The 144,179-nt window shown below is 40.0% G+C and overlaps 1 protein-coding gene and 1 long non-coding RNA gene across 3 annotated transcripts; one reads left to right on the top strand and one right to left on the bottom strand.

The window, feature by feature from the left end:
• Window positions 1-61,956: 61,956 nt before the first annotated feature.
• On the bottom strand, window positions 61,957-101,369 carry HERPUD2 (HERPUD family member 2). Of its 2 annotated transcripts, XM_055420884.2 has the most exons (8): window positions 101,185-101,369; window positions 84,115-84,192; window positions 80,252-80,365; window positions 77,639-77,793; window positions 68,605-68,727; window positions 64,096-64,419; window positions 63,293-63,410; window positions 61,957-62,834 (listed from the first exon to the last, which is right to left on the bottom strand). In XM_055420884.2, the coding sequence occupies exons 1-8, from the start codon at window positions 101,329-101,331 to the stop codon at window positions 62,673-62,675; spliced, it is 1,221 nt and encodes a 406-aa protein (XP_055276859.2). In that variant the 5' UTR covers window positions 101,332-101,369; the 3' UTR covers window positions 61,957-62,672. The 2 variants fall into 2 exon arrangements, with proteins under 2 accessions (XP_055276859.2, XP_088690710.1); XM_088834584.1 differs by lacking the exons at window positions 80,252-80,365; window positions 84,115-84,192.
• An 871-nt stretch (window positions 101,370-102,240) lies between these two features.
• Window positions 102,241-128,549, top strand: LOC148778348 (uncharacterized). The gene is made up of 3 exons (XR_016037040.1): window positions 102,241-102,553; window positions 119,871-119,918; window positions 125,543-128,549. It is a non-coding gene; the product is annotated as an uncharacterized LOC148778348 (long non-coding RNA).
• The last annotated feature ends 15,630 nt before the right edge of the window (window positions 128,550-144,179 follow it).

The raw sequence follows: 144,179 nt of genomic DNA, 5'->3' as shown, positions 1-144,179 counted from the left end.
CAGAGGAAACACACCAAATCATAGGAAATGTTATTGATGACTTATTTCTGGCTAGAGTTCAGGGTAACTGAGGCAAGGTATGTAAAGCCCAAGCTCCCAGATATTCTTAACAGGATTTTAAAATATTTTTAATTGGAGGAATTCCCTGGTGGTCCAGTGATCGGAACTCGGCACTTTTACTGCAGTGCTGTGCAGTGCTTAGTCACTCAGTCACATCAGACTCTGCAGCCCCATGGACTGTAGCCCGCCAGGCTCCTCTGTCCATGGGGATTCTCCAGGCAAGAATACCGGAGTGGGTTGCCATGCCCTCCTCCAGGGGATCTTCCCTACCCAGGGATCGAATCCAGGTCTCCTGCTTTGCAGGCAGATTCTTTACCAGATAAGCCACCAGGGAAGCCCAAGAATACTGGAGTGGGTAGCCTACCCCTCCTCCAGGGAATCCTGCTGACCCAGGAATTGAACCAGGGTCACCTACATTGTAGGGGGATTCTTTACCAGCTGAGCTCCCAGTGAAGACCTTCACTGCAGTGACCTGGGCTCAATTCCTGGTCCAGGAACTGAGATCCTGCAAGCTGCATGGTGTGGCAAAAAAAAATTAATTTAAATTAAAATTTTTTTAAGTTTTAATTAAAAAAAGGGAACTTTTTTTTCTTTTCATCATGTATCATCCCATATCATATATCATGATCCATTCCCATCTTCAGCTCCTTCCCTACACTTAACAATCCATATCCTATGACAGGAGTAGGGAGAGCATTATTAAGAGAAATGGGAGGCATTTGCCAGCCACAGTAATCTCCACCTTTTCACGGCTGTGTCTGTCTTCTCCCTGTCAGCAGTAAGCATCCGTCACATACTGACTATCTTAACTCTTGGGGTTCCTTTCCTATGTCCAGCATCAAAATAACAGAGGTTTGAAATCACATTCATTCTACAATGAATGGGGAGCTGGTAAAGATGGGGAGATGGTAAAATGTGAATATTCTAAGACAGAGAGTTACACTTTGTCTCCATGTAGTGGACCAGAAGACAAGATAATACAGGGAGGATGAGGCAAGGATCTTGATTAAGCCAGTAGAACAATGGGGAGACATTCTAACTAGAGATCTGACTCTGCATTCTTGTCACATCAAGACTATCCACTCCAGTATTCTTGGGCTTCCCTGGTAGCTCAGGTGGTAAAGGATTCGCCTACAATGTGAGAGAACCTGGGTTCAATCCCTAGGTTGGCAAGATCCCCTGGAGAAGGGAATGGGTTCCTACTCCGGTATTCCCAGCCTGGAGAATTCCATGGACAGAGGAGCCTGGCAGGCTACAGTCCATGAGGTCGGAAAGAGTTGGACACAACTGAGCGGCTTTCACTTTCACTTTCTGGTCACATCAAGGTCTGTAAGCATTTCTCCCTTTTGCCTGGAGCCATCATGTACCACTGCTGAAAAGCATGGTAAGACAAGAAGCAGGTTAAGAATGAGGAAACTGTGCATTTTATCATAGCCAAGTGCATAGATGGCAAACACTTGATATCGGGCTGAGAGAGTAGCCTCCTGCCCTCTAGCTTCATGTTTCCATGTGAAGGACATGACTCTTGGCCTCTCCTTCACCCCCAGCCTGAGAAGAGCAGTGAACTATTGGACTGTTTAATTTGAATCAAACACTTGTCTGCAATTGCATCTGTGCGGAGCTCTGTAGAAGTCCCCACCAGCAGAAGGCACTGCTTCTCTTCTAGGTTTCCTGGAGAAACAGAGAGTTGGGTGACAATTTCTGTGAGGCACCACTTTGCATAAAATAAACTTACAATGGTAGTCTTTATATGCACCAAGAATTAACTTCCATTGGCAAAAATACTGTGTGCCCGGGATTTGATTTTGCCCAGAAGAGATTGACAATAACAAGCACACGTTAACTGAATGGGATTTGGAATACTGAAGGAGTCAAGGGAGAAATATTCAGAAGGTATTCGAGCCTTTCTCTGTGCTGGGCCCTGAGTCTTATGTACATTAAGACCATCTCATCTTCACAGTAATTCCATTTGACAGTTAGGGAAATAGTGTCAGAGAGATTAGGCAACTTGCCATGATGGCACAGGTGAAAAGAGGCAGAACCTGCATTTGAATGCCTCAGGTCTATCGAATTCCAAAGTTGAATTGCTCAAATGGCAAGTAATTTGTTTCCTGCATTTTCTATTTGTTTATATTTCAGTCCTATGTCAGAGCAGAGAACCCATTGTCAAGGAATAGCAGAAATGTTTGAGTTTTTACTTAGGAGTTCAGAAAATTCATAGGATCTGGTAGGATACTTTTATCTACTGCTCTATCTAAGGAAGATTTTCCTGAAATCAAAGCTGTTGCTGCTTAGGGAAGTGGCAGGGAAATGGGCTTTGAGATAGACAGTCCAGAGTTAGAATCCTAGCTCTGCCTCTTATTAACTTAGTAACACTAGTAAGATTGCTTTACTTCAGGGTTTTAGTTTCCTCATTTGGAATATCGGGCTGATGCTGCCATGCCATACTTAGTCGCTTCAGTCATATCCAACTCTTCTGCCATCGCATAGACTGTAGCCCACCAGCCTCCTCTGCCTATGGGATTTTTCAGGCAAGAATACTGGGGTGGGTTTTCATGCCCTCTTCCAGAGGATCTTTCTGACCCAGGGATCAAAGTCATGTCTCCTGCATTGCAAGCAGATTCTTTACCACTGAGCCACCAGGGAAGCCCATATAAAGTACCTACACACTGTAGTATATACCTACATGCTATAGTATGCTTACATGTTGTAGCATAGCACATACTTTATATAGTCTGCCTTCATAATGTTGGTTCTCTTCCTTCCGTCAAGTTGTGAAAATTATAGAAAGCGATCACAATGATATAGCTTGCATTCCAAAAACAGAAGTTAACAGAGTTGTTCAGTCACTAAGTCCTATCCCACTCTTTGCAATCCCATGGACTGCAGCACACCAGGCTTCCCTGTCCTTCACTATCTGCCGGAGTTTGCTCAAACTCATGTCCATTGAGTCGGTGATGCCATCCAACCATCTCATCCTCTAACGCCCCTCTCTCCTCCTGCCCTCAATCTTTCCCAGCATCAAGGTTTTCTCCAGTGAGTTGGCTTTTTGCATCAGGTCGCTAAAGTACTGGAGCTTCAGCCTCAGCTGAATATTTACTTCCATTAAAATATTCAGGTTGATTTCCTTTAGGATTGACTGGTTTGATCTCCTTGCTGCCCAAGAGACTCTCAAGAGTCTCCTCTAGCACCACAATTCGAAAGCATCAATTCTTTGTTGCTCAACCTTTTTCATGGTCCAGCACTTACATCTGTACATGACTACTGGAAAAACCATAACTTTGACTTAAATGGATCTTTGTTGGCAAAGTGGTGTCTCTGCTTTTTAATATGCTGTCTAGGTTTGGCATAGCTTTCCTTCCAAGGAGCAAGAGTCTTTTAATTTCATGGCAACAGTCACCACTCGCAGTCATTTTTGGAGCCCAAGAGAATAAAATCTGTCACTGTTTCCACGTTTCCCCCTTCTATTGGCCATGAAGTGATGGGACCAGTCATGTCCAACTCTTCACAACCCTACACTCTGTAGCCTGCCAGGCTCCTCTGTCTTTGGAACCTTTCCAGGCAAGGACACTGGAGTAAATTGCCATTTCCTACTCGAGGGGATCTTTCTGATCCAGGGGTCAAGCTATCATTTCCTGCATTGGCAGGTGGATTCTTTACCACCTCAAGGGAAGCCCTTGAGAGAGAATACTAACAATTCAAAACAGTTCAGAGGACCTAAAGCCAGGCTTCTTTCCATGCACATCCCAGTGAGAATCAGTTCCTTACCAACTACTCAGGAAAATCTACAAAATCCAAAACTCACTGGAGGCATCAAGCACGATAGACAGTTTCCTGAAATGGGTCATAGTGATCCCTATCTCCAGGTATTCATACCCTTGTGTAATCCTCTCCCCTTGAGTATGGGCTGGACTTGCTGCTCACTTCTAAAGAATAGCAAACCGCAAAAGCAATAGGATGTCATCTCTGAGATTAGGTTCAGTTCAGTTCAGTCACTCAGTCGTGTCCGACTCTTTGCAACCCCATGAATCACAGCACGCCAGGCCTCCCTGTCCATCACCAACTCCCGGAGCTCATTCAAACTCATGTCCATCGAGTCAGTGATGCCATCCAGCCATCTCACTCTCTGTCGTCCCCTTCTCCTCCCGCCCCCAATCCCTCCCAGCATCAGAGTCTTTTCCAGTGAGTCAGCTCTTCGCATGAGGTGGCCAAAGAGATTAGGTTAAGAAACTGCAACTTCCATCTCCCGACTTTTCCTTTTCCCTTTTCCCACAGTGTCTATTCCTTCTTCCCTTTGGTAAATATGTTTTGGCCATATCAGGCACAAATCACCAGCATCTCTCCAGTTTTGCCTCTCCTGGCTCTAACAAAGCTCATGGATAGGGCAGGCAAAAAAACTGTTTGCCTTAGAGGGTGGGGTACAGAGGAGACAGTGAACACTCAGAATGAATGTTTGACTCTCTCGCACCCAGGGATGGGCTTGGGCTGCTCCCCAAACAAGCACAAACTCCATGGCTTGTGCGCTTCAGCATAAAAGAACATCAGATCCTTAGAGAAGTTAATGCTGCCAGTGGACAATCTGGAGGTGTTAACCGCCATGTCTAGAGAAATTAGATCCCCTGGCCTGAAATTTTCCACTGAGAACTTTTTATAGTTTCTATTTCCATTTGTAATTATATTTGGGAAGGGTGGACTTAATAGATACGTTTGAGCTAGAGATGGTTTACATGCTCATGAATTAAATAAGGGTTTTATCCTACAGCCAAATTGTTAAAAAATGTCTCAGGCAGGAAGAAAGCCAAGTTCTACCGAGACAGAATTTCTTAAGGTCTTGGAAGCCAGTGTCTGGTTGAAAATTTGCTACAGCCTCATTTGGGGCATTCAGATAACTCTGACTATACCCTGATAGGCTGTTTGAGTCATTATCTCTGCTAAGAAGATCCAGTTCCAAGAGCAGGAAATTAAATAGCTTATTTTAGCCAAGAAGACTGCCGTAAATTAGCTAACTCCATTACTTTCATTGCAGTGCTTATCTCTCCCTAAAGGACAGCCTTGGGGCGGCAAAGAAGCTCTTAACTGCTGAGAATGGGAGGGGCTCCCGCTACATTAAGGCACAGCCTCAGGAGTGTCTGCAGAGGGGACAGTGCCATTAGGTGCCCTAAATGCCACCACTTTGGGTTCAAACAGGATTCTCTCTGATAATTTTTAACAAATCAATGAGCTCTGTGAGGACGAGGATGTTATCCTTTATCTCTGAGTATATTCTAAGGTGCTCTGTTTTCAGCCAAAGCCAAATTTTCTAACCTCTGAAAAGGAGGTGACAATACCCAGACACTAGAAGCTGCAGAGAACATTATAAGTTATGCACGCAGAGTCCCTAACATGGTTCCTGGCATAAGTAACCACTCAATATTCATATACTTAAATTAATGAATGAGTAAGTGAATATTGCACAAGCAATCATGGAGATAAAATTAACCTCAAAAAAAATCTTTATTTTTGTGTGTCCTGTCTGTCAGACACCATTTTTAATGGACAGAGAGCATCAAAATATGTAGCAGAGAGGAACAATGTTTCTGCAACCTGCTCTACTAATATAAAATTTAATAGAGCAAAAATAACTTATTTTCATTATGGCCATTTTACAGGTGAGCAAAATGAGTATTTCAGGGGTTAAGTAATTTGCTCAAGCTATTCACAAGTATACAATAAGGTTTTCATAATTACATGAGTATCTGTTGAGTATATACTATTTGCCAAATGCATTACATACATTGGGATCTTTCCCCAGTGGCTCAGAGGGTAAAGCATCTGCCTGCAATCCCAATCGGGTTCGATCCCTGGGTTGGGAGAAGGAAATGGCAACCCACTCCAGTATCCTTGCCTGGAAAATCCCATGGATGGAGGAACCTGGTAGGCTATAGTCCATGGGGTCGCAAAGAGTCGGACACGACTGAGCAACTTCACTTTCACTTTACATGCATTAGCTCTTTTACTATTTCAGCAGCCTCATCATTATGCTATGGACTATTAACTCCACATAACAAAGGAAGAAACAGAGGCTGAGAGGAGTGAAATGTTTATGATCTGTTAGTGGCAGAGCAGGGACTCACACCCAGATGGTCCTGGTGGCAAAGTCCACGTGCTTCATCCCAGCACTGACCCATTAAAGCATGTGCACCTGCTACCATAGGATGAGAACTCCCTGTGAGGGTGTCAGTCTCAGGGAACAGGGTGGGTCGTATTCAGTTTCATGTCCTTCTCAGGGCTGGCACAGTGCCTGTCTACAAATAAGCATTTGAAAAATATGGCACCTATTCTCTGCTCATGCTTGGGAAATGCTCTGCAAGCCTCTTACATAAGGTAGCTGGCATCTGTTGAGGAAGCGTATTAGAGTTCTCCAAAAAACAAAATCAATAAAATATGTGTGTGTGGAAACAGATCTATTTTTAGAAATTGACTCATACAATTATGGTGACAGGCAAGGTGAAAATCTACAGGATGGGCCAACAGGTTAGGGACCCAGGAAGAGCGAGTCCTCAGATCCAGTCCCAAGGCCATCTGCTGGAAGAATTCTCTTTTTGCTTGAAAGAGTACAGTCTTTTGTTCATTCAGAGCTTCACCTGATTGGGTGCAGCCCACTCACATTATGGAGGACAATCTACATTACTCGAAGTCCACCAATTTATATGTTAATCTCATCCAAAAACACCCTCACAGAAACATCTAGAATAATGTTTGACTACATGGCTGGGCACCATGGCTTAGCCAAGTGGACACATAAAATTGCCAATCATAAGAAGTTAGACAAAAACATTTAAAAGTATACACATGGGTCCATAGCTTTGCCTTCGAGAGGCAAGCAGAGGACAGACCACACCCTCTGACTGGCAGAGTCCACTTACGTACAAGCTACTACTTTTATTAGCAATGTTTTGTAGTGAAATTGACTGAGAGTAACTGGTGAAGGTACTGAGGAATCATGCAGGGCTCCAGACTGGACAGTGAACCTATAGCAGGGAAGCCCAAGGAGAAGCAGTTAGATGTCTCCTAGGAAGAAACTCAAATGATGAGGCAGGTCATGAGTCTGTGCAGGTGGCCCCCAAAAGGCCACACACAGGTGGCATCCACTAACTCATGGGATGTACCACAGTCTGGGGTCTGACATGGGTTCATAAACTTACTGCTTTTTCAGAACACTAGAGAGGTTCATCTTCTCAAGCAGTACACATAAACTAAGTTCAAGAGACCAATGTGAAAACAGAAAACTTTTTCTTAAACTCCAGTTAATAACTGCCATGAGCCAGGTTGATCTTCTTCAAGTAAATCAAATGACCCTGTTCAAAACCTTCAAATGAATGAAAGTCAAGGAAGTCTTTGCACTGCAAGTTCTGAATCTGGATTCTACCTCTGTTTCTAACCTCATTCCCTAACACCTGCAGCCACTTTGTACGTGTACTCAAGCCAATATGGCTTCCTGCTGTTCTTTCATCATGTTATCCTTCTGCATCCCCTCCGCAGGGCAATTGCCAGCCCATTCCTTCTTTCAGCAGGTTTATAGATCAAGGAACTAAGTGTGGCCTCCAGTCAACAACCATGGACAAACTGAGGTCCTCAGTCCAACATCCTATAAAAGGAATCAAATTCTACCATCAACCATGTGGGTGAGCTGGGAAGGGCACCGTGCTCCAGTTGGACCTTGAAAGGACAGCAGCCCTGGAGATACCTTGTTTGCAACTTTATGAGAGACCCTGAGCTAGAGGATCCAGGTAAGGCATGCCCAGATTCCTGACCTGCAGAAACCATGAGATGATATATGGGTTGTTTTAAGCTGGCCAAATTTTGGAGTAATTTGTTACAAAGCAATAGATAGCTAATATATCAAGTGATTTAAGCGCTGCACAGTTTTTCATGTGAGTAAATATGGCCCCGGAGAAGGCAATGGCAAGCCACTCCAGTACTATTGCCTAGAAAATCCCATGGATGGAGGAGCCTGGTAGGCTGCAGTCCGTGGGGTCGCTAAGGGTCGGACACGACTGAGCGACTTCACTTTCACTTTTCACTTTCCACTTCCACACATTGGAGAAGGAAATGGCAACCCACTCCAGTGTTCTTGCCTGGAGAATCCCAGGGACGGGGGAGCCTGGTGGGCTTCCGTCTATGGGGTCACACAGAGTCGGACACGACTGAAGTGACTTAGCAGCAGCAGCAGCAGCAAATATGGTCCAGAAAACAGAAATAATTAAAATCAGTTCCAGGCTTTACTGATATTTTGTAAAGAAAGTGAAGGCAGGAGAAAAGACCACAGAAATGATATTATAAAGGAGAAGAAGCATAAACATTTCTTGTATTAGTCATGGTAAGCTAATCTGAGAACAAACAACTTTGAACTACCTTGTTTTTAAAAGTCTTGTTTTTCCTCCTGCTAAGTCCAGTAGTTAATGACTATCTTCCAAGAGTAGGATGGCTAATGATTCCAGTTTTCTCAGAAATTGAGGGCTTCACAGGACACGAATGCTCTGTGCTAAGACCAGAAAAGCCTCAGGCAAGCCAGGATGAGTTGGTCACCCATCCAAAAATGACTCCTTGAGCCAGCTCAGGTTCTTCATTGATTCTTCCACATTCCATTAGTGAGAACTAATCACATGGCCCCACCACAGACTTCCTGGTGGAACAGTAGATAAGAGTCCACCTGCCAGTGCAGGAAACATGGGTTCGATCCCATCCAGGAAGATTCCACATACCTCAGAGCAACTAAGCCCATGTGCCACACCTGCTGAGCCTGGGCTCTAGAGACTGTGAGCTGAAACGACTGAGCCCATGAGTAGCGACCTCTAAAAATAAGCCCATGTGCCTGCAGCCCATGTTCTGCAGCAAAAGAAGCCACAGGAATAGAAGCCTATGTCCCCTCACTCAGGACAACTAGAGAAAGCTGCGTGCAGCAGCGAAGACCCAGCACAACCAAAAATGAAAATAAATAAATAATAGTCTCATGGCCCCACCCAGATGCAAAGAAGTGGGCAGTGTCATTTAGCTGGGTCTCCAGAAAGAAAAAATGGGTTGATGAGCATGTCACCAATCTTTTTCCAATGCCCCAGCTTCCTATGGAGTCTCAAGGGTGTTCTGAGAATGCCTATTTGCAGTTAAACTTCCTCTCACTTAGTAGGCCACCTTGACATCATAGAGTAGCCATTAGTCTAGTCAGTCAGTTATCAGAGCTAAAGATTCTCTAATGCAGGAAACCAGCTACAATAAGAAGAAACCATTCTGTAGATGAAACAAAGAAGGAATAAAGGAAGAAAAAGGGATAAGCTGACCAAATCTCTTTTCAAGTCAAAGAATCAAAAAGCGATAACTTATAGTTCTTGCCCCTCTCCTGAAAATTAAATCTATATGCCTATGTATGTGTATAACAATTCCGAGGTATAGAATAATACTTGTTAGTGGTAAAGGGAAGAAGGTTTGCATTCTCAGACGATTTCTATCTTGCATCTGTCTTGCATTAAGAAATACTACTGCACAATTGAAACACATTTTTTTTAATAATTAAAGTTTAAGATTGAATTTTACATAGTTTTCCAGAAGAATCTCTTGCCTGGGCTATGTAAAATTTTTCCTCCAAGATGGGAGATGCTGCTTAGTACAGTTTCGCCTGGTTTCCCCTGATGGGACAGTGTTAGTCCCCATCAAAGAGTTTTGACAACAAAGGTATTAATATTACCAGAAGCTAAAGACCAGTCAAGAATCTAGAATCCAGAGAAAAATTCTATCAGTAAAGGTCTTTGGGTAACTGTTGTTGCCAGATTGAACTGGTTACATGATATGTGACCGAAAGTATAATGGTTCTTTGAGCTCAGGACAAAGTTCTGGAGGTCATATCAGAAGGGGTTCTGGTTGAAAGAGGTTTCAAAGATCAGGGGAAGAGGAATAAGAAGACTAGCAATTATGAGACTAGTAACTACTGTACATTTGATACCATGTGATGGTTTTCCTGCTAATGTTTGCCTACCTACAATACACTCACTTCAGTCCGTGGTTTATCCAAATTGTTGTGTCTTTGGCCTCCTCCAGCTTAATTATCTTGGGGGAAACTAAGGTGACACAGTGGTAATTAAATAACTGTGAGGAAATCAGTTCCTGCTGTCATGGGGTAAAGATGCCCCAAAACACTGCTTTGGTTTCTGGAGTATACTCAGTTCAGTTCAGTTCAAGCCCAAATGTGGAAAGAAGCAGTAGCAGAATGCTGGAAATATCAAGCTCTTTGCACAGTGGAAGCTTCAGTGACTGGTTAGCACAGTCCAGTAAAGTGAGATGACAAGGAAGGGGCAGTCAATGCAGATGAATAAATGACTCCTTCCATGCAACCCTTTATTTGAATTTGTCACAAAAAAATACTCGACAGGAAATACATAACCCTAAAATAGTAGCCTGATACATTCATTAGCTATAACTGAGTTTTCTAAAGACACAGCAGAGTTAATTCAGTGTTCATGCTTAGAGGAAGACTTAAACGGCTGGCCCCTTTTACTATTTAAAATTTAGAAATCCAGAATGTTCCTGATGAGAATCAGATGGCTATATCTCTTGAAGAAATATGCCTAGAAATATGACACTAAATGTCTACCTGACCCTGTTTGGGTACCATTTTGCAAATGGTGAGTCAAGTAAATATAGCTAGTCCATGTGAAGGCACTAGAGGTAAAAATTCTCAATATCTAGTGCCCAAACATGATCAAAGACAGTGAGACCTGATGCATAATTTGTCTGCTAGTTCAGACCTCTCTTCTAAATAAGTTTTAAACTTGGTTAAGATACCTGAAATGTACATTATGCAAAGAACTATATATACATTTATCTCTTTATCAACTATTTATCTATGTATGTAACTATCCATGTTATTGTAGGTTAACTTAAGCACAAATACATACAAAGTCAAATAGTATACAAGTCTAATGACATCATACTTCTGGAATTATCTACCAGTCCTTATCACTAGGAAATATTGCCAGGCTAAACTGGTTTTCAGCTATTACTCCCTGGGAGACAACTGACAATGTTTGAAGACATTTTTTACCATTACAGGTTGGGGGTGGGGTGTCACTGGCATTTAGTGTATAGAGGCCAGGGATGCTGCTAAACATTCTATAGTGTGGGTTCTTAGTTGCAAACTACAGAATCAACTCTACTTAGTTTAAACAGGAAATGAATCTTTTCAAGGCTGTCAAGCAGTTCACAGTATTTCCAGGGGAGTCAGAGAGTCAGTCTTAGAGCTAAACAGCTGGAGTAATGCCCAAACACCAGTGCAACGAAGACACTAAAAATACACAGTATGGGCGCTTTGCCACCACCTTCACCAAAAGATTGAGTCTAGCCAGCCCTGCTTTCTCTTACTGATTACTTCTGAATCGGAATTTCACATAATATGCCTAGTTGACAGAGATTAAAGTAATGCCTTGCAATATGTGATGGGGCTATGGAAAAGATGGAAAAGCAGCTAATTTGTGGATGCATGAGATGATAGCCAGTTTTTAAAAAGCATAGTGAGTAGCACAGCTGTGAGAATGAAAACCAAAGGAATTCGTGATCACCTTACAGTAACTGACATTATACTGTACTGTTTTATTATAAAGGAGCACCACATTTAATTATTTATAACAAATATATATTAAATAAAGTGTCTTTAAACAGAGACACTCATAAACCAAGGTTATGTATTGAGTAGTTGATGAAAATGTGATGAGAGGCTTGCAAGAGCCCCAACTTGTATTTCCTCTGGAAGCAGTGATTCCTTATTCACTAGTTCAGTATCTGTGGCAAATTTAAGGCCATAACTACTACAGATAATGAGAATCACTGCACCTTAGGAAGAACCACTCAGAATCAACTTCACCCTAACGTATATTTTCCTGATGGTATGTAGTTTTCTGAAGGCACATCCAAAAGGCTTACTGAGTGCCTGGTGGGAGGGTCTCTGCAGAGGAAGAGAGGAAGTCCCGGAGAAAGGGCATGTGGGAGGAGCAGACAAGCTCCTCCCACTCCCCAGGAAATGATGATTCATGCAGAGCCTCCTGGAGTAGAAACCCAGGGAATGACATGCCAAAGATCAGAGAGCTCAGTGACCATGATGCTTATTCTTGTGACTCAGTTCTGTCTTCAGCTCTGTCTTTTTTGCACTTGCCCCACAGTTACAGAAAACTTTCCTTGTGACAGCCTTTTGCAGCAACAATAAGGTATGTGTTCCTCATGCCACGGTTACACTAACCTTCAATTGTAACTCCTGGAAAGGACTAGCACCACACAATGTGATTCAGCCTGAGAATATGTTAGAAAATGGCCAGGCTGACAGATGAGCAAATTTCTGCCAGCCAATCGGCCGCTCTAGAGTTTACAGCCTTTACAGACTCACTCAACAAAGAACAACGTTTCTCGGTCCCAGAAAATATACACAAAAGTATATGTCTGGTAATATTAACATCAAGGAAACAGCAACATTTATTGAGCACTTCCTCTGTAACAAGCATTAATATCAGTACTTAACTTGCTATAACTTGTAGAGCTTAGTGTATATCAAAGTCAAGTTAACTAGAACAGCATTTGGAAGAAATGATCTCTTTGGGCATGGAAGTTTCTTCCATATTGATGTAAATTTAGGCAGTGTTATTTCTGATCTCGAATTAGATGTGTGTCACGGCAATAGATAACCACTGAGGGTTTAGCAATGATCATATTATGTTATATTTGTTCATGGAATAAATATTTCTTAAGTGCCTATTTTGAGAAAGGGGGAAGGTTGGGTCCTGAGTACACCAAGTTGAACAGGGTCTCTGCCCACAGGAATTTACAGCTGGCAGAGAAAAGGATCGCAAAGTAAAATGACTGAAAAGAAAGTATCGTACCTGTGAGAAATGAACTGTAGACATGTTGCTACAGAGGTTCAGAACAGGGCAGTTTCTCCTGCAGAGGAGGCATTGGGATGGCTGTCAGAGGAGGGGATGTCTGAACTATATGTGAACAGAGGGCAAGGAGGTGGTAGAGTGGGAGAGAGGGGGAAGGGCTCAGAAGGCAGGCAGCTTCTGGGGAGAGTCTGTCATGGAGCAGAAAGTCACACAGCACAGGAGGACAAGAGAGTGTCCAGCATTTGTTATGTTTCAGACCCTGGGTTAGGACTAGGATGCAGAGATAAGGCTCCTGTCCTCAAGCGGCTCACACTCTAAACGGTGCTTCTCTAAGTGCATCATCTGCGAGATAAGAAGCACGGTCTGCAACAAAGAGCAACATGTCGATTCTTTATTAAGTCTGGATAGGCAACACGTGAGCTCTATAATGAAGGAATTGACTTACATGACAAGCAGCAGGCATGCCATACTTGGAACTGTGCTTCTCTAGAACGACAGCCTGCAACGTGAGGCTTGTGCGAGAAGACATATGGGCAAAGAAAGAAAATATTTAAGTGTCCTCTTATATAGAGCTGCAGTCTCTTGCCGACATCTTTGGGGCCAGATGTATTTTGGATTTTCCTTTGGATATCACAGAGGCAAAATGGTGCACACAGACCATGTATAACAAAACGCAAGCCGTTAGGACAACACCCGCTCATCAGATACGTGAACATTCCTGTAGCAAAATTCGTGACTGATCCTCAGACAGCATCAACAGTGACTCTAAAGTCTTTCATCAGCAGGGGTCAGGTTTTGCTGCTGTGGGAAGACAATTTTCCTCAGATTTCTTGGCATTTCTGCACAGTCCAAGTCTTCTGAGCAAAGTCATTGGTAAGCTATGTTCAGAGATGACTAAAACAGCAAACATGCCTTGGGGGCTGGAGAGAGTGAGTGCATTTGATAAGGAGAATGTCTTCCTCCCTGGAGACATTCCAGGATTGTCAAGCTTCCTCAGAAATGTCCCAGAGCAGTGAAGATATTGTCTTCCTCAGGGACACCCAAGAGAGGCAGGCGCCATCCTTACTATACTCCCCATTCCTAGAACTTGGGCTCAGCAAAGTTAACTAACCTGGCAGTCCCACTACCAAAAAGCAGTGGAGCTGGATTGCAACGAGATTCTGCAGGGTTCGGTCAGATGCCCTGCTCTGCTCTTATGCACTGTGCTTAGATATGGACGTGCCAAAAGCATCGCCTGCCACAGAACCTTAGTTAAGGCGAATCTCTTAACTGCTCTGACCCTATTTCCTTATCTGTAATACATTTCCACCTCTGAAAAGTATGAGAATTTGGCGAAGTGATCTTGAGATTGTGCACAGTGAGATATTCTAAAAGTTAAAAGGTGATATAAAATGTAAGAGACTATAATTCACTTCACTGTAATCACTGTGGTCCTAAAACACACAAAATGGGAATGAGTAAAGTGACTTCTAGCCTTGCCCCTACCTCCCATAGTGGCCTGCAGAGGCCCAGCAATACCCAGGAGCCCTGCCTTGGTGGGGTACCAGCCTTGTCCAACAGCACCCCCAGGGCGTGACCAAAAGACAAGAGGAAGGGAGCTTTGGCCTTGCAGAAGCAGAACTCATCCTGCTTCCTTCATTCTAAAATAGTGAAGCCGTCCCTGAGGGTGAAAGGGAGTGCTGTGGAGCTGCTGTGCTTTGATTTTACCCAGAAATTAACGAGAAGAAGAGCAGTTCCAGAGCCTCTCTGGGTAGGAATGAGGACTGTGCGCTTAATTCCTGATTTAGCTAAACAATCCCCATGGCCAGCCTTGTGGAATTTAGAAAGAGTAAATATTTTTTGAAGGTCAAGCAAACGATTTTGTTTTCTAAATACATGCTGACATGGGGTCTGGGGAAGAGAAATACAGGTTCAGATTAGATCTAAGGAACAGAAACTCACATTTAAGCCCCAGCCATGCGTCAGACACAGACAGAGCTGGGCATGCACACTGTTCTCTCCTTACTTCTCTCTGCAGCCCAGGAAGGAATGACCATCACCCTCATTTATTACAGATGAGAGGGGAAAAGCTCATAGAGGTTAACAGATCTATCACAGACATGTGGATGGCAAGTAACAGACCTGTGGTATAAACCCATCTTGCCCATCTCCAATACCCATGCTGTTTCCTGGTCACTCTGCTCAGCTGACTTTTTAAGATCACTGATGACCAAAAGAATAAACACACTGTCATGCCTGTGCTTCTTCATCTGTTTGGACATAGCTTCTTCTCCTTTGGCTGATTAGAAAATTAGCTCCTTAAGATAATTAAACGGTGCTTTTGTCTTTCCCATCTCCCCCTCAGATACTAATGAGCAATGCCTTTAGAGGTTGACATAGATGTCCCTGCTTTGCTCGCTTTATTCACTGCTCAGTTGCTATATTCAATCTGCACCTACAGTGCTGCTGAAAAGTGGAGGATAAACTGAATTGAAAGTGAAAGTGTTAGTCACTCAGACATGTCCAACTCGGAGAAAGCAATGGCACCCCACTCCAGTACTCTTGCCTGGAAAATCCCATGGGCAGAGGAGCCTGGTAAGCTGCAGTCCATTGGGTCGCTAAGAGTCGGATATGACTGAGCAACTTCACTTTCACTTTCCACTTTCATGCGTTGGAGAAGGAAATGGCAACCCACTCCAGTGTTCTTGCCTGGAGAATCCCAGGGACGGGGGAGACTGGTGGGCTGCCGTCTATGGGGTCCCACAGAGTCGGACATGACTGAAGTGACTTAGCAGCAGTAGTAGCATTTCCGACTCTGTGACCCTGTGGACTGTAGCCTGCCAGGCTCCTCTGTTCATGGAATTTGTCAGGCAAGTATACTGGAGTGGGTGGCCATTCCCTTCTCTAGGGGATCGTCCTGACTCAGGGATCTAGCTCAGGTCTCCTGCATTGCAGGCATATTTTTTACCATCTGAGCAACCAGGGAAGCCCAGAGCAGATCAGTCAGTTACCAGAAGCGGCACTGTTGAGCCAGGGTCCAGCCTTGGTGACAAGTCAGAGCCCCCTGGAGGAAGCTGGGCTCCTTCAGGGACAGTGGTGGCTCACTGGCCTCCAGATCCATAACTCAGAAAGTGAGAGGCTTCCTCCTATTCATGGCCACATATACCTCTGTTCACTGACTGCCCCCCACCCCAGATTTTTGTTGCTGAGACTTGTGTTGTAACCCAGCATTAAAGGTACAGAGTCTAGTTTAGGCTTGAAATTGAAAGAGATTTGAAAAAAGTCTGAAAAAATATTAAATATTATTAAATCATTCAAAAACTGGAAGAGAAAGAAAGAGATTGAGTGGAGCAGAGAAAGACAGAGAGAGAGGAGAGTGAATGGTCACTCTCCAGAGAAAGGGGATGCTGCTGAAACACAAACATCTCTTCATTTTTGGATGTATTTTGTTGCAGAAAGTCCAAGACGATATAACCTTTTTATATCATTGGACATTTACTATACAGTGGGCACTGGTTTGGCACTCTACCTACATTATCTGGAATGAGGTCTCCTTATAGTAAACCCAAACTGCACACCCATTGATGCCTTTCGAGTAAAAAGAGAGGAATGCAAATGAGGAGGAAGAGGGGGAAGGGAGCGAGAAAAAGAACGGGTTAGGCAGGTAGCTATGAGCATTCACGTTCTAGTACTGTGTTACGCAGGGAACTGACATCACAGCATTTGGCCTCACATCCACTCTGCAAACTGAAAAGTAGGCATGAATCTTCCCCTTTAAGAGGTGGAGAAACTACAGTTCAGATAGAGTTACGTGGCTAACAGCTAGCTCTCAAACTAAGATTCCAGGGCTGAATGGGCACTAAAGAATTCTGATCGGAACCAAGGGAATTACATTTCTTTCCTTATAAAATAACCATGACACTATGGCAAAAATTTTATTAAATAATTAGGATCGTTGTTGTTCAGTCACTCAGTCATGTCCAACTCTTTTGCTACCCCATGGACTGCAGCACACCAGTCTTCCCTGTCCTTCACCATCTCCCAGACGGTTCTTAAACTCATGCCCATCGAGTTGGAGATGCCATCCAACCACCTTATCCTCTGTTGTCCCCTTCTCCTCCTGCCCTCAATCTTTCCCAGCATCAGGGTCTGTTCCAGTAAGTCAGCTCTTTGAATCAGGTGGTCAAAGTGTTGGAGCTTCAGCTTCAGTATCATTCCTTCCAACGAATATTTAGGATTGACTTCCCTTAGGATTAACTGGTTTGATCTCCTTGCAGTCTAAGGGACTCTCGAGAGTCTTCTCCAACACCACACTTCAAAAGCATCAGTTCTTCGGTGCTCAGCCTTCTTTATTGTCTAACTCTCACATCCTTACATGGCTACTGGAAAAATCATAGCTTTGTCTCTGCTTTTTAATACGCTGTCTATGTTTGTCATAGCTTTTCTTCTAAGCAGCAAGTGTCTTTTAATTTCATAGCTGCAGTTACTCTCTGCAGTGATTTTTGGAGTCCAAGAAAATAAAGTCTGTCACTGTTTCCATTGTTGCCCCATATTTTGCCATGAAGTGATGGGACCGGATGCCATGATCTTAGTTTTTTGAATGTTGAGTTTTAGGCCAGCTTTTTCACTCTCTTTCACTTTTATCAAGAGGCTTTTTAGTTCCTCTTTGCTTTCTGCATTAAGGTGATTTCATCTGCATATCTGAGGTTATTGATATTTATCTTGATTCCAGCTTGTGCTTCATCCAACCCGGCACTTTGCATGTTGTATTCTGCATGTAAGTTTAAAAAGCAGGGTAACAATATACAGCCCTGATGTACTTCTTCCCAGTTTTGAACCACTCCATTGTTCTGTGTTCAGTTCTAACTGTTGCTTCTTGACCTACATACAGGTTTCTCAGGAGGCAGGTAAGGTGGTCTGATAGATCATTAGGATGCTTGCCTTCATTATGAACTCTATATTCATATTCAGTATAGACAGTTCTATGTTTTGATTCCAGTGTACATGGGACAATTACAGCCAAGACTGTAGTACCAGTTCTAGTCACCTCATACCTATTAATTTGCATATTTTATTAAAATATAAGGAACTCAAATAATGTGCTATCAATGGGAGCTGGCAACTGATCCTCAGGGTCAAGGATACCTTGAACAGGGTTGTATCGTTTAGAGGATGAATATCAAAATGCTTCCTGGAGGAGGTGCTGAGACCAAAACTAAATCTACCCTCTTGGTCAGAAAACCTTAAGAACCAAGATCTAGAACCAAAAATGGGAAGAGAGCTCGGGAACCAGGAAAACTAAGAGCTGTCTGGTAGTATTCTCTGATTAATAGATGAAGGACAAATTTGCATCCTTGTGACCTTTATTTTACCTGTTTACATGGGATGAGTAGACCATCCCTGACACATTTTAGCCTGTTGAGGATCATGTTTTTCATCATACGTTACTAATTTACCATTTTGGCTTCTATCCAGCTCTCAGTGCTATGCCTGGCATATGGTAAGCTCTCAATAAATGCTATATGAACAAATAATTTTTTAGTGTGCCCAGGGATTGAAGTTTCTAAATTTACAATCCCTGTCCCCCACCTGAGAGGAGGCCACCTGAGTGGCCAGCTGGCATTTCAAGATGACACCTCTGTCTCTGTTAACCAACAGGACCCCCAGTTTGAAAAACAGAGACTTCCCTAACCAGGAAGTCACTTCTGCATCAGCACAGGATAGACGGTCTCTCCTCTTAGGAAAACTAGAAATCTGCACAAATGATTCCTGAGACCTCATCCTTTATTTTCAGAGAGAAAAATCTTTTTCACAAAAGTAAAAGCATGTGGCCAAGCTGTAACCTCACTGAGGTCATCAGTGAGACAGCTCATCCCAGAACTTTGTCTGCAGTTCTGAGCTCAGGGTGTGGAGAGGCACTCATGGAATTCAGCCCAGATATGCATTTCCTTTTATACTGATTCCCTCTAACTGCTGTAAACTGGGTTCCCAAGTTTTCATGCACCAATCTTTCAAAGCAGATTCCCTCAAAAATTTCTAGTGAAAAAAAAAAAGAAAATTCTAGTGGTCAAAACAAAGGAAAGAGCTAGAAACCTGAGAAGGAAAGAGAAAATCCTACATGAGTAAATCAGAAACATGGTCAGAAACCAAAACCATCCAGAAACTGCAAATATGAAAAAATATTTCCTATATATATTTAAAACTTCTCTTTGCCTATATATTTAGATCTTACCTTATTCCAACAGACAAACTTAAGTCACGGACACATACATATTTACTTCATGAAAAGAAAAATGAGATAGAAATATGTATTGTGTTTAAGGACAAGACTGCCTGGGTTCATATTCTGATCAGTGCTTTAATCAGCTGTGTGACCTTGGGTTGATGCCTCTGGCCTCAGTTGCCTCACTTCTAAAATAGGGATGGTAAAATAGCCACCTTGTAAGAAGTTGCATGGACTGATCTCCATTTGAGGCCCAAGAGAAAATATATTTACATCTATTGACTACCTATTAAGTACCAAGAGTGTAGTAGGTACTTTTTCATTCTTAAATTTAATATATTTCACAATAGCTTATAAAGGAGATATTATTATTCATATTTCATAGATAAAATACTAGAAGCTCAGAGAGGTTGAGTAATTGGACCAAAACAACATAGATATTAAGGGCAAGGCAGATATTTGAATCCAGGTCTTCCTGACAGCAAAACTTCAAAGCTGTAGAAGGTCCCCAGACATCATATAGCAGTTCCTTGTTCTCATAGTTATAGGTGATCAGCCTTCCCCAAATGCTCAACAACCCCCTCCTATGAACTGTCACAATGCAGGGACTTCTATACATGTGGGAGAGAACATTTAAATCTAATGGCTGAGTCTGAGTTCTCTTCACTTAAGATATTAAGAAATATGCCACACTGGTAAAAGCAGACTTTATACAATGCCAGAAGAGCACAAATATCACTGAAAATACCTTCCTTTCACAATGCTTAGGGTTTGCTTGTATGACTCAGCCTGCATTCCAAAAGCTTTGGTTTGTTACACTGAAATAATTGATGGGCTAATACAGTGCAAGATCATGTAATAGTACTCAAATGTATTCAGTAAATGATACATTTTACTATTGATTCACTTTATCTTCAAAACAACATTATGAGATATTTGTTATCTCCATTTCATAGATGAAGAAACCAAAGCTTGGACAATAAAGCAACTAAATGGCTATATTGATTGCTGCATAGGAAATTTCCCCAAAAACTTAGTAGCTTAACACAGCAATAAACATTAATTTATCTTCCACAGTCTTTGTAGGTCAGGAGTTGGGAAATGGCTTGGATAGGGGTACTTCTGGCTTAGGATTTCTCATAAGTTTTCAGTCAAGCTGTCAGCTAGGACTGACTGACAGAACTGGAGGATTTGTTTCCAAGGGGGCTCACACACTGGTGCTGGTTGTTGGTAGAAAGCCTTAGTTCCTCCCAATGTGGGGCTCTTCATGGGCTGATTGAGTGCCCTCATGACATGGCGATTGACTTCCCTCAGAATGAGCAGTATCAGTAATCTCAGTTATGCAGATGACACCACCCTTATGGCAGAAAGCAAAGAAGAACTAAAGAGCCTCTTGATGAAAGTGAAAGAGGAGAGTGAAAAAGTTGGTTTAAAACTCAACATCCAGAAAACTAAGATCATGGCATCCAGTCCCATCACTTCATGGCAAATAGATGGGGAAGCAATGGAAACACTGACAGATTTTATTTTGGGGGGCTCCAAAATCACTGCAGATGGTGACTGCAGCCATGAAATTAAAAGATGCTTGATACTTGGAAGAAAAGTCATAACCAACCTAGACAGCATACTAAAAAGATGTTACTTAGCCAACAAAGGTCCATCTAGTCAAAGCTATGGTTTTTCCAGTGGTCATGTATGGATGTGAGAGTTGGACTATAAAGAAAGCTGAGTGCCAAAGAATTGATGTTTTTGAACTGTGGTGTTGGAGAAGACTCTTGAGAGTCCCTTGGACTTCAAGGAGATCCAACCAGTCCATCCTAAAGGAGATCAGTCCTGGGTGTTCATTGGAAGGACAGATGTTGAAGCTGAAACTCCAAATCTTTGGCCACCTGATGCGAAGAACTGACTCATAGGAAAAGACCCTGATGCTGGGAAAGATTGAAGGCGGGAGAAGGGGATGACAGAGGATAAGATGGTTGGATGGCATCACCAACTCAATGGACACGAGTTTGAGTAAACTCCGGGAGTTGGTGATGGACGGGGAAGCCCGGCGTGCTACAGTCCATGAGGTCACAAAGAGTTGGACACAACTGAGCAACTGAACTGAACTGAGAGTGAGCTATCCAAAATGTAGAGGGCAAAATGGAAGCTATCCATTTGGTTACTCACAGCATCACTTCAACCACATTCTGTTTGTTAGTGGCAAATCTCTGAGTTCAACCCACATTCATCGGAGGGAGAAAGAAACTCCATTAGAGGAAGTGTGTCAAAGAATCTATGATATATTCTAAAGTCACCACAGAGGCAGAACTGGAATTCTCATTTATCCCTTTTTTACTTTACAACTCCAGCTCTTTTTCTGATAGCCAGGGTAAGAAAACACCATGAATGTTTCCATAGCTTACCTCCTCATCCATGATAGACATCATAAGCAATCCCAGTACTCATACTGCTGAAGCTCAGCTTGGCCTGAATATCTCTCTCACACCATGCACCAGGAAATCACCACCGATCATTTCAGAGTAAGCACACAAGTAGATATGAGCTCCATTCCTGTCCCTCCCTGTCCTGCCATACTTACATAGGAAAACCTCACAAGTGTTATAGGTTTGGGCTATCTTAGAGTCCCTAATCTTGAGGATCACCTCTTGGACTTTCTCTGAAACAAGATTTTTAATAATGAACCCCTCTCACAAAAGTGCTCTAGGGAGGAAAATGCTTTAGGAAGCCTCATTTATTCTAAGCTTTAGAAAACCCTCCAAATTCCAGAACTTTACTGAAACTGTGCAGACACATCCCAGTAATGCATTTATTCTCTAATGGCAGGAGGAGAGGATTATATTCACTATCTACAGTGTTCTTTACTTAATACAGGTGCTCTCACCCACGGTGCACGTTGTAATCACCAGAGCCAGGACCTGGCCCCAATCTCAGGAGATTCTGATGTGATTGATCTGGGGTGCAGCCTGAGATCTGGGGACTTTTCAGAACTCCCCATGTGATTCTAATGTTCAGCCAGTTCTGAGAATAACTGATTTAACACTTCATTCTCATTGCCAAATAAGTGTTCCCACTGTGTATGCATTAATACACTTTGTAATGACTAAATGAATATATTAAAAGAATTTGGAGTGATTGGCCCCAGGCAACATTCAAAATTTACCACTATTTTTCAAAATATCAATCTCATTTTTTGAGTTTAGATTGTCTTCCTTCTGTAGTTTTTCCTATCTATATTAAATGGGCAAACCCACTTGATTCAATTAAAAAATCCAATTATTTTGCACTGTTAGGTGACTTTAACATTTTTCATAAGCATCTCCCAAAGCCCCTTTTGCTCACCCAGTACTCACTTCCAATCCATAATTCTTCCCAATGTTCAAAAATATGAGATCACCTTAGAGCAAATGTAAAATTCTGTTGATATGGGATTTTATGATTTGTTGTTGTTCAGTCACTCAATCATGTCTGACTCTTTGTGACCCCTTGGACTTCAGCATGCCAGACTTCTCTGTCCTTCACTATCTCCCCAAGTTTGCTCAAACTCATGTCCATTGAGTCGATGATGCCATCCAACCATTTCATCCTCTGTCACCCCTTTCTCCTGCCCTCAGTCTCTCCCAGCATCAGAGATTTCATGATAGTTTTAGTCAATACTTTTCTCTTCCTCACACAGTCAACTCTTACTTTCCTAGATTAACAAAGAGGGAGATTAGCCAGATAATCTAAAAATACCATTTTTCTCTCAAATATCACATCTATCCTAAAAAAATATATATTTTTTCTGAGACATTTTCATTTTTATACCTTAGCCAAGAAAACGACAAATGATCACCGTAAAATGTTGAAAGATTCTGGGAATGGGGGCATGCCAGCAATCCCCTGAACAGTTTCTACATTTTATTTCACATTAAAATCCCATGCCAGGCTGCATCCCATAGAGTTAAATTAGAATCACTGATGGTAGAAGTCAGGCATTTGTACAGTTTGTAAAAATTTCCCAGGTGATTCTAATGTGCAACAAAGTTTGGGAACTACTGTCTTAACACTTTACTGCTTAATCTTTATGGGTCTGTGAGCAAAATAAATTTTCTACATCTTTAAGCTACTTTCAGGGAAAAAACACCTACTCAGATGGGAGATATTTGTGTACCAAAGTTTATTTACTAAGCTAAAAACTGCAACACAGAAAAGAACTTGAAAAATCCAAATGTCTCTTCATTTAGCAAGTCTAAAATTCAAGCAGAACATATTATTTCAATAAAGTATTACCTAATGGATTTGGAGGCTAAATAAAAGTGCAGTTTACCAGTGTGTTCCTTTTTCTACCTTTTCTGTAACTGACTATCTAAATATGGCATAACATTCACAACTGAAGGTCAAATTAAAATTGATATCAAGAACTGGGTTTTTAATCATAGAAATAAATTATATTTATATTGTACAGGATAACCATTTATTAGCTTAACACAAAATTACATCTATACCACTTTTTCCTTAACAGTGTCAGACTTTATTTTTCTGGGCTCCAAAATCACTGCAGATGCTGATTGCAGCCATGAAATTAAAAGACGCTTGCTCCTTGGAAGAAAAGTTATGACCAACCTTGATAGTATATTAAAAAGCAGAGACATTACTTTGCCAACCAAGGTCCGTCTAGTCAAGGCAATGGTTTTTCCCGTGGTCATGTATGGATGTGAGAGTTGGACCGTGAAGAAAGCTGATCGCCGAAGAATCGATGCTTTTGAACTGTGGTGTTGGAGAAGACTCTTGAGAGTCCCTTATACTGCAAGGAAATCCAACCAGTCCATTCTAAAGGAGATCAATCCTGGATGTTCATTGGAGGGACTGATGCTAAAGCTGAAACTGCAATACTTTGGCCACCTCATGCGATGAGTTGACTCACTGGAAAAGACTCTGATGCTGGGAAAGGTTGGGGGCGGGAGGAGAAGGGGACGACAGAGAATGAGATGGCTGGATGGCATCACCGACTCTGTGGACGTGAGTTTGAGTGTACTCCGGGAGTTGGTGATGGACAGGGAGGCCTGGCGTTCTGTGATTCATGGGGTCGCGGAGAGTCGGACACGACTGAGCGACTGAACTGAACTGAACTGAATCTTATACTATTTCCTTGTGACATCATTTATTAGCTGGTTTAGATCATTAATTTTTTCTAGTTTTTTTTTTAAATAATTGACATACATCTCTGTATATGTTGAAGGTATACAGCATGGTGGTTTGATTTACAAACATTGTGAGTTGATTACCAAAATAGGCTCAGCTCATTAATTCTTATATGGTATCCTTATTTTTTAATGTCTTAATAGGGCTTTTAAGATCCCTTAGGAGAAGGGATCATGTACATCAAGTAATATTTATTGAGCATGTACTATGTGGTGAGAGCTATATTAGCCCATCAACAGGTTTTAGTGTCCCCTATAGCTATGTTTTTGTGTCCCCTATAGCTACGACAGAGGATAAGATGGTTGGATAGCATCATCAACTTGATGGACATGGGTATGGGTAGACTCCAGAAGTTGGTGATGGACAGGGAGGCCTGGCGTGCTGTGGTTCATGGGGTCGCAAAGAGTCAGACACAACTGAGTGACTTAACTGAACTGACTGATAGCTATGTTATTTAATTTGCAGCTTACAGTCAATAGTAAAACCAACATAGTGGCCTGGCCACCTTTTTATTAATGACAGTATAAAACAGAAGCAACTTAAAAGAAATAGCAAATGGCAGCATATTAAGGATATGCTCACATTTTAAGGATAAGTTTACAGTAAATGAAACCTTCAGCTGTGTGTGTGTGTTGAGTCTCAATGCAGAATATTTTTCTCCATTAGAGAGATTTGAAATATATTGGGATAGAACAGTGTTTTGTGCATCGTCAGTTCAGTTCAGTTGCTCAGTCGTGTCCGACTCTTTGCAACCCCATGAATCACAGCATGCCAGGCCTCCCTGTCCATCACCAACTCCCGGAGTTCACTCAAACTCACGTCCATCGAGTCAGTGATGCCATCCAGCCATCTCATTCTCTGTCATCCCCTTCTCCTCCTGCCCCCAATCCCTCCCCGCATCATAGTGTTCTGTAAATAGTTCTTGATTAAGTAAATGAAGTCAAAAGTTCTAGAAATGGGGTTTTGGTTTGTTTTTGTTTTGTTCTAAACTGTTAGAAGTTTCTGTGGCTGAAAACAGAAATCACCTTGTAACTTTGATATTCTTTTGGCTCTGAGCAATGAAGGGGCCTCTTTTTCTTTTTTTTTTTTTTTTTGGGGGGGGGCCTCTTTTTCATATGTGAGTATAAGGGGATGAGGCCCCTGCGGGTAGAGAAGCAGGCAGAATGTCTATGGCCTAGATGGTTCATTCCCTCAAGCCCTTTTTAGGTATGCAGAGATGGTTTCTCAGCCATGGACTTCTTTGTCTAGTGTCAAGAAGGCTCCTGGGAAAATAAGAAATTAACACCTGACTCTGTCCATTTAGAGCTTCAAAAGACATGGAATGGTCCCAGCCAAGGTCCATGGCTAGCAAAGGAGAACTCTCCATGAGGCAAGAGGTGTCTGGACTGGTTTGGAGCCCACAGGATAGAGGTGACCCCCAGCACAGCCAAATGGAGATTTTGACATGAAGAAAGTGTGCTTTCTGCAAAGAGAAGCTGATGGAACCTTAGAAAAACAAGCAGAAAAATAATGACGATATTAATATCCCAAACTGATCTTTTAAAATGCATACTAGTGATTTGCAGGGTAAAACTCTGGCACTTTTAACTCACTAATAGCCACTAAGCGTCTTCCACACTCTGCATCCCTGATGATTGTGATTAATGAGGTCATTTATTCTTGTTGTTATCCATATGACAGAAATAACATTTACAGCCCATTTATACTCTGAATTCCTTCAATGGCTTCACTTCACTGAGATGAAAGGAATGTGGCCATATTCAGAGGTGGCCAAGAATTCTACATAGTGGTTAGGTTAGATGAACCACAGTATTTCACTGCAATGTATATAAGTTTGAAGGCTGGAAAGACACATATAAATTGATTCACTTAGTAGATACCTGGGTATTTACCATATGCTAAGCATAAGAAAATAAAATATAATTTTTTATACCATGAATTTATAATAAAATTCTACCCCCTTTGAAAGTGAAAGTCGCTCAGTCATGTCCAACTCTGTGTGACCACGTGAACTGGAGCCTGCAAGGCTCCTCTGTCCATTCAATTCTCCAGGCCAGAATACCAGAGTGGGTAGCCCTTTCCTTCTCCAGGGGATCTCCCCAACCCAGGGATCGAACCTAGGTCTCCCGCATTGTAGGCGGATTCTTTACCCTGTGAGCCACCAGAGAAGCCCAAGAAGACTGGAGTGGGTAGCCTATCCCTTCTCCAGATAGATGATCCCAGCCCAGGAATTGAACCAGGGTCTCCTGCATTGCAGGCAGACTCTCTATCCACATTAGTGGTACAACTAAGTTCAGTTCAGTTCAGTCACTCAATCATGTCCGACTCTCCACGACCCCATGAATCACAGCACGCCAGGCCTCCCTGTCCATCACCAACTCCCAGAGTTCACTCAAACTCATGTCCATCGAGTCGGTGATGCCATCCAGTCATCTCATTCTCTGTCGTCCCCGTCTCCTCCCGCCCCCAATCCCTCCTAGCATCAGACTCTTTTCCAGTGAGTCAACTCTTCGCATGAGGTGGCCAAAATATTGGAGTTTCAGCTTTAGCATCAGTCCTTCCAATGAACACCCAGGATCGATCTCCTTTAGAATGAATGGACTGGTTGGATCTCCTTGCAGTCCAAGGGACTCTCAAGAGTCTTCTCCAACACCACAGTTCAAAAGCATCAGTTCTTCGGCGATCAGCTTTCTTCACAGTGCAACTCTCACATCCATACATGACCACAGGAAAAACCATAGCCTTGACTAGACGGACCTTTGTTGACAAAGTAATGTCTCTGCTTTTTAATATACTATCTAGGTTGATCATAACTTTCCTTCCAAGGAGTAAGCCTCTTTTAATTTCATGGCTGCAATCAGCATCTGCAGTGATTTTGGAGCCCAAAAAAATAAAGTCTGACACTGTTTCCACTGTTTTTCCATCTATTTCCCATGAAGTGATGGGACCAGATGCCATGATCTTTGTTTTCTGAACATTGAGCTTCAAGTCAACCTTTTCACTCTCTTCTTTCACTTTCATCAAGAGGCTTTTGAGTTCCTCTTCACTTTCTGCCATAAGGGTGGTGTCATCTGCATATCTGAGGTTATTGATATTTCTCCCAGCAATCTTCCTTCCAGCTTGTGCTTCTTCCAGCCCAGCATTCCTCATGATGTACTCTGCATATAAGTTAAATAAGCAGGGTGACAATATACAACCTTGACGTACTCGTTTTCCTATTTGGAACCAGTCTGTTGTTCCATGTCCAGTTCTGACTGTTGCTTCCTGACCTGCATACAGGTTTCTCAAGAGGCAGGTCAGGTGGTCTGGTATTCCCATCTTTCAGAATTTTCCACAGTTTATTGTGATCCACACAGTCAAAGGCTTTGGCATAGTCAATGAAGCAGAAATAGATGTTTTTCTGGAACTCTCTTGCTTTCTCCATGATCCAGCGGATGTTGGCAATTTGATCTCTGGTGCCTCTGCCTTTTCTAAAACCTGCTTGAACATCTGAGAGTTCATGGTTCACATATTGCTGAAGCCTGGCTTGGAGAATTTTGAGCATGACTTTACTAGCATGTGAGATGAGTGCAACTGTGCGGTAGTTTGAGCATTCTTTGGCATTCCCTTTCTTTGGGATTGGAATGAAGACTGAACTTTTCCAGTCCTGTGGCCACTGCTGAGTTTTCCAACTTTTTGGCATACTGAGTGCAGCACTTTCACAGCATCATCTTTCAGGATTTGAAATAGCTCCACTGGAATTCCATCACCTCCGCTAGCTTTGTTCGTAGTGATGCTTTCTAAGGCACACTTGACTTCACATTCCAAGATGTCTGGCTCTAGGTCAGTGATCACGTTATCGTGACTATCTTGGTCATGAAGATCTTTTTTGTACAGTTCTTCTGTGTATTCTTGCCACCTCTTCTTAGTATCTTCTGCTTCTGTTAGGTCCATACCATTTCTGTCCTTTATCGAGCCCATCTTTGCATGAGAGATCTCTTGTTTTTCCTATTCTGTTGTTTTCCTCTATTTCTTTGCATTGATCACTGAGGAAGGCTTTCTTATCTCTCTTTGCTATTCTTTGGAACTCTGCATTCAGATGCTTATATCTTTCCTTTTCTCCTTTGCTTTTTGCTTCTCTTCTTTTCACAGCTATTTGTACGGCCTCCTCAGACAGTCATTTTGCTTTTTTGCATTTCTTTTCCATGGGGATGGTCTTGGTCCCTGTCTAAGGAGGCCACTAATTGCCATATGGCTTCAAAATGGTGAAATTCAGAGCAGACATTAAGATAACATGAACAAATTTTAAAATATTACTTGAAAACACAAAATATCACAAAATGAGAAAAATCTCTAAAGACAGGCTTAAGAATAAGCTACCAACATACTTGTCACATCAAGACAACAGACCTCAGACAGAGGTTATCTGAGCAACCACTTATATGAGTGTTTTGATGTGTAAAATTTATAGAAGTGGGTAATCATGTATCTCTTATGTTTCATTCACAAAATATTTAGGGGTTGAAGGTAATATCTGACATCCTTGCTTCTGAATTGGGTCATTACAACATCTCCACATAATTTTCTTTCCAAATCAGTGTTTACATATGTTTTAGTAAGACAACCTGTGTTCTTCATAGTTTAAATTGCAGTGTGGGTGTTCAGTGGCCTTCCTTTAAGCAAGAGGCAATAATCTGACAAAAGGCTTTTCTCACTGCAAAAGGAAGAAAAGTGTCTTTGTGGAATGTTTTTCTCATTCATTATCCTCCCCCTCTGCAAACTACCATTTGCCAGGCCTGTAGACATTCTGTGATAAGCAGGAGTGCTGTCGTCAGAAATGGGCTCCACAGGACTGAAAAATAGCTTTCTTGTGGAGGAATAACTTCTTGCTTTTACAGATCTGAAGAAGGGTTAGAAGAAAGATTTGATGAACAATTTTTAGGCTAAATTCCACTTGGAAAAACCAACTTTGGCTTAGATCTTTGTTCCTCAAAAGATGGAAGTTTTTATTCTTGTACAATATAAATTATGGTCTTTCATCTTCTCCAGGGATACCAAGTACACATTGAACTATTTTATTTTTATTTGTTTGTATATCTTAAGATTTCCATTTCTTTGAGAGTTTTTATTTCTCATGGCTATTATCTTTCTGTTCTGGTTATAATAATTAGAGATACTTTCAGTATTTTGTGACTTCAGTTTGACTTGAGATCCATATAAACTATACTCAAAGCTCTTCACATCATTTCAGTGTACATGAGAAAAGGCCTAGGACTGGAAACCAGGCGACCTGCATTCTAGTTCAGCTCTGTCTCTAGCTGTCTGTGTGATCCTGGGCAAGTCACTTAGCTTCTCTGGACCTGAGTTGTCTCATCCACAAAATAAAAAACTTGGAGGAGATGTTTTCTCCTCCTTTGGATGTTTAGTTAAACCTCCTTTAGAACTAATTTTAGGGCTAAAATTGTATGATTTTGGTTTTTCAGTGTCTCCCCTGCAAGACCTTTGTGCTAAATATTGTACATTAGCTATTCACCAAGTATTCATAGCCCCCTTCTTGCATGCTTTCCTCAGTCATGGGCTAGAAATCTAACATTCTTGATATTCAGACTGCTTCGTACTTAAAATGGGATGGTCATGTAGGCAGGTTCTGGTCTATGATGTTAGTCAAAGTCTCTAGAGGGAAGTTCCACAAAAGCTTTTTTAAAAGAATAGACTTAGCTTTAATGTCCCTTCTCCTTTTCACGCCCACTTCTATCTTCCCGCTTGTGCTGTGGACAAGGACCTGTAACTGCAGCCTGTGACTGTGAGGTACAAACACGAGGACAGAGGCGACACACCAGGGCGGCTGCTGCTGCGGCTGCTGCGGCTGAGTCGCTTCAGTCGTGGCCCACTCTGTGCAACCCCACAGACAGAAGCCCACCAGGCTCCCCGTCCCTGAGACTCTCCAGGCAAGAACACTGGAGTGGGTTGCCATTTCTACACCAGTGCTAGTGTAGGAAAAAGGTGAGAAAAGCCCGGTTTACAAATGCAGCCCTGAACTATCACACCAGGCCTAGCTGACCTGCATTACACTCCTTGCTGCTTGAAACAAATCCTCTCCTATTTAGAGTACTGTTAACTGGACTTCCTATAAGCTGTAAATGAATGCAGTCATAATAAACCTGAAAATTAATCAGTTCTGAAAAGTAGGGTTTTTAGAACATACCTCATTAACTTTAGAGTTAATCCTCCTTCTTAGAATCAGTTTCCACTTTGTGATGACTTTTCTTTGCCTTTGTTTAGCACTTCTATAACTGTTCCTGACCATCTGGACCCTCCACCCATCCCCTTCTCCCTCTGTGATGTGCTCCCTGCCTCTTCCAAATAGAGCAGATCACAGCCTCCTCTGTGCCACCACCAACCCTGGCACTCTCCTGTATATCATTTGCCCCTATATCATTTTTCTGGAACTTATTTAGTCTAGCTTTCTTTCTTATTAAAACCAGAAGTCTCTGGAGGGTAGTCAGCATGTCTTCAGTTCAGTTCAGTTCAGTCACTCAGTCGTGTGTGACTCTTTGTGACCCCATGAACCGCAGCCACCAGGCCTCCCTGTCCATCACCAACTCCGGAGTTCACCCAACCTCATGTCCATTGAGTTGGTGATGCCATCCAGCCATCTAATCCTGTCATCCCCTTCTCCTCCCACTCTCAATATTTCCCAGTATCAGGGTCTTTTCAAATGAGTCAGCTCTTCGCATCAGGTGGCCAAAGATTTGGAGTTTCAGCTTCAACATCAGTCCTTCCAATGAACACCCAGGACTGATCTCCTTTAGGATGGACTGGTTGGATCTCCTTGCAGTCCAAGGGACTCTCAAGAGTCTTCTCCAACATCACAGTTCAAAAGCATCAATTCTTCAGCACTCAGCTTTCTTTATAGTCCAACTCTCACATCCATACATGACGACTGAAAAAACTATCAGCTTGACTAGACGGACCTGTGTTGACAAAGTAATGTCTCTGCTTTTTAATATGCTATCTAGGTTGGTCATAACTTTCTTTCCAAGGAGTAAGCATCTTTTAATTTCATGGCTGCAATCAACATCCGCAGTGATTTTGGAGCCCCCAAAAATAAAGTCAGCCATTGTTTCCACTGTTTCCCCATCTATTTGCCATGAAGTGATGGGACCAGATGCCATGATCTTAGTTTTCTGGATGTTGAGCTTTAAGCCAAATTTTTCACTCTCCTCTTTCACTTTCATCAAGAGACTGTTTAGTTCTTCTTTGCTTTCTGCCATAAAGGTGGTGTCATCTGCATATCTGAGGTTATATATCTTGATATTTCTCCCAGCAATCTTGATTCCAGCTTGTACTTCATCCAGCCCAGCGTTTCTCATGATGTACTCTGCATATAAGTTAAATAAGCAGAGTGACAATATACAGACTTGATGTACTCGTTTTCCTATTTGGAACCAGTCTGTTGTTCCATGTCCAGTTCTAACTGTTGCTTCCTGACCTGCATACCTTACACAGCCCCGTTTATCCCAAGTATGGCTTTGAAGCTGGTACATAATAGATGTTCAATAAATGGGAGTTTGGTTATTTCATTTTGACTGAGTGCATTAATTTATTAATCTTACAATCATTTGACAAACTCACTGCTTATGTGGAAGTAGCTGAGGATCACTGGATTTCATGCCGATTGTTCTATATGGAGAATGTATAATTCTTGATAATTCTATCTGGACTGCATAATTGACACTGTCATTTACCTCTAAACACATTATACACTAAACTTCCAAAAGGAGTTTCTTTGCAACCGCAAATCTGTGTCTAACTCAGCCAACTCCCCCACCTTTTCTGATGCAACAATAGAATTGACCATGAATTTATTAATTTAAGGAAAACAAAATATGTTATTAAAGTCCTAAACCTCATGGAAATGAAAGTCAGGGAGCTTTTCACAAACAGTGCTTAGTAAATATTTATTATGCCTGAGAAACATGCATTGTGCCTTTCCTAGGACAGTGCTTTTACAAATGGAAGACATGACAAGATATCAATTCATTCTGATCTATTGATTTCCTTGGCATAGAAAGAAACATTCAGAACTGCAGATTGTGTGTGTGTTTAAGTCAAGAACTGTCCTAAAAAGGTCACAAAAGGAACTGGGATATAATAGGATTGTGTGAGATTACATTAAAGCCTACAGTTACTCAGTTTATTACAGTTTGCTATGAACCACTAAAATGTCTATCTATCTAGGCAAATTGAAGCTAATTCAGTTATGCTTAAGAATGCTCAGATAATTAATATTTTAGTGGCCCTCATTCACTGAAGCTATGGATGAAACATGTCTTCTCAAGGGAAGTGAGTTTCCTAGTGAAAAGCAACACAGTTGAGAAGACTGTTCTGAGAATTTAGTAATTCGCATACCAAATTCACAATATGGGCTACAGTTTTTACCTGTATTATCATAAAATTAATGAACCAGTTGTTTTTCTTTGGTAAATTTAATCATTTTCCTTTTCTACATAAGTAAATTTATTTTAAAAAGAATTGCAAATCTCATACCACAAATTTAAATAGATAAATAAATGACAGATGATGGAAAGCTTGCCGGCTTTGGACTCTATATTTGTGTATATTAGGGGTACTATTCTCTGCTGGGCTCTAAGTCAGAGGCCTGTTCTTTCTTTTTTAAAGTGAGATAAGAAAATGTTATGGGCTTCCGCAGTGGCTTAGTAGTAAAGAATCCACCTGGCAATGCAGGTGATGCAGGGGACACAGACTAGATCCCTGGGTCGGGAAGCCCCTGGAGAAGGGGATCTGCAGTATTCTTGCCTGGAGAATCCCATGGACAGAGGAACCTGGCAGGCTAGAGTTCATGGGGTTGCAAAGAGCTAGACATGACTTAGCACACACGCATTTGCAGGAAAATGTTACAGAGGTGAGAGGTGTTAGAAACACCCCGGTATTAACCTGAGAAATTTTCATTGACATAACAGTAATCAAAAAGGGAAAATTTTTCTTATAATGTTATTTTATATCAGGTCCATGTGCCATGTAAAGTCCTTTAAAATACCAGCAGATAAGTGTATGCTGTTAGTGTTAGTCACTCAGTCGTTCCAACTCATTTTGACCCTGTGGATTGTAACCCAAAAGGCTCCTCTGTAAAACAGGCGTAACAGAGTACCACAATGGCATACAGTTAGAGAACAGAATGTCATAATTTTTTTAAAAAGCATGCTGAAGTGTGAAGATATCTGTAGTTTTTTAATGTTTTTAAACAATTCAACTTGGCTAGGCTGAACCATATCCCCCAGAATTCCCAGAAATATTTCTGGTTAAGGCACATCTCAAAAGATACTTTATGTGAGATCTGGAGGGCTAAAATGAAGCAGCAACCATTTTTATTTTTATGCTCAGACTATTACAGGAAATCCAGGTAAAACTAATGGAATTGCTTCTACCCGAGAAAATAGTGATTCAAAAGCAGTATCTTATTCCTGGAGATATTGCAGAGAGTACCGCCATGGGGCACTTAGAAGATGCAAAGGTGGTGATTCCTACCATCCATCCCCAGTCATCCCCATTCAGCTCACGATTTGGCCTGTGACAGAATGACAGTGGATTAGCATAAACGTAATCAGGTGTTGCAGTCCAAGGGACTCTCAAGAGTCTTCTCCAGCACCACAGTTCAAAAGCATCAATTCTTCGGCGCTCAGCTTTCTTCACAGTCCAACTCTCACATCCTTACATGACCACGGGAAAAACCATAACCTTGACTAGATGGACCTTTGTTGGCAAAGTAATGTCTCTGCTTTTTAATATACTATCTAGGTTGGTCAGCCAGTCCATTCTAAAGGAGATCAGTCCTGGGTGTTCATTGGAAAGACTGATGCTAAAGCTGAAACTCCAATACTTTGGCCGCCTCATGCGACGAGCTGACTCACTGGAAAAGAGTCTGATGCTGGGAAGGATTGGGGGCAGGAGGAGAAGGGGACGACAGAGAATGAGATGGCTAGATGGCATCACCGACTTGATGGACATGAGTTTGAGTGAACTCCGGGATTTGGTGATGGACAGGGAGGCCTGGCGTGCTGTGATTCATGGGGTCGCAAAGAGGCAGACACGACTGAGCGACTGAACTGAACTGAATCAGGTGTTGACTGCAATTGCAGCTGCTATATTCCAAATACAGTATTATTACTGGAGCAAATCAACAAATCCCTTCATACCTGATCAGCTGTATTGGCCTGGCAAATGCACTCATTTTTCTCTTTACCTGTTAGTCAAGACCACTAAAAGTAGTTTGCTTTCAGCTGAGAAGGCCAGTAATTTTCTTTCACTCTCCTATTTCAGAGGTATCAGCTCTCCAGCCCTAGTCTATAGGGATCTTGGTCCCCATTTCCACTCTGCATGATATCATTCTGGTCCATTGCACTGACAATATTTAGGATGGCATCAACGACTCGATGGACATGAGTTTGAGTGAACTCCGGGAATTGGTGATGGACAGGGAGGCCGGCATGCTGTGATTCACGGGATCGCAAAGAGTCGGACACGACTGAGCGATTGAACTGAACTGAACTGATGCTAACTGGATCTTTTGAGAGGAAGTAGTGACTGCTCTAGACCTGTTGATAAGATACTTGCATGCCAGAAAGAAGTCCCCCTGAAAATCAGAGCCCTTCGACCTCAGTGAAAAATTGGGTCCAGTGGTCTGAGGCATGTCAGTATATCCCTTCTAAGGTATATTCCTTCCGAGATGAAGGGCATATTGCGACATCTGGTCCTTCCTACCACAAAGAAAAAGCACAATCCCTAGTAAGTCTCTTTGGATTTAATGTATACCTCATTTGGTCATGGTCATGTTATTCCAGCCCCTTTACCCAGTGATCTGAAAGGCTCTCCGTTTTTAGTGTGTTCCAGAATAAGAGGAGGCTCTACCAAGCTCTAGGCTGCCATGCAGGCACCCACAGGCATGGATGGTGCTTGAATGTGCTGCAGCACCCCATCATCAAATGGAGACGGTCTATTTGAGATGGCTCTCCAGCAGGTCTTAGAGGCCCTAGTGTGTTCCATGAGAAACAATGTCCCCTACCCCCACCACATTGCTTTCTCTCTCTCTCAGCCCACCCATTTGGCCTCATTTATAGCATATGCTTCCCTACACCAATCAGTGGGTCCTTGTCAATTCAGCATGGCTTTTCTATGCATGGGTCCTGATGGCTGATTCTGGAGGTCAGAGCACCCTGAGAGGACTCCAGCTTCCCTCACTTCTTTTCATCAGAGCTGAGTTTGTCAGTGGATTTACATTTTTCCTGGATCAAAGGGATAAGCTTTTTACTAACAAAGGTGTATCTCTTGCCAGATAGACAACTTTTAGCTGCATAAAAATTTCCAAATGATTTCTATTTAAAAGTATATGAAAGGTCTATGAATAATCTGACCATGGCTGCACATGTCACTGACCCCCAAAGAGTTGAAGGAAGTCAGAATCTGACCTCAGGCCACTAGATATCATAGTCACCTCCCTGCTCACCCTCCTGAGGATAACTTTCAAGGAGAGTGCCTCAGAGGGCCATGGCCAAACATGGCCCTGGAGCCCAGCCCCAAGAGTTCCCTTGTAACCATGGCTCCACCAGGCAACACCCCACAGCACTTGACAGGGCCTCCCCAAGTGCTCTGCCAGGAACTGAAACCAGCAAAGAACAAGGGGACACAAGAAGGGAGGACAAATTCAACAAAGAATTCACAGGTAATGTCTTGCTAGGAAATTTTCTAAGTCTCTATCCTTAGTCTTTCCAGTCTTGTAAATCCAACTGATGACTCAGCTCTCCACTTGGCTGTCTAATAAGCACCCCACACGTAACAGAAATCTTGATTCACCACTCCTTTCCCCAGGCCTGCCCCACCCCTGTCTTCCTATTTTTAGGAAACAACACCTGTCTTCCTATTCTTAGGAAACAATACCACTATCCACTCAGATGTTCAGCATGAAAACCCTGGAGTCAAAGTCACTAACATGGGACACTCGCAACACAACTGTGACTTGGGGCCGGGGGGTGGGGTGGGTAGACCTAGAACAAGAGGGGATGTGAGAGCATGGACTAGTGTGGACTCTAGAGTCAGACCACCTGCATTCACAAACGGCTAGCTCAGTCATGAGATTTGTGCATGTGGGCCATGTACTGACTTGCCACATCTAACATATCTCACCTAACACTGTACCACAGCTAACCTTCAGGTTTTTCCTGTGAAACATCAAGATCACCATAGTATCAGCCACCAAGGTGGTTGTGAGGATTACACAACCTCAGTGTGGCAGTTGTCCAAGGTCAGCTCACCTATGGCACTAGAAAGTGAGCCAGTTTCTGCTAGTTCACCGTCTCCTCCCTAGAGTCACAGAGGCAAGACAGAATTAGAGCTACATGATTAGCCACCTACAATGAGTTGAGTAGCATCAGCAGGAGAAATGGCACACTGGAGGTACCCTAGAAGGTCCCTCCATAATTATACTTGGATTTATAAACTTGTATGGATGTGAGAGTTGGACTATAAAGAAAGCTGAACACCCCAAAATTGATGCTTTTGAACTGTGGTGTTGGAGAAGACTCTTGAGAGTCCCTTGGAGAGCAAGGAGATCCAACCAGTCCATCCTAAAGGAAATTAGTCCTGAATATTCATTGGAAGGACTAATGCTGAAGCTGAAACTCAAATACTTTGGCCACCTGATGCAAAGAACTGACTCACTGGAAAAGACCCTGATGCTGGGAAAGATTGAAGTCAGGAGGAGAAGGGGATGACAGAGGACTAGATGGTTGGATGGCATCTCCGACTCAATGGACATGAGTTTGAGTAAACTCCAGGAGTTGGTGATGGACAGGGAGGCCTGGAGTGCTGCAGTCATGGGGTCTCAAAGAGTCAGACATGACTGAGCGACTGAACTGAACTGAACCAAACCCAAAACCTTTCCTCTGTTTATTCTGTCTTCGGTCACGTTTCCAACTACAGCTCCTCTCAGAGTGGTGTGTGCCTGAGCTCTCCACGGTGCTGCCCTCTTCCAGCTCACAATAGGTTTCCGCACCCTCCTCTTTGTTCACCATGTCACTCAGATATGGATCCTCAGTTAGGGTCCTTGACTACCTCTATACCTCTCCTGGGGCCTTCGTACTTTCCTAAATGGATGTGATTTTTTTGATTGCTTATTAAAAGCAGTGTATTCAGATGATAAATCCAAAATTATAATGACTTCTGGCTTACTCCCAACAATGAAAGAAATGTGTATATACATATATATATATGTATACATATGTACCTATATATATACATTTTAAAATATTCTTTTCCATTACGGTTTATCATGGGATATTGAATATGGTTCTCTGTGCTGTACAGTAGGGCCTTGTTGTTTATCCATTCTATGTATAAAAGCTGATATCTACTAACCCCAGCCCCGCACTTCACCTGTCCCCCAACCCCCTCTCCCTCAGCAACCACCAGTCTGTTCTCTATGTTGGTGATTCTCTATGTGTTTTATAGATAGATTCACTTGTGTCATATTTTAGATTCCACATATAAGTGATATCATATGGTATTTATTTTTCTTCTTCTGACTTACTTCACTTAGTATGATAATCTCTAGTTGCATCCATGTCGCTGCAAATGGCATTATTTTATTCTTTTTATAACTGAGTAGTATTCCGTTGTATATATGTACCACATCTTCCTTATCCTTTCATCTGATGATGGACATTTAGTTTGTTTCCATGTCTTGGCTATTGAGAATAGTGCTGCTATGAACATAGGGATGCGTGAATCTTCTTGGCATACAGTTTTGTCTGGAAATATGCCCAGGAATGGAATTGCTGGGTCATATGGTAATTCTATTTTTAGTTTTCTGGGGAACCTCCATACTGTTTTTCACAGTGACTGTACCAATATTCATTTCCACCAACAGTGTAGGAAGGTTCCCTTTTCTCCACACTCTCTCTAGCATTTGTTATTTGTAGGTTTTTTTTAATGATGGCTACTCTGACTGGTATGAGGTAGTACCACATTGTAGTTTTGATTTGCATTTCTCTAATAAGTGAAAGTGAAATAATTAGTGATGTTGAGCATCTTTTCACGTGTCTGTCGGCCATCCGGATTTCTCTTTGGAGAAACATTTATTTAGGTCTTCAGCACATTTTCTGATTAGGTTTTTTTTTCTGGTTGAGTTGTAAAGCTGTTTGTATATTTTGGAAGTTAAACCCTTGTCAGTTCTTTGCAAATATTTTGCAAATATTTGAAAATATTTTCTCCAATTCTGTAGGTTGTATTTTCATTTTGTCTAGAAATATGTTTTCTAATTTGATAAAGTCTCAGAAATAGATGTACTATCATTAAGGATCAAGTTCTTTCATGCCATGTCACTCATTGATGAAATAATCATTTAAATATATGTGAATGATGGAAAAATATTTAATGATAGGTCCAATATAATATATACACTGTTTTGAAATGTATTAATAGGTTAATTATATTTTAAAGTTATAGTTATTTATATTTATTATTTTATATTTGTATATGTGTATATATCCAAACACAGTCATGAAAGGTTATCAGTAAATCTTTCACTGAAAATTGCTACATAAATTGAGTAAAACTAGAAAAAGTTTTTCCTGTAAAAAATGACTGATTATTCAATAGAATCTGTGCTCCTTACAGTATTACTTTTATCTACACACTATCTTTACTCTGAAGGCCCCAAGGAATTAAGATAATAGCTAAGCGGGAATTAATACTACAGTAAACCTTACTTTTCCAACATAAGTACAATTGGAGAAATGGAGGAGTCTGTAATTAATGGGGCATGAACCATTAATGGGGCAAAACAATGGGGCATGACCTGGATCCCTAGAGCAGACCCACCTGGACTTCAGGACACGTTTTCCTGGCCTGCATTTAGTCATCTGCCAGCTTCTTATAAAGCTTAATTTTTTCTTTCGTAATTGCCTATATCCCACTTGACTGGGACAGCCCGTACAGAGACAACCATTGTGTCATGCACAATAACTATTATGTCAGATCATTCAACAATTCGCCCCACAATCAAAGGAGCAAGAAGTACTAACTTGTCCAACTGCAAATGATATTCTCTGGACAACCTCCTGACAAGCAGAATCTCAGTAATGGTGAGAATCTCAACATCACAGATTAAGGTCCTGTGACCTAACTTTATCTGCCCTTGACCAAAACTGAGAATTAGAGAAAAAACATCTCTGAAAGCCATCAGCTGGCACTAGTGGCACAACCCTGATGTTCTACTAAAGATACAGTTTCACAGGACACCAACGTTACATGCGGTCACTCTGGGACCATGATAGAGTGAGCCAAAAGTGAGACTCCTCTGAAATTATGTCTGAGTACAAAAGCAGGGATACTGAAACATGCAAATAATCAAATGTCTCCCTCTTTCAGCCAACATGAATGACCACTGCCTTTTTGCTAATTATACCTTTAGTTCCACTCCATTTCTTTCTCATCTCCCAAGTAAAACTTATTGCTATCTAAACATAGATTTAATATTACTTCCTGACAGTATTCAATCCAGAGAAGTCCCCTGCTTCTTTAAACACTCCACAAAATCACCTGACACAGGATTAAATCCTGAGTTACTTCCTGGTGTGGGCTCCTTTGTTGTAGCAAGTAACAGAGGCAAATTCATTCCACTACAGATGCACTCTTTGGGAGCTGTGGGCAACATTAATTAATACCAAGAACTACCCTGAGTCCTTTGATCCAAAAATGATCAAATGTCCAGGGAAAACAGAAGAAATTACAAGCGGAAATAACAATTATTGCTCACTAGACAAGTGCTAGAAGGCATTTACACATGGTGGCCTTTATCTCATACTGTGACTCTGATTTTCCTCATTCCCTCACAGCCCCCGTTGCAATCCATCAGCAGGCCCTCCGAGCTCTACCTCACAGAACACCTCAAATCTGACCACTTCTCATCCTCTGCACTACACACACGCAGCCCAGCCATCCTCAGCCACCACTTGCACTATTGCCATAGCCTGTGGAGGGATCTCTAGACCTCGGTTCTGACCCTGAGTCCCCTCCCACTGTCCATTTGTCTCACCACAGCCAGAGCGAGTTTTACAAACAGAATATTTTGTATGCAAAATATTGTATTTGTATACAAATACACGTATGTGTATATAATATTGTTTATGAAAAAATGTTTAATCTCAACAAGCAACTAAACATTTTGAAGTTAAAATAGCACATTGTACAGTGCAGTACTTGGCACAAAGTGACTACTCAAGGAATATTTTTTATATACATGAAAAACAGTTTTTCATCTAACAATTGGCAAAGATTTAAAAATAAAATTCATAGTTATTGGCAAGAGCTCACAGAAAGGGCACTCTGTATACTTCTGGAGATATTGTGCATTTTATCAGGAAATTTGTCTCTGAAATGTCCATATCCTTTGAGCAAACACTTTCATATTTAAGTTTCTTATTTAAGGATTTAGTTAAGGATGTGAACAAAAAGCTGTATTTACAGTAGTCCAGGCATTTTAAGTAGCAGTTTAATCTTTCATGTTCAAGAAGGATGTTTTTTAGGTTATAAAAATTCATCATGGAATAGAAAGTGCTTTTTTGTTGTTGAGGGTTATATTTGTTCCCTATTGTTGCTGTAACAGTTTGCCACAAACAACACAAATTTATTATCTTAACATTTCTGGAGGTCATAATTCAGAAATGGGTCTTACTGGGCTAAAATCAAGGTGTCACCTGGTCTATGTTCCTTCAGGAGACTCTAGGAGAGAATCCAGTTCCTTGCCTTTTCTAGCTTCTGTGTTTCTTGGCTCACAGCTTTTTCCTCATCTTCAAAGCCAATAGCGTATCATCTTCAAATCTCACCTCCTCATCTGCCTCCCTCTTCTACTTTGTGTGTGTGTGTGTGTATGTGTGTGTGTGTGTGCTCAGTCACTCAGTCGTATCTGACTTTTTGTGATCCCATAGACTGTAATTTGCCAGGCTCCTTTGTCCATGGAACTTTCCAGACAAGGATACTGGATTGGGTTGCCATTTCCTTCTCCAGGGGGTCTTCCCAACCCAGAGATCACATCCAGGTCTCTTGCATCTCCTGCATTGGCAAGCGGATTCTTTGGCACTAGCATCACCTGGGAAGCCCCTTCCTCTTTAAAGGACACTTGTAGTTGCATAAGCCTACCTCTATAATCCAAAATAATATCCTGATTTTAAGATCATTTGATTTAGCAGCTTAATTCTTTTTATAACCTTAATTACCTCTTGCCAGGTAACATAACATAGTCAGAGGTTCTAGGGATTCTAATGTAAACATTTTTGTATTGCCATTACTGTGTCTATCACATGGAATATGAAAATTTTGATCTCCTTCCTAAGCAAATTATGACCCTTCCAATCTATAGATGAGCCCTCAAACTTCAGAGGAAGGCTTAAGACTGCAGATCAGAGGAAGGTTTCAGACTGCAGATAAGGAACAAGACTGTGCAGCACATCCAAATTACCTTCATCATGACCACAATCATGGTGGATGGGATCAGCATTGTTCTTACTCTTTGAAATCCAAATATTCAGGCAGTTATGATGGCCTGACCTGAGCCCAGGTAGATAGCTGATGCTCAGACCCTAGGTTGATATACTTGAAGCAATCAGTTCAGTTCAGTTCAGTTCAGTCGCTCAGTTGTGTCCGACTCGCCGTGACCCCATGAATCACAGCATGCCAGGCCTCCCTGTCCATCACCAACTCCCGGAGTTCACTCAAACTCATGTCCACAGAGTCAGTGATGCATCCAGCCATCTCATTCTCGGTCGTCCCCTTCTTCTCCCACCCCCAACCTTTCCCAGCATCAGAGTCTTTTCCAGTGAGCAATCAGGAGGGGGAATAAATCAGACGAGTTCCTAGGCCATCTGAGAGTCAAAGTTCAAACATAAAGTTCATCCAGCAAAAGTAGGGCTGATGCTGTGAGACCAACCAATAGCAGAAGCCAAGTATAACAGGGATGGAACTAGAACTTAGCATCGAAAAAGTGAGCCTGTTGAGCTAAAGTACCCACAGTGACTATTTGCCAGTTGCCTTCACGGGCAAGTCAGACTGGCTTAAAGGTACAGATTTGGTTGACATCATTTTTCTCAGAGAAGAAATGTAAGCTACATCATTGTTTTGAATTATTTTCATTTTTCCTCCACAGACTGAAGACTTTCAGTGGTTAGAAAATGAAACTTTGGCCTCATGCCAAATAGTAATAGTAATCCTAATGTAGAGGCAGCTTTTAAAGCTATGGCTGGGGTCGCCTCCCCCACCTCACCCCCAGCTTCTTTGCAGATTACTTATTTGTAGTGTGTACAAAATAAAGGTAAATGAGATGGAAACCTGCATCTTTATGCACACCACTCACACATCTCCAAGAATTTGTACTGCACTGATCCCCCTTCCATCCAGGAAGTATAATCTTTTTTTCCTGCAATAATGGAATTACAGTGATGAAGGAAAGAGAATACTCTCAGAGTGATGCATGAAACCTCTAGTTTATTTCACTGTAGCTCAGAGAAAAGAGCTTTAGTGTTCAGCCTTCTGACCAGCATGCTTCCTAGATTCTAATGAGTGAAGAAAACAAAGAACTATAGCTAACTTTAGGCTAAAATGTGGAAGGTGGGAAAGACTGTATAGACTAAAGGAAGAAAAGCACCTTGGCAAATTCTGTTTTTCCCAAAAAAGGATCAAGCAAATAAAGCCCACATTTTTATTGTAAACAATAACTTGGTACCTGACTCCTAAAATTCTTAGGACTGAAGAGGCAAGAACCACAAGTTACTAATAAGCTAAAAGAAAGCAGAGCACAGTGGAACCATCTCAAGACTCAATCGCAGACATTAGTCTCCTTTTCACTACCTGCAAACGTGTGTTCGGTTGGGATGAAAAAATAAATTCTCTTAGTCTGGCCATAAGCTACGCTAACAGAAGAAACATTTCTTTTGGCCTCAGATCTCTGTCTCATCCCAGTGCTTGCATTTCTCACTCAAAGCCAAACTCAAGGGCAAGACTTCTTCTTGTACCACGTCAAGGAAGCAGTGTTGAAAGCAAAGTATTTGATTTTAAGAAAGGAAGGCCTGTTCTCAAGGCCTAAACATTCAGCTGTAAAACGTGTAAACTGTGTCATGGAATTCTGGCTGTGGTATGTGTCAAGCTAAGAAAACAACATGCCACCTCACCACTCTACATAACACGGAAGTACAGAGGGGCTGAGATAGATAAACACATACACATATAGTTAGTTATGATATTAACATATGGGGGCTGCTGGGGAAACTTTGCTGCTGAAGAATTAAAGCTGCCATTGTATAAAAACTATGCAAATGTTGGCTTGATATCATCATCTGTTGAGGAGTGGTTATAAAAATATGTTACTGGGAATTATCAAGTTAAAGGAATATCTTGTTTTTCCATGAGACAGGCTTCAGAAGTAGATGTTTGTAAATGAAGTCGTATTAGGCATACTCCCATTTAAAAAGCTTCTGTGGCACTCGTCACCTTCTACCATGATCTATAACTCCCTTATTTGTTATGCTCATTGTTTATTGACTCTCCATCTCACTGCAACATGTAGATCTTGGCTTATGGTGGCTGCCGCCACCCCTGCTGCTGCCTTGGGCCCAGAAGGCAGCGGAAACTTCAACCCCGAGCTTTCCTACTCTGTATCTGCAGCTCCCTCCTCTCTACCACGCCCACGCTCAGGCCTAGTGTGCTAACTCTAACACTTGGTACCCTAACGGTGTTTCAGGGCCATTTGGTTCCCAAACGGAAAAAATTCTCCCTTTTACCAACTTCACTCCATAACTTCAGCTCCTACTTGGCGCCCACATAGACATGCCCTGATTTACTCTTTCACCTTTAAAATTCCTCAACAGCTAATACTTCCTGGGCACTTACTATGTGCCAGCCACTGTCCTGGGTACTTGGGATACAAAGATAGACAAAAACTTCTGAATTAATTCAGCTTACATTTCTTCAGTGTCCATTGAAATTGATCCTGTATCCAATGCCTCTCTATAAATTTACCATTTAGTACATTTAGAATAAACCCCATATTGAAATGTCAACGTGACTCCAGTTTTTGATGGTTGCCTTTTAAGATATGCAGGCAATAGAGCCTGTAATACTCCAGCTCTCTAGGGTTTATATTAATATCTTACTTTACATTTACTACAAATGCGAGTGCTCCCCTCCCCTCGGTCCCTGAGAAAAGGATCATTGAGTGCAAATGTCACAGGTTCTACAAATTCTGTTGTCACTTCAATGAGACTCCTTTTACACTCCTGGAGTAACCAAAATGCCAAATTGAATTATTATAGAATTCTGAAATAAATCTCTTATTCCTTTCAGAAATCTCTGTCAATCTACTTCCATCTGACCACACTGGTCCATGATCCACCCCTGTGCAAACTCTTGTCCAGGCAAAGCATTGGAGGTTTTTAGTTGGAGTGTAATTAATGTGCCAAGTCATAATAACTATCATGAAAATATTTCAAAAGGTCAATATAATGATAAGCTTTCCCTTGTCTCTTTCTTGAAATTCTTCTCCAGCTTAAACCAATTGCTTAAGTCACTTAGAGGCCTTTAAACAAAATGAAATCCTAATGATGTCTCTGCCATGAATAATTAATTGTTCATGTACAATCTTCTCAACAAAATCCATCCTCATTAGATTAGAGGTTTCCTCAAGATACGTGAGTTCATTATGGACATTTTTACCTCCTCCTTTTGTCTTTCTTTCTTTGTCCATCTTATCTGTGTCTGTGATCTGAGATTCCATCACCCTGGCAAGCCTCCAAAGAGAAATAGTTGTAAGGCAATGAAGGACCTTTGAGAAGTGGTAGAATCTCTTACTGCTTTAAAACACAGTGGCTTAATTGAGCGAGTAACAACAGAGGACTGAACTTACTCTGGAGGTAAGGGCAGTTTGTTCTCTTCAGAGGGAAGACAAAAGGAGAATAGGGTATGTTTGTCCACCTTCTTAGGAACAGACATTTTATACATGAGTCTTCTGTCTTTCTGACAAAGCTTTGATGACTGGAAAGCTTGAGAAGAAATTAACATTGTAACAATAGAACATCCTGTCATTTTTTTTTTGGTGATGAAATGCAAGGCCACAGACACAATGGGAGAAATTTTAGGGGTCATCTCGCGTTCATTTGACAACTAACTGAATTCTGCTATCTGTCACAGTTCCAGCCACTGAGCCGAAAGGAATCTTGTCCCCATCCCATTCATAGCCCTGCCTTTTCAATCTTCCTTCTTCACCCATAAATGTGGACAATTCTTCCAACTGCATTTCTGAATGGTCATATTTATTACAAGTGTGTTTCAGTGTTTAAAACTAATCTAAATGAAGAAAGGGATATCATCTATAATTCAAACATGCTTTCTGTTTACATATTTACACATTTCTATTATACATTATGTCAACATTATTGTTCTTTTTCAAAGTAATGGTCTAGCGAACACTTAGGGATAGGATGAACTCAGCAAATGCTGGATAAAGCTTTCTGCTTCATATTTCTTTTCACATAGCTATATTCATCCAGTAGACAAAATTTTGTATTCCCTTTTTTTATCTAGCCCACCATATGCGTTTTTGAGATTAAACATAGTCCTTACAACCATCATTTGGAAAAGCTGCCTGGGAGTCCATTGGTGGACATATGCTACTTTAACAAACCACTATTAATAATGCTGCAATGAGCATCTTTCTGCATTCTTTTTTAATATCTATGATTATTTCCATAGGCTCAACTCTTAGAAGTGGGACTACTAAATCAAAGGATAATATTTAGATTGTTGAGATATATTGTGAAAACTTCCCCAAAACTCTGTTCCAATTTCTAATCCTACATATTTTATTCAATTAACAGGATTAATTAACTTTCAATTTAAGGTGGTCATAATGTACAGAAGAAGGTGACTGTTTATTGTGAAATATATGTACACAAAAGTATATAAAATATATGCAGTTAAAGAATAATAATAAATTAACACCTATGTACCCATTCCCTGTTTAAGAAATAGAACATTATGAATATTTTAGAAGCCCCTATAGTATTAATATATTGTAGCAGCTACAGACAGATCTCATAATTTCATTAGCTTAAAATACATGCATACACATCATATACACATTTATACTTTGTTCACATTATAGTCCATGCACTCCAAGGAGCTCCCCTTGACACCTCCAGCAATAACTTAAGACTTTAGGTTGTTTCCACCTTGTAATTCTACCATCTCAAAGGTCACAGTGATGGTCGTAAGACAGCAGGGATTTTGAAATTTTGTTATCAGCATATTGTGGCTGCCCCTTCTATCTGCAAAGTGCCTGCCATCCTGGGAACTTCCTTCATTCTACCATCCACAGGAACTTCCCTGTGAATTCCCTTCCCTTCTCTCTGATATTGACTATCCCCTCTCTGCTATTGATTCCTGTATCCCATGGCTTCCTTTTGTTTGTTTGTTTTTAATTCTTCAAACTTAGTAAATATAGTTAATTAAAGCCTGTAACTCTTAACTCCAGTATCTGGAATACTGAGGGTCTTTCCAATTCTGTTTGTTGTTTTTCTTTTTCTGAAGAAACACATCCTCCAGCAGCTTCTTAATAAAGGAAGTGGGAGAGGTGAATTTTCTAGAAAATCCAAATGCTTTTTTGATGTGACAACATAGTCTTTACAACCATCATTTAGAAATGCTGTCTGACATTCCATCAAGTAAACAGGCCCTTGTTTTGTTAAAACAAGGTTTGTTAACCGTGCCTTTTTTAGACATTCATATTGTTTCCCACTTTTGCTACTAACAGCAATGCTGCAGTAAGCATGTCTCTGCATCTGGACGCCTGCTGAGGACCAGGAACCTCATGGGCACAGTAGAGATTCAGGCACAGTCCAGTGCGTACAAAACAAGAGGCGCAGCGAAGGGAAGCAAGGTGTATACGTGTGCTTAACTGAGAAACAGGTGATTGTTTCCCTGAGAATCTGAGGTACAAAACAGCCTACTGCAATATATAACTTTCTCTGCAGTCTTTATCCCAACTTAAGTGCAACTTTGCGATTTTAATACATATTAATCTTTGGTTTTGACATTAAGGTGGTAACCTTTTAAATTACTTACCAGCGATCTTTCTGTGGCACCCATTTCAATTAACACATCTCTGTGTATATCCCCACATCCACATCCTGCCCAGCTCACCTCTCAAATTTCAGTCTTGCCAACCGAAAGTGCTCCCAATGGCCAAGGCTGGGACAGTCTTAGCAACAAAATAAAGAAGTTTTGGATTAAAACCCAAAGAAGTTGTGCTGTGTGTGTGTGTATATATATAATGAAATATTCAGTTCAGTTCAGTTCAGTCGCTCAGTTGTGTCCGACTCTCCGTGACCCCATGAATCACAGCACGCCAGGCCTCCCTGTCCATCACCAACTCCTGGAGTTCACTCAAACTCATGTCCACAGAGTCAGTGATGCCATCCAGCCATCTCATTCTCTGTCGTTCCCTTCTCCTCCCGCCCCCAACCTTTCCCAGCATCAGAGTCTTTTCCAGTGAGTCAACTCGTCGCATGAGGTGGCCAACGTATTGCAGTTTCAGCTTTAGCATCAGTCCTTCCAATGAACACCCAGGATTGATCTCCTCCAGAATGGACTGGTTGGATCTCCTTGCAGTCCAAGGGACTCTCAAGAGTCTTCTCCAGCACCACAGTTCAAAAGCATCAATTCTTCGGCGATCAGCTTTCTTCACAGTCCAACTCTCACATCCATACATGACCACGGGAAAAACCATAGCCTTGACTAGACGGACCTTACTCAGCCATTAAAAAGAATGAAATAACAACATCTGTAGCAACACAGATGGGCCTAGAGATTGTCATACTGAGTGAAGTAGATCAGACAGAGAAAGAGAAATATCATATGATACCCATTATATATGGAATCTAAAAAAGAAATGATCCAAAATGAACTTACTTACAAAACAGAAACAGAACGAACTTACAGTTGCCAGAGGAACGATGTGGAGAAGGGACAGTTAGGGAGTTTAGAATAGACTTGTACAGACTGCTGTGCTTAAAATGGATAACCATCAAGGAGGTACGTATAGTGCATGGAGCTCTGCTCAGCGTTACATGGCAATCTGGATGGGAGGGGAGCTTGGGGGAGAATGGGGACACATACTGAGGGCGAGTCCCCTTGCTGTTCACCTGAAACTATCACATCATTAATCAGCTACACCCCAAAACAAAATAAAAAGGCTTAAAAAAAAACAAAGTATAAAATACATAAGTATTCATGAATTCATACTGACATATAAATGATTGAAAAAAATAAGTAGGCGAGAAGAGACAAATCTCCCATGCAGAAAAATTCTAAACAGTATATGCAGGTACTCTGCTCTCATAGTGGTAGAGCCAGACTCCCAACTTCTTAGTGGACCTCACACAGTGACTTCCCTTCAAAGAGCACGGAACAGAAAGGGAGGAGATAAGAGTGAATGTATAGTGGGGAAATATGTCAAACACTACGTCAGCCAGGTGATCGAGATCAACAGCAAGAGTGACAGGTCGTGTTGATGGCGTGTGCTTTTGATATGATGTGATGAAAATGTCGTTTTACCTCTGTGCCTGTTCCTAAAAAAAATACATGACTCCAATATAATTATGAGAAAAATATCATACGACTCCCAAAGGAGGAATACCCTACAAAATACCTGACCAGTACTCCTTAGAACAGTCAAGGTCATCAAAAAGTTACAAAAATCATCTAAGAAATAGTCACAGCCCAGAGTAGTTTAGGTAGACATGAAAACTAAATTTACAGTGATAGCCTAGAGAGGATTCTGAAGTAGAAAAGGGACATGAGGTAGAGATTAAGGAGATAAAATATGGGCTTCTGTTAATAACAATATGTCGATACTGATTCATTTCTTGCAACAAATTTACCATACTAATGTAAAGGGTTAATAATAAGGGAAATTGGCTGCAAGTTATGTGGGAACTCTGTACTTTCTTTGAAATTTTTTCTGTAAATCTAAAACTTCTAAAAGTTAATTTTTTTAAGTTAAAGGTCAGGGCTTCCCTGGGAGCTCACTGGCAAAGAATCCACCTGCCAATGCAGGAGAGACAGACTCGATCCCTGATCCAGGAAGAGCCCACATGCCACGGAGCAACTAAGCCTGTGCACCACAACTCTTGAGCCTGTGCTCTGGAGTTCAGGAGCCACACCACCAAAGCCCAAGTGCCACAGAGCCCATGCGCCCCAACAAGAGAAGCCACAGCAATGAGAAGCCCATGCGCCACGGCTAGAGAGTAGCCCCTTCTTGCAGCCAATGAGAGAAAAGCCCACCCAGAAACAATGACCTAGCACAGCCAAAAAAAATACTGTAAAGTCAATGAAACATTAAGTACCTGAGGCCATTTTCATCTATACGTTTTAGTTTTAGCCACTAATGATTATATCCCTGGAGAATCCCAAGGACAGAGAAGCGGGACTACAGTCATGCAGCTCCAGTCCATAGGGTCGCTAAGAGTCAGACACTACTGAGCAATGGAGCACACAGGCACAATAAAAGATGAGGACTGAAGAAAAATATTTCCCAAGAGAACTACTAAATAAGACTTAAGGCATAAGGTGCCATCTCATTATCAAATACTGTCATCTCACCACTGAATTTCCTGCGAAAGTATCCTGAAGTAGAGACTGTCAAAAAGTTTCCCTGGTGGCTCAGGGAATGCAGGAGACCTGGGTTTGATTCCTGGGTCAGGAAGATTCCCTGGAGGAGGGAATGGCTACACATTCCAGTATTCTTGCCTGGAGAATTCCATGAACAGAGGAGCCTGGCAGGCTATGGTCCATAGGGTCACAAAGAGTCCAACACGACTGAGAGACTAACACTTTCACTGCCTGAAAAATAGTGATCTGATTCAAATCACCAGGAGCCAACTGTGCAAACAGAAAGACAGTATGACCACAATGCTTAACTCCTTCAGGAACCACTCATTTGTGTGTTGCCCCCCAAACACACACACACACATAGCACACCCTTGAATCACCTATACAAGTGGTTATTTTTATCCTCTATGTTTTTCTGTATGTTTGAAATATTCTATAATAGTATTAAGGTAATATTTTCATATTAATGATTTTTTCCTATTGAGCTTTCAGACTCAATAATTTCAGACTGAACAAACAGTTACAAAATAATACAAGAATTCCTGTACACCATTCACCCCACTTCTCCAAATGTTAACATTTTACATAGTCATGGTATAGTAATCAAAACCAAGAAACTAACTTGAAGCAAAAGTGAAAGTGTTAGTCACTCAATCATGTCTGACTCTTGTGACCCCATGGACTGTAGCCAGCCAGGCTTCTCCCTCCATGGAATTCTCCAGGCAAGAATACTGGAGTAGGTTGTCATTTCTTTCTCCAGAGGATCATCCCAACCCAGGGACCAAACCCAGGTCTTTGGCATTACAGTCAGATTCTTTGCTGTCTGAGCCACCATTATTAACTAATCTACAGACTATATTCAAATGTCACCAGTTGTCCCACTGATGTCCTTTTTCTGGTCCAGAAGCACAATCCAAGATCCTACATTGCATTTAGTTGCCATGTCTCTGATGCAAGGCAGTTCCTTAGTCTTTCTCTGCTTTTCATGCCCTTAACACTTTTGCAGGGTCAAAGGAAAACAGTTAAGCCCATCAAATTTATGACTAACTCCCCCAAAGAATTTTATTAAAGGAAGCTCTCCAGATAGTTGCCAGCACATCAGGGAAGAGCCTTGAAATAGGCTCTAATCCCAGATGACTCTGTAACCTCAAGCAAGTCCACAGAAGGGGCAGGAGGACGACAGGAGAGTGGTTGAGCAGGGGCAGACTCTACCCCAGTAGGATGCTGAGTTTTTGGACCTCCAGTTTTATAAACATCTATTGCAGTGCCACAGTTCTTAGATGCCCAGAGACCTCTCCTCACTGGCAGGAACTTCTGAGATAGGGGAGCCCATTGTGAATGAGAGTACGTGCCCAAGTCCACTCACCAGGGCTTCCTGAAGCGAAGAGTTCAACTCAAGACTGTCTGAAAAAAGCCCAGGCTGTCAGTACTACATATCCTGAAGCTGACTGAGGGTCACACTCTCCAGCCTTCTCAGAGTTTAGCATCAAGGATCAGAATGTGAAGGCCAAAAGAGAGGTTCCTTTTTTCTATTCTTTCTCTTGCTACTTTGAAGTAGCCTCGTGCCCTCCCGTGCCCCCAGACTCTGAAATCACCTTCCTCCAGGCCCACCGCAGAAGAGATATGTGGTGTTACACCTCCATCTAGTGGTAAAAGCAGTAAAGTGCAACACCACCGTCCCTGCTGCGCCAGTCACGCTTCTGACGGTGTAACAAGTCGTTTAGCAGAGGTTGACAACCTTGAAGAAGCAACTCGCCAAGATTTAATCAATGTACTGTGACTTCTTGCCTAGAGAATATCGTGAACAGGGAAGCCTGGCAGGCTACAGTACATACGGTTGCACGCAGTCAGACACGACTGAAGCAACTTAACAAGCACACACGTGCTCTAACTTCATAGTGTTAGAAGCCACATAAACAAGCCAATGTGGTTTATTTGAAAGAGGCGATGGAGACAAACGGACCGAGATAGAATCCCTTCCCTGCTCTTACTTAAAGTGACTTTGTTAAGTCTGAAATGTCTGAACATTAGTTTTCTCATATTAAAATGGGGGCTCATAATATCTACATGTAAGGTAGTTGTACCTTGATGAGTCCTGGGTTCACAGTAAATCCCAGATAAAAGAGACCATAGCAAAAATCAACAAAGCCAAAAGCTAGTTCTTTGAGAAGGTAAATAAAATTGACAAACCACTAGCCAGACTCATCAAGAAAGAAAGGGAGAAGAACCAAATCAATAAAATTAGAAATGAAAATGGAGAGATCACAACTGACAACACAGAAATACAAAGGATTATTAGAGAATACTATCAGCAATTATATGGCAAAAAAATGAATAACCTGGAAGAAATGGACAAATTCCTAGAAAAGTACAACTTTCCAAAACTGAACCAGGAAGAAATAGAAAATCTGAACAGACCCATCACAAGCAAGGAAATTGAAGCTGTAATCAAAAATCTCCCAGCAAACAAAAGCCCAGGTCCAGACGGCTTCACAGCTGAATTCTACCAAAAATTTAGAGAAGAGCTAACACCTATTCTACTCAAACTCTTCCAGAAAATTGCTGAGGAAGGGAAACTTCCAAACTCATTCTATGAGGCCACCATCACCCTAATCCCAAAACCTGGTAAAGACCCCACAAAAAAAGAAAACTACAGGCCAATATCACTGATGAACATAGATGCAAAAATCCTTAACAAAATTCTAGCAATCAGAATCCAACAACACATTAAGAAGATCATACATCATGACCAAGTGGGCTTTATCCCAGGAATGCAAGGATTCTTCAATATCTGCAAATCAATCAACGTAATACACCACATTAACAAACTGAAAAATAAAAATCATATGATGCAGAGAAAGCCTTCGACAAAATTCAACATCCATTTATGATAAAAACCCTCCAGAAAGTGGGAATAGAAGGGACATACCTCAACATAATAAAAGCTATATATGACAAACCCACAGCAAACATTATCCTCAATGGTGAAAAACTGAAAGCATTTCCCCTAAAGTCAGGAACAAGACAAGGGTGCCCACTCTCACCACTACTTTCAACATAGTTCTGGAAGTTTTGGCCACAGTAATCAGAGCAGAAAAAGACATAAATGGAATCCAAATTGGAAAAGAAGAAGTAAAACTTTCACTGTTCGCTGATGACATGATCCTCTACACAGAAAACCCTAGAGACTCTACCAGAAAACTACTAGAGCTAATCAATGAATACAGTAACGTTGCAGGATATAAAATCAACACACAGAAATCCCTTGCATTCCTATACACTAATAATGAGAAAATAGAAAGAGAAATTAAGGAAACTATTCCATTCACTGTTGCAACGAAAAGAATTAAATACTTAGGAATATATCTACCTAAGGAAACAAAAGACTTGTACATAGAAAATTATAAAACACTAGTGAAAGTAATCAAAGAGGACACTAATAGATGGAGAAATATACCGTGTTCGTGGATTGGAAGAATAAATATTGTAAAAATGAGTATACTACCCAAAGTAATTTATACATTCAATGCAATCCCTATCAAGCTACCAACGATATTTTTCACAGAACTAGAACAAATAATTTCACAATTTATATGGAAATACAAAAAACCTCAAATAGCCAAAGCAATCTTGAGGAAGAAGAATGGAACTGGGGGAATTAACCTGCCAGACTTCAGGCTCTACTACAAAGCCACAGTCATCAAGACAGTATGGTACTGGCATAAAGACAGAAATATAGATCAATGGAACAAAATAGAAAAAAAGCCCAGAGATAAATCCACGCACCTATGGACACCTTATCTTTGACAAAGGAGGCAAGAATGTACAATGGAGAAAAGACAGTCTCTTTAACAAGTGGTGCTGGGAAAACTGGTCAGCCACTTGTAAAAGAATGAAACTAGAACACTTCCTAACACCATACACCAAAATAAACTCAAAATGGATTAGAGAGCTAAATGTAAGACCAGAAACTATAAAACTCCTAGAGGAGAACGTAGGCAAAACACTCTCTGACATAAATCACAGCAGGATCCTCCAAGACCCACCTTCCAGAATATTGGAAATAAAAGCAAAAATAAACAAATGTGACCTAATTAAAATCAAAAGCTTCTGCACAGCAAAGGAAACTATATGCAAGGTGAAAAGACAGCCTTCAGAATGGGAGAAAATAATAGCAAATGAAGCAACTGATAAAGGATTAATCTCCAAATTATACAAGCAGCTCCTGCAGCTCAATTCCAGAAAAATAAATGACCCAATCAACAAATGGGCCAAAGAACTAAACAGACATTTCTCCAAAGAAGACATAAAGATGGCTAACAAACACATGAAAAAATGCTCAACATCCCTCATAATCAGAGAAATGCAAATCAAAACCACAGTGAGATACCATTTCACACCAGTCAGAATGGCTGCTATCCAAAAGTCTACATGCAATAAATGCTGGAGAGGGTGTGGAGAGAAGGGAACCCTCTTACACTGTTGGTGGGAATGCAAACTAGTACAGCCACTATGGAGAACAGTGTGGAGATTCCTCAAAAAACTGGAAATAGAACTGCCATATGATCCAGCAATCGCACTTCTGGGCATACACACCGAGGAAACCAGAATTGAAAGAGACACATGTACTCCAATGTTCATTGCAGCACTGTTTATAATAGCCAGGACATGGAAGCAACCTAGATGTCCATCTGCAGATGAATGGATAAGAAAGCTTTGGTACATATACACAATGGAGTATTACTCAGCCATTAAAAAGAATGCATTTGAATCAGTTCTAATGAGGTGGATGAAACTGGAGCCTATTATACAGAGTGAAGTAAGACAGAAAGAAACGCACCAATACAGTATACTAACACATATATATGGAATTTAGAAAGATGGAAATATAACCCTGTATACGAGACAGCAAAAGAGACACAGTTGTATCGAACAGTCTTTGGGACTTTGTGGGAGAGGGTGAGGGTGGGATGATTTGAGAGAATGACATTGAAACATGTATGTTGTCATGTGTGAAACGAATCAGCAGTTCAGGGTCAATGCATGTTACAGGATACTCGGGGCTGGTGTGCGGGGATGACCCAGAGGGAGGATAAAGGGAGGAGGGAGGTGAGAGGGGGGTTCAGGAGGGGGAACTCATGTACACCTGGGGCGAATTCATGTCAATGTATGGCAAAACCAACCAATATAATATTGTAAAATAAAAAAAAAATAAATCAAAAAAAAAAATAAAATAAAATAAAAAATAAAAATAAATCCCAGATAAACACATGTATTCCTTCTCACACTTTTCTCTATCTCCTTGTGCACAATTTCCATGACAATCTGGAGCCATCAAAATGAAAGGGATAATTCATGAGAGGTTCAATAATGTTTTTCCAAAACGTTAGACAGACTGTAAATTTCAGAGTCCATATTGCATAGAATTTAGGACAGGGATTCTGGCACTGGGGCTGCCTTGTTTTGAACACCAACTCTGCCAGTTGTTTGGTTTTCCATCTGTAAAATAGAAATACTAATAAAGATACCTAACCCCTAGGGTTGTTGTGAAGATTAAATAAGTTAATATCTGCAAAGCACTTAGAACAATACAGCATTTGATGTGTGGATCTATTATCAGTAACATTTCATAATGATGTGCGCGTGTGCGTGGGTAGTGTCTTCAGTTGAGACCGACTCTTCGTGACCCTATGGACTGCAGCCCACCAGGCCCCTCTGTGCATGGGATTCTCCAGGCAAAGATACTGGAGTGGGTTGCCTGTGCCGTCCTCCAGGAGATCTTCCCAACCCAGGAATCAAACCAGCGTTTCTTACACCTCCTGCCTTGGCAGGCGGGTTCTTTATCACTAGCGCCACCTGCTGATCCCAAAAAGCGGGGATGAGGCTGGGTAGGCTGCAAGCCAGTTTATTTGATTTGTAAAAGAAAATGTTACACGTTCCACATTTCTCATCCTTTTGAATGTTACTACTCTATCTCTTGTGTTTTCCCCAAAACACACACACACAGACACACATATTCTATCTTCAGATACTTATAATTTGATGCCTCTTGACTAAGCTAGCTTCCTGGTCCATCCCCAAGCGGGTGCAAAGCCTTTCTGAGTGGCAAAATGCCCGAGTGACTGCATACCCTCTTACTCTATTAATGCTTCTTACCCTTGAGTCTGCTTTGGATACTAAGCACACCCATTTTCTGTTGGTTAATACTTGCTTGAGAAGTCTTTTTCCATATTTTTACTTTCAACCTTACTTTCAGCTATCCTTACATTGTACTTAAGGCATGTTTTTTCAAGTCTCATAGAATTGGGTTTTGTTCTTCTTGTAGTTGATTTCTAATCTCATCATTTAAAAAATTCAGAGTAATGATAGTAAAGATGATCCAATACTTTAGAAAAAGAATGGAAGCACAGATCAAGAAGATACAAGAAACATTAAATATGTGCATTGAAGTGAAGTGAAGTCGCTCAGTTGTGTCTGACTCTGCGACCCCAGGGACTATAGCCTACAAGGCTCCTCTGTCCACAGAATTTTCCAGGCAAGAGTACTGGAGTGGGTTGCCATTCCTTCGCCAGGGGATCTTCCTGACCCAGGGATCGAACCCAGGTCTCCGACATTGCATTATAGGGGTCCAAAAAGGAGAATAGAGAGGAAAAGGACCTGAAAAAATACTTAAAGATACAATGGCTGAAAATCTCCCTAAGGTGGGAAGTAGAACAGTCACCCTAGTCCAGAAAGTACAGAATCGCAGGCAGGACAAACCCAAGGAGGAGCACGCTGACACACATAGTGATCGATGGCTTCTCTCATTGCTCAGTAAATAATCTGCGTGCAGTGCATGAGACCCGGATTCAATTCCTGGGTCAGGAAGATCCCCTGGAGAAGAAAATGGCAGCCCACTCCAGTATTCTTTCCTGGAGAATTCCATGGACAGAGGAGCCCACCGGGCCACAGTCCATGGACCGAGTCAGACAAGACTTAGCGACTAAACCACCACAAAGACAAAAAATATTAAAATCAACGAGAGAAGCAACAAATAACATACAAAGGAATCCCCAGGTTTTGTCTTTAAGTTGTAATATTTAGTCAATTTATGCTTGATGTATCGATACATTTGGATTTAAATCTACCTTCCTGATTTTTTGTTTTGTTTGCCCCATCTTTTTTCTCCATTCTTGACTTCATTTGAATTTAAATTTCATACTCCTTTTCTACTGTCCTGTTAGTTTTACATTATTTTCTCGGTTTTTAGAAAATATCATAGAAATTAAAACATGCACCCTGCTTTACTCATTTCTCATATAAATTAGTGTCTTGATCATTTCCAAGACAATTCAAGGACCTCAGGATACTCAATCCTATTTACCTCCCATCAGACTTCTTTGCTATTTTTGTCATGTATTTCAATTCTTTATACAGGTAAGACCCCATAAAGCATAAATGGATTATTTTATGGCAATATCCTTTTAGATTTATGCACGGATTTACCTTTCCAATGCTTTTCTGTTTTTTTCTGCACCTCCAAGCTGTGATGTGATAATTTCCCTTCTGCCCCAAAACCCGCTAGTATTTTCCTTTAGTACTTCCAATGGTGCCAAATTGTTTTTATTTGCCTGAAAATGTCTTTCAAAGGATATTTTTGCTGCACATTATCTTCCATATTGGCTGTTATTTTCTATAAGCTCTCTGAAAATATCACTTACGAGGCATACTTACCGTTGTTCCTTTGAAAATGAGCTACATTTTCCTCTGGCTACTTTTAAAGTTTGTTTCTCAGCAGTTTTACTCTGTAGTAATTTGTCATGATTCTCTTTGTATTTATTCTGCTTGGAAGCCAATAATATTTCTACTATCTATGACTCAGTGTCTTTCATCAATTTTGAAAAATTCTTACCCATTATCTCTTCAAGTGTTGTCTGCCCTAGTCTCCCCCCAGCATCATTCTGGATTTTTTTAACCTTTCAATTCACTAATTCTCTCTTAAACTGTGATTATCAAAGCCGTCTACTGATTTCTTAACTTCAGTCATATTAAGTTCTAGAACTTTATTTTTATATCATTTCCAATTGTCTCCTGAAGTTTCTCCATCTTGTCATGTAAATCCTTTAACATTTTGATCACAGTTATTATAAGGTCTCTATCAGATAATGCTAAATATCTTAATTTTCTGAGGTTTATCTCTTTCATTTTCTCCTTTTTGGTCAAATCTTATTGTGTTTGTATTGCTATTTTTTTATTGGGATTAACAGACTTTGAACAGTTACAGAGACAATTAGAGAAACTGCATGATGTTATCTTTCTTCAGAGGGGCTTATTTTTGCTCCTGGCTGTCCACTAGGTTTGGGGCCAGTTGCCTCATTCAATCAGGGACTGAGACCAGAGGCCGGGCTTCAGTCCTTGTGAGGATAGAATCAGTTTCCAGTTCTCCTTCACTCAAGGGGTAGCCCTCTGGGGATCCAATAAGAAAGCCCAGGACGATTAAAGGACACTTCTTGGTGCAGTCAGAACTCTAATTTTTGTTTCCTATGAGTCTACCAAAATTTTTGCTGTTTCTCTCACTTGTTCTTGAATTACAAAGTGCTTCTAAGAGTAAAACGTGGCACCAAACATAGGTCTCATCTGTGTGGAGTATCGGCCCCTGCTTTCTTGATAGTTCTCTGATGCTTTAATATATCCTAACTTTTCTAGTTTTCTCAGCAGAGGGGTTGGGGCAAAACAAGTTAATCACCCATTACTGGAAGCTGAAGTCTCTATGTGCTTTATTTGAAAAATTACTTTTAGAAAATTCAAGTTCTGAAGTAAAACAGACTTGATTCTGTCACTTCCTAGCTATATGACTTTAAGTGAGCTATTTGAGTCTTCATTACCTTATCTGAAAAATGGAACTAACAATAGCACTTACCGTGAGTTGCTTTAAATATTTTTTCAATGCAGGTACAGTATTCAGCACAGAGCCAGAAATATAACAAATGTTCAGATGTTAGTAACAGCAATTTTTAAAACATTATAATGCTTTTTATTAATTATATAAATTAACACATAATGATAGCCTCTCTCCATGCACCCTCTGTGAGGAATGATAACTGGTAAAGATGCTATATAGATCTTAGTTTTTCCAACTTTCCTCTGGCTTGGGAATAGCTGGGCAAAATGGACCACACCATTTTACTGCACCACATGAAACAGCTTATGTAGCCATCAATATTTTCACTTTGGAAAACAGAGCAATTGGAGTAAAAGAGCTAGAATGTAGCAGCAGGATCAAAGGAAGCTTTGGCAAGAAGGCTCTTGAAACTAGCACCCTAAACTGGGGCCTCTAGGGCTTATCCCTCAAGTGTCACGTGAGACAGTAACCACTGAAATGTGCTCTGGAAGGAGTTAGATGTGCTGTCCTCCCTATTTGGGCTGAGGCCCCATGATGCTGGGAAAAGCCTTCCACTTACTAAGACTCTTGGACAGTCGAGAAGCTCCAGGTGCTTTGGAATAGGAATTATTCTTGGCTCTTTTTGTAAGAAAAACTTTTATTTCAAAGATCCCATGGTATTTTAATTTAAAAAGGCTTCCATTGCTCCCCAACACTTTTATTCAAGAAGTATCATTATTCTTCTTTGTTTTTATATATCTTATTTAAATGTTCTTAAATGCTACTCTGTATTATACACTTAAACATCTGTTGACAGTAGACGTCATGGTAAACATTATCACAATTTTTCAGATTCAAAAAAACATTAAGTTTAATGTTTAAATATTAAAACAACCAAAATATCATTTATGTGTTAAGATATAAGTGAAGTGAAAGTCACTCAGTCGTGTCCGACTCTTTGCAACCACATGGACTGTAGCCCACCAGGTTCCTCTGTCCATGGAATTCTCTAGGCAAGAATACTGGAGTAGGTAGCCATTCGCTTTTCCAGATCTTCCCAACCCAGGAATCGAACCCAGGTCTTTTGTATTGCAGGGGACTCTTTACCATCTGAGTCACCAGGGAAGCCCAAGAATACTGGAGTGGGTAGTCTATCCCTTCTGCGGGGGATCTTCCCGACCCAGCAACTGAACCAGGGTCTTGTGCATTGCAGGCAGATTCTTTACCAGCTGAGTTACCAGGGAAGCCCTCGTAAGATATAAAATACAATATATATGCTCTATACCCACCATGCAGCCAGTTTCCCAGGTTGCAGTGAGAGTGTGATGCCATGTTACGGGGTGAGTCAGCTAGCCACATCAGGCCTCTCAGGAAAGATCAGTAGTTGGGAATACCACATTCCATCCATCAACATAATTCCAGATACAACAGGCCTCAGGGTCTGATATACACCAGATGTACAGAGAGCTGACATACAGAGCTGCACACCTGTCTTTTCTCAGTGAAGCAAAAAATGCCACGGGGACTATACTAATGAGGCTCCAAATTTCACCTTGCCTCCCCTACTTTGAAAAGCCAAATTTCAATAGGGATGATGGAGCCAGAGGAACTAGTTAGAATGATGATACGTGGTAGCATCAAACTATGGTGAAAATATTTCCAATTCTTCAGCCCTCAGGATCACTCTTTCCTTTTACCCAGCAAATAACAACCAACCCTTTCACCCACACTGCTTGACCTGGTGCCTCAAAAGGTAAACAATCTGAGGAGACCCAGAATCTCCTCAGATGGTAAAGATTGAGGAAGACCCAGTTTCGATCCCTGGGTCAGGAAGATCCCCTGGAAAAGGGAATAGCTACCCACTCCAGTATTCTTACCTGGGAAATCCCATGGAGAGAGGAGCCTGGCAGGCTAGAGTCCATGGGGTCGCGAAGAGTCAGACACGACTGAGCGACTAATACTAGACTAGACATGGAAAGTCTAGTTTTTGTCCTGGGAAGGATTTCAATCCCATCCTGACTGTTGCTAGTCACCATTTAGCCTAGAGACCAGTATCTGGGCTTCCATGTGGCTCTTTTTCCATCTGGAAACCATCTCCATGCTACAGCTGCCTTCTAAGCACCATCTGGCCCCAGCATGGACACAGCTCCTCCCTTAATCATCCAAAACATAGCTGACACTGGGCTGGAGTTTCTGACAAAGACTTACTGGAAGTAAGACTAATATGAGGGAATTAACAATGTAAGGAAAATAATTAAAATAGAGCAGTATAATACATTTCACTTTTATCAGAATGCTTAGTCACAGCCTTTCACAGGGGGTCTATGACCAGAATCCTTCTCCTTAGGGCCCAACCTGCAGTTAGGATGCAGAGACCTGCTCATTTCCTTCAGATAGGTGTCCCCCACAATAATGCTCCCCTCCATGAATTCTGTGGCTCCAGTTCTCCCCTGTCCACCTCCCAACTGAAGAGACTACTCAATCTCATAATTACAGCTGCTTTCTGGCTCTACCCACCGACTCTAGTTTTAGGATCTGACCTATGGAACATTTCTTTCAGCTCTGACAGTTTATTTGTTTAGTTCCCAGGTTAAAATCCAGACTCTCCCTCTGGATGCAATGATTGTATCAGCCCTGAAACAAGCCATCCCTAATCATGAACCCAAATGGTGTACAAATGTACCATAGCTCACCCTGGTGAACAGCCATCATATACTACTGTAACAGTACTATATATACTTTTATAATACATTTCACATGAGATAAAGTTCTTCCACAGTAAGTTCTACTATCTGCATTTATTCCATTTTAATTAGCTACCGTCTAAGAGGCTTACTCCTTTCTTAAGAAAAATCAAATTGACTTTCACAGGGATTTTTTAAATAAACCAAAGAGGTTTTAGACTACCTGAGAACTAGAAGACATTCATCTGGAATAAAAAGAGGTGAAAATGACCTTGAAGATTTCAGCAACCCCAGAACTACTGAAATTTACACAGATTTTTGTATGGAGAGAGTATAATATGGAAGAGTTTGAATAAATATGCCACAAGACAGTTTTACCATAATTGACCTTTTATTTTTAAAAAATTACAGGGAGTGATTTCCAGAATCTTATTTTATAAAAGTACTGCCTATATCAAACATTTTATATCACTATTAATTCCATTGAAGAGCTGCCTTTTTTTTAAAGGTACTAATTCCAATTGATGGGATACATGCCCTTAAAATAGAAAGTTTCCATTTATTCAAATGTCAAAATGAAGGTTACTGAGAAGTTTATTGCTTTATGGCTGGGCAAAATGCTACTAGCACATTTTAGGTAATTAATATTCTTCATTAAAAACTATGAGGTCATTCTGTTTAAAACTTTTAGGACAATTCACAGAAAATAGATATATTTATTCAAATTATACATTGAAGGGCTGGGCTATAAGCTATAGACATTTATATATGAAGCAGCTCTTTAAAGAAATAAGACACACAAGTCTGTCTTGATATAATATACATAATTGAAATTAATAAAACCTGGAAGACCAATATTGTTATGCTATGTTCTGTTAGGATCTTAAAAAAAAAAAAATCACACATTTAGTAGTCTACTTGTGCTTAAAATATTCATATGCATGAGAAGTTTAAAGAAAAAAACCTCTGTACATGATGATGAAAAGAAAGTAATAAATTTTTTTGAAATTGCACTGTTATTTAAAACACTTTCCTAAATTCAGACCCTCCTTTGCAGCTGGCAGAGTTTTTCAAGTCTAATTGGCAACCTGGGGAGGCCCCTCTGGTATTAGTGAAGTAAAGAATGTGGTGATAAAAGACCAGGCTGACGCCATTAATCCAGGCCTCTGAATCGCACTGGCATCTTCACCTGCATCTTCTCCACTCTCATCTTCAAGCCCGTCATCCATAAGACGCTCCTTTCAAACAAAACAAGAAACATATTCCTAAGTGATCTTAACAGCTACCATGAACTCATTACAGAAAAGGAGAGAGTTAAATTCTTCCCAAAGAAGGAATATGAGTATATAATAAGGAAGTAGAACTATCTGGTCATTAGAGATCTTCCTTAAGTCCAAAACTGATAAACTCCTCCTTGTTCAAGTTCAAAGGAATAACTGCCAGTTTAATACAAAAATTTCTCACTGTGAGCATAACTTTCTTTCTAGGCTATTTTTAGGAAAAATGATGTTAGTTCTTTCCACTTAATTCTAATATATGACTGACTCAGTATTATAGGTTCTCTGGAATTAAACCACATTTACTTGTTAACTTTTCTTCAATACTATGAAATACCCGAGATTCTTTTATTATTTTGGTCTCATACAGTGCTGAAGAAACACCTATATTTAAGTATATGAAAACCTCATACCCATACCATTTCTTCAAGTTCTAGATTGTTTGCATTCTGTACATCATTGTTAACTTCAGCATTATTGTTGGGAGCCTGTTGCTGAACTCCTTCTTGCCTAAAAGGAAACCATCCAGCTTGGTGTCTGCTCAGTAAAATAAAGAGAAAAGAAAATAAGTCACAACTGTTTTTACTCGTAACACTATGAAATATTAGTGTCCTATAAGAGCAAAATGATTAGAACATTTTCATTCATGGGTTGAACTATGACAAATGAAAAAACCAAATTTCCTTCTTCAGGTCAAGAACTACCCCTCTCAAAGCAATGACAGGAAAACAGGAATCAATTTAAAGTCTATCCTGAGCTAGTAAGACATATCAGGAGGCATAAAATCATTCTTTAATATTTTTCAAAATGAAATTCAACTAGATATTTGTTTGCTTCCTAAGAAAAAAAGGGAGCAAGGGACAGTTAGTCTACTTATGAAAAAAAATCTGACCTATATCTAACAGACGTACTATTGATAACTATAATTAATTAAAAAGAAACTCCTCTCCAAGACTGCATCATATACTCAAGTTCCAAATGATTACTACAGCATACCTAATTGAACTAACAATTTTTATAAAAAGTAGTAAAGGGAAAAAATCTGCTTCTAGACAATTCTCATAAACGTTCTTACAAAACATAACTTGCTTTGCTCTTGATGCTAGGTATCTGAAGCCCAACATTCATATTCCTTCACTCAACATTCACAACAGACTACCACGTGCCAGATTCCATGCTTAACAGTTTTAGAAAGTAATTATAATGAATGAACATCACTCACAAATAAACCAGTAGCATGGCTCCCATTACCATGATAAACCGACTAAAAGAAGAATAGAAGTATACAATGCTAAGGAGAATTGCAGCTCGTGAGAACGTGTACATCCAGTCTAGCCAATCTCGATTGAAGTCTTCTTCGTTTAGCACTGGACCTCCCTGCGCATTCATTTGAACATTTTCATTCATGGGTCGATTTTCTTGGGCCACTAGGTTTGGAGCTGGTGGGGGTTCTTCTCCAGGCACGTGTGCCAAATTTAGAGGTTGTGTAGCAGCAGGCTGGGCTGGGTTAGCATTTGACGTGGCCTGAGCTGAAACTGCAGCTTGACTGAAATAGTCACCAAAATAAATATTAACAAGAAAAAGAAAAACATTTATCATACTACATTATATTTTTCAGAACTTCCCAGGAAGCCATATGTATTTTTCATAAACCTTACATGGAATATCACATCTCCTATACTACAATTCCCAGTGCAAAAGTAGAGCCAACATGGATGGTAGGAGTAGTTCAAGGAAGGATATTCTCCCAGCCTCGTAGTCTAGGACAGCAGGGGAGAGGTGGAAGAGATTAAAAACAGCCATGTTATCACTATTTGTTTCTTTCACTAAATGATAAGGCTGTGACCAAATCTTTTTCCAAAACTTTTCCCTAATTGCCTCTTTTGCTCTTCTACATAGGATAAATACTGCTTGCCCCCCACCACCCACACACACCACCTGTCCCTCAGACCCATGTTTGAAAAGATTTGTCTAAATAAGTACATTAATCATTACCCTGTGTGTTCACTCTCAGTAACAAATGATTTCTATTGGTATTTTCAAACATTAACTAGGTCCCAGATAACAATCCCTCAATCCCATCCTGACTTTTTAGAACTCTACCTGGAGAACACTGGTGTAGATCCCTGTCAAGTTACAAAGATGTGTGGCTCTGAAGTTTGCTTATAATTTGACTGCTTAAGAGTCAGAATAAATTTTCCTGTAAAAGACTACCAGTAAAGTGATAACATATCTGAAATTTGCTTTAAATTATTCAGCAAAGAGGGGAAAGTTGTAGAATCAGAGAGTCATGAATTGGTAAATGTTTAAAAGCTGGGTGGTGAGAATACAGGGGTTCATTTTATTTATTCTGTCTTAATATATGTTGAATTTTCTCTACAAGAAAGTTTTAAAATCAAGATAGCAAAATGAAATAGAAGTTTTCAAAGGTAAAAAAGCTTATTTAAGCCAGTATGCTAATACACTGTATCTACAGTGAAAGTCACTCAGTCATGTCCGACTCATTGCAACCCCATGGACTATACAGTCCATGGAATTCTCCAAGTCAGAATACTGGAGTGGGTAGCTGTTCCCTTCTCCAGGGGATCTTCCCAACCCAAGGATCGAACCCAGGTCTCCCTCATTGCAGGCAGATTCTTTACCAGCTGAGCCACAAGGGAAGCCCCCTATTCATTTCCAGAATATTTCCTACCTCATGGACATTCTGATTCATAAGTGAGTTATTTCATTAAAGGTGAAAACTTGAGTCTCTGAAGTTAGCTATGATTCAGTAGCTAACTACAATAAGCCCCACTTATTTTACACAGTTCCTGTGATGTTGTAAACAAGACAACAGGTGTAAAGATATAGTGTAACACTAAGGCTTCCCCAGGTGGCGCTAGTGGTAAAGAGCCCAATAAGAGACTGGGGTTCAATCCCTGGGTCAGGAAGATCCTCTGGAGAAGGGCATGGCAACCCATTCCAGTATTCTTGCCTGGAGAATCCCATGGACAGAGGAACCTGGTGGGCTACAGCCCATAGGGTCACAAAGAATTGAACATGACCGAAGTGACTAATTATGATAACGATTACCGTGACAACAGGTAAGGTATAAAGAGCCTGCCTGGAGCCAAGAGATTACACAGGAAAGCATTAGGATATGAAGTTAATAAACCAGGTTAGCTTTATGGGGTAAGGTATAGAGGAAGAATCGGAGAAGGCAATGGCACCCCACTCCAGTACTCTTGCCTGGAAAATCCTATGGATGGAGGAGCCTGGTAGGCTACAGTCCATGGGGTCGCTAAGAATTGGACACAACTAAGCACCTGACCTGCCTCTTGAGAAACCTGTATGCAGGTCAGGAAGCAACAGTCAGAACTGGACATGGAACAACAGACTGGTTCCAAATAGGAAAAGGTGTACGTCAAGGCTGTATATTGTCACCTTGCTTATTCAACTTATATGCAGAGTACATCATGAGGAACGCTGGGCTGGAAGAAGCACAAGCTGGAATCAAGATTGCGGGAGAAATATCAATAACCTCAGATATGCAGATGACACTACCCTTATGCAGAAAGTGAAGAGGAACTCAAAAGCCTCTTGATGAAAGTGAAAAGGAGAGTGAAAAGGTTGGCTTGAAGCTCAACATTCAGAAAACAAAGATCATGGCATCTGGTCCCATCACTTCATGGGAAATAGATGGGAAAACAGTGGAAACAGTGTCAGACTTTATTTTTTGGGCTCCAAAATCACTGCAGATGCTGACTGCAGCCATGAAATTAAAAGACGCTTACTCCTTGGAAGGAAAGTTATGACCAACCTTGATAGTATATTAAAAAGCAGAGACATTACTTTGCCAACAAAGGTCCGTCTAGTCAAGGTTATGGTTTTTTCCGTGGTCATGTATGGATGTGAGAGTTGGACTGCGAAGAAAGCTGATCGCCGAAGACCTGATGCTTTTGAACTGTGGTGTTGGAGAAGACTCTTGAGAGTCCCTCGGACTGCAAGGAGATCCAACCAGTCCATTCTAAAAGAGATCAATCCTGGGTGTTCATTGGAAGGACTGATGCTGAAGCTGAAACTCCAATACTTTGGCCACCTTATGCGACGAGTTGACTCACTGGAAAAGACTCTGATGCTGGGAAAGGTTGGGGGCGGGAGGAGAAGGGGACGACCGAGAATGAGATGGCTGGATGGCTCGCCGACTCTGTGGACATGAGTTTGAGTGAACTCTGGGAGTTGGTGATGGACAGGAAGGCCTGGCGTGCTGTGATTCATGGGGTCGCAGTGGGTCGGACACAACTGAGCGACTGAACTGAACTGAACTGAAGCAACTTCACTTTCACTTTTCACTTTCATGCACTGGAGAAGGAAATGGCAACCCACTCCAGTGTTCTTCCCTGGAGAATCCCAGGGACAGGGGAGCCTGGTGGGCTGCCGTCTTTGGGGTCGCACAGAGTCAGACACGACTGAAGTGACTTAGCAGCAGCAGCACAGAGGAAGAATGAGGATACAGACTTCACGCTGTAGGGAAGAGGGCCATCTGATATTTTAGGGAATGGAGGATGATGGACTCAATTATGTGTTAAGTTAACCTAGCAAGTAGTACAATGAAATACAGTCAAGAGCCTAAAAGGAGGAAAAGTGATTGCATTAAAGTGGGTCTAATATTAGAAAGATCTAGGCAAAACATCAGAAGTAAAATATAGGGAAGGACAGAAGCTAGAAAACAACATACTAATTCACCTTGGTAAGTTGTTGAGTTCAGGGATAACAGAAGCTAGAATCAAAGCTGATTAATGTTAAGAGCTTGGAGGATGATTAAAAAGAGACAGTATCACTGACAAGGAAGTCAAGAAGGAGAAGGCACATAACAGGATGATGCAGTCAAAGTTCAGACCTAACTGAATGTAAAGGAAAGGCAAATTTCTCTATGGAAATCTCCAACAATTAAGTGAGACACAAGATGAGGCAGAGGAGATGAAGAACTGGGAGCCATCGCACAGAGCTAACAACTAAGACCACAGAAAAAGGGAATCCTAGAGGACTAGCCCGGAGCGGAACCCCATCTTCCCTACCAGACTGTGCATCGCAAGGCACACGGTACGTATACAAACACTTAACTGAACAAGGAATGTTACCGTTGAGAAAAAGGGAATCAGAAAGAGAAAAAGAATGAACAGGATAACAGAATCACAGAAAGGAGAGGAGAACACTAAAGAGAAGCTAGAAATGTTAAATGAATACATAGGAAGCCCAGCACAAAGACCACCAAGAAACCATTCCATGCTAAGACTGTTTCACACTGATCAGAAGCAACACTTACTAAAATACAGAAAATTCCAGAAAGAATATTAGCCACAAGTGAACCCGACATCAATATGAACCTCCCTGATGTATGATTCTTTCTATTCCCTTTTTTGGTTGACATCCTCTCTTCATATAGATTTGTTGCTTTCCAGGGAAACCTTCCTAACTTTTCTCCTCTTAAATAGATAAAATGTTTGTTCTCTTAAAGAAAGCACCTGAATACTGCCAAATATAATTAAAGGAGAGAGAAAGAAGCAGAGAATAAGTTTAGTTGATGTGAACAGCATACATACCCTTTTTCCTTTAGCCAAATAATTTAAAATAATTTTTAAAAACCAATGATATACATCAGTAAATGAAATCCCAATCAACTCACTTAGGATGAAAAAGAAAATAAAGCAAATAACACAATGTGTAAAAAAATCAACTCAAACTGACTTACTATTGCATATAATACTGATGAGCATACATCTGTTGCCACCACAGCATCTGCAGTGGGTTGAAAGCGGGATACACTGGGAATCCAGCTGGAATAGCCTGCCCAGGAAGCTGGTTGTCTACATTTCTGCAATAGAATAATAAAAAAATGTTTTTTAATGCTCCAGAAGAAGTTGAAAGCATTTCTCCACGTTTTTATTTCTGAACTATGTCATCCATTGACAAAACATACTAAAACTCACTGAAAAAAAATACTTATGTTCAACATTCCTCAAGTAAGACAATGTGTATGTGTGTTAGTCACTCAGTCGTGTCTGACTCTTTGCAACCCCATGGACTGTAGCTCTCCAGGCTCCTCTGTCCATGGAATTCTTCAGGCAAGAATACTGCAGTGGGTTGCCATTCCCTTCTCCAGATCTTCCTGACCCAGGAATCAAACCCAGGTCTTCTGCATTGCAGGCAGACTCTTTATCATCTGAGCCACAAGGAAAGCCTCAAGTAAGACATTATGTCTTATCTAAGAAGAAAGCTGATCGCCGAAGAATTGATGCTTTTGAACTGTGGTGCTGGAGAAGACTCTTGAGAGTCCCTTGGACTGCAAGGAGATCCAACCAGTCCATTCTGAGGGAGATCGATCCTGGGTGTTCATTGGAAGGACTGATGCTAAAGCTGAAACTGCAATACTTTAGCCACCTCATGCGACGAGTTGACTCACTGAAAAAGACTCTGATGCTGGGAAAGGTTGGGGGCGGGAGGAGAAGGGGATGACCGAGAATGAGATCGCTGGATGGCATCACTGACTCTGTGGCTCCGGGAGTTGGTGATGGACAGGGAGTCCTGGCGTGCTGTGATTCATGGGGTCGCGGAGAGTCAGACACGACTGAGCGACTGAACTGAAATGAAGATGATATTGATCCCACATATACAGAACAACTAACATCACAGCCTAGAATCAGGCTACTACATGAGTAAGAAACAAACTTCTATGATGTTAAGATTCTAAAATTTTTAGTTACGTTGTTAATTGTTAGTCAATTGTCAAAATGTTTTATAAAAGTGATTTAATAAATATCACGTTTTCCATATAAGCTTAAGTAAAAATAAATAAAATTTAAAAGTTGAACTTTGGGCTTCCATGGTGACATAGCAGTAAAGAATATGCTAATATGCCTGCCAATGCAGAAGACATGGGCTCTACCCTTGATCCAGGAGAATCCCACATGCCACAGAGCAGCTAAGCCGGTGTGCCACAACTACTAAGCCTGTGCCCCAGAGCCCGGGAGCTGCAAATACTGAAACCCACTTACCCTAGAGCCTGTGCTCTGCAACAAGAGAAGCCACCGCAATAAGAAGCTAGCACATTGTCACTAGAGGAGCTCCTGCTTGCTGCAACTAAAGAAAAGCCCACACAGCAACAAAGGCCCAGCACAGCCAAAACTAAATAAAATTATTTTTAAAAAAGATGAACTTTAATCAGGTCCTAGATCTAACTACCAGTTTACAGGCAATCTATGAAAACAGAGGAAAATATTAATGATAGCACATGGATGTAGTGAGCTGAATCTAGACTACTATGGGAAATTAGAACATAGAACAACAGAAAAAGCGTAAAGTAAAAAAAGATAGGGTTAGGGATTAGATTAAAAGAGCCTTAAGAAACAAAATTACTCAACCAAATGCAGTAAGTCAATCTCTGAATACTGATCCAATCAAAACCACCATAAAAAGACATTTGGGACAATCAGGGAAAATGGAACACGAATTGAGTAATAAATGATATTAAAGAATTTTTAATTCTGTTGCATGTTCTAATGGTATTGTGATTCTTATAGTCCATATCTGTTACAAATACATAATATTTACAGATGAAGGGATATGACGTCTAGGATTACTTCAAAAATACTCCAGCCCAAGAGAAAAAAAAAAAGAGAAGCAAGGAAAAGGTTGAAGAGCTATTGTCTATTAACTGTTGCTGAAGCTGGATGTTAGGTAAGATCCTTATAATAGAGATTCACTAGTATGCTTTTAAAGTTAAGAATTATAAAGGAGAGGAGATGAACTGGAAACTTCAACAATCAGAAACAAATTCTTTCAAAGAAAACCTGCATGGAATCCCCACTTTATTTCCAGAATATGCCTTTCAAGACTCTCCAACACTTCTTTGCTCTCCCTTGATGAACTTCCCTTAAAATCAGCCCCAGTGTTACCAGCTATAAAGCTCTCCCACCTCCTGCAAGCACACAGTCACTCCCTTCTCCAGGCTCCTGCAGAACTTTGTCAAAACCACAGAAGCACATCAGTGAATGGCAATTTATTTGCCAATCTGACCTACTTCCATGGAGGGCAACTACATAATTCATTTTCCTGTCTTCAGTGCCCAGCTACCGCAAAATCTAAGTAAACTTTTCCTGAAGAAAGCCACATGATCCTTGTATGATAAATTTGCTTATTCAGTCAGATTACTTCAAATCTGACCAATAGATCTGACTAGAGAAAAGTTTTAAATGGGAGAGTAGAGGGGAGAGAACCACCATTTTAAATGAAATCAAAATACAAATGGTAACACAGAAAAATATACTGAAACAAATGATAAAATATTCACTTCAACAAGACAGTTAACACAGACTTTCCAGTCAGATGTGGATTTGAATTCTAGTCCTGATACTGACTACTGAAGTAAGGCAGGCTACCTACCTTTTAGCCTCCTTCTCCTCGTTCATAAATTGGGAGAGAACAGTACCTAGGCCACAGAGTTGGTATAAAGTTCAATGAAATAAAGCATGTATAAGTGCTTGATACAATGCCAAGCTTATGCTAAGTAATAATTAATACTAAATAATAATTAATACTCAATAGTATCAATTAGTAATATTCTTTTACATAAAGAACTGTCACAAATGAACTTTTTAAAATACCAACATGCCAACAAATAAGCACTTCACAAAACAGAATAAAAAGAATGTCTCTTTATCATATCTAAATTAAAACAAGGACATTCCAACTTATTGCACTGGGAAGTATGAATCTGTAATGGTATGGTGAATCAGGCTCTTAACAACTGTGATTGAAAGATAAACTGTAACTTTTCTTTTCATGGCTGAATAGTATTTCATTGTGTATAAATGTAACACAAGTTCTTTATCCATTTTCTGCCTAGGGACACTTAGGTTGTTTCCTTATTATGGTTATTATAAATAATGCTGCAATGAACATGTGGGTACATTTACCTCTTCAAATTAAGTATTTTCACTTTCTTCAGATACTTAGAACTGGACCTGATGGATCACATGGTAGTTCTGTTGTTAATTTTTTTAGGAAACTCCATAATGTTTTCCATAGTGGGTGTACCAATTTATATTTCCAACAACAGTACACAAGGGCTCCCTTTTCTCCACAATCCTGACCAACACTTATTATTTGTTGTCTTTTTAATAATAGCCATTCTGACAGGTGTGAGGTAGTATCTCACTGTGCTTTTGACCTGCATTGGTCTGATGATTAGTGATGTTGAGCATCTTTTCATATAACTGCTGGCCATCTATATGCCTTCTTGAAACAAAGTCCTCTGCCCATTTTTAAACTGGATTATTTGGTTTTCTGCCAATGTATGAGTTCTTTATACATTTTGTATATAACCCCTTATCAGGCATATGTTTGTAAATACTTTATCCTACACAGTGGGTTGCCTTTTCATTTTGTGGATGATTTCCTTTACTGTGCAAAAGCTTTTTAGTCTAATGTAATTCCATTTATTTAGTTTTGCTTTCACTGTCAAATCTAAAAAATCATCACCAAGTCCAGTGTCAAGGAGCTTTATTTTGTTCTAGGATTTTAATGGTTTCAAGCCTTATATTCAAATCAAATTCATTTTGAGTTAACTTTTTCTTTTTTGGCCATGCTGTGTGGCTTGCAGGATCTTAGTTTCCTAATCAGGGATTGAACCTGCACCCTCGGCAGCAAAAGTACCTAGTCCTAACCACTGGACTGCCAGGGAATTCCTATTTTGAGTTAATTTTATGTAGGATATAAAATAGTAGTCTAGCTTAATTTTGTTGAAGTTTTTCCAACACCATATATTGGAGAGACTGTCCTTTCCTCATTGTATAGTCTTGCTCCTTGTCATAAATTAATTGATTCTGTATGTATGGGTTTATTTCTGGGTTCTCTATTCTGTTCCATGGTCTGTTTTTATGCCAATACCATATTGTTTTAATTACTGACACTCCACAGTATAGTTTGAAATCAGGGAGTGTGATGCCTTTAGTTTTGTTCTTCTTTCTCAAGATTGCTATGGCTATTTAGGATCTTGTGGTTCTGTACAAATTTTAGGATTGTTCACTTTTGTGAAAAATATTTGGAATTTTGATAGAGACTGACTGAATCTATAGATTGCTTTGAGTAATATGGACATTTTAACAACATTAATTCTTCTAACTCATGAGCATGGAATATCTTTTCATTTATTTGTGTTTTCAATTTCTTTCATCATTATCTTATAGTTTTCAGTATATAGGCGTTTCAGGTCCTTAGCTAAACTGATTGCTAATACAAACTTTAAATGTTGTAGATCTATATTTGATCTGGAAATATGTCCAGACTACATTCTGCTTTTTTAAAAGGTTTATAAAATAAAATAGTATGATGTTTCTATTTAAAAAGTATACTTAGAAAAGTATTTAGAAGGAAACTACAAAAATGTTAGTAACAGTTATCTCTGGGTGGTGGGTTAAAAGCAGTTTTTGCTATTAAAAAATCAGATAACAGAAGAGTACAATGAGTAGATTTTCAGTTTTATTAATTATAAAAGAAGGCTGCTATTTCAGGCAGGGAAATTAAGTGTACAAAACAGTGGACAATTTTTTATGAACCAGTCAGCAATTTTTAGAGTTAAATAAACATGACAGCATAACACACTGAGTCCAAAACAGTCAGTCAAGATTTATAAATGTGACATTATAAATGGACAACCAATGTGGTGATGCACATGTACTGTTTGGTCTTCTCATTGTTTCCTCAAGAGCTGAATGAGAAAGTAATAACCTGCATTAGGCTTTCTTGAAAAGTTAGGTTCCCACGATGCTGTTAAGTTGTCAGAGTCCTAAACACTACCCCGAACCTAGTGATTCAAAAACTCAGGGAACAGTGATCAGAATTTAGCCATTTTAAAGACTGAGAATACTAACCTACATGGTGGAAAACACATGTGACTAGCTAAATATAAGTTGTGCTGGAGTCTAAAAATGACATGGAGAGATTATATTTTGTTGGTGAATTCTTCAAGGTCACTAAATTACTGCTCTTGCACATGTAAGGCAAGGCTATATTAAATAAAATTTACTTAAAGACAGATGTAAAGTCTTCATTAGTTAAAGATTACAACTATAAGATTAGGTTAAATCACATTCATTGTTAAGCCGAATAACCTACTTATTGAACTTTCACTTTAATTGCTTTATGAATCACAAAGTGTTCTTTCCAAATACAGATTTATTTCCCAGCACCTAGTAATGGCATTCATTCACATGTTTTAGTGTGTCAGACTCACAAATGCCTATAAATATGTTTGCTGAATGAACATACAGCATTCATTTATAAGTATGAATGAATTTATAAATAATTGCTAACATATTACTGAACTCTTTACATACATGAACACTTAATCCACACAGAAATCCTGTACAATAAGTACTATTATCTCCAGATCATGAGCAAACTGAAGCAAAGAAGAGAAGAGGCTTGCCCAAGCTAGTCAGTGGATAGGGCTAGGATTCAAACCAAGGCAGGCTGACTCCTGAATCTGTACATCCACTAAGCTATACTGCCCTCCTGATTTAAAACTAAACATTATTTAAGGATTTTACCTCTTTTCATCTTAATACCATTTTTAGCAAAATAAACACTATTTCAGATTTTTCTAATCTGTTTTATATACAGCACTGACTCGATGGACATGAGTTTGGGTGAGCTCCGGGAGTTGGTGATGGACAGGGATGCCTGGCATGCTGTGATTCATGGGGTCACAGAGAGTCGGACACAACTGAGCGACTGAACTGAACTGAACTGAAGAGCTAAATGCTTTTGCTCCAAAGTCTGTTGATTTTCTCAACAGACTAGCTTAAAGAAATTATTAACCTGTTTCCAAGATATCCATGGTCTTTATTCTGAAAACATACCACTTCACATACTTTATTACAGAGTATATATTCACTGTGTAAGTACTTAATGCTAGTGAACTTTGCACTTTAAAAATGCTTTAAAAGGTTTATTTTATGCATAGTTTACCTTAATTTAATAAATCAAAAGTTAAAATATATATATTAATATATTCACCATAAGTTTGAGAAAGAGTTAAAAATATTATTGTGCAGATATAACTACTGTTTTAACATATCATTATATATTCTTCAAGGTTTATTATATCCATTCTCACTTTCCATCACTACCACCATATTTGGTAAAATATTAATAACAGCACTCTGTATAAATTGAGAGGAACTGAACTGTCTTATTCTGCAAAAAAGACAGAAAAGGAATCACTGTCATAAGACAAACTATTTTAAGCCACTATTCTACCATGTAAATTGTGACAATACTTTTTTATAAATAACAAAGTTCTGGTTTGTAATAATCATTTTCTGAAAACAAAAATAGTTTCATGAGATGCTTTATAAAGGCCTATAATCAGCCTCACTAAACACTTATTTTTAGAAGAAAAACTCAAGAATATGAGACAAATGAGTGTTTTTAATATTTTTCTATATACTCAGCTTTACTTTTCCACATTAAGAACTGAATTAAGTTTATAAAGTTCTAAGTAAAAAGTTGCCATATGTTACATCCTCTTTGGCATAACAGTTAGTGCTACTCCTTGGTTACATCGCTTACTACCATTTGGACGGGGGGTGGGGTTCTAGTCATTTGCTTATTTCCAGCCTCACCATCATAGATCTGGAGCACTGTCACACACACCACAGCACAATATGCAATGCAAAACAACTATCAGTAACTATATTAGAACGATTATTCCTGTTTCCTTTACTTCAGAAGTACTCCAGTTTCAGACATGACCCAGATCTAAACTGTATCATCCCCCAAGATCCCCCTCTCTGAGCTGTCCACAGCTGCTGTGGCTGTTGGCTGCATTCCCCCTGGAACTGCCTAACCCAAGAAGCCTATTGTAATTGCTGAATGTAAGGTAGCCATAGCAAGCTTCCTGAGTAAACTCCTCTTAAGAAAGTCTCTGGATAACACGCAATGGTTAGCATATCTCCATAATACATCACCATAATACTTCTCACAATACTCTGTCTTAGTTGTTACCAAGCCTGGCTGATCATAAACACCAGTAGAACTTTTAAAAAACAGATCACTGGGCTCTATACTCTTCCAGTTCAGTTCAGTTCAGTTCAGTCGCTCAGTCGTGTCCGACTCTCCGCGACCCCATGAATCACAGCACGCCAGGCCTCCCTGTCCATCACCAACTCCCGGAGTTCACTCAAACTCATGTCCACAGAGTCGGTGATGCCATCCAGCCATCTCATTCTCCATCGTCCCCTTCTCCTCCCGCCCCCAACCTTTCCCAGCATCAGAGTCTTTTCCAGTGAGTCAACTCGTCGCATGAGGTGGCCAAAGTATTGCAGTTTCAGCTTTAGCATCAGTCCCTCCAATGAACATCCAGGATTGATCTCCTCTAGAATGGATTGGTTGGATCTCCTTGCAGTATAAGGGACTCTCAAGAGTCTTCTCCAACACCACAGTTCAAAAGCATCGATTCTTCGGCGGTCAGCCTTCTTCACAGTCCAACTCTCACATCCATACATGACCACGGGAAAAACCATTGCCTTGACTAGACGGACCTTTGTTGGCTAAGTAATGTCTCTGCTTTTTAATATACTATCAAGGTTGGTCATAACTTTCCTTCCAAGGAGCAAGCGTCTTTTAATTTCATGGCTGCAATCAGCATCTGCAGTGATTTTGGAGCCCAAAAAAACAAAGTCTGACACTGTTTCCACTGTTTTTCCATCTATTTCCCATGAAGTGATGGGACCAGATGCCATGATCTTTGTTTTCTGAATGTTGAGCTTCAAGCCAACCTTTTCACTCTCCTCTTTCACTTTCATCAAGAGGCTTTTGAGTCCCTCTTCACTTTCTGCCATAAGGGTAGTGTCATCTGCATATCTGAGGTTATTGATATTTCTCCCGGCAATCTTGATTCCAGCTTGTGCTTCTTCCAGCCCAGCGTTCCTCATGATGTGAACACCTTTATTCACCCATCTGTTCTCCAGGAGACTAATTTGAGTAGATCGATAGTGAGACTGTGGCTTCCCTGATGGCTTAGTGGTAAAGAATCTGCCTGCCAATGCCAAGGATGTAGGAGACGCGGGTTCAATCCCTGGGTAAGGAAGATACCCTGGAGGAGGAAATAGCAGCCTACTTCAGTTTTCTTGACTGTAAAATCCCATGGACAGAAGAGCCTGGGGGGGCTATAGTCCTTAGGGTCACAAAGTTGGACACGACTGAGCACTTGAGCGTGACATAGTAAGACTGAGTAAAAACAAAAATTTTAGTTACCTAGATCCTTGCTATTCAAACTATGGTCAAAGCATCAGAAGCATCAGCATCACAGCGGAGCTCACTGGAAATACAGAATCTCAGGCCCTGTTAGACCAACTGAATCAGAACCTGCATCTTAACAACATCTCCAGGTGATTAGCACAAACATTAAAGACTGAAAGGTACTGCCCCAGACAATTCTAATGTACAACCAGCTTTCAAAAGCACTGCTCCAGGGAATTCAGTGGCAGTCCAGTGCTCTCACTACAGAGGGCCCAGGTTCAGTCCCTGGTCAGGGAACTAAAGTCCCAAAAACCACACAGGACAGCCCCCAAAACACTGCTAAACCCAACACTCTAATTCACAAAACATATAATCAGGTATATGAATAAATTTCAAATGTACTTTGATTAGTGAAGGGTCTACCATGAAAGTCTGGAATCATAGATTTTTAAGAGGACCAAAGCTATCACAGCTTCACTCACCCTTGCATTACATATGGGACCTGATGACTCTGTGCTGGGTCAGTTTGTGCTTGTGGAAGGGTACGTTGCCTCAATCCTTCTGAGGAAGAACTGGTAGCTAAAGTCAAGGTTTCTTGACTGGATGATGGAGTTGATGATCCTGACTGATCTGAACTCTACAAACAAAAATGTAATTATTTTTTTCAAGGAGATTTAACTCATTATAATCACAATTTTATAGACACATTACTAAAAGTGTATCTATGAAATCCCTCCACAAAGAGTGAATTCTAGAAATTTATTGATTTGACTTGTGTGCCCAGCGTAACAGATTCTATTTATTTATATATACAGGTATAAATAATTTAATTCTCATGAGACTAAAGAGTTTAGAAAATCAAAATCCATTAATTATACAATAATAGTCCATTTCTCAACTATAAAAGGCTGAGTAGTAATTATACACCAAAAATAGCATACAAAATTTGTGAAAATTAATGCATGCAAAGCTCTTTTCATGATGCTTAACACATAGGAAGTATTCAATAATGGTACTAATAACTGTATCACTTAAATAGTTGCTATGTACCAGCTACTGTATAACATGCTATTAGTCATATACTGGTTTAAAACACTGAAGAGCACGCTAGAATTTGGTGTTAGCTCTGACATTAACAAGGAACATAACCTTACAATTCACTTAACTCCTAAGTCACAGTTTTCCTGTAAGAAATGAGATTGAACTAGATTTTCAAGATTCCTTTCAGTCCTAAAATCCTATTAGTTTAAAGATACTACCAACAAATACTGTTTTTTTTTTTTTAACAAAATGAACAAGATACCAAACAGAATTTTAAAATTCTCATGCATTAATGGTGTCAGTAACTTACAGATTCAACAACTTCAATCAACATAACCCCTTGAAGACCACCTCAATTTGTTGCTGTTTGAAAATAGTTTGTCAAGTGTTTTATGTAAATTTAAAACACAATTACAGTTTATAGAAATCATCTACTTTAAAAAACTGGATACAAGATAATTTCAACATCCTTCCAAGTTTATTAAAATCACATTTACTGATACTGCCTTCCTATTTACACCATGTCTTTTTGCATGTCTACCTTCCTTAGTCCTGCCATGTGAAAGGTCTTAAGGACCTTTGAAAAATTAACAAAAGCTTTAAAATGTTATTCCATACCAAACAGACACCAAATATCTTACAAGGGAGGGTGATTATTAGGCACACAACCTGGAAATGCTTCTTTTTTGGCAAGATTTCGTATTAAATGGATCATCAAAATATGGTATTCACTAAAAAAATTAATAGAAGAAAGGCCTAGTCATTTGGTACCACACCCTAATTTCTCTAGAACTAATTATTTCTGACCTTATTAGATAACTTTCATGAACAGACTTTTAAGACATTATCAAGTCCCACTGAAATTTATCAGCCATAAAAAAATTAAGAGGAATTCAATTTCATTCTCCTTTGATACTTCTTAGATTTTTTATAACACACCTCTGAAAAACTGAATATATATTCTAAAAAAATGAAATCATGGTCAAGGAACCCACTAGAAAAGGGAAAAGAAAGTTCTCTGTCAACAGAAAGTGGAGCAACACAACTGTTCAAAGACTATAAACAGAATTCTATGCCAGTACCAGGGGTTTGTCCCTTCTTATGCAAGGCAGGAAACATAGAAAGACCCTTAGGTTTATCGACAAAACAAATTTCAGTTTAGTGAAAGCTGAATTCCCATGGCTAGGACTAGAAAATACTTACCATAGAGGCTATGCTAATTAAAGAGAGCAACTACAAGATCTAGTTTCTTAAAGAAGCAGCTAACAATCCGTATCTCGTTATCACCCCTGCCATTCATCCCCTCCTCAAAATTGTGGCTAGATTCCTGACAAAAAGAAAAGTACATTTAGCAGTACAAAAGTTCCCTACCCAGGAAGCTTTAAACAAGCTTCCCACTCAACCAGTCCTTTCTTTCACCTCCAAAAGTGTCACATAAACTTTTACGGGAAACCAAAAATAATTTAATATAAAAGAATTTGGACAGTGTAAAAAATGTCTGTGTTGAAAAGTTCAAGTAGTTTTTTAAATTTCCAAAACAATTTTAGGCAGATGGAAAAATAAGGAGGGAAAAATGAATACTCAAGTCTGAAAGAACTGGGTACGTCAAGTAATTATTCCTCATATAGTCGGAATATATACTCAAATCCAGTCATTTTAAAATTTAGCAAACTTAAAGTTTAAATAATTTAATCTACCTTGAATAAATATAATATATAAAATACCTTAAACATTTCTGAAATATTGGCTATAGAGTTTATATTATATAACCGTATCATAATTCTGTCTTTTTAGCATTTCAGTAATTAAACCCCTGAAGATTGGCTCTATTACTGACCTGCCATATAGCAAATTATAACTCATGGGGAACAGGCTTCAAGGGATTACATTGTGTATTGGATCTCTAACAATGAAGTTTAAATGATTAACTTAAGCTGTTCACAACACAGTCTCACCACCCACAAGATCCAGTTGTTCTGTTTTCCACTTCGTTTTTAGAGGCAAGAAGGGATAATCAGAAAACTTCAGCGTTTACTCTGCCCAAAACAACTCACAGAATTGCTGTTGGATGCCAGTGCTTCAAGACTTTCTCTATTGGTGCTGGATTTTGGAGAACTGGGAGGAGTCCGAGAAGTACATACTAGATGAACCATATGATACTCATCTTGCTAAAATTAAAGAAAATTACATTTAAAGGGTAGTACTGGAAAGTACACAGCTCAAAAATGTCAGTAGCTAAGCATAAATACTTAACTTAAAACTTAAGTTTCTTCCTACCACAGCCGTTTTATTAGTAATAAATTGTTGTCACCTGCACATAAATTGGGACCCTTCTGAATTCAGTACTTCCTCCCTGCTTAAAAAATGGTCTCAATACTCAGGAACTACTATATGAAAAAAATTATTATTTTGTATACCAAGGAATTTTGAAGCAAACACTGCTGTCAAGTTGTGTCAATGCAATCTATTATTTTAGTATAAAAATACTACACACATTAATATCAGCCCTGTGACAGTCACATTGAAGCTTAGGCCTACAAACTTTGAATAGTAAATGTTTTCATTATTTGAAAACTTACAGTGACAAGGAAACTCAAATAACCTCACTATAATCTCATCTGTCTGAATTTTAGCAATAGTATTTTATTTTTTAAGTCAAAAACTGGTTTTATCTCTAACACTTATACACAGACATAGAGCACATATTTGAACTATATTCTGTAAATTAAACTATATTCCCAAATGTGTCTCCATAAAACTACAACTATGAGTGAAGGAAAATACTCTAAATATAATTGGCATTTTAGCTTAATGATTTCATGAGTATATTTATCATAGGCATAAAGCAAGTAAATAAGGTACAGTAAGGAAAGGCAGAGAAGAACAAAGGCTAGCACAGCAATTTAAAAAAAAAAATCAGAAAATGCTTTTTTAAAAGTGGGGGGGGGGCCACGCGGCAGGAGTAAAGAAAAGATACCCAGTTGTGAGAAAGAGAAACAAAGCTCCAGGAATTCATTATCTTCCATAAACAAGAACTGTGCTTAATTCTGAGGTGAATCCAAGAAAGGGCAGGAGTCAGTCCCTCCCCCAAAGAGACTCATGACGTTGTTAAAAGAACAGACTAGGGCTTCCCTGGTGGCTCAAAGGTAAACAATCTGCCTACCAATGCAGGAGACACGGGTTTGATCCCTGATCTGGGAAGATAGATAGAGCAACTAAGCCCATGCACCGCAACTATTGAGCCTGTGCTCTAGAGCCCAAGAGCTGCATTTACTGAAGCCCACACGCCCTAGAGCCTGTGCTTGGCAACAAGACAAGTCACCGCAGTGAGAAGTCCACACACTGCAACTAGACAGTAGCTCCCACTCTCCACAACTGGAGAAAAGCTGGCATAGCAATGAAGACCCAGCAGCCAAAAACAAATAAATAAATAATTTTTTTAAAGAACAAACTAGCACATTAGAGCACAATTAGAGAAATACATAAATCAGTCTTTTGCACAAAACTGAGATGCATGAACTATAACTGTTTTACGGGTTTAGAGGAAGAAGTTAGTAGGAGTTAGAACACTAAAGAAAGGCATTCCCAGAAATACATTACATGAGGTACACCAAGCAAAGCAGGTAGAAAGGATGCCTGATTTACAATGTCCCCTTAGCTTGGGAATGCTGCTGCTGCTGCTGCTAAGTCACTTCAGTCGTGTCCGACTCTGTGTGACCCCATAAACGGAAGCCCACCAGGCTCCCCCGTCCCTGGGATTCTCCAGGCAAGAACACTGGAGTGGGTTGCCATTTCCTTCTCCATAGCTTGGGAATACAGAACAGTAAAAAAAAAGCATCCAAGTGTAAGATGTTCATCCTTACAAACCTAGTTTCAAAGGTCATATTAACCACAATTACCTTACAGTATATATTCACCTTTGGGAATGTTTCTATAAAATATTTTATAACTAAACAGGTAAAGTCAATGACAGCATTTAACTGAAAGAAGTAAAGGGTTATACAGTTCAACAATCTGCTCAAACTGTAAACACACTGTTCAAAATGTTCTATGATAAGGAACACAACAGTCCTTTGACTGAAGCTGGGTGGTTTTTGTTTGTTGTTTTTTTTTTCGTGGTGGGGGGCGGTTGGCCATAGAGAGGCACATGTGGGATCTTAGTTCCCTGATCAGGGATTGAACCCGAGCCCCTGCAGTGATAGCACAGGGTCTTAACCATTGGACCACCACGGAAATCCAAAGCATTTTAAGTATTCTGGTTGGAAATGATTTCTGGCAGCAAAACCCTTTTTAGAAGTACGCATGTTCAGACTCTAGCTATCCCTGGGTTAAAATAATAAATCTACATTTCAAACAGCATATAGTAAAAAATGTTTTTAAGGATAAAACCAGGAAAGAAAATGAAGAGGTGGAACATAGCGGATTTGGGGGGTATTGAATATTCTGTACAATATTATAAGGTGGAAACCTGTCATTATACATTTATTAAAGCCTACAGAAAGTACAACACCAAGAGTGAACCCTAATGTAAACTATGGGTTTGGGGTGATGATGTAAATGCAGGCTTCAACTCTAACTACTGTAGCACTCTAATGTAGGCTGATGTGGAATGCTGTTAGTGGGAGTAGTTGTGTATGTGTGGAGGCATGAGTTATATGGGTAATCTTTATACCTTCTGCCCAATTTTGCTATGAACCTAAAACTACTCTAAAAAATAAAGTCTATTAAGAAAAGAAAGAGGAGAGGATATATGCTACGAAAGCCAGTATTTTTGAGAGAGGGAGAAGTAGGGAGAGAGAGACAGTGAGAGATGTTATTAAACCACTTTGGCAACCTGAAACCACATGATTAAAATGAAAATGACAGCAGGAAGTCACACTAGCAAAGCTAAAATGTCAACTATCTAAACAGAAGGAATACACCAGTGTGCCGCTGTTGCTGCCGCTAAGTCACTTCAGTCGTGTCTGACTCTGTGCGACCCCACAGACTGAAGCCCACCAGGCTCCCCCGTCCCTGGGATTCTCCAGGCAAGAACACTGGAGTGGGTTGCCATTTCCTTCTCCAATGCATGAAAGTGAAAAGTGAAGTCACTCAGTCGCTCAGTCGTGTCCGACTCTTAGCGACCCCATGGACTGGAGCCTACTAGGCTCCTCTGTCCATGGGATTTTCCAGGCAAGAGTACTGGAGTGGGTTGCCATTGCCTTCTCCGATACACCAGTGTTAGGTTTTTTAAAATTTCCCACAGGTGATCATAAACATACACAAGAGCATAAAGAGATTAGGGATATCCAGAAAACAATGAGTTAAGTCAAAAATCTAAAGTGAAACCTAACAGCTATCATCAATTCTGCTACATTCACAAGCAAAAAGAATCTCAAATGCAGAAAAATTCTAAAAGTATAAATTCCACAAATAAACATGAGCTAAAAGCTGCCATTTAAGTAATTAGTATTCTATCAAAAAATTATATTAAAATATATTTAACTCTGAGTACCAGGATTCAAAGTTTGCTGATGGACCAAGTGGGCTTCCTTCTATAATATTTGATGTCCCAAAATTAAACTCCTAACCCAAGTTAACTTGTATTAAAATGTCATGTAGTTTCATCAAAAACGGATTTAAGAGAGGGGACTGTTACCAGTCTACCTGAGCACTCTACTCCTGCATTAGTGATAAGTCAATATGGCTTTCTTCCACAAGATAACAAATCCCTGAACACAAATATGTAATGCTATTTCAGATTTAGCTATCAGATGGATATATAAAACTGTTAACTAATCAGAATCACCTCTGATGCTACCCAAAAGGGTTGATTTTAAGAGTCTAAGAACTAAATTGGTTGGATATCAAAAGAAAGTTCAGAACATATTTCCTCTGGCATTCTGAGTAACTATTGAATAGTGGTGGAAAAGCTTACTTTTCTGAGAATGTCTTTCAGCTGCAGATGATCGGGAAGCAGTCTGCCCGAATACACCAATCTCTGATCCTTCGTCAACTAAGAAATGGGATAAAGAAAAAAATTCAACTTTTTCTAATTATACAAATTGAAGGTTGGGAATAAGATGCCTTACTATGGGTAAAGTAGAATTCCCTTTAGGCACAAATAAGCAGAAAACTGACATAATTTAAGAATTTGGTTTTTCCAAATTCCATTTAAGACATTAAAAGTTCAGCAAATGGTAACATACCTACTGTAGATATAATAAAATACAGATAATTACCAAATTATCTTTAAAACAGGGGGAAAAATAGGTAAATTGGAAGTCAGCCATAATGCACTGCATGTGTGACTGTCATTAAAAACCTTCAAGACTATTAATGAGAAGGTGGCTGGTTTTCCATTAACAGTCAACAATGGGATAACATTCCAAGGTCACCAGTGTTACTTTGCATTATTCTGTAGTATTTTTACTCAAAAGTATACATAAAATTTATTTCCCTCTTTAGTAACATCATGCAGGGTAATTTATCGGTTTTAAATTCAAAAGCCATTTGGATATAGTTTACAGTTTTAGATAACTATTCTAGTTTTTATTATTCTTGCCATTCTCATGAATACCTTTGTACATTTTTCAAAAACATAAGACTAAAGAAAAACAAGCTCAAGTGCATGGAGATCCAAGTGCCATCTCCATATACAACCCAAAATATAAAATAAATTCTGGTTATCTCTGCCCTATTTTGTACTTCTAATAAATCTGCTAAGTGCTCACACTATAAGCATTAGGTATTTAAAATAAAAGCATTTATGTACAGTCCCCCTAAGACCTCCTATTTCATAATGGAGAAGCAGGAAAGCATTCCTTGAATTCTATTAAACAAATATTGGCTATATTAACAATTACTAAACATGCCAAATCCAAGCAATAACTATTACAATTTTCAAACAGTCTATATACGCAACATGGCTACTAAAAAAGTCTTACATTAAAATTAACCACAGTAAAAAGAGCCATTCTGTAGTTAAGATCTGTGGTTCAGGGGTCCTTAGGTACCAAAGATCAAGAGAAGGTATAGTTGTCCTTCCAAGATACTTAGCTTTTAGGCATAATTTAATTTCCCCCAGAAGTATTTTTGAGTGCACCATTCCAAAAATGCACTTACACAAATTCTTATACATAAACAACCAAATACAACACAGGATTTTTTTTAAAACTACACATCACAAGTCTTGAAACTTTAATCAATACACATGAGCACTGAGTGGGGCACAATCGTAAATTATGCACCATAAGTTTAAGCAGATACAGACTGATTTAAGCCCTGGAGAAGTGAATCAGATAATGCTTTATAAGCTTCTACAATATACTTATTACTTCAGCTGCAACCTAAAGAAGTTCCTTTGATAAATACTATAGCCATCATAAACCATCAGTTCAAACATTTAATAGATACTCCTTTGTCATATCATTTGATACAAAAAAAAATCAGTCTTTTCTTTTGAATTTTTTTACTTTACTATTAAAATTCTCAAACACATGCAAAGTGGAGAGAATAAAATGAAGCCCCTTACCATCTTTAGAATTCCCAAATATCCAGCTCCAACAGTTATCAACATTTTGCTATTCTTGTTTCATTTACCCACCCCCATTTCATTTTTGGCAAGGAAAAGAGTTTTAAAGCAAACACCCCATATCATTTCTTCTCATGTGTTAAAAAATAGCATGTATCTGTAGCAGTTGTTTTTGCAACTAACCACAATATTACCACCTTCAATAAAATAAACATTAATTTCTTATTAAGTAATATCCAGTACAGCTCAATTTTCCCCACTTGTTCAAAAATGTCTTTTTAGGGATGTGTGCTGTGCTGTGCTGTGCTGAATCGCTCAGTCATGTCCAATTCTGTGACCCCATGGACTGCAGCCCCTGTCAGGATGCTCTCTCCATGGGGATTCTCTCTCCATGGGGATGCTCTCTCCATGGGGCAAGAATATTGGAGTGGGTTGCCATGCCCTTCTCCAGGGGGTCACCGGAACCCAGGGATCAAACCCAGGTCTTCCGCATTACAGGCAGATTCTTTACCGTCTGATGGCTTGTCTAAATCAGAATCAAACAAGGTTCACACATGGAATTGGGTTGTTATGTCTCTTTTAATCTTTAAACAGCTTCCACTTCTTTCAAAATTTTCCCTAGCTATTTGTTGAAGAAAACATGTTGCAGTCTGGATGTAAGTGACTGTGTTCTGGTATGGTATAGTTTGTCCTGTAGTCTCTGTAAATGCAGTTAGATCTGGAGGGTGTTTAACTTTCAGGTTCTTTTTTGTTTGGTAAGAGAACTTCCTGTTGTATCACATCATTATTAGCACATGTAGATTGGGTGACCTACTTTTAGTCAAGATGGATCAGTATGTTTAAATATTGTCAGCCTGATTCATCCCCTATGAAGTCTGCCATCAAACATTCACCTTATTAATAACTTAGATCAAACTGCCTAGATCCATTATTTCATTAGGGGTAGAAAATAATTTTGACCTCTGTAGTCTGCAAGAGCTTCCTTGCTTTCGGGCACATAAGATTCACCTCCCACGTTTCTTTTGCCAGGCCGGGAAACAGTCACAGTTCCAGGGGCTTTGATTCCTTTTAACAGAAAATGGCATCTAAAGACAAAATCTGGGGCCTAAGGATACTTATGGTCACTTGCTATTATTTCTAAGATTCTTCAGGAGAGATACCAAATATGTATTTTTGAAAAGGAGAAATTTAAATCCTGAGTGAATATTCATTTTTCTAATTTTCATTGAATGGTATATGGTTTTTTATTTTATTTATACATCTGTCACCCTGAAAATCTTTTTTACTAATGATATTAACAAACTTATGCCATTAGCAAAAGTACTTATGTGCTTTCTCCTACTATGTATAATCTCAATAATACTGGATGAGGTTTAAGATTCTTGTCACTTTTTCAGTCCTTACATCTATCCTACTAGAGATATGTAGTCAAAATACTTTATCAAAATTACTTGCAATTTTGTTAACATCCTAACATTGTTAAACTGTTTTGTTACCATTTAGGAATTTTTTTTTTCTATTTAATTTTTAAAATTATATATAACATACACAGAAACAAAGGAAAAAGTATAGAACAAGGTACCAAGAGATTTAGCTTCTGTCCCCTACCCTCTTCCTCTGTAATTCTGAATTACCCTTCCATGGTTTTTTAACAACATAACAAATGTGGCTATAAGCACACTTGTATTTCCCCTTCTTTCCTCATATAAAGGGTAGAACACGATCCTCTCTTTAGTACTTTGTTTTCTCACTTATTTTACCCTGCAATTACTCCTTAGCAGTATAAAGATGTCTTTCCCACTCTTTTTGAATGCTCCATTACACAGAAATACTAAAGTTTACAACATGGATATTTGAATGTTTCTAGGTTTTTGTTATATACTCATAGTGTCCTTCTTTCATACTATTCATTTCCCTATATGCCCCCACCATATCCTACAACATAGAGTTCCCTGGTGACCTTGATAAAAGCAATCTTGGTGGAACAGTAGGGTAAAAACTTAACTGGGATGTACTTAAACGAAAAGGAGAGGAGTACAGTTACAAATAGTGAATATTCACAATTTATAAGGAGTTGTGCACTAAGGACAGAAAGGGAATAAAAGTAATAGCTGGAAGGGAAGTGGAGTCAAAAGAGGGTCTTGTTTGTTCCACTGTTTTGTGTTTTTGGTTTTTTAAGGAAAGCGAAATAACATGTTTGTATGCCAACAGAAATAATCCATCCTCAGGAAAGTGATGATACAGGAGAGAAAAACAGAACATTTCAAGAGCAATGTTCTTGGGCAACTCATAAGGGGTAAAATCTTGTGTGAAGGAGTTGAACTTAGAGAAGAATATGGCAGAGACAGGCAAAGAAATGTTAAGCAACTTGTACACAATCCCACTACCACCACTCTTTGCCTCAGTTTCTTATTTAAAAAATGAGGGCAATAATAGTACCTACTTCACAAAGTTGAATTTTCACAACAATAAAAATGCACACAAACCTCTAACAACAGAGCAGAACACTCAGAAAACATTCAATGAGCATTTGATACTAATCTCTAACAACTGCTTCTCTGACATCATGCAGTTTCATGAGGCTCTAATGAGAGATTGTGACAGTACTGATAAGCTGTATGACCAGTAGCAGACTACCTTTGCTCATTATGTATAAGAACATGATTCAGTTCAGTTCAGTTCAGTCGCTCAGTCGTGTCCGACTCTCCGCGACCCCATGAATCACAGCACGCCAGGCCTCCCTGTCCATCACCAACTCCCGGAGTACACTCAAACTCATGTCCACAGAGTTGGTGATGCCATCCAGCCATCTCATTCTCCGTCGTCCCCTTCTCCTCCCGCCCCCAACCTTTCCCAGCATCAGAGTCTTTTCCAGTGAGTCAACTCGTCGCATGAGGTGGCCAAAGTATTGCAGTTTCAGCTTTAGCATCAGTCCCTCCAATGAACATCCAGGATTGATCTCCTTTAGAATGGACTGGTTGGATCTCCTTGCAGTATAAGGGACTCTCAAGAGTCTTCTCCAACACCACAGTTTAAAAGCATCAATTCTTCGGCGATCAGCTTTCTTCACAGTCCAACTCTCACATCCATACATGACCACCGGAAAAACCATTGCCTTGACTAGACGGATGACACCACCCTTATGGCAGAAAGTGAAGAGGAACTCAAACGCCTCTTGATGAAAGTGAAAGAGGAGAGTGAAAAGGTTGGCTTGAAGCTCAACATTCAGAAAACAAAGATCATGGCATCTGGTCCCATCACTTCATGGGAAATAGATGGAAAAACAGTGGAAACAGTGTCAGACTTTATTTTTTTGGGCTCCAAAATCACTGCAGATGCTGACTGCAGCCATGAAATTAAAAGACGCTTGCTCCTTGGAAGGAAAGTTGTGACCAACCTTGATAGTATATTAAAAAGCAGAAACATTACTTTGCCAACCAAGGTCCGTCTAGTCAAGAACATGATTAGGATACTGCTAAATAGGTTTGGTTAAAGTTGCAATAACTATCAATTTAATGACTAAAAAAGCAAGCCCTAATACATGTCTGAAGAGCTTTCAAGAATCAGTTTTAATGACATTTATAAATAATAAAAAGAAAACTTTTAATTCATTTCACCTTCTCTACATAGAAAAATATTTGAAATTAGTAAAAAAAAAAAAGAGTCAAGAAGACCATGTGCAAAGCATAAATTACCGTCAGATTTTTAGTGAAAGGATGTACTGAGTGGATGGGATGAAAGAAGGATGAAAGAAGTATTTATCAACTACTTCAAATGTAAGAAAACTATATATTAGCTGCTTTCTACATAGGTAATCTCCATTTTACTATTAAACTGTAGCAGTAATGGAATTAATCAGGTACTTTATCACAAGTATCATTTTTAAACAAGACGAGACATTAAAGTATGCTTGAATACTCAATATTTTGGACTACTGACATGTATATATATAAATTAAGTACAATGGCAATCCAAATTAGTTTACGCTCGTAATTATTTAGTAGATAGGTTTAAAACAATTTTTTCACAGAAAAAATACAGACCACTATTAGTCAGCAACCTCATAGACTCCAGAAGCCCATGCTTGAAAAACTTAGCCATATAAATTAAACACATTTAGGAAGATCACTTAGTTTAGAATATAGGTACTAAAATCTCATGAGAGTCAGCTATAAAGTAATCATTCAGTTATTTATAACGATAATTCTTATGTGAAAATTAAAAACTCCAAATTAAAGATTTTGAGAACTCCTAGTCCTAAAACTATGAGTCCCAGTTTCAGAAATACATACAAATACTCATCAAACTTTCAAACCTAACAGCAAATAATCTATTTAACCCAAAATATAGCTGACTGAAATAGCACTACTAGAAGCCCAGAAAGTCCTATTTTTTTAAAGCCTATACCCACGGGCTTCCCCGGTGGCTCAAACGGTAAAAACATCTGCCTGCAATGCTGGAGACCCAGGTTCGATCCCTGGGTCAGGAAGATCCCCTGGAGAGGGAAATGGCAACCCACTCCAGTACTCTTGCCTGGAAAATTCCATGGATGGAGGAGCCTGGTGAGCTACAGTCCATGGGGCCACAGAGTCCAAGACGACTGAGTGACTTCACTTTCTTTCTTTCATACCCACTGAACAAAAAGGCTGGGTAATGGCCAAGCAAGTCCCTCACCACGATGAGGAATAGCATGGCCAAAAGTGCCTAGCAAAAGGTTCTGACATTTGGAAGGAGAAAATACCATGGCTTTCACCATTTGCACCTCTGGAAGAACAATCAAAGTTTAGAAAATCCATTAAGAGGCATTTATACATTTCATTCATATCACTGGTCACTGTCCCTCCAGAGTCCTTTGCTAAATTTTCCATCCAATTCTAAAAGTTAAGAAAGCTTCTTCAGCTGAGATGCAAATTTGCTTCTCTATCCAAGGCCTCTCTCTCCCTCTCAGACCAGATCCATATACCCAACCATTTATTAGACATCTAACATCTTCAGATATCTTTGGATTTGTTTGTTTGTTTGTTTGTTTTGGCCTTTGGCCACACCAGGCAGTACGTGGGATCTTAGCTCTAGGACCAGGGATCAAACTCATGCCCCCTACAGTAGATATGCAAAATCTTAACCACTGGCCCACAAGTGAAGTCCCCATCTTCAGATACCTCAGTAAGCAACTCAAAGTCAAAACATCTACAACAGTTCTCAGTTCCCAAATCTCCAGATCTTTCCCCTTACTTGTTCCCTATTTCTTAAACAATTTGCCACCAGCTGTTTAAGCCAAAACTCTAACCATCATCCTCAATTTTTCTCTCATCTTGTCTAACATATCTAACCATCAGCAAATCTCACGGACTCTATCTCCAGAAGGCCCTCTCAGTCCATTTCTTTCCATTTCCATTGTCATTCAGTTCAGTCGCTCAGTCGTGTCCGACTCTTTGCAACCCCATGAATCACAGCACGCCAGGCCTCCCTGTCCATCACCAACTCCCGGAGTTCACTCAAACTCATGTCCATCGAGTTGGTGATGCCATCCAGCCATCTCAGTCTCTGTTGTCCCCGACTCCTCCCACCCCCAATCCTTCCTAGCATCAGACTCTTTTCCAGTGAGTCAACTCGATGCATGAGGTGGCCCAAGTATTGGAGTTTCAGCTTTAGCATCAGTCCTTCCAATGAACACCCAGGATTGATCTCCTTTAGAATGGACTGGTTGGATCTCCTTGCAGTCCAAGGGACTCCATTGTCATTACTCTAATCTAAACCGTTACCTCTTACCTGAACTTCTGTAATATTAATAAATAGCATCTTTAACTGGTCTTCACACACTCGGGTCTACAGTCAGTAAACAGTGATCTTTTAAACATGTGAATCACTCGTGTCACTCTCTAGTAGATCCCTACCAGTCTGGATTTAATTCTAATTCTTTACCATAACCAGATGGTCCCAGCAGATCTGCTTTCTGTCTCTTTCCCACATCCGCTGATTTTACTCTTTCCTCCTCTCTGAAATGCCAAATGGGCAATCACTTAGATCTCCAAATATGCTAAGCTCGTCACCAACTCAGACACCATACCTGTAGTATTCTTTCCTAGCTCTTGCAGACCTAACTCTTTCTTAATCATCTTTTGGGTCTTAGCTTTAAAATGACCTTCTCAGAGAGGCCTTACCTGATTTACAAACTTAAGAGTATTCTCTTTTACACACCCAGTTTGTTTTCTACATAACACAAACCATAATCTGTAATTATGTGCACGAGTTTATTTCCCTAAGTGGGATACGACTGTCAAGAACAAAGAGGGTCCATGTCTGTCTTGCTCATCCCTTTGCTCCCATAGCCTAGCCATGTGTCCTGCAGAGTAGATGCTAAATGTCACTCTATTAAATGAAGTGTTATGAGTCCAAAAGCGCTTACATAGATTTGGAAGACATAACTTATTTGAAATTTATTGTATCAGTTATTTTTGGAATACATAACTTATTTGAAATTCATTAGATCAGTTATTTTACATGTAATCATTAAGAATGAAAATGAAGTGTTTAGTTAGTATTCAGTCTATGAATCACAATACTAACTTAAAATACTTGCTGGTGTTAAATTCATCTGATTCATTTCTGCAAATGGTACTGATATTAGCATATTATTATCAAGGAACTATCGTGTGTTGGTATCTTAGTATTAACTTTTCTCTAAATAAATAGTCAATTTCAAATAAACTTTTATCTTTCCACAACAAGGGACCATCAATTTTCAAAAAAGCAGAACATAACAAAATTATATTGTATCCTGCACAAAAAATACATGAAGCATAAACAAGTATGGATGAAAATTTGAAGAAAGTAGAACCATTTTACATTACTAGTGGGAATATAAAATGGCATGGCTTCTTAAAAAAATTGGCAGTTCCTCAGAAAGCTACCATATGACTCAGTATACATCCAATCCATTCCTAGGTATATACCAAAGAGAAGTGAAAACACACATCCACACAAAAGCCTGTAAGAGAATACGCACAGAAGAAAAAAGTAGAAACAATTCAAATGCCTATCAACTGATGAATGGACAAACAAAATGTGACATCTATTAATACATACAATGGAATATTATTTGGTCATAGAAAGTAATGAAGAACTGATACATGTTCTAACATGAACAAATCGTGTAAACACGCTAAATGAAAGAGTAAGACATAAAAGATCACATATATTACAGTTCCATTTATGTGAAATTTTTAGAATAGGTGAATACATAGAGACAAAAAGTAGATTAGCGGTTACCAAGGACTGAGGAAACAGAGAACAAGGAGTGATGGCTAGTGAGTATGGGGTGATGAAAATGCTCTGGACATTAGAACATCAGACAGTGGTGATGACTGTACAACTTTGTGAAGTATTAAAAACTTGTATATGTTAAAAGGTAAATTTTATAGTATATGAATTATATCTCAATTTTTAAAACTGTTGCTTTAAATGGAATATTCAAATGCCTTCAGATAATCAGAAGTAAAAGGAAAAAGAATTCTTTAATTTTACTGTGGTTGAAAATAGATAACAAGTTTTCAGACACATAAATTAAATAAGACTTGAAATTTTCTCCACTAAAAAAAAAAATACTGAAAAAATTCAGTTTAAATATCAGTAATTTAATTTAAATATCTGGAAAATCAGTGTTTAGACACAGTAACAAACCACACAACCATCAAATGAATTTTCAGTTGGTTTGGATTATAAGCTACAGTATTAGGAAAAGAACGGATTTTGAGATCTCAGTTCAAACTCAGTTTAACTTATAAAAGTGACACAATTTTACTTATCCAGACCTACTAATAACAGTATTTTTTACTTTGATTAAAAATTCATTTCTGTATTAGTTAGGGTAAGTAATGCTAACTGCTATAACAAACCTCAAGATCTCAGTAGCTTAGCACAATAGAAGTTCATTTTTCTCTCAACAACATTACATGGTATCCTTTAAATATAAGAATTCAGAAGACTCAGGATTGGTAAAATTAAAACAAAGTACCAATGAAATTGTCAATTAAAAATTTCTTCTGTTAAGATACTGTCTACACAGAGTAACATATAAATACACTTGACTATTTCTGTTAACAGCACCATCATTCTTCCTTCTGCTCACACCCTACATCCAATAGTCAGCAAACCCTATGAGGTATACTATTGATAGTGCTTCCCAGGTGGCTCTAGTGGTAAAGAACCAGCCTGCCAATGCGGGTTAGACATAGAGACACAGGTTCAATCCCTGGGTCGGGAAAATCCCCTGGAGGAGGGCACAGCAACCCACTCCAGTATTCTTGTCTGGAGAATTCTATGGACAGAGGAGCCTGGCAGGCTGAAGTCCTTAGAGTCACACAGACTTGGACACGACTAAAGTGACTTAGTACAACATACTATTAATACTCTCAACCATCTCCACTGCTCCACCCTAGATGAAGCCTGGTGATATATGGCAGAGCAGAGACAGATAAATTACCAAGCTGAAAACAACCTGTTGGCACTCTGAGTAGCCCAGAGACAGAACTGCTGCTGCTGCTAAGTCACATCAGTCATGTCCGACTCTGTGAGACCCCACAGACGGCAGCCCAACAGGCTCGTCCTTGGGATTCTCCAGGCAAGAATACTGGAGAGGGTTGCCATTTCCTTCTCCAATGCATGGATACCACTCCAAATAAACAGCTGCTTAATCAGCTGGCCCCAAAACTTAGCTACCTACTTAACAGAGATTGCTAAAAACCAAGGTGAGGAAAGTTCATCTGCTAGTATAATATACAAAAATCAATCCTAAACTGGGAAAAGATGTTTTCTTCTAAAAGGTTTACATATATTTTATCTGAAGTGTCTGACTTTTTAATGTTTAGATAGCAAAATGAAATACTATGTATCCGTAATGCATTTAAAATATTCACAAGAGTCTAACATGACTTTACGAGAACAACACTTTTTTATTTCTGGAAAGTCATGTTGCTTGCTTGCTCATCAGTCACTGGGTCACGTCTGACTCTTAGAAACCCTATGGCCTGTAGCCCGCCAGGCTTCTCTGTCCACGAGATTTCCCAGACAAGAATAATGGAGTGTGTTGCCATTTCATTCTCCAGGGGATCTTCCCAACCCAGGGATCAAACCTGCGTCTCCTGCATTCCCAGGCAGATTCTTTACCACTAAGCCACTTGGGAAGCAAAGAAAGTCATGTAGTTGGTATCAAAAGATTAGATTTTTTTATGTGAAGGACTCAATGGGTCTCTCATGATTATGTATGGCTTAAAAAAATCATGTCCTTAGTATATCCAACTTCAACATAATCAAACAGCTCAGTAAATGCAACAGTCAACTTACATGTTGGTTCAAAGAACTACAGTCCAATTTCTTTGAAAATAGTTAACTATTAACATTTCAGTACTTACATATAATTCAGCTACAAATGTCAAACAGCCTTAAAGAGCTAGTTCCCAGGAAGTGCACAAAATATCATTTTCTATAGGAAATGAATTCTGTGAATTTGTACTGAAATGTATCCCTCTTATTTCCACTAGATCCACCCAATCTAATGCTTCAGGAAATTTACAGAACTGTAAATGGAAGCACAGCTTAACCAAACTGCTTCTACCTCTTATCCTCTTACAACGACAGTAAACAAAACAAGCTCACAGAGCTTAAACAATAATTTCCTCTAGAACTCCAAAGGGACATTCTCTGCTTAGCTGTTTCTACTCACAGGTCAAATTAGGTATACATACAACAGAGATGCCAGAATGTATGACTGTTGTGGTTCATACAAACAAGCAGGAATGTGAAACGACAGGCAAAGCTATGTACTTTGAAGTCTTAAGATATTATGTTCCCATGCCTTCTTTATAATTTATCAAAATAACAAAAATAACCACAGTCTAAGCTGATTTATTAGAATAGTATTAAAACTATGCTACCCATTCACCTGTAGTCTTTAGATGATAAACCATCTGAACACATACATCTTTTTAGTTTACTTACTTCTTTTTAATTTGCAAGTATATAACTGATAGAGCCAAGCCCTAAATGCCTTTCTTCATGTTATTATCTATAAACACATATGTTTAAGATCTGAGGCTTGCAAGTCAGACCAGACCAACCTAAATACAAATTCTGATTCTACTTAAAGTTCTATGACCTTGGGCAAAAAAAAAATAACGTTCCTCATCTATAACAGAGAGTTGATAACAAAACTTACAGCATAACCTATGAGGAATAAATGTGATAAATACATAAAATGCTTAGTAGAATGACTGGTATACACAATAACCACTCAGTAAATGTCAGTTTAAAATCAGAGCACCAAATATGACAGTTAAGTAAAAGCATTCAAGACCATCAAATCTGTATTTATTATGTACGGGAATTCCATGGCAGTCCAGTGGTTAGGACTCCATGCTGTCACTGCTGAGGGCCAGTTTCAATTCCTGATCAAAGAACTAAAATCCCACAACCAGCACAGCGCTGCAATCCACCCCCCCACCCCCAAACACACCAAAAAATTATTATGTAAAGGAAAGGAATAAAGTTCTAGAAAAATTCTATTCTTAAAAGCATTTATGCGTGATTAAACAAAATATCACCTTCACAGTACTGTTATTTTCCAAAAAAGACATTAGAAAAAGGCTACAAGAGGAGCTAAATAAAACAAACTTTAGTCACCACTCATTCAAAACTTTTAACCTTCCATCAACCTTTGATAAAAATCTTATAAAACAAAAATAAGTGTGGATTATAGCCCCTTTAAATCAATGGTTCTGAGGTGATTAAGCAAGCAGATTTTAAAAATGACCTGTCTAGTTATGATAAGTGAAATAAGTCAGAAAGAGAAAGATAAATACTATATGATGTCACTTATATGTGCAATCTAAAAAATATAGCAAACTAGTGAATATAACAAATATAACCAGTGAATATAACAAAAAAGAAACATACTCACAGATAGGACAAACTAGCAGTTACTAGTGAAGAGAGGGAAGGGGGAAGGTAATAAAAGGGTAGGGGACTAAGAGATACAAACTATAATGTATAAAATTTAAGTTATAAGGATATATTGTACAACACAGGGAATATAGCCAATATTTTACAAGTTTTTTTTTTAAAAAAATGACCTTCCTAAGTAAGGTAATACGGAATTACAAAAATAAGAGAGATATAAACCTCAAATTATATTATAAAAGCCACTTCCACTGACAATGAAAGAATTCTATCTGAACTGTAGGCAATTTGATTATGCAATGTTATATTCTCAGAACAGAATCTATAAAACTAGTTCTAGTACTATTTCTTTAATTCTAAAAGAATCAGAGCAAAGGCACAATTTGAAAAGGCAGCAAGAGAGGGGAAATCTATCCAGAACTGAGAGACATGTTCAACAGGCACTCTGAGTTCAAGACTGAAAAATGGGAAACAAAAGGATACAAGTCCCTTCAAAATTGATTTCAGGGTAAGTCATGTTCATCTTAGTTTGTGTATAAGAGCAAATAGTAAGAAACAAGATGATGAAAAAGGTGCCTAATTGGATTTTGAGATTCTTATTTTTTCTTTCCCATTTTTAAAGTTTTCTCTAGGACAGTCCATGCTACTGAATAACATTAAGTTCAACCGTTGTGATATTTACATACCTGGGCTAAACTAGATAAAGTCTGAAATTGCTCAAGTAGAAGTAGTCCTCTGGATAGGTTATCTTCACCCACAAGTAGCAATTACCTAAATTTCAGAATAATTATTTCACACTACAGGCCAAGTTTAAGAACTAAAACCCTTAAATCATTAAGTGATGACAAATGTCATATTAGAATATGATTCACAATTATATACACTATCAACATGAACTGCTGCACTAACCAGGCCTTAAACCATGTTCTAAACCAAGTATCAATACCAAAGTCAGATAAATCTCCACCAGAGCTCAATTTCAGATCTGAGGTTTTTTTATAATGACTGTTTCAACTTCTGAATAAATGTAGCAACTGCCTTGCTTCCTAACTGGAAAACACTCTCCCCTTGGCAGCCCATTATGGATCTATCATCTTTTAACACAGTACTATACTACCGGCAATGGCAAGCCACTCCAGTACTCTTGCCTAGAAAATCCCACGGATGGAGGAGCCTGGTAGGCTGCAGTCCGTGGGGTCGCTAAAGGTCGGACACGGCTGAGCGACTTCACTTTCACTTTTCACTTTCACACATTGGAGAAGGAAATGGCAACCCACTCCAGTGTTCTTGCCTGGAGAATCCCAGGGATGGGGGAGCCTGGTGGGCTTCCGTCTATGGGATCACACAGAGTCGGACACGACTGAAGTGACTTAGCAGCAGCAGCAGCATACTACCAGGTACTAGATAATACAAAGCATTCAAAATCATCAGGGCAACAACAGCTCTAAAAGAACAGTTTAAAAAAGAAACTATCATCTTACCTCCTTAAAACTGTTATCAATTCTTTAAGAAAAATGTTTCTGTGAATCTTTTCTAAAACAGCTTCACATTCCCTTATCTCAGCTCGAGTGGACTATTCCCCTCCTGTGTTCCTACAGCACTCAGTACATCCCTCTTGTATGACACTAGCCACATAATATTGTATGTCTGTATCCCCCACTAGCCCTGAGCTACTTAACAGCAAAAGACTCCTATCCCCTTTTTGCTTAGTATATACATAGACCTTCACCTGCCAGATCAATAAATCCTGATTAATAAATGAAGCCCAAGAACATGTGCTTTGGAAGGAGGAGTATATTTGTTGTGGGTTGGGTTTATTGAGGGAAGGAGAGGTTGAATTAAATGAAGTCAGTATCTGACCACAAAACGAAAATCTTAAGGTTTTACACACTGTTGTAAAGTTTAGCCAGAGTTCCATTAACAGCATGCAGAGATCCTAAAAGAACAACTTCCAGTCTCCATTCTTCTTCTTCCAACAGCTCTCATTTATTTTCCTAGAAGCCACTGCTCACAGGGACCAAGGCCCTCTACCTTACCCGACCCACCAGACCCAATAAGAGCAGTAATGATAAGAGCTACAGACTTTTCTACAGTTGCTTCTACCACAGGCACTGAACTCTTCTCTGCTTGGAAGTCCACCCACCTCCACCAGGCAGAGATGCAAAGAACTAGGCATAAGAAATGATCTGTTAAACACCAACTAGCACCTGAGACACTTTAAAACAGAATCAATGTTAAGCAGTCATTGTGGGTGGTCATAAGAACCTAAGCTTCCTTTATATTAAATTAATATAATATTGTTTATATTGTTAAATGTCTCTGTTCTAAATAACAACTTTACAAATAAACTTTAAGAACTCCAATTCCTATGCTGAGGACTACCTATGGCTTTGGAGTATCATTAAACAGTTGGTCTGTTCAACAACTGTGATACTTCAAATCAGTTCTAGGTGATAAAAAAGTCAGAATGTTAAGTGTGTCAAATCTAATAACTTTACAAAGTTCTCAGTGAAGTTCTATGAAAATAAACACATGTACACCATCCCCACTCTCATTAACCTAGAAATAAACTTCAGATATTTTCACTTGGAGAAAACCTGCTGGAGGAGAAAAAAAGGTTTGCCACAAGGCTAGGTAATTAATAGGCTGCATATTATTTGGCACAGCTTCCAAAACTGCCTCCAGCGTGGCCTAGAAGCAAGCGGGTTAGGAGGGTGGGGTGTAGAGAAGTTTGCAGCTTATCTATCCTCCAGCAGCTGACTGATCCAGATTGGCACCGACAGCCCCCCACTAGAGATTAGTGCTAAGGGGGCAGAACTCCTGGCAAAAACAGGCTTATCTCAGGTGCAGGTTAAGACAAATGTGTTTCACACTCCTTTCTTATATACTTCTTTAAAAAGTTTCAAAGAAGTGATAACTGTTGTTCTATAACAGTACAAACCAAGTCCCTTTTGGTTTACTCACATAAAGATCCCCACACAAATATATATTTGAGCATATATCTTAGGTAAGTACTTAAGATATATACTCAATAATAGCTCTGTTATGAACAGTACTATGGACATCCATGACTTTCAATTCCAACTACCCTAAAAAGCTATTTTCTACTTCATCATATGCAATAGGAAATCTTTTACAAAACAGAAATTTTTAAAAATAAATTGTTACCACTGTGTAAATCTTTGCTTTCAAGACAAGATGTGAATGAATTACAGTTCCAACAATTTTGTTTCAAGTACTTAAATAATCAGGGTTTTTACTTTTCCTTCTAAGAATATTTGTATGAAAAAATACTGACAAACATAGCTAATGACAACTTACAGTTGTTTTTCTACATCTCATCTCCTGTTTTTGCAATAACGGCCCTATTTCTATAGTTGTTCTAGAAACCCAAACGCCTAACTAAACTTAATACTGTAACACTGAAACAGTACTAATTCATTAATATCTTAATATAGATCAAGTGTCTTCCTTACTTGCGTGCATAAAACAAGTGTTAAGTAAAACCTGGAAAGCACAGTTGCCTTCCAACACATCCTTACTGCTGGCTTAAATTTGCCAGATGCCAAAAATATTTGCCACCCTAAAAATCCAAGCTTCTTCATTAATTTAAAAAAGAAAAAAAAAAAGGTTTAATAATCACTGAAAACTACTTCTTCAGGAATGAAATTTTTACACAGTGGAGAACAAGAAAGCCTCACTTTCACACACTGTACATGACATACTTCTCTAAATTATTCCAAGACTTAATTATCAACTATGTTGATAACTTTCAAATCTAACTTTGGGAACAGATGGAGGTGTACTGTCTCTTTTATTTATTATGTTTGCAATATCCAGATATGATTCAGAATGGAAAACACTGCCACAGTGATTTACAAATGGCTATATGAAAGGAATAAAATGATGTACCAAATGGTGGGGGGGTGGAAGGGTTGTTCTCTTCTAAATAAAGAAAATTTCTGTGTCCTCTACAAGAGAAAAATGAGAGAGGGAGGGGCAGGGGAAAGTCAAACTAAAAACTCTTTGCTTCTTAAAACATATATACCAGTGTGGAAATTATAACTTTTATAGAGGTCACACGCTTATTTCCGAGAAATTCGCTCTTCAGCAGAGAGCAAATTTCTGGGCCAGATGTTGAAAGTAAAAAGGAATTTTATTCTAAAAAGTAATAAAAGCTTTAATATGGGTTGTAATGCTTATCTCTTTTTTTTTTTAAAGGATGCGTCTGTCCTTCTTCCATTAGGTTGATGACTTTGAGTACAAGGAAAACAGTCCTATTGTATGCACGTCCCTTGATATTTCTGTATACTCTTTACTAATTAACTGAACCTCACCAGGAAGACATTAATGATGGTTCAGACACTCAAGAGAGACAGATAACCTCGGGATGCAAAATATCTCACAGTTAAAAAGAGACCTATTTGACTCAAGAGGGGAGGGGATAAGCAGGGAGTAAGGGAGTACAGGGCACGAAAAGCTGCTGGCCAGAGCAGCTGTGCCCAGCTTTTAGACACTTACTGGTTTGCTAGGGTACACGTTAGACAGATGCGTTTTTAGTTTCCCCACGGTCCAGTTCAAGAAGCAGCTAATAGTCTGGTCACTGTATTTCTGATTCGGTGCTTTAATGATGAGGGTCACAGGAATCTCCATCCCATTTTGGTCCATGGTTCCCCCAAAGTCTTACAGAGTCAAGAGGAGCAGCAGTTAAGCCCAAATGAGCCGAGATGGTTCCTGCCGGCGCAGCTGGGATGGGGACGGAAGCGAGTGTGTTCTTAATATTCCTTGTCCCAGTCAGTCATAGGGCGATACAAAGGCCATTGCAGTCAGCGAGGATGACGGGCAGCGGCGGCGGCGAGGTCTGGGGGCCCGGCCGTGGGTGCAGTTTTCCCCGCCAGGTCCGGGCTCCGCCGGGCTCCGGACTGCAGGAGGAGGCCCGGGTGAGAGAGAAAGCGGTGAGAGGGGAGGAAGGGGTGAGGGCGAGACAGCCCGAGCCACCGCCCCGCCCCTGCCGCGACCCCCAACCTGAAACGCAACAAGGCCCCTACGCGACGGTCCCTCCACGCGGGCTGGAGAAGGGGACGGGCCGCCGCGGCAGGCGGGCCACCTGAGAGACGGCCGCGGGTCCCGCCGCCGCTGCCCTCCGCGCCCAAGCACGGCCCGCGATCGCACCGTCTGGCCGGGCGCCCTCCGCGGCGGCCGCACCCTTCCTGCTGATCGGCGGCGCCCAGGGTCCGGCCCCGGGTCTCGCGAGGCGGCGCGGTGGCAGCTGGAGAAGTTGGCCGAAGGGCGCGGCCCGCTCTCCGCCCGACCCCTCGAGCAGCGGAGCCGCGGCTCACGGCCGGGTGCGGCCGAGGCGGCGGCAGGTGGCAGGAGGGCGGGGACAGGAGTCGGGGCGCCGGCCGCGAGCGCGCTGGTTTTGTTGTTGTTGTTGTGAAGAAGGTCCGGGTCCCTTTAAGCCGGAAAACGCAGGGCGGAAATGCGTCACGGGCGGCTCGCCCCGGCCCGCGGCCCTCCGGGGCCTGTGGGCGCCGCCCGCCGCCCGCCGCCCGCCGCCCGCCGCCCGCCGCCCGCCGCCCGCCGCCCGCCGCCCGCCGCCCGCCGCCCGCCGCGCCTGGCTCCCGACACCCTGGGCCATATTTTAGGTCTCCCGGAAGCCACTTGGGTGCGTCGAGCCCGCCAGGGCAGACCATTCCCTCCGCCCCGCTTCTCCAGCAGCAGTTGGGCCTTAGCACTAGCACATTCTGTTTTGACCACACCCCGAAGACTTGGGAAGTGTTGCTCCATCCTTAGAGGTGTCGAATGCTGAATCAAACTTCTGCCCAAAATTTCTTGTGTCGACTGTGTGCGAGACACGGTACCTGGATTTTTAGTGGAGGAGAGACTGTGGGTACGTTGCTTATGGGGAAGGCTTTCAGTTAAACCTGAAGCCTACCTGTAATTTCCTTGTGATCCAGGTTAACTTTTCTGAGCCTCAGTTTGTTTCTCTAAATGGGGAGGATGGTGCCTACCTACCGGACTGCGTGCTGTTGAGTAAATGAGCTATGTAAACCATTTGGTACGGTTTTGGCGTATGGCAGTCTCTCAACTAAATATTAATTTCCATGTCCTTCCTCTTCATCTCAGAAGTTGACAAGTATTTGTTTACTGAGCAGGTATTTATTGTGTGTTCAGTGAGAGATGAAGACAGATGGCAGTGTTATTTTTCTGTGTTATGGCTGAGACGTTGGGACCGCGAAGGTTCAGGCTACTGCCCCAAGCGGACATACTCTCTGTTCTCTGCACAGGTTTAGGAGTCAGTGCAGTAAGTTGTTAGATGTGTATTTGCTCAGCTCCAGGCAATGCAGGGGGCTTTGGAGACCTGGTCTCTAATCCTCTCAGCTTCCTAAGACTTTCAGGAAAGTTAGTAACCAAGAGGAGATTCTTTCTCTCAACAGCTGATGCAGCAGGATCCCTTACACCCTTTCCTCCACTTTCTTTGTGATAGGACACCTACCATATCTTAGCTATAAACTCGCAATGCGCTTCTGAAATAAGAGTGAAGTTTCCTTTTTTTCTTGTCATGGAATGAGAACAACTTGCTAGGACTCGTATTTTCTGTAGCAGGTCTTTTTCTGCCTCGTATCTAGTCAATTTAATAGAACCTTAACTTAATTCTAGGTTCAAATACTTTTTCAGACTCCCTTTCATCTAACAGTAGCCTTTTGACACAATTATAGCCCCTAAGCCACTCTAAGTACTCTTGCTTGTAAAATCCCATGGATGGAGGAAGCCTGGTGGGCTGCAGTCCATGGGGTCGCTAGGGGTGGGACACGACTGAGCGACTTTACTTTCGCTTTTCACTTTCACGCATTGGAGAAGGAAATGGCAACCCACTCCAGTGTTCTTGCCTAGAGAGTCCCAGGGATGGGGGAGCCTGGTGGGCTTCCATCTATGGGGTCACACAGAGTCGGATATGACTGAAGTGACTTAGCAGCAGCAGCAGCAGCATAGCCCCTAAGAAGAAAGGTGAAGTTGCTACTGGGGCTTCTAGGAGAGTGTTCAGGTGAGCATGTTCTGTAGACTAGAGCTCATCCTTGCCCTACTCCTGTCTTTATTCCTGGAGGAATATAATGCCAGCGGTGGGGCAGCCACAGCTCAGTCATGAAGCACCAGATAGAACAAAGGTGGCGGACCAGAACAATTGAAAGAGACCGAATTCTTTATGGCATAATTCAGTTCAGTTCAGTCGCTCAGTCGTGTCCGACTCTCCGCGACCCCATGAATCACAGCACGCCAGGCCTCCCTGTCCATCACCAACTCCCGGAGTACATTCAAACTCATGTCCACAGAGTCGGTGATGCCATCCAGCCATCTCATTCTCCGTCGTCCCCTTCTCCTCCCGCCCCCAACCTTTCCCAGCATCAGTCTTTTCCAGTGAGTCAACTCGTCGCATGAGGTGGCCAAAGTATTGGAGTTTCAGCTTTAGCATCAGTCCCTCCAATGAACATCCAGGATTGATCTCCTTTAGAATGGACTGGTTGGATCTCCTTGCAGTATAAGGGACTCTCAAGAGTCTTCTCCAGCACCACAGTTCAAAAGCATCGATTCTTCGGCGATCAGCTTTCTTCACAGTCCAACTCTCACATCCATACATGACCACGGGAAAAACCATAGCCTTGACTAGACGGACCTTGGTTGGCAAAGTAATGTCTCTGCTTTTTAATATACTATCAAGGTTGGTCATAACTTTCCTTCCAAGGAGCAAGCGTCTTTTAATTGCATGGCTGCAATCAGCATCCGCAGTGATTTTGGAGCCCAAAAAAATAAAGTCTGACACTGTTTCCACTGTTTTTCCATCTATTTCCCATGAAGTGATGGGACCAGATGCCATGATCTTTGTTTTCTGAATGTTGAGCTTCAAGCCAACCTTTTCACTCTCCTCTTTCACTTTCATCAAGAGGCTTTTGAGTTCCTCTTCACTTTCTGCCATAAGGGTAGTGTCATCTGCATATCTGAGATTATTGATATTTCTCCCAGCAATCTTGATTCCAGCTTGTGCTTCTTCCAGCCCAGCATTCCTCATGATGTACTCTGCATATAAGTTAAATAAGCAAGGTGACAATATACAGCCTTGACGTACACCTTTTCCTATTTGGAACCAGCTAGCCACCATTTAAGTCCCAAGTGACTGCTGTAAGAATTGTTTTAAGCCAGGAAGTCTTCCCGACCTGCAGCTGCTTCGACACTGCCATCCAACCCTGCAACTCATATCACTAATGCTCATGACTCAGACTTCCAGGAATCCTTTAGAGTAATGTGGTCATCTCACTTGGCATGCTGAAGTATACATTATTAGTGAAATATACCTTAATTATTAAGACAGATTGTACATTTTTACTGTGATAGACACTAAAGTAGGATTCATCAAAGATTTACTAACATGGACAAAATCATTTTAAAATGTAATGAACAAAAGATTGAAATATGACTATAAAGATGATAAGAGTATCTGACAGAAATGATTTTTTTTTTCTTTACAGCCACCTAAATTAAATACCTGAAAATGCTTTTGATGCTGTTGAACTTGGCCACAATAAAAGCAGTGTGTAAATATGATCCCATTTTTGTTAATTATGTGTATATGTGTATAGAACAATGTATGAAAGGTTCAATTCAGTCGCTCAGTCATATCCAACTCTTTGCGACCCCATGGACTGCAGCACACCAGGCTTCCCTGTCCATCACCAACTCCTAGAGCTTGCTCAAACTCATGTCCACAGCTTTGGTGATGCCATCCAACCATCTTGTCCTCTGTCATCTGCTTTTCCTGCCTTCAGTCTTGCCCAGCATCAGGGTGTTTACCATGAGTTAGTTCTTCACATCAGGTGGCCAAAGTATCAGAGCTTCAGCTTCAGCATCAATCCTTCCAGTGAATATTCAGGACGGATTTTCCTTAGGATTGACTGGTTGGATCTCCTTGCAGTCCAAGGGACATTCAAGAATCTTTTCCAACACCACAGTTCAAAAGCATCAATTCTTTGGCACTCAGCTTTCTTTATGGTCCAATTCTCACATCCATACATGACTACTGGAAAAACCATAGCTTTGACTATATGGACTGTTGCTGGCAAAGTAATGCCTCTGCTTTTTAATATGCTGTCTATGTTTGTCATAGCTTTTCTTCCAAGGAGCAAGCATCTTTTAATTTTATGGCTGCAGTCACCATCTGCAGTGATTTTGGAGCCCAAGAAAATAAAGTCTGTCACTGTTTCCATTGTTTCCCCCATCTGTTTGCCATGAAGTGATGGGACCGGATGCCATGATCTTAGTTTTCTGAGTGTTGAGTTTCAAGACAGCTTTTTCCCTCTCTTCTTTCACTTTCATCCAAAGGCTCTTCAGTTCCTCTTCGCTTTCTGCCATAAAGGTGGTGTCATCTGTATACCTGAGGTTATTGATATTTCTCCTGGCAATCTTGATTCCAGCTTGTGCTTAATTCAGTCTGGCATTTTGCATGATGTACTCTGCATAAAAGTTAAATAAGCAGGGTGACATTATATAGCCTTGATGTACTCCTTTCCCAGTTTGGAATGTCTGTTGTTCCATGTCCGGTTCTAACTGTTGCTTCTTGACCTGCATACAGATTTCTCAGGAGGCAATTAAGGTAGTCTGGCATTCCCATCTCTTTAAGAATTTTCCACAGTTTGTTGTGATCCACATAGTCAAAGGCTTTGGCATAGTCAATAAAGCAGAAGTAAATGTTTTTCTGGAAGTCTCTTGCTTTTTCAGTGATCAAACGGATGTTGGCAATTTGATCTCTGGTTCCTCTGCCTTTTTCTAAATCCAGCTTGATCATCTGGAAGTTCTTGGTTCACATACTGTTGAAGCCTCACTTGGAGAATTTTGAGCATTACTTTGCTAGCATGTGAGATAAGTGAAATTGTGTGGTAGTTTGAACATTCTTTGGCATTGCCTTTCTTTGGGTTTGGAATGAAAACTGACCTTTTGCAGTCCTGTGGCCACTGCTGAGGTTTCCAAATTTGCTGTCATCTTGAGTGCAGCACTTTCACAGCATCATCTTTTAGGTCTTGAAATAGCTCAGCTGGAATTCCATCACCTCCACTAGCTTTGTTTGTAGTGATGCTTCCTAAGGCCACTTGACTTCAGACTCAAGGATGTCTGGCTCTAGGTGAGTGATCACTATCGTGGTTATCTGGGTCATTAATATCTCTTTTGTATAGTTCTTCTGTGTTCTTGCCACCTCTTCTTAAAATCTTTTGCTTCTGTTAGGTCCATACTGTTTCTGTCCTTTATTGAGCCCATCTTTTCATGAAATGTTCCCTTGGTGTCTCTAATTTTCTTGAAGAGATAGCCAGTCTTTCCCATTCTATTGTTTTCCTCGATTTCTTTTCATTGATCAGTGAAAGGTTTGTCCCCAGAATATTGGTTGGTGGTGTTTAACTTGGTATTTGGAATAGGAAAAATAGTTAGCATGGAATATATACAAGTCAGCAGTTACTTAGAGGCCACTATGTGCTGCTTGTTCCTTGTCCATGTTGCAGATATGAAAGGGAAATGTGAAAGAACTACACATTTCAGTTACCATTTGCTAAAGACAGTGTGCAATGAGAGTGTTTATTTACTACTTGTTGTTCAGTTGCTCGGTCATGTCAGCCTCTTTGCAACGCCATGGACTGCAGTACACCAGGCTCCTCTGTCCTCCACTATCTCCCAGAGTTTCATGTCTGTTGAGTCAGTGATGCCATCTCACCGTCCCATCCTCTGCCGCCCCTTTCTCCTTTTGCCTTCTTCAATCTTTCCCAGTGTCACTGTCTTTCCCAGTGAGTCAGCTCTTCAAATCAAGTGGCCCAAGTATTAGAGCTTCAGTTTCAGCAACAGTCTTTCCAATGAATATTCAGGGTTTATTTCCTTTAAGATTAACTGATTTTATCTCCTTGCAGTCCAGGGGACTCTCAAGAGTCTTCTCTAGCACATTCAAAAGCATCAGTTTTTCGGCGCTCCACCTTTTTTATGGTCCAACTCTCACATCCATACGTGACTACTGGAAAAACCATAACTTTGACTAGACAGACCTTTGTCAGCAAAGTGATGTGTCTGCTTTTTAATACTCTGTCTAGGTCTGTCATAGCTTTTCTTCCAAGGAACAGGCGTCTTTTAATTTCATGACTGCATTCACTGTCGTCAGTGATTTTTGGAGCCCAGGAAAATAAAACCTGTCACTGTTTCCACTTTTTCCCCTTCTATTTGCCATGAAGTGATGGGACTGGATTCCATGATCTTAGTTTTTTTCAGTGTTGAGTTTTAAGCCAGCTTTTTCACTCTCATTCACCCTCATCAAGAGGCTCTTCAGTTCCTCTTTGCTTTCTGCCATTAGAGGGGTTCTTCTGCTTAGTTGCTCAGTCGTTTCCAACTCTTTGCAACCCCTAGGCTATAGCCCGCCAGGCTCCTCTGTCCCTGTGGATTCCCCAGGCAAGAATACTGCAGTGGGTTGTCATGCCTCCTCCAGGGGATCTTCCCAACCCAGGAATCGAATCCAGGTCTCCTACTTTGCAGGCGGATTCTTTACCTGCTGAGACTTTAGAGTGATATCATCTGCATATCTGAGGTTGTTGATATTTCTCCTGGAAGTCTTGATTCCAGCGTGTGATCCATCCTGCCTGGCATTTTGCATGATGTACTCTGCATAGAAGTTAAATAAGCCAGGTGACAATATACAGCCTTATCATACTCCTTTCCCAAATTTGAGCCAGTCAGTTTTTCCACTTTCAGGTGCTTAAGGGTGGGATACTAATAGGTAATACTGGATTTGTGATTTGTTAAAACCAAATCCACTTTAACAATATCAACTGTTTGTTCAATAGACATAACCTTTAGTAATTAGTTCAGTAATTCAGGGTGATTTCTGCCCATGGAGTAATTTTCTTTGTTGACAACCTACACACTTAAAATTATTTGCAAGTAATAAAATTAATTTCCAGTACTTGTGAGATATTTACTTCCAGTTATTTTCATTGAGAAGGAGGGTAGCTTGAGAAGCTTATATGGATTCCACTTTCTTTTAAATTTTAAAGAAAAAGCTTATTACCAAGTTTTTCTTACTTAAACTTGGAATACCTTTCTGGAAGTTAAAATGCTTTATGATGTTGAATAATGTAGTTTTCAGTGTTTTGCTTTTTTATTTCTGATAACTCTCTTGGGAGGAAAGTTAAGTGATGATCTTACAGTTGCAGATTTCAAAAATGGTATTGGCCATCTGGCTTCTGATTCCTTCTATTTCTACTTATACCAGACTTGTCTTTTTCCTTAAGATGCTGTGCCACAAAGCATCTAATCAAATCTCAATCAAATTTATTGTTTAAAAACAAGTGAAATCCTACACTTGAAGCCTGGGAAAATTAGCTCATTTCAACATTGCACTTTCAAAATCTTAATTGGTTCCAGATGTTTGATTTTAAGCCATATTGTAGAAAATGGAAGGAAGAAAACCACATACATTAAATGCCAAATGGGTGATTTGAGTGATGGGTCATTTAATGAATTTTCAGAACAGACCTGAGAGGTAGTGAGGGCAGTGAAGCTCAGAAAGGCTAAGTGTCTTGCCTAAAGTTACACAGCTAGTAACTTCCAAATAGAATTCTGATTCCTCTGTAATGCACACTCTTTCCACTCCACTGAACTGCCTAATTTAAAGATATTCATGTATAACAAGACACATTCAGGAAGAAAAGCCTTTCAGGAACAACATATTAGAGGTCCTCTAGATCAGCTTTCCATGTACTGCCAGAATCACTTTTCTTATATTTCTGGAAGGCAATCAGCCAACTTTGGCTTAAACCCTTCCAGGCAGAAGGGGCACCACAGTTTTTACTACTGTATGACATGTTGTTTAAAAAGGCATGATTATTGTGAGTTTAAAATTTATAAAAATTGCCATAATTTGTCATAGGCCACTTTTCTCATCTTGACTAATCCAGAATACGTTTTTTCCCCACATCTGCCCTGTAAAGGTTAAATGCTGTCTGCATCTTTTCCAGACTAAATATTCCCAGATCCGTCAACCGTCTTTAAGAATAGTTTCCAGATCACTCAAAATATTGACTCACCTTTGAACACACTAGTTTGCATAGTTTGTTTAGTTTAAGTCGCTCAGTCGTGTCCGACTCTTTGCAACCCCATGGACTTAGTCCCTGGAATTCTCCAGGCCAAAATACTGGAGTGGGTAGCCTTTCCATTCTCCAGGGGAATCTTCCCAACCCAGGGATCGAACCCAGGTTTACCCACATTGCAGGCAGATTCTTTACCAGCTGAGCCAACAGGGAAGCCCACTAGTTTGCATAATCCTCCTCAGTTATGGTGATCATAATGAGCATTTTGACATGTGATTTCCCTAGAATAGTCTTCATAAGGACACATCTGTATTTCTACTAATTTCTGTATTAATATGAAACTTCATAAGCTAGTTTAGCAGTTGGATTTCCTGCTCTTCAGAAACTTATCTGTCTGCTTAATTCTTAGAGCTATCATTTGGCTAAGACTGAAGTCTAATTTCTCTGATAATTTAATCCATTGATTTATTTATGATAATGCTTGGAGAAAATTATAGCAAATGACATCTCACTGGCCTCTTCTAGGTGACTATAGGAAGAAAGGAAAGGGAAACCCCTTATATTTTTCACCCTCTAAAGAATTTTGACCTAAATGCATGTATTAGTTATCTATTGCTGCAAAACAAGTTGTCCCCAAAACTGTGGGTCAGAATTTGGGGAACGTCTTTACTGTTGGTTCTGGTTTTCAGTCTCTTGTGAAGCTGCAGTCAGGTTTTCAGCTGGCATTCAATTATCAGAAAGCTCGATTGGGACTGGAGGACCTAATTCCAGGGTGGCAAGTTGGGCCGGTTTTTGGTGTGAAGTCTCAGTTCCTCCTCATGTGGATTTCTCCACAGGACTGGTTTTGAATATCTCTGCAACGGGCAGCTGGATTCCTCCAAAATTAGGGAGACTAGAGACCAAGGCTTAAGCAGCAATACCTTTCATAACTTAGTTTCTGAAATCATATACTGTCACCTACATGATGCTTTATTTGGTCACAAAGATCAGCCCTGAGTTGTAGGAGGAGAGTACATAGGAGCATGAATACCAGGAGATAAGGACAACCTGTCATACTGGAGGCCAGTTACAATAATGACCTTACCAAAGCATAGTAGGTCATAACAGATACCCTGTTCTGTCTATATGCAGCTATCCAAGTCCAAATCTCAATAACCTGGCAATTGTTTCATAACTGCTTACCTTTCCTCTGGCATTTAGCCTCTCACTTCTCAGAGCTCTTTCACCAATTTCCTCTCCTCAGAATCACAACTATCTAATTCTATTGGTCAGGCTTCCCAGATGACACTAGTGGTAAAGAATTTGTCTGCCAATACAGGAGAAGTAAGACATGTGGGTTCAATCCCTGGGTCGGGAAAATCCCCTGGAAGAGGACGTGGCAGCCCACTCCAGTATTCTTGCCTGGGAAATTCCATGGACAGAGGAGCTTGGCAGGCTACAGTCCTTGGGGTCACAAAGAGTCAGACATGACTGAGCACACACACACACACACACCCCTGAGAGTCAGACATGACTGAGCGCGCACACACACACACACCCCCTCCTGAGAGTCAGACATGACTGAGCGCACACACACACACACCCCTGAGAGTCAGACATGACTGAGTGCGCGCGCGCGCACACACACACACACCCCTGAGAGTCAGACATGACTGAGCGCGCACACACACACCCCTGAGAGTCAGACATGACTGAGCGCGCGCGCACACACACACACACACACCCCTGAGAGTCAGACGTGACTGAGCGCGCACATACACACACACACCCCCGTGAGAGTCAGACATGACTGAGCACGCACACACACACACACACACCCACACACCCCTGAGAGTCAGACATGACTGAGCGCACACACACACACACACACACACACCCCTGTATTGGCTTATTTATCAAATGTTTATAAATGTTTGGCTTATTTATCAAATGTTTATAAATGTTTTTTGCTAAACGCAAATATAGTTTAACTGAGTTTGGGAATATTAACTTTGCTATACTACATTCAAATAACATTAAGAATAATTACTAAAGTGAACATGGAGAGTAGTCATTGGCCTAACTTGGGGGTTTTTAATCTGAGTCTAGAGATGTACCCTGAATTATCTGTAGTACTGTGTACTCGTGAATTTATTCAGAGGGAGAGTCCACAGTTTTTATCAGCTACTTGAAGGGACCCTTTGTAACGTCTTTCAGAACCATCACAAAATTTAGTCTTCATTGTAAGGTTTTTCCAATTAAAGGAAATGGCGTATTGAACCAATTACCAAGTTATTGCCTCAAGGGCCCCAAACACTTCATTGACTGTTTTAAAATAATAGAAGTGTGCATGCTCAGCATGCCTTATTTTTCCTTTTCCAACTCTCATCATATTAAGCTTTGTCAGCAAAGGGCACTGGAGGAAGAAGAGATTTCTCTTCGTGTGTAGTGTAGTCTGCTCCTTTAGACAGGCTCTTACAGTGTGTGTGGCTTGTGCAGCCCTCAATTCCAGCGATGTGGCCGGCAGTGTGTAGTATATCCCATGAATAGCTTCTCCAGGAACCCTCTCAGGCAACAGCCATGAGCAGCTTTCCCTGGAACCCCATCAAATGGCTTCACATGGAGTACCACCAGTACAAAGCTGTCCTTGAACAGCTTCCCCTCAGTCCCCTTAGGCAGCTTTGCGTCCTCAGCAGACTTCTCTGTGAAATGAGCCACAGTTACTGCTTCTCTTCAAGGAGGGTCTATCTCAGCCCTAAGGGCAGTAGATGATCACTATATCTTCCAGTAATCTTTAGAATTCTCTTGATTCCTTACTGGCCATCTCCTTATCAGTTCAATTCCCTGTTTTAAGTGGTGATTCTTTATATTTAACCTTCTGTGTTCAAAATATCGTTTGATTTCTGTCCCTTGAATGGACCCTAGCTGATACAGAATTGGTATCAGTAGTGATCCCAGGAGATAAGCACACAAAGAATTTGAGGGTTGCTTTGGTCATGTCCTTTGGCTGGGCCCCTCCCTGTTGAGAAGTGAGATGAGGGCATTACAAGTAATCAGACTTTCAATTGTGGTTAATCTTGAAGCAAATGATTGCCCAAATATTTGCTCCCCTTGACTGTTAATGGCAGTTAATATGTCTGTAAGGACAATGATATGGGATAAAGTCTTCTGAGTGTCCTTGAGCACTTACAGAAAGAAAATGACAAGCTCACGTCTTTCAACTCTCAGGACAAGTCACAGTCTAAGACCAGAAAGCCTCTGTGATAACTATAAAAGAATCATTTGGTTCTTTCAGACATATGGGTGATACTGTAAAAAAATCAAGCACAAAATTTTACTTTAAGGATCGCTGAATTGTAGTGATAGTTGTACACACAGTCCCATCAAATTTTTCACATGACAAATCAGTGGTTACCAGTGGGGGATGGGGGAGTGGGAGGTACAAACTATTGGCTATAAGATCAGCTACAGGGATGTATAGTACAGTATCGGAAATATAGCCAATATCTTGTAATAACTGTAAATGGAGTGTAAACTATAAAAATTGTATAAAAAATTTAAAAAGGAAAAAACAGAAAAAAATGAACAAACAAGAAAGACCAGGATTACAGAGAAAAACAAAATATACTGGGCAAAAAGAAAAAGGGTACCAAGAAAGAGAAAGGAAAACCAAAAGTAGATGCAACCTGCATTTTTTTAATGTTATTATTATCATCATCATTATTATTATTACTAAAATTAATTGGCTAATTTTTAAATGTCTACATAAAAGTTAAAGCATTCAATGGGAAACTACAGGATTCTGAAAATTGGCATGGGGCAACTGCTTTATTAGAGATAAACTGATCATCTTGAAACTACAAGTCACTCTAAGTTCCCTGTATTCAAGGAAGACATTTGCCCTCTGGAAACTAGCCTTCCTTTGCTTAAAAACCCTGTGATAACTTTGCCTGGGGAAGAGGTCTTAAAAGGGCCTCTTATTTTCCACAAGACACACCATAACCACCCCCTATTGCCGCTAGACCTATAACAGGTTAGATCTCAGCCTGCTCTATGGGAATAGAACACACACTGACCCAGGAAGAAATAGCTTACACACCAAAGTAATTGCAAGACTTATCTAGATCAGTAGAAACAGAAAGTATATCCTAAGGGTGTTAGACCTCAGAGGGTGAAATATAACACTAGATTAAGCCAGATTTTGGATATATGTGCACTTTGTAGAGATTCCAGGTTTAATGTGTTAGTTCATGAAGCTGAAGGGAGCTCTCACAATTTACTGATTGGTTGACTGAAACCTGGACTCAAACTCAACCTACATTTAATGCAGCCGAGATACCAGAGCCACCAACCTCATGTAAATAAAGGCCTTCCAAGGGCCTAGGAAGATAAGAATGTTAAACTGTATCATGTGTTACCTGCACACCCACCTGCCCCCTTCAGCATTCCATTAGAAGGCCCAGAAGACGCTCACTTCACTAAGGCATTGAGAAATACATCAGCGAGGGGAGCTTCCACATCCTTGTAAAGCTCTCTGTTGCTCTTTTTTTTTTTAATTTATTTATTTTAATTGGAGGCTAATTCAGTTCAGTTCAGTTCAGTTCAGTCGCTCAGTCGTGTCCGACTCTCCGCGACCCCATGAATCACAGCACGCCAGGCCTCCCTGTCCATCACCAACTCCCAGAGTACACTCAAACTCATGTCCACAGAGTCGGTGATGCCATCCAGCCATCTCATTCTCCGTCGTCCCCTTCTTCTCCCGCCCCCAACCTTTCCCAGCATCAGAGTCTTTTCCAGTGAGTCAACTCGTCTCATGAGGTGGCCAAAGTATTGGAGTTTCAGCTTTAGCATCAGTCCCTCCAATGAACATCCAGGATTGATCTCCTTTAGAATGGACTGGTTGGATCTCCTTGCAGTATAAGGGACTCTCAAGAGTCTTCTCCAACACCACAGTTCAAAAGCATCGATTCTTCGGCGATCAGCTTTCTTCACAGTCCAACTCTCACATCCATACATGACCACGGGAAAAACCATTGCCTTGACTAGACGGACCTTGGTCGGCAAAGTAATGTCTCTGCTTTTTAATATACTATCAAGGTTGGTCATAACTTTCCTGCCAAGGAGCAAGCGTCTTTTAATTTCATGGCTGCAATCAGCATCTGCAGTGATTTTGGAGCCCAAAAAAACAAAGTCTGACACTGTTTCCACTGTTTTTCCATCTATTTCCCATGAAGTGATGGGACCAGATGCCATGATCTTTGTTTTCTGAATGTTGAGCTTCAAGCCAACCTTTTCACTCTCCTCTTTCACTTTCATCAAGAGGCTTTTGAGTTCCTCTTCACTTTCTGCCATAAGGGTAATTACTTTACATTATTGTATTGATTTTGCCATACATTGACATGACTCTGCCCCGGGTGTACATATGTTCCCCATCTTGAACCCCCCTCCCACCTTCCTCCCCATCCCATCTCTCTGGTTCATCCCAGTACACCAGCCCTGAGCATCCTGTATCATGCATTGAACTTGGACTGGCGATTCATTTCACATATGATAATATACAAGTTTCAATGCCATTCTCCCAAACCATCTCACCCTTACCCTCTCCCACAGAGTCCAAAAGACTGTTCTATACATCTGTGTCTCTTTTGCTGTCTCGTATACAGGGTTATTGTTATCGTCTTTCTAAATTCCATATATATGCGTTGGTATCTATTTCTGCTTCATTGACTATGCCAAAGCCTTTGACTGTGTGGATCACAATAAACTGTGGAACATTCTGAAAGAGATGGGAATCCCAGACCACCTGACCTGCCTCTTGAGAAACCTGTATGCAGGTCAGGAAGCAACAGTTAGAACCGGTCATGGAACAACAGACTGGTTCCAAATAGGAAAAGGAGTGCGTCAAGGTTGTATATTGTCACCTTGCTTATTTAACTTATATGCAGAGTACATCATGAGGAACGCTGGACTGGAAGAAGCACAAGCTGGAATCAAGATTGCTGGGAGAAATATCAATAACCTCAGATATGCAGATGACACTACCCTTATGGCAGAAAGTGAAGAAGAACTCAAAAGCCTCTTGATGAAAGTGAAAGAGGAGAGTGAAAAGGTTGGCTTGAAGCTCAACATTCAGAAAACAAAGATCATGGCATCTGGTCCCATCACTTCATGGGAAATAGATGGAAAAACAGTGGAAACAGTGTCAGACTTTGTTTTTTTGGGCTCCAAAATCACTGCAGATGCTGATTCCAGCCATGAAATTAAAAGACGCTTGCTCCTTGGAAGGAAAGTTATGACCAACCTTGATAGTATATTAAAAAGCAGAGACATTACTTTGCCGACCAAGGTCCGTCTAGTCAAGGCAATGGTTTTTCCCGTGGTCATGTATGGATGTGAGAGTTGGACTGTGAAGAAAGCTGATCGCCGAAGAATCGATGCTTTTGAACTGTGGTGTTGGAGAAGACTCTTGAGAGTCCCTTATACTGCAAGGAGATCCAACCAGTCCATTCTAAAGGAGATCAATCCTGGATGTTCATTGGAGGGACTGATGCTAAAGCTGAAACTCCAATACTTTGGCCACCTCATGAGACGAGTTGACTCACTGGAAAAGACTCTGATGCTGGGAAAGGTTGGGGGCGGGAGGAGAAGGGGACGACGGAGAATGAGATGGCTGGATGGCATCACCGACTCTGTGGACATGAGTTTGAGTGTACTCCGGGAGTTGGTGATGGACAGGGAGGCCTGGCGTGCTGTGATTCATGGGGTCGCGGAGAGTCGGACACGACTGAGCGACTGAACTGAACTGAACTGAACTGAACTGAACTGATACTGTATTGGTGTTTTTCTTTCTGGCTTACTTCACTGTATAATAGGCTCCAGTTTCATCCACCTCATTAGAACTGGTTCAAATGCATTCTTTTTAATGGCTGAGTAATACTCCATTGTATATATGTACCACAGCTTTCTTATCCATTCGTCTGCAGAGGGACATCTAGGTTGCTTCCATGTCCTGGCTATTATAAATAGTGCTGCGATGAACATTGGAGTACATGTGTCTCTTTCAGTTCTGGTTTCCTCAGTGTGTATACCCAGGAGTGTGATTGCTGGATCATATGGCAGTTCTGTTTCCAGTTTTTTAAAGAATCTCCACACTGTTCTCCATAGTGGTTGTACTAGTTTGCATTCCCACCAACAGTGTAAGAGGGTTCCCTTTTCTCCACACCCTCTCCAGCATTTATTGCTTGTAGACTTTTGGATAGCAGCCATTCTGACTGGCGTGAAATGGTACCTCATTGTGGTTTTGATTTGCATTTCTCTGATTATGAGGGATGTTGAGCATCTTTTCATGTGTTTGTTAGCCATCTGTATGTCTTCTTTGGAGAAATGTCTGTTTAGTTCTTTGGCCCATTTTTTGATTGGGTCGTTTATTTTTCTGGAATTGAGCTGCAGGAGTTGCTTGTATATTTTTGAGATTAATCCTTTGTCAGTTGCTTCATTTGCTATTATTTTCTCCCATTCTGAAGGGTGTCTTTTCACCTTGCTTATAGTTTCCTTTGCTGTGTAGAAGCTTTTAATTTTAATTAGGTCCCATTTGTTTATTTTTGCTTTTATTTCCAATATTCTGGGAGGTAGGTCATGGAGGATCCTGCTGTGATTTATATCGGAGAGTGTTTTGCCTATGTTCTCCTCTAGGAATTTTATAGTTTCTGGTCTTACATTTAGATCTTTAATCCATTTTGAGTTTATTTTTGTGTATGGTGTTAGGGAGTGTTCTGCTGCTGCTAAGTCACTTCAGTCGTGTCCGACTCTGTGCAGCCCCACAGACGGAAGCCCAGCAGGCTTCCCCGTCCCTGGGATTCTCCAGGCAAGAACACTGGAGTGGGTTGCCATTTCCTGTTCTAGTTTCATTCTTTTACAAGTGGTTGACCAGTTTTCCCAGCACCTTGTTAAAGAGATTGTCTTTTCTCCATTGAATATTCTTGCCTCCCTTGTCAAAGTTAAGGTGTCCATCAGTTCAGTTCAGTTCAGTCGCTCAGTCATGCCCGACTCTTTGCGACCCCGTGAATCACAGCACGCCAGGCCTCCCTGTCCATCACCAACTCCCAGAGTTCACTCAAACTCATGTCCATCAAGTCGGTGATGCCATCCAGCCATCTCATTCTCTGTCGTCCCCGTCTCCTCCCACCCCCAATCCCTCCCAGCATCAGACTCCTTTCCAGTGAGTCAACTTGTCGCATGAGGTAGCCAAAGTATTGGAGCTTCAGCCTCAGCATCAGTCCTTCCAATGAACACCCAGGATTAATCTAGGCGCATGGATTTATCTCTGGGCTTTCTATTTTGTTCCATTGATCTATATTTCTGTCTTTATGCCAGTACCATACTGTCTTGATGACTGTGGCTTTGTCATAGAGCCTGAAGTCCGGCAGGTTAATTCCCCCAGTTCCATTCTTCTTTCTCAAGATTTCTTTGGCTATTTGAGGGTTTTTGTATTTCCATACAAATTGTGAAATTATTTGTTCTAGCTCTGTGAAAAACACCGTTTGTAGCTTGATAGGATTGCACTGAACTTATAAATTACTTTGGGTAATATATTCATTTTCACAATATTTATTCTTCCAATCCATGAACATGGTATATTTCTCCATCTATTAGTGTCCTCTCTTATTTCTTTCACCAGTGTTTTGTAGTTTTCTGTATATAGGTCTTTTGTTTCTTTAGGTAGATATATTCTTAAGTATTTTATTCTTTTCGTTGCAACAGTGAATGGAATTGTTTCCTTAATTTTTCTTTCTATTTTCTCATTATTAGTGTATAGGAATGCAAGGGATTTCTGTGTGTTGATTTTACATCCTGCAACTTTACTATATTCATTGATTAGCTCTAGTAATTTTCTGGTAGAGTCTTTAGGGTTTTCTATGTAGAGGATCATGTCATCTGCCAACAGTGAGAGTTTTACTTCTTCTTTTCCAATTTGGATTCCTTTTATGTCTTTTTCTGCTCTGATTGCTGTGGCCAAAACTTCCAAAACTATGCTGAATAGTAGGTGAGAGTGGACACCCTTGTCTTGTTCCTGACTTTAGGGGAAACGCTTTCAATTTTTCACCATTGAGGATAATGTTTGCTGTGGGTTTGTCATATATAGCTTTTATTATGTTGAGGAATGTTCCTTCTATTCCTGCCTTCTGGAGCGTTTTGATTATAAATGGACGTTGAATTTTGTCAAGGGCTTTCTCTGCATCTATTGAGATAATCATATGGTTTTTATTTTTCAGTTTGTTAATGTGGTGTATTACATTGATTGATTTGTGGATATTGAAGAATCCTTGCATCCCTGGGATAAAGCCCACTTGGTCATGATGTATGATCTCTGTTGCTCTTTTTGTAGACCAGGCCTGACTAAAGGAGACACTGCCACTGAAATGAACTCCCTCGTCATAGTGCTGTTTGGAAGACATTCCCCTGAAAGGATGAGAATCTGTTTTGTAGGATCAGAGACCACTGTATGCAGATGAATGCCAATTCTTAGCTCAACTGCAAAAATATTTACTGTTCACCCCTTGCAATAATATTTGTGTTCAGTTCAGTTCAGTTCAGTCGCTCAGTCGTGTCCGACTCTCCGCGACCCCATGAATCACAGCACGCCAGGCCTCCCTGTCCATCACCAACTCCCGGAGTTCACTCAAACCCATGTCCACAGAGTCGGTAATGCCATCCAGCCATCTCATTCGCTGTCGTCCCCTTCTCCTCCCGCCCCCAACCTTTCCCAGCATCATACTCACTATTATAGAGGACACAAGGAATGGTAAAATGTACTTGCCTTCAAGGAGTTTACAACTTAGAAGAAAACAAGACAAACTCACAGAAGACAAACTCACAAATAACTATAAAACAAAACAGAGTAAGGGAAGTAGGCCCTTCTACAACCCAGCCAGTTTATTTCTCAGCCAAAAAAAAAGGGGGAAAGTGAGGAAGAGTTTATGATCTGCTGTATTAAAGTGGGCGGAGGGCAAGAGGCAAACAGTAATTTGACATGATTCTTCCTTTGCTCAGCTTTTCCCAACTTTTTCTCACATTTCCTGCAGCTTATATGTTCATTAAAACCAATCCACTGCTTTTCCTCAGGCCCAGCTGGGACTGTAAGTTCAGAGAAGCCCAGCTATGCCCCAGAAGGTAAGATGGACCTCTCACTCCCAGGCATGCATGTCCACTTCCCCCTTATTAAGGCCTGTTTTTCACTGTGCCATTCTTAAGGACAACCTCAACCTTTTTCATCACCCTCTCTACCATCCCTCCCATTTCACTTCCAGTAACTACAGCAATGTCTCTATTTTGGTAGTGGTATCCCAAGTAGTTGTGTTAAGATTCTGAGGCCAGATCTGGGATCAGCAAGATAACTGATTTAAATGACACGGATAAGGAAAGGGAATGACAGCTAAGACAAATACTTCGATTACTGTGTGCTAGAAACCCACTTCCTTCATTCATTCAAAGTGTTTCACATTGCAGAGGTTTTGTACTTTTTCTCTTATCTTGAAAAATGTTTCCAAAAACATGCATAACAGTTTTTAAATAGTTTCATAATTGGTCAATAGAAAAGGTCAAAGTTCTTGAGAAAAATCTTGTCTGAGTTCACTTTTTTTTTTTTTTTCCTTCTTAGTTTCTTTTTTTGTGTCATGACTCCCTGGGGTTTGTAAACAAGGCTGAGTCTTTGAAACAGCAAACTAGCTTTGACTAAGAAAATTTGTTAAATTCCAGGTTTTAGAGAGTAGTAAGACAGCTTCTTGAGTATAGTCTTTGTAACACTCATTCTGAAAGAATGCTGGATTTTATCTCCCTGAAAGAATTTATGTTTCACAACTTTGATGTTGCCCAGTACAAAATGCTCAGCTCTGTTGCAAGAATTTGTAACTAAAGTCACTCCAGAATGAGGACAGCAAATTAATTGAGTACTTGTTACAAATGTGGGGTGTGCTCTGTGCATTTATATAGTGATCCCTTTGGTGATCTCTTTGAATCCCTTCAAGATAAACCCTGAGCCCTCACTTTCAAACTTTCCCTGTCCCATCCTTAGGTGGTTTGTCTGTGCATCCATGTGAAATTTGTTGCACTTACCATGCGATAAATCTGTGAGCTCCCTGAGGCTAGATATTATACCTTAAATTTTTTATCACTGTGACCTAGCACAACCCCATTTTCTTTAATAACAGTGAATATTATTGACTAAATTATAATATTCATTTTACAGAAAATGTAAATGAGTTAAGTAATTTGCTCAAGGTAACTCAGTTAATAGTTGATAAAGTTATCGATACAAAAGCCCATGAATTTTACGGTGTTTCCTATTTGTTTCTATTTAACACCACTTCTGGCTTTCACATCTGTAGAATTTGGGGTAACCGTCCATGTCCTCTTTCATGTATGCAATAGTGTGTAGACTATTAATACAGTGTCTAAGAGAACTACAGGGCAAAAATCTGGGCCACATTGAGTTGTCCCATGAGGTCAACAAAAGGATTAGAGAATTGTCACAGGGACAGAGTTCCTAAGTGATCAGAGGACATAACTCTACAGACATCCGCTAGGAATCCCAGAGAGCCAAAAGCAACCTCTCTGATTAACTATAAGCATGCTTGTTATCTTCCCAGAAAAAGAAAGAAAAACCACAGAAATTTCAACATTGTACTAATTCTCACCTCATACGCTTTCCTCTGTCATTTAATGATTAGCCATACCACAGGCCTTTTCCTGCTAACTCCTCTGCCAAACTCAGGATTTTAATCGATTTTTTTTTCCACTGCACATATGACTACAGTCTCCTATAATTTCTATATTCTTGTAGCATTTTATTTTGTATGTATCAGAGAAAATAGGCTTAAAGAAGGAAAACAAAGTTCAGCATAAATTAGTACTTTTTGTCAGGCTTATGTGAGAGATGGTCATCTTTGCTCCCTACCATTTATGTCTTGGTTCTCCAGGGTTTTTTTCTTTTTTTCCAAAATTTATTTAGAAACCTCCATTTTGGATTTGGGTCTCTCCTGTCACAGGGATCAAACCCACATCTCTTGAGTCTCCTGCATGGGAAGGTGGATTCTTGACCACTGCACCACCTGGGAAGCCATATATGGGTCTCATTTTGTCTTATTAGCAACAGAAACCTTTTTTAGAAAAATTATTTTATAGGGTTTTTATCAGCTTCAGTTTTCTTTTATTTAAAACATTTTTTAACTTTATAAGAAATTCTAGTCTAATTTGTATGCCCTCACCGTCCTAAGTTAGCAACTATCGTTATTTTTTATTTCCTCTGATTTCCACTATCTCTGAGTGCATATTTATAATTAATTCATATGTATGTAGTTTTATAAAGTTGTAATAGTATGCACACACAATTTTAGAAATCCCTTTTTTTCACGAGTTTTTATAAGTTTTTAAATTTCCATTTGATTATTTTTTATTCCTACGTAGTCATCTTTATCAGTGCTGAAGTTTCAAAATAAAATACTGTGTCAACACGCCATAATTTTATTTAATCATTTCTCAAGTCTTAGAGATGTTGATTCATAGTTTTTCATTATTAAAAAGAATGCTTCTGTAACATCCTGGTTTGCTTAGCCCTATACTTGAAATATAGTCCCAGAAGAATGATTATTAAGTCAAAGGATCTGAACTCTTGATATACATTGGCCCATTATATTTTTAACTCAACTGAAAATAAATTTAAATGTAAATAAGAATTGCAGGTGGATTCTTTACCAGCTGAGCCACAAGGGAAGCCCATGAATTTAGTATTATTTAACTTGCTTTAGTCCTGCTGTTAATATATTACGTGGGGTCATCCAACATTTTAAAATATGCCAAAAATACATCATTTAGTCTATTTTGTTGCAAGTGATGATAGTCTATCAAAAAGGCATGAATAGATTCAGGAATCATCTTTCCCATTCTTTATTTATTTCCCATTGATACTATCCATATCATTCCTTGTTGGGCTTTCTCCATAGTAGGAAAAATGGCCAGTAGAGATCTCAAGGGCTTCCCTGGTGACTCACATGGTAAAGAATCCACCTGCAATGCAGGAGACCTGGGTTCAATCCCTGGGTTGGGAAGATCCCCTGGAGGAGGGCATGGCAACCCACTCCAGTATTCTTGCCTGGAGAATCCCCATGGACAGGGGAGCCTGATGGCTTGCAGTCCACTGGGTCACAAAGAGTCAGACACGACTGAGTGACTAAGCACACAACACAAAGATCTCATCTATTTATTTAAGACTTGTGCTTTCACACACCAGATCTCATTAAAGGATTCTGATTACTTTTCTTAGCTCTGATGCCCACCCTGGGTTAATCATTTTGTCTGTGGGGACTTCCCTGGCCGTCCAGTGGTTAAGACTCTGCCCTTGTAATGCAGAGGGCACAGGTTCCATCCCTAGTCAGGGAACTAAGATCCTACATGCTGTGCAGTACAGCCAAAAAAAAAAAAAAAAACCCACTAAGGAATCATCTTGTCCTTGAAGACATAGTGCTTTGAATGGCCCATCTTGGTCACATGATGACCATGTGGAGTAGAAGGCAGGGTACCCTGACTGACAGTCCTGAAAGAATCGCAGACTTGGAAAGAGGTAAGGGGTCTTAGATGGGCTATTAGCATACAAAAACAATGTATCTATTATATGAGGTTTTTTATATTGTTTCTAAACTTCTTCACATTTGTAAATATAGACTTGACCCTATTTAAGGCTGTGAAATAAGAAGGTTTACTTTCTTGCTCTCTTATCTCTCCTTTTCTGCATCCTTCTCCTTTTCTCCAAGACCTATGATGATTGTCCAGTGACCTAAGGTTCTCTCTGTTTCCCATCAAAACTTACTTTCAGCTAACAGGAGTTGAAAAGAATCCAGAAAAATCAAGTTAAGATTCAGGATTCAAAGTACTCTCCTCCATAGAGCTGATTAGTTTTTCTTCAAGGACAATCATATAAGACTAAGTAAGGGGCTTCCCTGGTGGCTCAGAGGTTAAAGCGTCTGCCTCCAATGCGGGAGACCCGGGTTCGATCCCTGGGTCTGGAAGATCCCCTGGAGAAGGAAACGGTAACCCACTCCAGTATTCTTGCCTGGAGAATCCCATGGATGGAGAGGCCTGGTAGGCTACAGTCCACGGGGTCGCAAAGAGTCGGACACGACTGAGCAATGGGACAAATGAACGAAGGTAAAATTTGCAGGGGAAGGAGACATCTGAGCACCTTCAAATAATCCCCCTCTACTGGGAATTCATTTTTTTTCCCTTTCAATTGCTAGTAATACCTTTAGTGGAAAGGATATAAGAAATGACTAGGACCCAGGATCTTTAACTTAAATCCTATCTATTTAGCATTACCTGTGTGGCTCAGATGGTAAAGAACCTGCCTGCTATGTGGAAGACCCGGGTTTGATCCCTAGGTTGGGAAGATCCATGGGGTTGCAAAGAGTTGAACATGACTGAGTGACTTAACACTTTCACTGTACAGAATGGGCTTCTTCAGTGGCTCAGATGGTTAAGAATCAGCCTGCAATCCAAGAGACTCAAGAGTCGCAGGTTCTACCTCTGGGTTGGAAAGCTCCCCTGGAGAAGAACATGGTAACCCACTCCAGTATTATTGCCTGGAGAATCCCATGCACAGAGGAGCCTGATGGGCTACAGTCCACAGGGTTGCAGAGTATGACTGAGCAACGGAGAACACACGCGCCACAGGAAATACACATATAGAAGTCGAGGCTAGCCAATGCAACGGTGAGGTTTTTGTCCAAACCCCACTATTTAACAAAATGGAAATAGTCAAGAGCATAAGCTCTAGAATCAGCCCAATCTGTGCTCAAAAGTGGCGCTATCATTTATTACCGGGAGTCTTAGTACCTTCACTATAAGATGGGGATAGTACTTTCTACCTCATGGGGCGCTGTTAGAATTGTTTAAAAATAATACATACAGACTGCTTAGCTCAGTTACTGGCACATAGTAATCCCAAGTGAGAATCATTTGATAATGTTGATGATGAAGGATGAAAAGGAGATAGAAGAGAGGAAGAGGAGGGGAAACGGGAGAGGATGAGGAGGAGAAAGAAGAAGGCATCACCTTCCTACCTGAAAGGCCAAACAAATCACAAAGAAACCTTCATTTTACTTGGCTGCAAGTTGGTCTTAGGACCTAAGATAATGGTCTTCAAAAAGTGTTGTCCTTATACCTCTGAAATAATTTTGTAAACGATGAACTTACTCCTCTATTTTTAAATTGACATCTGAAGGTTTTCATTTTGAGTTTAAATAGTTAGAAAGGATATTCCTGCATTTTACAAATAGTGACCTTTTCGAATAAAACTTTTATGTCACTTTTAGCTAGTTTTTACTGTCACTCACTCTCTTAATATCCAGGGTTCCCAAGCCTATAACACGATATCAAATTTTTAATTGCACCTCTTTTTCTTTTACTTGGCGGTAACTTATTTAATCTACTAGAGTCAGAAAAGGAAATTTTAAGTTTGTTATTCACTACACTTTTGCCATTACCATATGCTTAAAATATATTTTCATGAAAATCTCAGAGCTACAGATGTCACTTGTTTTGTTCATGGCCCATATCTGTTATATAATTTAATTACAAAGCCATCGGATAATTTTTTTTCTCTAGAAAAGTGAAGGGAATTGAATTCTGAGTAAAAGACTATATACATACACACACATTCACATATATCAGGTATATATACCCAGTCGACCCTTGAACAACGTGGGTTTGGACTGCAGGTCCACTTACACTCGGATTTTTTTCAGTAACCACACACTTCAGTGATACATGATCAGACTTCTCTGGAGGTCCAGTGGTTGGAAATCCGCCTGCCAATGCAGGGAACAGGGGTTTGAACAGGACCAGGAAGATTCCACATGCCATGGATCGGCTAAGCGTGTGTGCCATGACTACTGAGACCTGCATGTTCTAGAGCCTGTAAGCTGCAACTGCTGAGCCCTAGTGCTGCGACTCCTGAAGTCTCCCACCCTAGAGCCCGTGCTCTGCAACAGGAGAAGCCACAGCCATGAGAAGCCAGTGCACTGCAACTAGAGAATAGCTCCAGAGACAGCAACAAAGACCCAGTGCAACCAAACATAAATAAAATTTAAAGAAATATACAGTCCCCAGTTCCTAGCTGGTTGAATCCAAGGATGCAGAAGCGTGGCTACTAAGAACCAACTATAAATTGTAAGTGGATTTTCCACTGTGTGGGATGGGGGCTGGGGAGCAGCACTCTAAATCACCACCCCCCACTCTTAGTTCAAGGATCAGTTGTACATTCATACAGATAGTTTGGAGAACCAAGTCCCGTACCAATAAAAGTAGGCTGCACTGCCTTTCCTTCCCAGGCCCTTTTCCTATTCCCCCCACCCCTTTCTTCTTAAACCCACATCAAAGTCTAGCGCAGCATCCATCTAAACACTGAGATGATCGGCCCAAAGAAAAGGACGAGGAACTGAAAAAACAGCCCAGTTGTGTACTAATGAGACCCAAGTGGTATCTCACTTTTGTTGGACACTTTCTGGGATGGGTGGAGCTTCCCTCATAGGTCAGTATAGGCCAAAATGCCTACAACTGTGTGAAATATCAGTCACAGTGAACTGAAATTCAAAACTCAATTTTATTTTCAAATACTGTCTGTGAATCAAAAGTACGATTTTAGTACTGCCAACATGTCATTTGATGTAATTCAATTTAATATTTTTCTATTAAGTCCACGAACCAGCAGACTGCAGTTACTTCCCAATCCTCTCAGACAGACACCTGGGGGAAAGGGACAATTTGATGATGCTTGTCAGAATCTTAAAAGAGGACTGTAATTGGGAAGGGATGAGGATTCATGGGGTCGCAAAGAGTTGGACACAACTGAGCAACTGAACTGAACTGAACTGAGGATGTATTCTGGGGGCCAGTAATGTTCTGTTTCTTGACTTAGATGGTGGTGGATACACCGTTACTTACTTTATAACTGCTGAAAGTATTCCTCTAAGTATACTGCAGAATTTCAAACCTATTGCAAAGTATACCTACTAGATTATTCACTTTAAATAGTTCTCTCCAAATTTAAAAAAAATATGTAGGAGTAATTTTATATTATTATATATGATAGTAAAAAATTAAAGCTAAAAATCTGATAGTGAAGGTTTGGTTAAATAAAGCATAGCATAGCCGTACATTGGAACATTATACAGCTTTTAAAAAATTATATACAGGTAAATAAGTATGGAAATAGAATGACATTAAGTCAAAACCAAATTGCAGAAACTATGTTCAGTAATATCCCATTTCACTTACATAGTCCTTATGTAAAGAAGACTTTCTGGAAATATATAAACCAGAGGATTAATAGTCGAATTGTGGTGAGAGTTTTATTTCTTTCTGCTTACTTTTATTTTCTAATCTTTCTAAATAAACTTGTTTTACTATTTTGATAAGAAAAACTCTTTTTAATTTTTAAAATCTCATCCTTTGAGCCAGCAGAAATCCCTGTTGGCATTATTCTGTTTTGACTTTTTAAATTTTTTAAATAAATAAACATTTTAAAAGGGTGATCCATTCTCTTCATAAACCCTTATATTTTAAAATATGAATGTATTATTAACAGTTGGGTGGAATCAGGCACTTTTAAGAGTTAAGGTAATTTCATGTTTTAAGTTTTAATTTCTATACAGAATCTTTCCTGAAATCAGAATTGGTACTGAAAAAAAACTATTTTGATGTTTTTAGAAGCTGTAGTTTTAAAAAGCTATTTCAGACAGGATTAGATGATATTTTTCTTTTATTCTATTTTAAAAATTTTGCTCACAGATTCTTCAGTCTTTTAGACAAAAGCCTCATTTGAGAGTGATAGTCAAGTTATGAACTTCATCTTTACTATTACACTTTTAAATTTCTTCTTAGAGGTGCTTAGTGCCATATTTTCAAGAGGAAATACTATCATTTGTAAAACAGGAAACTGACGAAATGCACCGTGAAATGTTGTATTGCTGCGGTTAACCGCATCAGCCACTGGGTGGCTCCACTGTTTCGTTCCATTCACTGTCTCTGATGATGGAAGTTTCCAATGAAAACAGGAGATGAAGAGCAGGGCTTTATTTGCAGAATGCTTAATTAGGAACTGATGCAGCATTTACATTCTAGACATTTTATTTAGAAACAGTTCTGCTCATGTATGCAATATTTTCTTGTGTTCTTTGATAACTGGGCATTTAACTTGCCAAGGAGGGGAAAGGAAAACTGTATTTTTTTCCCCTTAGTATTGCATCATTTCCTATTCCAATTTTTTAATCAGAATCAAGAATTCTTCATTGATGACATCTTGTCTATTTTCATAGCTATCATTTTCAGAGTCCTATAATAAAATAATAATAAATAGAGTCCTATAATAAAATAATTTGAGGGAAAACAAGAAATTACCATTAGACCAGGAGTATATTATGTTCTCCTTCTGGAAAGGTAGAAAGCTACATTGCTGATAGCTTGCATCTCTAAGAGATGTCATTGTGTTTCAGTAAGGGCTGGTGAATAGAAAAAAGAGATAGAAATAACCCACAAAGATGTAGAATTGTAGAAGGGATTGCTACAGCTAACTCTTTCTGGGGTCACAGATCTACACCTTGGGACTGATCACAAATGTATGTTGTCATATGTGAAATGAATCACCAGTTCAGGGTCGATGCATGTTACAGGATGCTCGGGGCTGGCGTGCGGGGATGACCCAGAGGGAGCATAAAGGGAGGAGGGAGGTGAGAGGGAGGTTCAGGAGGGAGAACTCATGTACACCCGGGGCAAATTCATGTCAATATATGGCAAAACCAACCAATATAATATTGTAAAATAATTTGCCTCCAATAAAAAATAAATAAATAAAAAATTTGACCTCAGTTTGTATTTCTAGATGCCATGCATTTTGTGCATTCATGATAAACTTTTTCTCCATCCTGTCTTCTTTTAGTCTAATTTTTCTAACCCAAACCTATTACTTTCTTTTGTGTTCTTGGTTCCTTTTGTAATCCCTATCCCTATTTATCTTTTTTTTTTCATCCTTTTTCTTTTGAGAGATTGAATGCATAATTTTTGAGTGACAGTTACTGTTTAAAATTCTGCTTTAGACCTGAATCATTCCATTAGAGGAAAGAAATTCCAGAAATCTAATATAAATGGCTCAGACATTTAAATGCCCCTAAATATGAATACAATTAAATATTTGAGCTAGTAATCACTGTTTTTTAATAAATTAGCTGTATAACTAATTTCCTTATGTCCTTGGGGGAAACTCATGAATGGTAGAATCAGATGAAAAACATTTGAATTCAAACAACAGTGAAATTAGAGAGCATGTTTCTGACTATAAACTATAAATAGAGTAACTAAAACCAGAACTTGGTGTAGATGACAGAAAGTAGAATTTAAAGTGAGTAGAATTTAAATATCAAGTTCACCTTATTAGGAAAAAATACAGTCATGAGTTAAGAGAATGCATTATTTAAAATATATTCAAATAGATGAGGTATTTCAAATAGATGAAATAAGGTAAGGTCTTGGATTCTAGACTTCTGAATTAATATCATGAAATTCACAGAGTTCCCTGCAGAAAAAGAGGGGAGTAAAGAATCTGACTGCTGATCCAGGAGAGAGGATGAATCTCAGCTATCCTCCTATCAGAAGACAAATCCACACAAAACCTACAAGCCCAGTCATGCGTCAAAGCCCTTTTCTGGCTATCAATTGTACTCTCTCTCCTGTTGAAAACAAGAATATTTCCAGAGTGTGAGAGCCAAACAGGAGTAGCCATTTCCACCCCGAGGCTTCATTATCTCCCAAGACTTCTGGGATTAGACTTAGGTTTTGTTGAATCAGGCTCTGCAGTGGCTGGGCCCCATGAAGCATCAGTTTTTATTTGAGTCACATAACTCTTGAATGAGACTAAATCTGTAAAATTCTTCATCTGTAAATAAACTTGTATAGATAAAGATTTAGATTAAAAACAAATATTCTTAAATGTCTAATGTATTGGTGCAAATATGCCATTCCTTCTTGCTGAAACCTGAGTCGAGTCCATCATTTTTTCCTTCTTTTTATTTTAATAATGAGGTGTTTCCAAAATACAGAAAATTATAAAGAGTCATAAAATGAATTTCCAGGTACCCATTGTCAAACCACATCTAATTTTAACATTTCCCTTATCTGCCTGATGTCTTTACCTAGAATCTTAAAAAAAAGAAAAAATTTAAAACATTTCAGGTACAAATGAAAGCCCTAGTAACATCTCTGTGAACCCTTCTCTCAATCATCCTGTCTAAAAAGTAACCACTACCATGAATTTGTTATTTATCATCCCATTCATGTTTTTACATTTTGCAGTTTGTATGTTATTCCTAAATATGTATATATATATATATATATATATATATGTATATGAATGTTTTGGGGCTTCCCTGTTGGCTCAGAGGTTAAAGCATCTGCCTGCATCTGCCTGCAATGAGGGAGACCTGGGTTCGATCCCTGGGTCGGGAAGATCCCCTGGAGAAGGAAAAGGCAACCCACTCCAGTACTCTTGCCTGGAGAATCCCAAGGAAGGTGGAGCCTGGTGGGCTACAATCCACAGGGTCACAAAGAGTCGGACATGACTGAGTGACTGACTGAGCAATTAACCTTTTATGAAAATAGCACCACACTGTATATAACCTTCTACAATTTGATTTATTAATGTCATATTTTTAAGATTTATCTATTATGGTACACTCACCATCAATCTTTGCTTTAATTTAGACCAATAGCTCAGTTTTCTCTGCTTTTGCTCAAATCACTGGACAATTTGTCCATATGAAGTTTACGGTCTAGTGGAAAAAGTGAATAACTTTTTGAAATAGACAACTTTTTGAAACCCAGCCATGATTTTAATCCCATCTGTTTACCATGGAGAAACTAAGAAAAAAATGTATATTTTCAGACTTTCTCATATAGGCTGGACTGAGCTATTCAAGTCATTTCCCAACAGTTCTTCTGTGTGTTATGAAGACCAATAAATATATCACTGAGCCGTTTGGCTAACAGATAAAAGTGGAGAGATCTTGTCCTAGGAGTTAGTAGTCCTGCAGTATCTTTCACAATTTATTTAACTTACCTAGACTCTAGTTTCTGTCATATACAAAATGAATAAGTTGAACCAGAGAATCTGGTGTTAACTTTCAATGATCTATGGAATATTTAAATAAAAATTATAAAGGCTTAAAATTCTTGTCATATGCTTTAGTAGAATTTCATTTTCTGTATGAAATAAATTTTTATCATTCTTCGATAAGGAAAGTATATAATGTATGACTACCCAGTCTTTAAGGACATGGACTATAGATATGAAATTATTATAAATGTATTGTTATAATTTTGCTTTCATCACACATTTTGTTCACATCTTTAATCTTTTTACTTCTGAGTCCTTGGTGATAAGTCCCTGTCCCAAATGTAATGTTGCTCTAATGGGGAAATGGGATCCACTTCCATGATGCATTTCATCACGTGGACTCAGGAGCACTTTGTAGGAACACTCTGTAGACAAATTATAAGGGCTACAAATGTAAGCATATGGTATTAGAATTGCCCTCAGATTATTTGGCAGTTTTGGTTAGTATTTATGGGCTCTTCAAATACAAGGATAGTGTTCTTAAAGCAGCAGCCTACAGAATCCTCCCACAATATTTTATCAGAAAAACAAAATCATTCATTTTAGAGGATTTTTAAATTCCTAATTGCAGATGTAAATAACTATCAGTTTGGCAAATGGCTGAATATAATAAAAAGTATAATCTTCCCCATAAAACTAGAAGCTATATAGTAACACAAAGATGCTCTCCTACTTCCATCCTCCTCCTCCTACCTACCAACTCTGACCTACCAACTGCTACCTACCAACTCCTATCCACAGTACAAAAGAGACAGTAGAAAATCCTTTTCAACCATCATTTACCTTGAAGTAAACCTAAAAGTGTGATTAGGAATAGAAACAATATAGGTGCTAAAAAGCTATGAAAATAAATTTTGAAGGTTGCCCAAATATCTAACAGCTTTTTCACCAATACCCTGCTTAAAAATATAAATTCACATGAATAATGGATTATAATGATGATTTGCCTTTGAACAGCCTGTTTTCCCCTAATTTATTGCTATAGGTAATTGCTCTATTTTGCCTTATTTTTAGAAAAAAAATCTACTTTTTGTGAAAAGCCATCTTCATCATGTAACCTTTTAGTCCATTGTTTCTTAAGATTTTTGCATTCATAAACACGGGTTATATCATCTTTTAGGGATATGATAAAATTACATTAAAAACTTGTATTAAAGCTATAGACTTCCATTAGTGCTGTATATAACAGCCTTATCCCCACTAGGCTTTGCAAATTGTATTTAAGGAATTGAGGAACTTCCTTCCTTCCTTAATTTTATTCTCATTAATTCTTCTAGGACATTTATTCATTAAACAAGATGGCTATTAAACTATGTCCATTAAGTGTGTAAGGCATGTTACTAGTCAAACATCAAGGCTCTAAGTCGGTAGGATTTCATGATTAAGTATAGCTCTCTTAATGCTCACAATCTTGTTTTCACATTCCCCACCACCAAAGTCTTTCATTTCACTGCTATATGTTCTTACTTACTCCTACTAGTAACTCCATTTAGATCCTCTTATCCCGCTTCCTTTTCCATAATTCTTTCCTCATAATTTCATTTTTCCCACTTACGTTCAGTCACATCTGCTCTAATCTGTAGTCATATTTTGCCTTAAACCCTAGACAGATGAACAGCGGCAATACTATCAATCTGCCCAAGAGCACTGCAGTTGTAAAGGGTAGATAGGCAGGGGTAATGAGCATTCACGTGAATCTGGGCCAGGCCTGGGGGCCTGCTGAGCTGGCCAGCTCAGAGGCAGCAACAAAAAGGCGACATGAAGCAGGAGGCATCACCTTTACTTTAAGGTCCTAGAGCAGAAACAAAGAAGGTGCTCCTCCCTGGACATCAAAGGAGGAAGAATTCTCAAAGAAAAAGTAGGAAACCAAGATTGAAATCCCAGGAAGATCAAGTTCCAGTGCTATGTCCAAAAGGTCAAAGGAAGGCCCAAAGGTCAGTGCAGTAGGGCCAAGAGTTTATCTTGTGGTTTGGCTTTATCAGTATGTGGATGCATGTAAGTGCTATCAGCTACGCTGATAGTTGCCAAGAGAGGCAAGCAAGAGTGTTGGAGAAAATATGATGGCAGAAGAAGACACCACAGGAGTTGTTGAGGCCTGCGTTAGGAAGTAGACTGCAAAACTGGCAGAGGCTGCTGGGCCTAATCAGGCACCAGGAATGACAGGGAGGCCAGCACAGGTTAGTCATGCGACTGCTGGGCATGACAGACCAGATTGGCCAGTACTATAGCTGAGGCCATGTGGGCTTTGACTAAGGGACTTATGAGAAAAGTTGAGGCACTTAGGAGAAAGTAGAAGAAATGCAGTAGATAAGCCAAAGTAGTGAGTGGTCAGGATGAATAAAGACAGGCCAGGCCAGATGGCTTTCTTACTATGTGTTCAACTTTCCATCTGCGATCAAATAACCAAATTAAAATAAGTCAATTTATGCCAAGATCAATTTTAATTCTATATTTTGCTGGTAATACAGGATCATTGACTATGCTAAGCCCATTTTGAAATGGGAGCAATTGTGTCCCTTATTATTGGTCTGAATATGTTCAACAAAAAGGAGAGGTTGAAGGCAAGACCATACAACTTTAAAAAAAAAAAATTGACATAGGTTAATAAGGTCTAGGGAATCTTAACTTTTAACAGACAAAGTTGAGATTGATATAACTATGTTGCAAACTCATTTTCCAGAAATAATTTATTTCAATTAGTCATTTTAATCTTCCACTAAAGTATAATTTTGACTTAAAGAAAAAAACTACCATTTAAATACTAATGTAATCTTTTTCTTTATACAACACATAAAAAATTGTTTTTGTGTTTGTGAAGACTGAACATTAAACATGGGTTCAAGTCTTTGGCTAAGAACAATTAATTAGCAAATTCACAAGTTGGAATTCATAATTCCACTGTGAAATTGAGTAACTGGTTAGTATAGATAAGGTTGTCAGCATGTAAAAAAAAAAAACATAATCTTGTCTCAGTTATACCTATAGATTGCAAATTTTGTGTCAGTTCAAATTTTTCCAACAGATGCTAATGACTTTACTGAAAGCAGAAGATAATTAGAATGGAAATGTAAATATAACCCTAGTTGATTAGTGTGCTCATTGTACCTCCTTATTATGATACTAGCAGATATTCAGTCTTTAAGTTGATTTGCAATATATTGAACAGTGTCATGGGAACATAATTTTTTACATGGTTTTTCCAAAGTTTCTGTCAATTCATCCTAGCAACAGAGCCAAGTGTTAGAGTTATTGCTGCCTGAGTTACAACAGCTGCCCTGGGAATCTTATCCAAACAGCAAGTTAACTGCTATTCACAGTAATATCTGGTCTTTCCCACCCCTAAACATACACAAAAGATTTTTGTCATTCTTGGCACCGGGCAATAGAAGTAGCAAGACATGCCAGTAGAACTCTAAAGGCAAAATGTCCTTCCACCTGTTTTATGCTGTAAGACAGACTTCCAAGTGCGAGGTGGTGTGGAGGGCTGTTTCCTTGAATGGCAGCTGAATGTGCCAGCAGGATCTTTGGCAGCAATGCCCAGTCACTGAAGCTGGGCTTTCAGGAGAACTAAATGGAGAAAAGAAACTTGAGCACACTGCTTCCTGGAACATTGAGAACCTGAATGGGAGATTCAGAAGTACCAGATTCTCTCTATTCTTGCACCAGCCAAGGTCAGATTTCCAAGCTTCTATTTATTCTAATCATTCCCCAAAAAGTGCTATTGCAATTTATGAAGGTAATAAAAGCACTGTTTTCTTCTTTTAGAAAATAGTGTTACTTACAGTTGTAGTATGCTCTGGCTTGAGAATTTTTGCCCCATCCTAATGTAAAAGCTTCATACCACAAATGAAGTAAGACCATGGTGAAGAGGTTCAAGGAAGACAGGTGACTTATTGTACACCTCAAACGGACAACTCCTTAAGTGAGGGGACTGGATAGGACAGCTTACTTGTTGACCATCCTTTGATGTCTTGTCAACAGAAGGCTGGAGCTGAAGTCTGGCCTCTGCCTGCTTGGCAGAAATCTCATCACTCAGCAGGACATCTATGTGGGCAGAACCTTAGGCAGATATGCATGCATGCATGCTCAGTCACTTCAGTCATGTCTGACTCTGTGACCCAGTGGACCATAGCCCACCAGGCTACTCTGTCCATGGGATTCTCTAGCCAAGAATACTGGAGTGGGTTGCCATTTCCTCCTCCAGGGAGTCTTCCTAATCAATCTTCCCAGGCACTGAACCTGTATCTCTTATGACTTCTGTATTGGTAGGCTGGTTTTTACCACTGCCATCATAAAGCACTTATTACAAGTAAGGAGGGTAAATCTATAGCAAAAGACCTAGAAGTCACAGGCCTTTGTTAAATGGATGCTGTCTACCTGGTGTCCTCTGGAACCTAGCTTCAAACCTAGAAACCTAGTCATTTAGGAAAATAATAAGCACCATCTAAGGGGGCAAGGAAGAATTTCTTTAGCTATTTTCATTTGTCAAGAAGCTTAACATAATTGTTTACTCAAAATCAAGCCTCCAGGATGACTTTTAGTTAGGGGGGAGAAAAAAGCTTGACTTCTTGCTTTCCTCTTGGGAAGATAAATTTTATTATTATTTAACAAATGTGTTTGCTTATAAACAAATTCTTTCAACAGGGATTTTGTGAAGGAAATCTTATTAAAAGGGGTTTTCCAAAAGGAAAAGATTAGAAAACACCTTGCTGGTGAAAACCGTTTAAGGGATGTAATTTTTCAAATTGTTTTCATAAAAATTTGCAGACAGTGGCTAACTTCCCATTATACTTTGCATCTGATTCAATCAAAGCACTAAAGATTTTAGAAGATTGTTAGAGGAGTGGCTATGGGAAATTCCAGAGCTGCTGCTGCCTGCGGAGACTTCCTTTACCGAGTGTCTCAGATCCCAGACACCGCCTTATTTGCCAGAGCTGCAAGGAAATGGTAGAAATTCCATAAAAGAAGGTCTTGCTTAAGCCAGGGAGCCTTCTCATAGAGTTACAGATTCTTCAAAAACATTTTGCCACAGCAGAGGCAAAGCATGCATAGACTTCCACAGATTAAAGAAATGTAAACAGCAATGTCTATTATTAGTCCTACTCTTGTTCACTCAGCAAGAACAAAATCCATTGTTTTCAACTGACACAGAAGCAGATTTATTTATTAAATCATCAGGCATTGCTCATGCACCTTTCATATGCTGGGTTTTATGCTAAGTGATGGAAGTATAAAGATGAAAAAGACTCATGGTGCAACAGTCAGGATTGGCCAAAATTGACCTAGGTGACTCATTCTGGGTTGCCTGGGTTCATCACCTCCTCCTTGAAGGAGGGGATTCATCTTATACAGTGCTTCCCAGCTTCAGTAAAAACTACTTGGAACAATGCCAAAATCACCTGCTCTGGAACAAATCCTGTACTACAACAAAAAGGGTTTCATTTTCACTTCTGCTGGGGTTTCTGGCCAAGGGAGGAAGTGGGAAGCTGTCTGCTGCCCTTCCTAGCTGACAAATGCAGAGGTTGCTCAGGTAAAGTGCCTGTCTTAAACCTCCCTCCACTACTATTTGTTTGGATGGACTGTTGAGATATTTGTTCATTTGTTTAGTTACTTTATCAAAGCTGTTTCAAGACTTAAGAGAGACAATGGACTGAAAAGTACCTTGAGAGAATATAAAGTTCTATTTAGGTACCATCATTTAAATATCAAAGGTATATTTACTATAGATTATCAGTCCCATTCTCTGTTTTTAAGTTAGGAACTTATTCTCCAGATAAAGCCTTATTGTGAAGCCTAAAATATAAAATAGATATACAATGACCTGCTGTGACTGAAGTCAGATAGAGGGGTAGAATTCCAAGGGTTCCAAGGAGCACAGTTTGAAAAAAGCTCTGCAAAAGATGAAGAGCTTAGCAGCTTCTTTTAAAAATAAATCCCAGTTGTCTGTAGATTGATGGTGGTGTTGAATATACAAACCTACACATGTGAAAAGACTATGCACATACACAAACACATACATGTAAAACTGGTGAGATCTGAATAAGACTGGTGGATTGTATCAATGTCAATTTGCTGACTATGATATTATTTTAATGCTACAGCCTTGGAAGTTGTTACAGCTGTGGAAAACTGGGTGAAGAATACACAGAATTTCCATTATTTCTGCCAACTGCATATAAGTCTACAATTACCTTAAAATAAAAATCTTCATTAAAAAATAAAAACCACAGTGTAGATTTCTTTTTCCTGTTGTTTTCCTCCTCCCAAAATCTCAGAGAGGTCTAATAAAAACCTACCTATGACCAAGAGCTGAGATTCTTTATCGTCCATATTAACGGACGTAGACAGGTGTATCAGGAAACCTTCAGCTAAGTAGCAGATAACGCATGCTGACCCAAATGACTTTAGCAATAAGGAAAATATGGTGCATTATATCATGAGAAGTCTTGAGTAGGGGAGTTCTAGGTCAATTGACTCACCAACTCAACATCATCATTGAGGGCCCACATTCCCTGTCATTTGCAGCAAATATTAATAAATTTTGTCCTCAGGCTAACTTTGTCACAGTTGCAAGCTGGTGGTTATCATGCCATATTCCCCATGCAGATGCAGAAATCATTTCTTTTCACAAGTCTCATTTTCAGAGCAAGGAAAACATTTACAAGTCTTTCTAGTCATTCTGTTTGCCCACTTATTTTTATTTACCAGGATCATGTCACAAGCACTTCCCTAGGTGGATCACTGGCCAGTGTAACAGGATTGCCATTATCCTTGGATGGAATCCCTGGGCGTGGGAGATGGTTACATCTGAAAAATCAGCACTTAGCCAGTGAGTAAGAGCCAAGGACAGACAGGGTGATGAATAGGCAATCCATTACCAAGAAGTGGTAATAATGTGGAATGAGAGCTATTCTAAGAAGGTTCCCAGACATTTCTTTCAGCAGTACAGCCATGGAGTCTCCCAGAAAGTTTTGACACAAGCTCAGAAAGTGATGAAGGTGGAGTAGATGCTAGACTCCACAGAACAAATGAAACGAACACTTTTACAGCCAGTTCCTGATTCCACACCATGGAGCCATGGAGAGTGGCTTTCCCCGCACACCTTGGAGACAGAACTAGGAGGAGAGCAGGGGATAGAGGTTGCTATGGCAGAAGCCGTGCTCATAAAGATTTCTTTTTTAATTTACCCCAAATGTCTGACCTTCAAGCACAGCACCCAGTACAGCACTGTCATTGATTCTTGTCTTAAGGAATCACTTGTCATTGGTTCCTTGTTGTGTAAGATATAACTCCTTGGAACAGGAGGAAGGGATTTAGGGATTTGAAGACCAGACCAGGGACAAGGAAAGCCTCTTATTCTGATGCCAGGTGAGGGGAGAATCCAGGAGGGAACAGGATTCAGAATGTGTTGGAAGATGTGAACGTATTGCTGAGGGTAGAGGGATACAAAATACGATGCAAAGGTGGAATTTTTACTTCCTCCCTCTCTGCAGCATCAACCTAAGGAGGCAGGGACTCTGACATCTTCTTCCATACCTATCTGTATCCCCAGTGCCTGTCATTCTTACGTGTAAATATTGATCTAATTAAAACTTTCTGTTTCTACTATATTATAAAAACTTAGAAGGCCATGTTCTTGCTGGACCGTGGCCTCAAGAAGAAGGGAAGGAAGCTAAATGTATTGCTCTCTCAAAGAACAGACAAAGATATAGTCTTTGTATCTGTCACACTGCTTGTTCATGTGGTCCTCCATCAGGACCTCAGCCCAGTGGAGACAGCAGTTCACAGAACCCCAGTCCCAGGGCAGCATATAATGGACAAGATGATATCATCCCATCAGGGAAAGCCTTCTTCATCCTTGTGCTTGAGTAAGGGTGGAGGTGCTGGGATTGGGGGCACAACCATTATTCCCTGGTCTAAATCTTACTGCTCAATTTAGACCTGAGTGCTACATCTGCACGTTTAAAGGGCCTGGTGTCCACAGGCCAAAGGTTATTCTCCCCAGAGTCTGGGCAGTGGGAAGCTATGTGAACTGGCAAATGAGCTCATCTAAATTTCAAAAGGATGGAAGAAAATGCTGTTCCTCTTCACTTTCCCACCCCACCCCCTTACCCCGAACTTTACAAAGGACCTTACAAATTTCCCCTCAAAGCTACAGAAGCAAAACTTTACAGTCCTCTCCTCTATTTGCTCCTTTTCCTCCTTTCTTTTCTTTCTCCCTTTCTTCTCTCCCTTTCCCTTCCCCTCTATTTCTTTTTGTCATTCCCTCTTTTCCCCCTGCTTCCTCAACTCTTCTTCCTCCTCCCTTATTAAGGGGATACTTTGGAACTGAAAGTATATTTTACTGTTTAATGAAAGCAAATATTTCTTTTTCATAGTGTTTTCTGATCCTTCATAGAAAATGACTCTCCTCTCCTAAATTGACTTTCATAATAATTACCTGAAGATTAAAGGATCATATATGTGTGAATTTAGTATATTAAAAGGAAAAAATATATTTAAAGACTAACATTTAAGCATTCTGGCCTCTATCATTTTAAAATGAGAGTTTAACTTGATGCCATTCATATTGGAATTCCTAAAATTACAACCATCATCTGTGTTTTACAGGCTTCCCTTATCTATCCAGACATTTCCTGTTCTGTTTTCTTTGTCCCCAGAGACCCATAACAACTTACTTATTGTTGGTTTGAGGTTTTATTGGGGAAGGAGAGGGACATGAAGGCTTTTTAAACTAACATGAATCCAAACTCTCCAGGAGAGGTGGAGAAAGGCATGAGATGTTGGCCCTGACCTAGGCTGGCATGTTTAATTTTGCCTGACTGAGTTCACTTCAGAATGTAAACGTCTTCCTGCTTAATTAATTTTAAATTTCTCAAATTTGTTTTTCAGAATTCAGTGTGCCCATGTGCAATTATGTATTGCCACATTTGTGCATAATATCACCAGTTTTCAAAACCCAAGCCCACACACAGATCTGAGGCCAGCAATGCTAGTTAATGCTCATATCGAACTTCCACGTGCCAGGCATCATATGAAGTTCTTCAGATCTGTCAACTCATTTAATTCGACAACCTTACGAGGCAGGTGACTTAGTCTGCTGGGGCTGCCTTAACAAAATACCAGAGACTGGCTCAAACAGACATTTATATTTTCACAGTTTTAAAGATGGGAAGTCCAAAGGTCAAGGTGCCAACAGCAGCATTGGTGTCTAGTGAGCTGTCCCTTGCCACGGCAGTCACTAGAAGGTGGCAACCCTTTTAACTGAGTGCTCCCATAGCCTTTCCTCCGTGCTTGTGTAGTGAGGGAAAGTGAGCAAGCTTCCTAGTGTCTTTTATTAAAAGACACTAATCGTACCCCATCAGGGCCCCACCCTAGGGATTTCATTTAACCTTAAGTGTGTTCTTAGAGGTCCCATGTCTAAATACTACTCTGGAGTTTAAGAATTCAGTATATGAATTTGTGGGGAACACAAGCATGCAATCCATAACAGTAGATAATGTTCTCTATATTTTTCATATTAGGAAACTGAGGTTCAGACAGGTTGAATAATTTGCCCAAGGTCATAGAGGTAGCAAAAGGCAACACTGGCATCTGAACTTCAGCATCATGCTCTTAGCCACTGTGCTATGTTATCTCTCATCACCTAGCATGAGTCTTAATGTAGCGTCTAACAATCCCAACCCCTAGTAGAACTTTAAACCTGTCCTATAGTGACCACAGTTTTGCTATGCCTTTTAAAAAGCTTCCTGGAAGGGAAATAATCCCTCACTATGAAGAAGAGAGTGAAAAAGCTGGCTTAAAACTCAACATTCAAAAAATTAAGATCATGACATCCAGTCCCATCACTTCATGGCAAATAGGGAAACAATAGAAACAGTGACTTTATTTTCTTGGCCATCAAAATCACTGCAGTTGGTGACTGCAGCTATGAAATTAAAAGACGCTTGCTGCTTGGAAGAAAAGCTAGGACCAACCTAGACAGCATATTAACAAGCAGAGATATTACTTTGCCAACAAAGGTCCATAGGCTATGGTTTTTCCAGTAGTCATGTGTGGATGTGAGAGTTGGACCATAAAGAAAGTTGAGTGCCAAAGAATTGATGCTTTTGAACTGTGGTGTTGGAGAAGACTCTTGAGAGTCCCTTGGACTGCAAGGAGACCCAACCAGTCCATCCTAAAGGAAATCAGTCCTGAATATTCATTGGAAAGACTGATACTGAAACTGAAACTCTAATACTTTGGCCATCTAATGCAAAGAACTGACTCATTAGAAAAGACCCTGATGCTGGCAAAGATTGAAGGCAGAGGAGAAGGGGACGACAGAGGATGAGATGGTTGGATGGCATCACCAACTCAATGGACATGAGTTTGAGTACGCTCTGGGAGTTGGTGATGGACAGGGAAACCTGGCATGGGGTCACAAAGAGTCAGACATGACTGAGCGACTGAACTAAACTGATTATTATTTTATTATAAATAGATTTCTTTATTATCAAATTTACAGAAATAACATGTAGTTACTACAATCTAGTTCTTTAAAACACTTGTCTATCTTAGTGAAGCATCTGGTGAAGTCTTCTTGTTTGTTTATATTTATATAAACTGGTTATAAACACAATCGGTTGTAGTATTTTAAAGATTCCATTACTTTTTAAGAACTTAAAGCTTTATAATCCAAATTTCTATGCAGAAAACTGGAACATTATAACTTGTTGAGACAACCCTGGCAATTCTTACCAATCAGTGAAGAAACTAGCTTACACTACCTTACAGATTTTGCTTGTTCAATTCAAATATGTATTGAGGGGAATCTGATTACCTTATTGGCAACAGTCCTAGGATTTTTAATGGAAGTTGAGAGGGAGAGACACAGTGCATTGGATAAGAGCTAAGATTCTATTATTTTATCTGGCTATCCAGGTCTGAATCCTAACTCTGCTGTGTGAGCTCTGCTGTGTCCTCAGTTTCACTTTCCTCATTTGTAAAATAAAGCTAATAGTAGCTTTTACCTTATATGAGGATTAAGTGAGAGAATCCGTAAATGTAATTAAACGATGTCTGGCTCACTGAAAAATCCATTTCCCCCACATTACTGCGGTATAATTGACCTATCACATTGTATAAGTTTAAAGTATACCATATAATGATTTCATATATGTATATATTGCAGTATGATTACCACAAGGTTAGTTAACACTTCTAGCACCTCACATGGTAACAATTATATGTGTGTGCATGCGGTAAGAGCTTTTAAAATAAGGTATTATTAACCCTAGTCACCGTGCTGTACATTACAGCCCCAGAACATATTCATCTTACATTTGGAAGTTTGTACCCTTTCACCACCTTCTTCCATTTCTCCTCTACCCTCACCCCCAATCCTGACAACCACTAATCTACTCTGTTTCTATGAGCTTGTTATTTTTTTTTATTTCTACATATAAGCACAATCATAGAGTATTTGTCTTTGCCTGACTTATTTCACTTAGCACAATGATCTCAAAAACAAACTTCTTTTAAATTTTAAACTTTTAAAAAGAGTTTTATACTTTTCAAAAAATTACCCAAATCCTCTAGCAGGAAGAGACATAATGAGTTTTAAATGAAAGAATTATAAATGTCTCGAGAGCTCAATATCCCACCAAGACCATTCTCAGTATTACTAGTTTCACCAGGAAATAGTGGAAGCCTCCTACTAGGGTAAAACAGGGCCTCACACAGGCAAGAGCCTTCTAGACCACAAACTTGCTCTTAAACCACAGCCACATACCCCAGCCTCACATGAGACTTGGGGAGGAGCTCTTGCTTGGTTTCCATGATAAACAGGTCTGCACCTGTGTAACTCTTGTGAATTTTTTGTCATAAATGTGCATGTGTGCTTAGTCTTTTTTGAAGACATTGTGATGTGGGGCATTTATCTTCAGAATCTGCTTGAAACTAGTTATTTCAGTTATTAGAGTGAATTAAAATTACTAAGCCCTACATAAAATACATTTTGGCCAGCTGAGCCTAATTTTAGATTGTTGGTATTGATACCCATCAGCACAATTACCACCCCCGCAGACTCTGTAGCATCTGTTTGCCTCTATCAATATGGATGGAAGTTTTTTGTGTGTGACTTGAGAACAGACCCCCACTGATGTTGCTGGAACAGCCAAGAACCATGAACGTTTGAGGGGTGGTACAGATTGTTTCCCCTACATAGATCTTTGAACTAGTTTTAAGCCCCAGGGTTTAGAAAGATGAAAGTCAGAAACTGGGAAAACTATTCACAAGAAACGTTTATGATTCTCAGTCCAGAGCAGCACTCGTTCAGATCCCAGGTCACAAAGCAGAGCACAGAACTTGAGGCAAGAGGCCATTTTCCCTGCTTGCTCAGGAAATATCATTCTGCTCTGACAACTCAAAGGCTGGCTGACTTGGCAGCACTGGGAGAGACTGTGGACTTGGCACCATCAGTGCTGATTTCATGATGGGCAGTGACAGTACTGATGCTTTCCAAGTGGCCCTGCAGGAAGCAGACCTGGAGGAGCCAGAGCAGAAGAGAAAGGACCAGGTGGACCTGTGTGGTTTCAGCAGCTGGTTTGTAAGCACGAATGACACATCCTGTTGGGGACGCCCAGGAAGAGCTGCAGGACACTGAGGTCAAACTGAGATCCTGTTGTTACGTTTGTAATTTGGACATCAAAAGGAAACATAACCTGATTTTACATAGTCTGGGAGACCTGAATAGGCTGTAACGAAACTGTAATTGCAATTAATAGACTACTTTATAAGTAACTTAATTTCATGGAATAATTAGTGGCTAGTGCTAAAACGAGATCGGTGACTTATCAGTACAATAAAACAAGGAAATTATAGCCATTTTCAAAATGTTTATGAATTGGAAAAATTGAGACACAAGCCAAAAATCTGAATTAGGTTAAAAAGAAAGAGAAAAACACAGAGCTTAGAAAGAATGAGACTTGCTTCATGAACAGCTTTTTACTACAAGTTCCAGCATTCCATTTCAAGAAGAGTTCAGAAGTAGAAATTTGAATAGAAGATGGACTGAGCACTTGTCTTGGACACTTGCATGCCACTCTACTTAAGACTGAGAAAATATCAGTTGTTCCCATCAAAGGGTGAGGGGTTGATGGACATGGGTACCTTTGTTACCACTGCTGACCCCAGGGCATCCTTAGCTTTTGAGCCACTTCCAAACCCACCTTGTA

This window comes from Moschus berezovskii, chromosome 3, assembly GCF_049115385.1.
Source record: "Moschus berezovskii isolate FMDL1 chromosome 3, NW_MosBer_1.0, whole genome shotgun sequence".
NCBI lineage: Eukaryota > Metazoa > Chordata > Mammalia > Artiodactyla > Moschidae > Moschus > Moschus berezovskii.
Note: the sequence above shows the minus strand (reverse complement) of the source record. Positions and strands in the feature narration are given on the sequence as shown.

Coding starts and splice junctions, on each gene's coding strand:
- HERPUD2 (XM_055420884.2), bottom strand. CDS start 101,331: ATGGACCAAAATGGGATGGAGATTCCTGTGACCCTCATCATTAAAGCA. Junction 80,366..84,114: donor TGAAAGACATTCTCAGAAAA/GTAAGCTTTTCC, acceptor CTTTAATTTTAG/CAAGATGAGTATCATATGGT. Junction 68,728..77,638: donor GTCCCATATGTAATGCAAGG/GTGAGTGAAGCT, acceptor ATTCTATTGCAG/AAATGTAGACAACCAGCTTC.